The sequence below is a fragment of the Anabrus simplex genome, chromosome 2, assembly GCF_040414725.1.
Source record: "Anabrus simplex isolate iqAnaSimp1 chromosome 2, ASM4041472v1, whole genome shotgun sequence".
NCBI lineage: Eukaryota > Metazoa > Arthropoda > Insecta > Orthoptera > Tettigoniidae > Anabrus > Anabrus simplex.
In genome coordinates this window covers 386495180-386639358 of record NC_090266.1, presented here as the reverse complement: position 1 = coordinate 386639358, position 144179 = coordinate 386495180, and positions in this window count along the sequence as shown.

Sequence of the window (144179 nt, the reverse complement as noted above, 5' to 3'; positions counted from 1 at the left end):
TGTGTTCTAAATATAACTAGCAACGGTATGAGTAATAACTCTTTACATTCAGAATAATATGAAAATGAAAACCTACAACCTGTTTTCCAGTAATTGACCGGGTCAGGGATGTAATGAATGAAACATATATAGGCTGTTATTACAATGGGGTCGCCACTCCCAAGGTGATTTATTAATGAGTGATAAATGCTATGAAATGACAATGGAGAGTGTTGCTGGAATGAATGATGACAGGAAAAACCGGAGTACCCGGAGAAAAACCTGTCCCGCCTCCGCTTTGTCCAGCACAAATCTCACATGGAGTGACCGGGATTTGAACCACGGTATCCAGCGGTGAGAGGCCGAAGCGCTGCCGTCTGAGCCACGGAGGCTCTTCAGAATCATACTCGTAAGTTATTATAAATGCTGTGTACATTACTCCCTCTTCTAAACTTTTTTTATACGAAAGATACTTCAATTACGGGAGTCAGGTTCATGTGACTACTAATTTCTTTTGAATGAAAATTATTATACACCTGGAAACATTGCAGACGGGTTTGCCGAGTTTTTCTCATCGGTGTATGTCAACACCTATTTTACTTATAACGTTGAACATCTTCCTTTGAATGAAGTTTCTGTAATTCCCAACGTCGATAAATTGAACATCAGTCATATAGCGGTAGATGAGCAGTTATTAACAAAAAGTTAAATCCTAATTAATCCAATGGACCTGATGACATTCCACCATATATAATCAAGGGCTGTGCTGACATACTGGTTGCTAAATTAACCTTCATGTTCAATATTTCTTTAAAGACATCCTGCTTCCCGGAAAAGTAGAAAATGGAAAGAATTAACTCCAATCCTAAAGGGAGGATACTCAGAGATGATAACAAACTATCGCCCTGTTTCAGTAATTAATGAGCACATACTGTATTCTACGATTTACGACCATATTGACGTAGAGCTATCACAATGTCAGCATGGCTTTATGCCCGGCAGATCTGTCATTAACTAGCTAGGTTTTACTCAAAATATTTATAATGCATTAGACACAAATAGAAGAACCGATGTAATATACATAGATCTCGAAAAGTCCTTTGATAAGGTGGACCATAACATTATTTAATATAGCTGCATCAGAATGGAGTTTCTAATCCATTACTTCGACACTTAAGTTCCTATTTAAAATTTAGACAGCAATCTGTTTGTTTAAAAAGTTAAATTTCAGATAATTTAGTTAGTCCTTTTGGTGTGCCAAAATGGTCCAATCTAGAGCCTCTCCTATTTCTCATTATGGTTAATGATTTGCTTGGAATGGTTCGTCCCTCTGATTTTGTTGTTGTTTGATGACGATGTAAAGTTATATAAGACCATATATAATGCACTGACGTGAATTATTTGCAACAGGATATTCACAATAATATATTATGGTGTGATAGGAATAAATTATTTCTAAATGTTGAGATATGTAAAATTCTGGTATTTACCAGGAAAACGCAATATTATATATTATCCGACATATTATATTGGTGAAACAACACTTGACTTGATATAATGTCTGTTAATGATTAAGGAATTATTTTCGACAAAAAATTAACTTTTCATAGACGTATTGCAAAAGTAATGAGTCTATCTAACAAGATGCTTGGTTTTATTATTAGAAATTCCAAATTATTTACTCAACTAAAAGTGATTGTTAAGTTTTATACAAGTTTAGCACGAAGCAAGTTAGAATATTAATCGGTAATCTGGGACCCCATTTATAATGACGTCACATTGAGACTCTACAAAATAAATTTCTAAGATATTTGTATCATAAAACTCTCAATGTATTTGGTCCATTTGACATTTCAACCCAGTGTTTAAGAAATTTGTTCAAATTCACGTCTTTGAAAAACAGGAGAACATTAATTTCGTTAAAGATATTGAGTAAATTTTTCAATGAAAATATTGACTGGCAAGAAGTACTTACAGTACCTTCATTCCTTTTCATGTATCACAAGTAACATCACTACAGCAAGTACTCTTTCACATCCCCAGATCTAGAAGAGTTCATCGCTCTAATTCACCACTAGTTAAAATGATATCGGTTTATAATTCAATTAGTGCACATGTTGATTTATTTGCTGATGCTAGATTGTTCAATAAGTAATTAAAGTATATTCTTTAGTAAATCATAATCATCATTAATTTCCTTTTGAGTGGAATGCTAGGTCCTCATAAGTTTTTTGTTTCTGTTCTTTTTCGAAATTGTTTAGTAATTTTCTATGGCTGACGTATGGCTTATATTATTATGTTTTTTCACTTGTACTGATAATTTTAAATTGTGTTCTAATTATTAGTTTTATTTTCCTTCTTCTTCTTCTTCTTCTTCTTCCTTCTTCTTGTTATTATTTTTGATGTATATAAAGTTTAAATTCATTATGTCATGAAAAAACCTAATTGGGCTCAGCCTGTGTGTTTTCGTATTATCAAATAAATAAATAAATAAATAAATAAATAAATAAATAAATAAATAAATAAATAAATAAATAAATAAATAAATAAATAAATAAATAAATAAATAAATAAATAAATAAATAAATAAATAAATAAATAAGTAAGAAATCAAATTATGCAAAAATGGATGTGTGAGAGAAATGTTGAATGGAAATATCTATTCAAAAGTAAGGCTAGACATATTTTATTAACAAAGACCATAGCCCAGGATGAGCAATAGAACATATGTGCTGATTGTTCTGCGCAAGATTCCGTTCAGTTTTTTGTATCAGGAAAATAATGTTCCTTTAGTTTTTCTGACCCCCATGAGGAATCAAAAATTCTCGATGTAGTGAGGAGAAAGTATTAAAAAGGAAGCAATTCAACACCTGAACACAGAGAAGTCGTTCCGGTTCATTACATTTATATTTCTCTATATTCTAAGACTGATATTTCTGTTCTTTTAATACCGGGACATAAATTTTCGTCGTAGATTTTGGTAATTATATCTTTAGAGTCCACGTGCCTCTCGTTTCTTCGATGTTACTCATCTGTATCATTCATGACCAGTTATAAATTGTGAATTATTCCTTAGTTACAATGAAAGCTTACCATCGTCTAGATTATCGTTTCTATAATTCACACAGTGACCGTATATTTTTGATGAGTTCCCTTGGCATCCATTCACAATGGATAGAGTATAGTAATACTAATATTCCTTGTTAGGTACTATTTGGAATTAATTAGCTGGTCAACTTGATGTATTTAGTTTCATAATTGTTTAATGGATAATTGCTCCAACTGGGTTACTAATCAAGAAATTCAGATTATATTCCTGGTTACGTCAAGAATTATATCATTCGTAATTTATAGCGTTGTCTAAATTCTAGCTTCCTGTGTGAATTGCCCGCGTAGCGGCGTTTGGTTCAGAGGGCTAATTCCTCTGGTTTCAGGACTGGGTGTTTGTGTTCATCTTAAAATACATCCCTTCATTTACACACAATACACTACACTACTAATCACGAGAGGAGCATGTAAGAGTGAATACATCACTCCACATAAGCTGTCTGCCTGAAGGGGCATCGGGATAGAAAACTGAGCTAACATCCACTTACGGTAGGAAAGGGATAGGTAAGAAAAAAAAGGAATAAAATCAACTCAGAACCTTGTTACGTATGACTTTTGTTTCATTACCACGTCATGCACTTCCTCGTGCACTGCACTGCCAATAATTAACGTAGTACATTTTCTATGCACGTACTCAAGCTGACTAGAAAGATGACTAAACTTGTTTCCAGTCTCAGAACTGCGTCGAAAACAATCAAGTCCACACTATTTTGTTGTGGGTAAACGAATATCCTAAGATTTTAATTAACATGCCATCAGTTTACGTATTACTGTGAGATCACGCGGTTTATTTCTCGTGGAAATTCTTTGGTTCTGATCTAAGTTAGGCTTTAAATCAAGAATCATGAATAGTTCATACGAAAATTAATTGTATTCCTGTTCTGTCTTTAGTTCATACGCTTCAACGTATGACAACAGTCAACAAATCGTCCTGTGAGACCTGCTCATCATTTAGTTTCGTCCACATTTAGAGGTCCCCATAACATCCCATCGCGTTCATATCTCTCACCAGATCGCGGGATTCAACGCTGTGTTTCCATATAGATGATGTTCACTTCCTGATAAATTCTGACTGTTCCCTTTCAATAACAAGAGGTCCCAAATTCCCTTTTATCAATTAGATACGGTGTTCTAACTATTCCCTTCCAATAAAAGGAGACCCCTATTTCACGTCTCTGACAACGTACGGTATTTTGACTGTTCCCTCTCAAAAATTCAATATCACTAGTTCTTGTCTTTCAGAAGATGCGGCAGTCTAGCTGTTCCCCCCAGTAACAGAAGCTCACCAGTTCTTGTCTCTGAAAAGATACGGTATTCCAGAAGTTTCTCTCAAAAACAGGAGATTTCTAGTTGTTGTTTACCAGAAGTTACGATATTCAGACTGCTCTCTCCGAGTAACATGAGATCCTCAGTTCTTGTATCTGGGAATATATTCATTTTTGACTGACCCTAATAGGAAGTCTGATGTCGATGTGACGGAGAGAGCAGAGAGAGCAACAAAGCTAAAATCTGCCCCTCGGTTGTTTAGCACGGTTTGTTGGGTCTCGCTGATTTGTCAATTAAGAGAGCAATCACTGCCACCACCAAGACCGTTTAACAACCCTGGCTAAGGGGTAAGGTGAATACAGAGCTCCCCTGAATAGGCATGCGGTTTTGTTTTATCCTCTCCTTTCCTTCCTTCCTTCCTTCCTTCCTTCCTTCCTTCCTTCCTTCCTTCCCTTCTTTCTTTCTTTCTTTCTTCCTTCCTTCCTTCCTTCATCTGCCCTGTCTGCTCAAATAACCCTCAGGGCACTGAAATGTAACGTCATGGGACACGAACCTGTCCTTGCCCGAGGAAGAGGCCCTTAATCTACATGTACCTTGATGGTCCTAGACCAGAAAAGAACTTTAAATGCCTTGAAGACAATTTGCTCTACGTGAAACTATATAAATATTTTAACTACTATATATGCCACAGACTTAGCCAATGGCTTAGAAATTATCGGCGATATAGTAAATTCCATATATACAACAGGATTACACTTGGGGAAAGAAACAGGGTCAACTGTTTTATAACAAACGATAAATGAGCCAACATGTGGGAGAAAAGGAGTAACTAAGTAAGTAAGTCGTCTTTATTCGTGGCGACGTTAGGGTTCAAGTCCCACTCTTACACTTAAACGCAACATTTAATAAATTATTTAAAAGAAATATAATTTTTAAACAATACAAAAAATCTTTTAGAAAAATATAGTAGTACTAATAGCAAATATGGAGATAGTAATAATAGAAATAAGTATAGAATGTACAACATAACAATATAAATGAAAATGATACAATTCATAAAACTAACAATAGTAATAATAAAAGAAGGAAAGACAGTAAAAACCTCTAACTACCAAATACGTTTCTAATTTTTTTATGAAAATATGCTCAATCACGTACTCATTCACACTTCGCTCATCATGCGGGTCAACTAGAAAATAAGATGGCATTATGGCTTTTAGTGCCGGGAGTGTCCAAGGAGAAGTTCGGCTCGCCACGTGCAGGTCTTTTGATTTGACACCCGTAGGCAACCTGCGCGTTATGATGGGAATGAAATGTGATGAAGGCGACACATACACCCAGCCCCCGTGCCAGCGAAATTAACCAATGATAGTTAAAATTCCCGACCCTGCCGGGAATCGAACTCGGGACCCCTGTAACCAAAGGCCAGCACGCTAACCATTTAGCCATGGAGCCTGAAAGTCAGCTAGAAGTATTCAGTAACTGATTTCGGCAATCCATTTTAAATCTCCTACAAGAACGGAAAACTCTAATGGTATCAGGGAGGGTATTACACAGCCTAGCTGGAGTGACTGCAAAGGAGCAGTTGTTAGCCCTGGAGTGACTGAAAGATATAGTTAAAGAGGAGCCAGATCGTGTATCGTGGTTATGATAGGAGGAGAGGTAATTAAAGTTTTAACCTACTAATCATTGTGGGGAAGTGTATTTGGCAAAAGCTATTTCTAGGTAATTTCTGAAGAAAATTCGACAGTTCTGTTCGCACTGGTGCGAAAAGGTATCATGCATGCATATGGCTAATTAGATTTTTCAAAAAATAAAGTCTTTTTTATAATGTTGATGAATTTTGAAACAATAATTTCCATTCTTACTTAACGCATTATTATTATTATTATTATTATTATTATTATTATTATTATTATTATTATTATTATTATTATTATTATTATTATTATTATTTGTAATTAAGGAGTTAATAGTCAGAATTTCCTGGTGACTGATACATTTTCCTAAACAGAAGATCTGTATGAAAGTTAATTTTATGAAGACAATATCCTGTACTCAGATCAAATCAAAAGTACGCTATATTGATATTTCGGAATTTTGTTTTGACTACACTATGATTTCACTAATGCAGGGAATATTCTGCCTCAATTCATTCTCATACCCAACTAGATTAAATGTAGTTAATCAATCGCTTCCCTGGCCGCAGAAAAGTGATTTATATATCAAGAACCTGTACGACTGACCTGTAACCTATACCCTAGTGTACCTTGGGGGTGCACAATTTTCTGATATGAGTTCCTACTTAGAAGGTGATTGCCCAGCAACAGAAACCTATAAGCTGCCATGTTTACATGTCTCAGAAGAAGCGAAATCAATGCAAGAATAATTATTTCCTGCAAATATATTCGTCATCTTTCTGGCCAACGTAAATTATTGTGATACGCTTGTGGAATACTTTATAATGCTTCGGTAGTAATTTCGTAAAGAACAGGGAACATTGTCTCGAAAACATATGTATGCTATGGAGAAAAGGGAGTTAAATACGAGTTATTTTGGAGTGTGAAGCGTTAGTTGAGAGATCTAGTAAGCATTGAGAGGATGACGACGTATTATGCTACAAGCTTTCAGCGAAATTATAGACTCGTAATTCTGGACATAATTTGAGACATCAAATAAGTACACTGACTGACAGTGACAATGCAACACCAAGGAGGAGTGGTTCAAAAGGGATGAAAGTTGGGGAAAAAACACAGACGGCACGGATGAATAATTGATGTTTATTTCAAACCGATATGCAGGTTACACAATGCGCACGGCATCGACTCAGTAGGATGTAGGACCACCGCGAGCGGCGATGCACGCAGAAACACGTCGAGGTACAGAGTCAATAAGAGTGCGGATGGTGTCCTGAGGGATGGTTCTCCATTCTCTGTCAACCATTTGCCACAGTTGGTCGTCCGTACGAGGCTGGGGCAGAGTTTGCAAACGGCGTCCAATGAGATCCCACACGTGTTCGATTGGTGAGAGATCCGGAGAGTACGCTGGCCACGGAAGCATCTGTACACCTCGTACAGTCTGTTGGGAGATGCGAGCAGTGTGTGGGCGGGCATTATCCTGCTGAAACAGAGCATTGGGCAGCCCCTGAAGGTACGGGAGTGCCACCGGCCGCAGCACATGCTGCACGTAGCGGTGGGCATTTAACGTGCCTAGAATACGCACTAGAGGTGACGTGGAATCATACGCAATAGCGCCCCAAACCATGATGCCGCGTTGTCTAGCGGTAGGGCGCTCCACAGTTACTGCCGGATTTGACCTTTCTCCACGCCGACGCCACACTCGTCTGCGGTGACTATCACTGACAGAACAGAAGCGTGACTCATCGGAGAACACGACGTTCCGCCATTCCCTCATCCAAGTCGCTCTAGCCCGGCACCATGCCAGGCGTGCACGTCTATGCTGTGGAGTCAATGGTAGTCTTCTGAGCGGACGCCGGGAGTGCAGGCCTCCTTCAACCAATCGACGGGAAATTGTTCTGGTCGATACTGGAACAGCCAGGGTGTCTTGCACATGCTGAAGAATGGCGGTTGACGTGGCGTGCGGGGCTGCCACCGCTTGGCGGCGGATGCGCCGATCCTCGCGTACTGACGTCACTCGGGCTGCGCCTGGACCCCTCGCACGTGCCACATGTCCCTGCGCCAACCATCTTCGCCACAGGCGCTGCACCGTGGACACATCCCTATGGGTATCGGCTGCGATTTGACGAAGCGACCAACCTGCCCTTCTCAGCCCGATCACCATACCCCTCGTAAAGTCGTCTGTCTGCTGGAAATGCCTCCGTTGACGGCGGCCTGGCATTCTTAGCTATACACGTGTCCTGTGGCACACGACAACACGTTCTACAATGACTGTCGGCTGAGAAATCACGGTACGAAGTGGGCCATTCGCCAACGCCGTGTCCCATTTATCGTTCGCTACGTGCGCAGCACAGGGGCGCATTTCACATCATGAGCATACCTCAGTGACGTCAGTCTACCCTGCAATTGGCATAAAGTTCTGACCACTCCTTCTTGGTGTTGCATTTGCTCTGTCAGTCAGTGTATATAGAGTATAAAAGGGTTGATCTGTAAGTCAAGTTAAAGAAGACATAGTGCTCAGTGATTGCAGAAGACGGTTCGATGGGTTAAATAACACTTCAGATTAGCCTTCTTAAAGTCAAGAACAGGTGACAGTAATTACAAACAGAATAAGTCTCGGAGCAAACTTCAGAATGAACGTGGATGATGTGTGTAAGTGGTTACACCGCTGCTTTCTCCAGTGTAATTCATTATATCTTAAATGGAATGCAACAGAACACAGCTTCGTCCAATTTTGTCAGTCTTGGTTGAACTATAAGCTCTCTACAAAACACAAAGTAAACTAGTCCACTTCTAGGTTACGTTATTCCCACGCCTCTGTCTTAACTAGCATAAAGGAAGAGAATGGCAATAACAGTTATTATTATGGTAACGACCATGAGGAGAACAGCTGGCAAAGAGTCCTCAAAGGTGCACTTGTCCTACGGGCTCACATAATGTGGAATGTAATAATCTGTTGTGCTAGAATAATTTCATAGGAGAAAGAAATCCTTTGAGCGAGAAAGTCACTATAATGAACATTTCCTTCTACAGAGAATGAAGCATGTCTACAAAAAGTGATGAGTGCGATAATGAACACGCAGTTGCTGCTATTCTTCAGTCATAACAACTAGAGTGAGTGTTTTTGAATTGTTGCAGTAACCTCGTCGTAATTTGCATTTACTGCATATCATAACGTGGTAGTTATCACGCATAATATGAAAAACAGAGCGCACATTCTCGCCACATTGTTGAACTTTGTTTTCTACTTTTCGTTCTGTCGTATAATTATGAATGGGAATTCAGTGACTTCAAAGTCATTTACGGTAGAAATAGTTTTTAGCTCGACACTGAGCTTCTAGCTTTCATTACGTTGAATAATATAAACCCAGTATATCTTTATAACAGTTCGAGATACAGTACCATTGCTATCAGTGTTATTGTTGCCATATCTATACCTGGCATTTACGTTCGCTTGACCTCGCGCTTTTTATGTTTGTTGCGAGCTTCAGAGAAGGCCTGTGTTCAGCGGGAATATTTTCGGCGCCTCAAGCATATTCGTACACAGGTAAGAATGAAAGGAATGGTAATATGAATCTTTCTTGATCTCAAAAATGAGGGAGGAAATATAATCCTACTTCTCAATAACCAACAACATATTTTCGCTAGTGGTTAAACGTCGCATTAACATATCGAAGGATTTCGGCGACGATAGGATGGGAAAGTGCTAGGATTGGAAAGGTAGGGCGACCATGGCCTTATCTAAAGTACAGCCCCAGCATCTATCTGGTGTGAAAATTATAAACCACTGAAAACCATCTTCAAGGCTGTCGACGGTGGAATTCGAACACACCACAGCTGCGCGACCCTAACCGAACGGCCAACTTGCTCGGTACAACATAGTTGAAAGTGTACTTTTAAGGAAACCACACGCTAATGAAAACTTCAACTCGAACGCAGGTTTTTGATCGCATGAATGTTCACTAGCTATGAATACGAATAAATCTGTTATCAGTTAATTTAAACAACCATTTCAGAGAAGTTTATAATTTATTTTTCTCCGATCAATGCTTCTCTTCTAGGTTTGAACTCAAGAGTATGGATTTCGAGACAGTTAATGCAGTAAATTTCTTTTCAGAATCTTCAGCTAAGGACTTGTCGTACCTCAGACCATTAGATGTGACAGCTCAAAATATTTTCCCAGTATGTATGAGTATTATCGGAGATAGTCGTGATCATGTACGTTCATATTTCCTTAGAATTTGTCTTTGTTCTCCCTCCTTATTTCAACTTATTTCAATTATTGTTATACATAAAATCATGTATCATTATTTTAGGACATTTACGTTGCTGAAAAAAATCGTTTTATACATTTGTACGTATACATTAAGGACTCTAGATAAGAAAGTACCTGTTGATTACGCAAGTATACTGAAAACGTTTCTCTCGAATAACTCCAAATATTCGTGAAATTACATTAATAGTCATATAAATGATACTCAAGGTAGAATTGTCTTTGATTCCAGAATTTTTTCGAATGAATATGTAACCAACCAACCAACCAACCAACCAACCAACCAACCAACCAACCAACCAACCAACCAACCAACCAACCAACCAACCAACCAACCAACCAACCAACCAACCAACCAACCAACCAACCAACCAACCAACCAACCAACCAACCAACCAACCAACCAACCAACCAACCAACCAACCAACCAACCAACCAACCAACCAACCAACCAACCAACCAACCAACCAACCAACCAACCAACCAACCAACCAACCAACCAACCAACCAACCAACCAACCAACCAACCAACCAACCAACCAACCAACCAACCAACCAACCAACCAACCAACCAACCAACCAACCAACCAACCAACCAACCAACCAACCAACCAACCAACCAACCAACCAACCAACCAACCAACCAACCAACCAACCAACCAACCAACCAACCAACCAACCAACCAACCAACCAACCAACCAACCAACCAACCAACCAACCAACCAACCAACCAACCAACCAACCAACCAACCAACCAACCAACCAACCAACCAACCAACCAACCAACCAACCAACCAACCAACCAACCAACCAACCAACCAACCAACCAACCAACCAACCAACCAACCAACCAACCAACCAACCAACCAACCAACCAACCAACCAACCAACCAACCAACCAACCAACCAACCAACCAACCAACCGACCGACCGACCGACCGACCGACCGACCGACCGACCGACCGACCGACCGACCGACCGACCGACCGACCGACCGACCGACCGACCGACCGACCAACCAACCAACGAACGAACTAACTAACTAACTAATATTTCATTATAATGCTAAGTGTAAAAATAAAATAATGATTAAGCCTATTGCTATCAAAGTGTGGAAGACAACAGAATATTACTTAGGTAATATACTTTCCTTTCTCCCATGGATGTTTTTGATGATTACTATGATTACTATTATTATCATTAAAACATGGTATTGTACATTCCACAACCCTGTATACGTGGATATTTAACAAAATTTTCTTGAAGTCAACGTCTAAGTATCATTGGTAGTGACTTAAACATTCAGATATGGGTGAGCGGAACTCTAACACCCCCCGGCACTAAAAGCCATGCGATGAATATATAACCTGTTTATTAAAGCACTACCTGACCGGCTGTAATAATGTTAAAAGTTTGACACTAATTAACGCATAACATATTCTAGAATAAATGAGAAAATTTGGGTAAAGTATCCGTAAATTTGTAGTACTTTCCCTAGCCGAATAAGAATGAATAATAAGGTAAGTTCTAGTCAATAAAAATGTCATTGCCTATAAACACAATGCTCTCTTCATCGGGTACTATTTATAATTATTCTAACCTTAACTTCAATAATAATAATAATAATAATAATAATAATAATAATAATAATAATAATAATAATAATAATAATAATAATAATAATAATAATAATAATAAAGAGTTGGAGCTTCTAAAAATCTCTTCGCCCCAAGAAAAAGAACTTCATAGGTATAGTAAACGTAAACACCCTTCTGAAAACTGGAAAACTCAAACAACTAATTGACATCCTGAATAAATTTGATATTCAAATTGCAGCAGTACAGGAAACGCTTTTCCAAGACGAGAACCATTTTGATTCAGAAAACTTTAGGATAAATAAGGGTAAACCGGCCATAAAATTTGGAGAGAATCTGTCGCAAATTGCAACAGTCTTTTTGATAAGAATATTAATAGCAAATACAGTGCTCAATTTTACAACCCCCTCTGAAAGGATCTCTGTGCTCACAGTCAAATCGAGTAACAAACCACATTCTTTGATTAATGCTCATGCAGCCATAAACAGTGACAATAAAGGAAATCCTAAGAAAGAGGAGGACTTCTGGGAACTCCTTGAGGAAACCATCATCATCATCCCTAAACATCAGATGATTTTAATGCACAGATTTGCGGAGAAAGAAAAAGTATTGTTGGATCGTAGGCCATCATCCAGCACATCGGAGGAAAAGTGAGAATGGTGAGCATCTAATAGATTGCTGCAAATCCTTTACTTTGCGACTCGTGTCTACATATTTCTCCAGGCCCCCACACAAGAAGAAAACATGGAAATCACCAAATCCCTTCTTATGGGAATTCCAGATCGACCCTGTAGCAGTCTCCAAACAGAACGTGTGTGAAATCCAAAACGTTGGAGTACGTAAGGGAGTGATTGATTCTGATCACTACCTAACGCAAGTCAAAGTGAAATTCCAGCCTAATAGATCCAAGCCCTAATTTCATTGATTACCAAGAGTGGATCCTGAGTACCTAAAACAAACTTCAAGTGAATTTCTTCAGGGCATAATTGAACAAGATCCCGAGGATTGGCCTGACTTGCGATATACAATTCTAACATCAGAACAGAAGTTAGGACACCATCCGAGGAAATGAAAACACAGATGGTGCAATACAGCCTGTGTTAAAGCAATTTAAGTCAGAATTAAAGCTTGGAAAAATGGAACGGACACCAGACGAATGAACGATTGGAGACATTCAAAAGACTCAGAAATTAACAGCCAAGATAATTCGCAGGGAAAAGTGCGTGGACGACAGAAAAAAACTCATACACATAGAACAGGATTTCATCAAAAACAACTGTAATAATTTCTACAAGACATTCCGTGAGAGACTGTCCAGTTATCAGCCTCCAAGCATATGTATCCGCAGATCAGATGACACACTAGAAGTAAACACCAAAGAAAACTGCAGGATCCTAGCATATTACTTCCAACACCTACTCAATTGTGACCCATCAAAGGAAAAACTGCCCTTTGAAAAACCCATCCAAACCCAGATTCACATCCACCGACACTGGAAAATATAGCAGAGGTCATTCCATCTCTTAAAAATAGCAAATCACCGGGAGAAGGTGACATCACCTCAGAGATGTTGAAACTTGGAGGAGATTAGCTTACAAGACGAATCCACGCAATTCTGAAAGAAATCTTGAAAATAGAAGCGATCCCGCAGGATTGTAAGTGCGCCTTGATTCATACTTTGCATAAAAAGCAGATCGGAATAATTACAGAGGTCTATCCATACTATTCGTTGCTTATAATGTTCTATATAAAGCCCTCCTAAACCGAGTAGAGACAATAACAGATCATTTGATTGGGGAATATCAAGCGGGTTTTAGGAAGGGACTTTCGTGTGCTGAACAGATATGGAATCTGAAATTGATTCCGAAGTTCCGCAGAAGCAACAACGCGATAGTCACCTTTGTTGATCTCAAGAAGGCTCTGTGGACAGACAGACCTTGTTCGACATGCTAGAAGAACTTCGAGTGGATAGGAAGACCAGAAAACTGATACGTTAGACCCTCACAAACACAACAACTGAGGTGACATTTTGGGGGGAATTTTCTGAACCTTTTGAAGTACACACATGTGTTCATCAAGGAGATTGACTCTATCCTACACTGTTTAACTTGGTTTTAGATAAAGTCATGACAGAGTGGGAAAAGGATATCACAGACATAACCATCGGAACTGGTGGGAACAAAATTAAAGTGAAATGCTTGGCTTTCCCCGATAACCTAGCTATCATCACTATGAACAAGGAGGAAATTAGGTACACTATCGAGACATTACACAGAATAGGATCACAGGCAGACTTTCAGATACTATTCGAGAAAACCAAGTATATGCAGAATTTGCAGCAAAAGTGCAAGAAAGGTCAAATTCAAACGGCATATGGGGCAATTTCACAGGCACCTTATTTTAAACACCTCGCAGAAATAATTCTTCCTTCGGGATTAGACAGTTTGTCCAATACAGAAAGGGCCTCAAAATTTCAGAGGGCAGATAGACTGACATGGTATCACTACAATAAAAGAGTAAAATCACGTAATGCTAAACTGAAACATTACCAGGAGTTATTCTACCGGAGCTCTATTTAAGTTAGAAACCTCAACTTTAGGAGGTCATTCTAAAATTGCAGATATTGATAAACAAGAACGTAAAATTTTTAGAAAAAAATCGTCCCCATACAAGAAAATGGAATTTGGATCAAAAGGCGAACTGCAGATCTCTATAGTTACAGAGACAGTTCCATCGGTACTGTACGGAGGAGGCGTTTTAATTTTTTTGGACACATTTTTAAGATGGATAAAAATAGACTCACAAAAAGGTTATTTAATGTAATAAATTCGGAAAACAGGAGAATAACCTGGCAGGAGGAAACAAGAGGAGACCTGAATGAATTGAACATCGGGGAAGACATCATGAAAAATCGGCAGGTCTCCAGGACCTCAGTAAATAAACAAAAATGCGTGGTCAAAACTAGCAGCAGGACTGGTAAAAAGTGGTCAGAAGAACGGAAGAGGCAACACAGTGAGTTCATGTAGAGATTTTGGAAGAATAGAAAGGCGAAATTCGTCAAACCAACGAAAAAGTTCCAACTCGCTCTGAGAATGGGCATAACGAAACGAGAATAATAAGAAAATGGAATAATAATGTTATTGTTTTTACGTCCTACTAACTACTTTTAACGGTTTTCGGCATTGCCGAGATGCCGGAATTTTATTCCAGAGGAGTTCCAATAAATCTACTGACACGAGGATGACGTATTTGAGCACCTACCATCGAACTGAGCCAGGATGGAACCTGCCAAGTTAGGGTCAGAAGGCCATCGCCTCAACCGTCTGAACCACTCTGCCCGGTACGTTAACTTTAGTTCCGAATTGTACATGACTTTTGAAATGTATTAGTATTATGTTTGGAAGGGCGTAGGTTATATTACCCGCCAGGAAGACGAAAAAGGAATCGGAATTTCCACTCAAGGAAAGGTACATAGCCCTGCGGTTCACTCAGCCTATATAAAAAAATGAGTACCAGGTTATTCCTGGGATCAAAAGCAGACAGACATACGGCCACTCTATCCCACTTAGTGCTGAGGTTACGATTAGTGGAAGCCCTTATTTTCAACTCTTCTGAAGGCCTTTATCACTTATTTTATTTTTACTATGTAGGCTGTTAGAACCGTAACATGTTTCTTACAAACGTTGTTTATGGGCTGGAACTCCACGTGAATGAAATCTGTAACATGAAGACGGCCTCTCCCTAGAGTTAGGCAGCACTTTAAGCATCTACCTGTACTGTCATCTTGTGGAGATATACTGAACTGTATATGAATATGCAATTCTGAAGCCTACCGATAGATATTACATTCCTCTTCTTGGTTGCCACCTTGGAACCTTTGCTTGAACTTTCATTCAGTAAGAAATGTTATGGTTAGGGGTGGCACCTCCTCGACTCAGATCACAGCTAAGGGTTGCTCCTGCTGATCTTTGCTTCAGCCCAGTCTGCCATTATAAAAGTGACTGCCGATTGTCTGCTAAAGTTTGCCTCGACAGTTGGATCATCGGCGAGGTTCACACCTCACTAAAGGCAGCTGGCGTGCTTGAGCAACCAGTAAGGTAGACTTCTTCACCCTAAACAATATAACTCTAGAAACAACGAGTGGTATTGGGAAGATAACAGCTTTCCCTTAGAATGTAAAGTTTAGAATTGTGCCATACCTGTTTAGGGTCTGATGCAGGAATGTTATTAACTAAATTTATTTAGGTATCATTTAGGCTTTCTACTTTCTTCAAGCAGTGAATGTAACCGAACTGACGGGCGTAATGCCCTTTTCCTTTTTCTTTTTTCTATCATTTTGTTACTAGGATTTCCAAACTGTAACCGTATCCTTCACTTCTCGGCTGTTAATATCCTTTCTTCCTAGTCACAACTTAGTATGGGGTTATACTGTTCCTCTAGGCGTCGTGTCCCTTTAGGATTTACTCATTTGTAACATCATGGGATCGCTTGGGTGGTTTCAACTACTCCTTTTCCCTGTGTTGGCCTAAATTCCAAATTTTCTTTCTGACTTTTTGAATTTAAATTTTTTTTGTCTGCACTGTAGTATGAGCTTAGCTCCTGATTACTTGAGAATTCTTCCCGTTCATGTACGCATTACCGTTGTCTTCGCTGAAGAATAAAAGTGCAAGAAGAGTTCAGTAGAATTTATGCTGGTATGTAAAATTTCGTAGGCACCCGGCTCCTGGCCAGAATGGTCAGCGTTGAGGCCTTCGGTTCAGAGGGTCTCGGGTTCGATTCCCACCTCAGCCATCCTGGAAGTGGTTTTCCGTGGTTACCCACTTCTCCTCCATCCAAATGCCGGGATGGTACCTAACCTAAGGCCACGGCCGCTTCCTTCCCTCTTCCTTGTCCATCCCTTCGAATCCTCCCATCCCTCCGCAAGGCCCTTATTCAGCATAGCAGATGAGACCGCCTGGGCGAGGTACCGACCCCGAGTCTGAAGCTCCAGGACTCTGACCTTGAAGCGGTAGAGGTGTGATCCCCCGCTGAGTCCGATGGAAAACCGACCCTTGAGGGTAAACAGATAAAGAAGAAGAAGAACTGTTTTGCTCCTGTCATCAGTATTATATGATGCCAATATAAGCGTCATTCTTTCTAGCCTTTTCCCAATTACTTGGATTTAGCACTTCATGTAGATTCAGCCTAGTATTACGACTGCGCCCGTACTGACGCCAGCCCTGTGTGGAGGGATGTGTTCGCTATTGCACGTTTCTGGTGGTGTGTGTGTATGTGTGTATGTGTGTGTGTGTGTGTGCCCGCTCTCCTCTTATGGGAGCCTGTGATGTTAGGATTACCCTCGATGGTATGGTTATGACGTTATTATAAAGTATTAACCTCTTCTAGGGCTCAAAGACCTCCAGGTCACTGACGTTGCCTGCACAAAGAAATGTTGACAGCAAAGTTACTACCGTTACCAAATAATGACAGAGATCGGTAATTTTAATACAGTATTTAGGTTTAGAATGCTATTAAACCGTTATTTGGTACATAGGTATTCCAAAATAGGATCGAAATAGTTAACCTACTCCGAAATAATGATATAAAATTACGAGCGGAAAATTACTTCCATTGGCAAGATGCTTTGCGGGAAAAAATTAACTCATAGCCGATATCCTAAATATCGGCCAGCTGGTCATATTGCCATCATCACGCAGAGAAAGGCAAATGTATCTTACGCAAGAACACATGATGCGTTGACCTACGTCAAGAAATATGGTAATCCTGATTTGTTTATTATATGCGCCTGAAATTCTAACTGGGCAGAAATTAAAGAATATGTTCCTGAAAATGAATCACCACAATCAGACATGAAAAAATAAACATCATATTTCCCTTAAAAATTTGAAAAATACTGTTTTATTTAATTATTAAAGCGAAAATATTTGGCCCATCTCGTTGCCACATGTGTACTATCAGATGGCAGAAACGTGGATTGCTTCACATCCATCTTTTCCTGAAAATGAAAATGAAAACCTACAACCTGTTTTCCAGTCGTTGACCGGGTCAGGGATGTAATGAATGAATCATATATAGGTTATTATTACGATGGGGTCGCCACTCCCAAAGTGATGTAGGCCTATATTAATGACTGATACATGGTATGAAATGATAATGGAGAGTGTTGCTGGAATGAAAGATGACAGGGAAAACCGGAGTACCCGGATAAAAACCCGTTCCGCCTCCGCTTTCTCCAGCACAAATCTCACATGGAATGACCGGGATTTGAACCACGGTATCCAGCGGCGAGAGGACGACGCGCTGCCATCTGAGCCACGGAGGCTCTTCCATCTTTTCCTATGGTTGCGTAATAAGATTAGAGCAAACAAGATAGATCGTACCGAGATCGGTAGCTGCAGTTGCTTAAGTGCGGCCAGTATCCAGCAAACGGGAGATAGTGGGTTCGAACCCCACTGTCGGCAGCCTTGAAGATGGTTTTCCGTGGTTTCCCATTTTCACACCAGGAAAATGCTGGGGCTGTACCTTAATTAAGGCCACGGCCACTTCCTTCCCATTGCTAGGCCTCTCCTATCCCATCGTCGCCATAAGACGTATCTGTGTAGGTGCGACGTAAAACAAATAGCAAAAAAGAAAGATAGATCGTGTAATTTCAGCAGAGTTACCTCTAATAAACAGACAGATCCAACATTGTATGATATTGTGTCAAAGCACACAATTGAAGGACATGTGGTGCATTAAACACAATTTTGCCTTGCATGAGTGCAAGAGGTTTCACGAAAAGGTATTAAAAATATTTCCAAAGCTGCACTGGTGGTGAAGAGTATCCCAAATACCGCATGTTGTTACCTCATGGTGGCCGAGAAACTGCAACTCTCGGGAACAATGAAGTAGACAAACGATGGCTAGTACCCTATAAACCAGTTCTCCTTAAAAATTTTGACGCGCACATCAACATTCGTCCGCCTCTGTGGTGTAGTGGGTAGTGTGATTAGCTGCCACCCCCGGAGGCCCGGGTTCGATTCCCGGCTCTGCCACGAAATTTGAAAAGTGGTACGAGGGCTGGAACGGGGTCCACTCAGCCTCGGGAGGTCAACTGAGTAGAGGTGGGTTCGATTCCCACCTCAACCATCCTGGAAGTGGTTTTCCGAGGTTTCCCACTTCTCCTCCAGGCAAATGCCGGGATGGTACCTAACTTAAGGCCACGGCTGCTTCCTTCACTCTTCCTTCTCTATACCTTCCAATCTTCCCATCCCCCACGAAGCCCCTGTTCAGGATAGCAGGTGAGGCCACCTGGGCGAGGTACTGGTCATCCTCCCCAGTTGTATCCCCCGAACCAATGTCTCACGCTCCAGGACACTGTCCTTCAGGCGGTAGAGGTGGGATCCCTCGCTGAGTCCGAGGGAAAAGCCAACCCTGGAGGGTAAGCAGATTAAGAAGAAGAGGAAAAAGAAGACGACATCAACATTCAGTTACTCGTATTTAGTTGCGTCGAATCCATTAAGTATGTGTGTTAGTACATACAGTAAATAAAGGCTCGCAGAGAGCGGTTTGCTGTACTCTGCGTTCATTGCGTGTGACGTTGGTGCGTAAATATTTTCCAGTAAAATAAAGTAGCCCACCTCGGTGGTGTAGTGGTTAGCGTGATTAGCTGCCACCGCCGGAGGTCCGGGTTCGATTCCCGGCTCTGCTACGAAATTTGAAAAGTGGTACGAGGGCTGGAACGGGGTCCACTCAGCCTCGGGAGGTCAAATGAGTAGAGGTGGGTTCGATTCCCACCTCAGCCATCCTGGAAGTGGTTTTCCGTGGTATCCCACTTCTCCTCCAGGCAAATGTCGAGATGGTACCTAACTTAAGGCCACGGCCGCTTCCTTCCCCCTTCCTTGCCTGTCCCATCCAATCTTCCCATCCCTCCACAAGGCCCCTGCTCAACATAGCAGATGAGGCCGCCTTCGCGAGGTAGTGGTCATTCTCACCAGTTGTATCCCCCGAACCAAAGTCTGAAGCTCCAGGACACTGCCCTTGAGGTGGTAGAGTTGGGATCCCTCTCTGAGTCCGAAGGAGAAACCGAACCTGGAGGGTAAACGGATTAAGAAGAAGAAGAAGAAGAAGAAAATAAAGGAAAGTGACAACGGCAACCAATAGCATTAGGAGGAATACAATAAACCGGGGCCAGCAGAAATTCATGGGTGGATTCAGCAAAGCTTAAAACTTACAGTGGATCAACTGGAAGCCATTCAACTCGACAATCTGGAAACCGCAGTCTACATCAAGTTAACCAGTACAATATTGATGGAGAAGGTTTTACTAACTACAAACGTAAAATCACAGGTACGATAATTTAATGGTTCCTTCTCTGATGTCGTTATAACATGTGCAGATATTGGTAGTAAATTGGTCAGAATAATGAACCTAACAATAGAAATGCCGAACGAGAAAATAATGTCATTTTTAGCAAGTGTGGGAAAGTAAGGGAAATTAGAAATGAAGGATGTTCTTCAACTTACATATATAACATTTACAGAGGTATCAGAGCTATGCGAATAGAACTTAAAACTGCCATACCACCAATCGTGGCCATAAAGGGATATAAAGCGCGGTTAATATATGAAGGGCAACCTAAATCTTGCTTTTACAGCAACGCTATGGATCACTTTAGACAAGATTGTCCCATAAGGTGCGGTGAGAACGACAACAAAACAGGGCCCAGATTACTCAGTGATGTAGTTGCGAACAGGGAAAGTCACAATGAGTTATTCACTGGATTAGACATGGATCCTATACCCACAAGTATACTTCACACGGAAAATCCTGCCCCAGTACAAACACAGGCTGCAGGACAACACGAATTGGACGAATCACTTACTCACTCGAATGCCTTATCCTCAACACAAGTCAGCCAGGCAGCCTCACCGAACGACATATCCACACATCAACAAATATAGCTATCAAAACAAGACGAACACGAGCAACAACAAACATCAGGTAATATTCAACACAAGAATGAAGGTTATGTCGGAATATAACTTTCTTTAATACACAACCACGAACAGGAAATTGTAAACACACCTGTCAACACTGAAGCGGAGAATATAATAAATGCTAGGACACTAGAGAAACCAGGAGAGAGGGACATAAGAATTCAACCACTGAATAAGAGCGTTATTCAAGACACTAGGACTAATAGCATGCAATGGACCGATGAGATCGAAGCGGAAACCTCAAATATTATGGAAATACAAGGGACGAGGTCAGGGAATCAAGAAAGCTTGAAGACAGATGAAACACCAACCCAAGAAGGTGCCATTTCGAAAAGCAAAACAAAAGTAAAAACACGTCGGCCCTCGAGGGAGGAAACCCAGAAGCCATACAACAGAAGAGACCCGCGGCTACAGGGGAGTAGAGTAGGAGATAGACCATGGAGTCCCTCCCTCAATACCCGTTGAATTTATTAGGAGAGGAAACATGCATATTTTCACGAGTATGCTTTTAACATACACACTCATGACACTAAAAATAATTGCATTCAAACTGCAAGTAAACAGTCGCTTCTGAAACAGATTATTCGTGACCAGGACGTAGATATAGTTATGTGGCAAGAAGTGGCAACAGATGACCTTGCTTCCATTCCTGGATACGATAAAATTATTTTTTTGTTATTGGCTTTACGTCGCACCGACACAGATAGGTCTTATGGCGACGATGGGACAGGAAAGGGCCAGGACTGGAAAGGAAGCGGCCGTGGCCTTAATTAAGGTACAGCCCCAGCATTTGCCTGGTGTGAAAATGGAAAACCACGGAAAGCCATCTTCAGGACTGCCGACAGTGGGGTTCGAACCCACTCTCTCCCGAATACTGGATACTGGCCGCACTTAAGCGACTGCTGCTATCGAACTCGGTGATAAGATTATTAATGTTAACGAGCACAAATATGGTACACCCATATACATTAAGGACACTATACCATACTCGGACACAGCACTCCTGCCGAATTCTCACGGAATGAGCATACGTATTCGGGATTTACTAATTATAAACATCTATGCCCCATCAGGCTCACAAGCAAGGACAAAAAGACGGCTGTTCTATATCACAGACTTCCTTCCACTTATTTATAGACATAGAGACAATTTGATCTTTGGAGGTAATTTTAACGCAGTATTATCACCCAAAGATCAAACAGGACAGTTAGGGGCCGATGACCTCCGATGTTAGGCCCCTTAAAACAACAAGCATCATCATCAAGCATCAAACAGGACAGTTCCAGGGACGTTCCGCGCTATATGATTTAATAAAAGGGCTACTCCTAAAATACACAAGGGATGTGAAGCAACAGAGGTCAGCCTGATATACGTATTTTTACCAAGGTGGCGCTTCTCGACTATATAGGATATATGTCAGCGGGGGTCTGAAAGACCAAGTGAGGAAAACAGATGTATGCCCAGTGGAATTTTCAAACCATTGCGCGTTTATCTGTAAGATCCGACAACCTGAGTGGGGACCAAGACGCGGACGAGGAATTTGGAGGTTAAATTTTGAAGAACATGGACTCAAAAGAAAGATTTTTCGCTGAATGGAAAAAATGGAAAACATACCTACCCCGATATACAGATACTCTTGATTGGTGGCTGTTATACGCTAAACCTCGCACGATCTGGCTATTGAAGACACACAGTGGCGAGAGCAGAAGGCAATTAAACCAAACGACAGAATGCTATTATAAATGCCTAAGACAGTTATATAAGGAGGATCCTACCAATCCTGGTACATTTAGAAGAATAAAAAAAACAAGAGCGCAGCTACTAACGATACAGCGAAGAGAAATGGAAGGTGTGAAAATTCAAGCGCAAGATCATTAAATTCTTGCAAGCGAGTCTCCTTCCAGTTACTACCTTATAAGGAATTGCAGGAAAGGACGTCAAAAATACATCCATGGCATCGCAACAACTAATGGACAAATAACGAATAAACCCTAAATCATAAAAGAAATGGCGGAAAGCCTTTTCCAGTCCTTCTATAAAGAAGAGTCGCCAAATATTATACATCACCAACACCCATTCTTTGATGGTATAAGAGGAAGAATTCAACATAGGGAACAAGAAAGTTTGACCCAAGATATTACCGTAGTAGAAATCCAGCAGGCAATAATACGAAGTGCACCGAACAAATCCCCTTGTCCCGATGGTCTAGGAAGAGCCTTTTACATGACATATTGGTCCAGCATCAGAGATAAAATTGTTGCAGCAATGAATGATGCATGTAATCCAGAAATGAAAATCGACAAGATGAAAGAAGGCCTTGTGGTCCTTCTTCCCAAGATGACAAATCCAAGTTATCTGACTTTCGGCACATAACGCTGTTAAATTTTCACTATAAACTATTAACTAAATGTGTGAAAAAGGGACTAACTGCGTTTATGAAGGACGCCACATTCGAACACCAGTCTAGTGCGATGCTAGGAAGATGTGTAATAAATTCTCTATGTATAATTCGGGATATTATAAGCGAGTCATTGGTCAACAATAAAAAGAAACTGCTAATATCACTAGATTTTGACCTCGCATTTGACAGTTTAAACCACAAATATATAATTGAAACACTAAATTCCCTTGGCTTTAACACTCGATTCACTACTCTCATAGGTAAAATTTTTAATAGAGGCTTTTCAAAGATTAACATAAATTGTTATTTAACATGGCCAATCCACATCCACAGAGGAGTTCGACAAATGTGTCCGCTGTCTATGTTGATCTTTGTTCTCCCCCTTGAACCCCCTCTTAGCCAATCTACTGCAAACATTCAGTCCTAGTAATCTAGATTTTGTCACATTTGCAGATGGCGTTACTCTAATATTAGATCAAACCATTGATATCCAGCATTTGTTCAAGGTAGTCGAGGATTACGGGAGATATTCCTGGGCTCAGCTGAACCCAAAGAAGACAAGGGCGATGTGGATTGGGAAAATGGGCAATGTCCAATGGGCACTTCCAGAGTGTGTAATATTAACAAAAGGAATTAAAATTCTGGGAATAACCTGCTTTAACAGTGTGCACAAAATTATCAAAAAGAACTGGGCCGATGCTTGGCATTCTGTAAGGGGCATATGGCATATTGCAACAGGATAGAAAAAGATCTTTCCTTTTGCAACAAAGAATAATGTTTGTGGATATGAACTGCTTAAGCAAAATATGCTACCTGAGCCAAATAATTCCCATGCCAAGGATGATTGATAAACGTATAATTTCCGTTGTTGGTCGGTTCATTTGGCAAGGATTATTAATAAGACTTGCCGGAAGTATACTCACCTTACCTAAATCCCAGAGTGGGCTGAGACTAATCGACGTTAGAGAGAAAGAAATTGTTTCCAACATTAAACTTAAAGCTGTTTCACCAAAAGGTGATCATAAATCGAAGAATTTCCTCACTAGGAGGTGCAGTCTTCAACAGTGCATTAGCCCACCAGCTTATTATGACATCCATCATCATGGACCTCACGCATGTTATCTGAGAGTTGAGTTAAGTTATATGCCAAAGGACGTCGTCACATCTCCAGATGTCTCAATGAAAAAGGTTTATAAGTCTATACTGTCTCAAGAGTATTTAGCCCCTAACATAACGAAAGCAGCTATGATAATCAACTGGAGTCGAGTATGGAGGAATATCCCCATCGCAGACTTCCAGATGCAGTAAAAGAAAGTTGGTATAAAGTAATCCATGACATTATACCGACAAACAGCAGACTTCATCACATTCGTATGATGGAGACGTATTTGTGCAACTTCTGTAAACATAAAGATACAATTCAACACAGACTTACAGCTTGTGCGCAGATTCGATCGACATGGAATAAATTTAAACAGAAGTTGAAGTGTATCATCGGACGTCCGAACACAGACATCGCATCTGAATGGGTGATCCGCCCTGTATTTAGTTTACAACCACCGCAACTGAACAGTGCTGTCGTGTTACTGATAGGTTGTTATGTCGCCTGTGAGCTGAAATCTTCTGAGCCTTAAAAATGAACTCGAAAGAATGTCAGAGATATGTGTCTATGTTTTAATGTGCATTCAGCGTCCGAAAAGGAAGAGATGGTTGGGATAATATGTAGAGTAGCTTAGCAGTATTCTGTAAGTGTGACATGCTGGAAGTGCCAAGGGTAAATAAAAATAATCAAGGTGGACTGTATAAAAGTGTAATATACGTTTGTGTGATTCATTCATTTGCTGTTTGTTAATTATTGTCAACTACAGATGGGAATTATTGTGATATTCTGGTACTTCAAATAAATCATGAACATTAGGCAAAAATAAGTTGTACAGACGGTTTCTGTTTGTGCTTTTTTCTAATTGTGTGTTCATTTGTTAAACAGTTCAAATAATTTTATGTATTAATTATTATATGTAAATGAATCAGAAAAAACAGGTTGCGCTTAGGCTACATTCAGCAATCAATCTACAAATGCGGTTCAACAATATTAATATGGAATATACTGTTTAATTGTAGCTCAGGGGAAGTGTGGTAGATTCTACTGCTCAGTGTACATGAGCGAGCACTTACAATCACTCACATTGCGGTCGATTTAGAAAATGCGCAACGCGACTATAAGTAAACCCAGTGATATTGCAGTAATCGTCATGATATGACGCTAAAAAGCATGTTCTAAAATTATGGCCTGGCACGATTTTGCAGAGACTCTTACTTACGACGAAGTTCCCAGTTATTTTACTCGAAATCTGATCAACAGAAAACTTCGGCGAAGGAAACAAGGTGTGCCGGTTGAGGGTTACAGTGACATTAAAAGGACAGAGCCGCTTGTCCGAGTGTGAGTAGTTCAACCCAATAACGGTGAATATTTTCATCTATGGATGTTACTTAATGTGGTGAAAGATCCTGCTTCTTTTCAATATTTAAGAACTGTATAAAGAATAACTTAAGACATATTTCAAAAAGCACACAGAGATAACGGGGTTGCTGGGAGATGGTTCTATCTGAGAAAACCACATTATCAGAAGCTGTACTATACAGCTCGGCAAGATCACTTGGATATTTCATCATTATGGTCTTTTTCCTAATTCCTGATCTATTGGATCTTAGGGATAATCACCAGGAAAGTATGTTAGGAGAAATATTGAACCTAAAATGGAGAATTAAACTATGACAAAAATAGGTTCGTTGAAGGGCTGACTGAAGTGAACAGAAATGCAGAATCACTTGCAAGAAATTTTTCGAAGAGTTTGGACTGCTTTCCAAGATAACAATAACTTACATTTTAACGATAATGAGTACCTCAGGGAGATGCCAAATGATCCTTTTCTGCACCTGCGAACCGTTAATAAAGAAGAACACCGTCTGACCCACGACTGGTAACGCTTTTGACACCATGATATCTAGCATTAAAAGGAAGGGAAGTAATATATTTCCTAGATGCCCATGGAGGCACAGGCAACACATTTTTTACTGATTTGCCGCTTGCCATGCTAGGTCTGGTGGTAAGGTTGCTCTTGTCATCACATCATCTGGGATTACAGGCACTCTTTTGGAAGGGAAACAACGACACATGCAGCATTTAAAAATTCGCTGAGAGTGAGCAGTAATGATGCAAGAGTATGTAATATCAAAACAAAGTAACACTGCCAATTTAATCCAAAATTATTCATTAGCAGTAGATGAGGCTACAATGCGGCACAAACTTCGGTTGAAGCTCTAGTCAGGACCATGCGTGATCTAAAGAATATGAACACAGCCAAGAGTGACTGCACACTTTTGTTCACCGCAGACTTTCGTGAAATATTACCAGTTGTTACGAGAGGAACGAAAGCTAACGAAATGGGCGCTTCTTCAAAAAAGCTTACATCTGGACTTATATAACAAAATAGGCATTGTAAACTAACATGGCAGTATTCTTACCTTCAGTACCTACAGTACCTACCTTTTACTGACATGTTAGTTAACGTCGGATCTGATCAATTGTCAAAGATTGGAGGAAAAATTACACTTCAGCATGATTTACGGTACTTCTAGTGAACAGCACTCAAGACTTAACTGATAGCATTCATCCTGAAATCCACGACCTATCTAACAAGTCGATTTCATGCTTTAAAGAAAGAGCAATATTATCGCCGACAAACTAACAAGTTTGGTAGGTAATTGACTTGGTGTGAACCACATTCCGTGCCCAGGCTCTGCTCGGTTGACTAAGTAGTTGATAGTGACGAGGCTGTTCATTTACCTCCAGAATTTCTAAAATCTATACATCCTTCCGTCATACCACAGCAAAATCTCATTTTGAAAGTTGCGGGCGCTCATTATATTGTTACGTAGTGAAGTGTTGCAGTAGTAGCCCCAGTGTACAAGGGAAAAGGTGACAAATATTAAGCGGATAATTACAGGCCAGTCAGCTTGACATGGGTTCTTTGTAAGCTTTCGGAAAGCTTTCATTCTGATTATACTAGACACGCTCGCGAAATTACTAACTGGTTTGATAGAAGGTAGTTGACGCTCAACTTGTAGGATTCCAGCAAGATATAACAGATACTATAGATTCAAGAGGTCAAAATAGACTCTATCGATATTAACCCATCCAAGACTTTTGAGAGGGTAGATTATGGAAGATTACTGACGAAAATGTGAGCAATTGGTCTAAACAAAAGAGTGGTTGAATGAGTGGCTAGATTTCTAGAAAATAGAACTCGGATAATTAGAGTAGGGTATGTGTCATCTGATCCTGTAATGATTAAGAGGGGGTGTCCGACTGCAGGAGGACCTAGGCAATGTTGTGATATGGAAAGCAGATAGTTGTATTGTTCCTATCCCGGGGATCGATAGAGTTTTTACTAGTGGCTTTACGTCGCATCGACACAGACAGGTCGTATGGCGATGCTGGGATAGGATAGGAAAGGCCTAGGAGTTGGAAGGAAGCGGCCGTGGCCTTAATTAAGGTACAGCCCCAGCATTTGCCTGGTGTGAAAATGGGGAAATAGGAAACCACGGAAAACCATCTTCAGGGCTGCCGACAGTGGGATTCAAACCCATCAACATGCACGTTTTCATTTTATTTCTGTTACAGTAAGAATATTTTCAAAACTTGGCAGAAACATAATTTAAGCAATATCGTTTTTTTTAGAGCGCGAATCTCATTTCGTACCACACAGTTGGCACAGTTGCAGTCAGAGGCTACCTCACAAATTCATTCAATCTCGATGAAAGAAAATATACGCATGTTACTTTATTGATATCCTCACTACCGTATAGCAACCAGCAACAGCACAGGAACATTGATGCTCTTTACGCGAGTAAAACAATACACAGGAATTTGTGACTTTCTCCAATTTTGTTGACAAAATTCTTTCGCATGAAGTTCATAATTTGGAGATCAGGGGTAGATTGAGGAATTCATATTCCTAATCTACTACTTATCTCTATGGATTAGGCCCTGAGCTTGACTTGGGAAACCACATTTCCATATTCGAAATGTTAAATGAAACTAGTAGAGCGCTTCAATGGGCCACATAGACATACGGGCGTTAACCCTGAAAAGATGATTGACGTGCAGCCAAAACAAAACCGCATCTATTGGTCATGTGGTTAGCGTACGACTTCCTGGCCCGTTTTACTTGGTTTTGTTTACCTTTACTGTATTTCCTATCAGACAGCTCCTTAGTTTACCTCAAGGGGCTGAGTGAATTTCGTTTCAACCCACAGGCCTGGAATAGAATCTTCAAACGACCCGGGAATACAGTACGGAGTTAACACATAAGATGCAGAGGTGGTATCCCCACATCACAGGTCTAATAAGAACTTTAAATGTATATACAGTATAAAGGCGAAGCATTCATATTTCTTACTATAAGTCGCATTGAGCAATTACGAAATAAATTAAGAAGAAAGGAAGAAAATGCCCAGTAAGTGGTTGTATGAAGGGCTATTTTGTCCCTAGGGACTAATCTTGCACTAATTCCTGTCGTAGGCTGAGAGATCCTAAAAGATATGCGCCTCTCCAGAGTTTATGGCAGCGTTTTTAATTTTCTCAACTTATTCATCAACAATCGAACCAAGTCCTGTCAGGTGAAACAAAGCACAATATCGACTGGAAATTTGAAGACTTTAAGTCCCATTAATATCACGTCATATCGCTGTGCTGTCATGCACGAAATTATCTTTTTCCCTAGAATGCAGTCTTTGCATGCTCTTGCTGTATTAGCATATTCACTAGATAGCTGTGCTTTATGCTTATCCTGTCTACCGCACAGGAAACCGTACCTCACAGCAGTCATGTCAAGGTCTTCCACCTGTTCCATCATTGGCTCAATTATTATGTGGCATACCGTGGGACGGTACTTCGTACTCTGCTCTTGAGAATGTAATTTTTATCATCATTTCTCCTTATCATTTACTGTGTTCAGTTCCACAGCTAAATCAGCCCGGATTCGATTCTCTGCTGGCCCATGGATTTTCCTGATAACATGACAAAATTTAATACTTTGAGTTCAATTAACCTACCCTATTTTCTCTATAACAAGCAGAAACATTTATAAACGATATTCATGACTCTCGGGCCCACTCAGCCTCCAAGAGAGTGAGTACCAGGAAAATTCCTGGGATCGATGTCAGTCAGACTTAGCAAACCACTCCCTTTCTAAGATTACAAAAGTGGAAGGCTTTATACTTCATTTTTCCATAGGCGGTCAACGCCAGTGCGGAGATGAATTTATTTAGTCATCTTTCAATAAATGTTAACGTTAATGAAATCCTAGGTCGGCCGATGAGTTCACTTTGAAGTGCAACGCTAAAAAAAGTCTACGATACCATAGCATCACTGCGCACGCACTTAAAAAACATTACCTTCTTTACAATAAATAATCATCTACTGCGGTATGAACTAACTTTCTACCTTAGAATATCTACTGCATGGTACGACAAAAACCTGAAATTACTTTTGAAATGGGGAATAAATTACTCTTTAGTCAATAAAATCACCAGAACCTTTTTCATGCAAGGACTATCGGATATTTTATTATGATGAGATGTAAGGGATGGTCGAACTCAATGGGCTTTGGTGACCCACTGCCACGAGTCAACTACGCCGTACTTGGTCAAGGTCTCGAGCACAGAACACACACGCATAAGCAGCAGATGAAATTCCATATTTTTCCCACATGTTAGGTAACAGCCTATCTGGCTAATTAGTACGCCAACCTGTCTCCCGACCACAACATGCCAGCAAGCCGACAAAATAACCACTGGAATGGCGTCCACTGTCCTTTTAAGATCATCAGTGTATGTTGCAGAATATTCCAATTTTATAACTGTTGCCATTTGTCCTACGATTTTTCATTTGTTTTTTCGTCAAATTGCAGTCCGGTTTGAAGTGTTGTTGATTTTGCCAATGTTTTTGTCAGGTGCTATGAGCATCGTTGTTTTCGCCCCCACATTAATAAGTTTGGTTTTATATGACGCCTGTTTAATGAGATATTATATTGTAGTATCGGTGCCACCGAGCGGATTAGCCGCGCGTGTTAACGTGCTTAAGGCTGTGGAGCGGTGCTCTACGAACACTCGAGAGACACATAGGTTGGAAACCTATCGTCGGCTATCCTGAGAGAAGCTTTCTGTTCTTTCACCTTATCACTTCCAGGCTAGAAGCCTTCGCAGTGTAACGGTTAGCACTATTTGCTCACGTCCTCGAAGGCCTGGGTTCCATTCCCGTTACTGATAGAAATTTTAGAATGGCAGGTGGACTGGTATGTGGTTACAATGATATATTCAGCTCACGTCCATTGGCGGTGTACCTGAAAACCTCGGGATGAGGACACAAGTTTACTTTACTTTACTGCCAAGCAAATTCCGGGACAGTTCGCAACGGTTCCCGATTCCTTCTATCTCCTTACCCAATTTCATTGACAATCATTCACTTCATCTCCATTAGCTCCTCAACTGACGTCAGGAAGACATGCGGCTGTAAAAAAAATGAAATGGCGTATGGCTTTCAGTGCCGGGAGTGTCCGAGGACAAGTTCGGCTCGCCAGATGCAGGTCTTTCGATTTGACTCCGGTAGGCGACCTGCGCGTCGTGATGAGGATGAAATGATGATGAAGAGGACGCATACACCAAGCCCCCGTGTCAGCGAAATTAACCGATGATGGTTAAAATTCCTGACCTTGCCGGGAATCGAACCCGGGACCCCGGTGACCAAAGGCCAGCACGCTAACCATTCAGCCATTCAGCTGGACGCGGCTGTAAAAATAATGGCATACAAATTCCTCTCACCTCATCTCCGACATCCGTATACAGAAACAGGTCTAAGCGATGGATATACTGTACATTGTAGTATCTGCGCCATTACGTTATTCTTAATGTATTCAGTATACGGTGCGTGAAAATGTCTTGAACTTTCCATATTGTGGACCCAGAAAGACACACCACAATTCGGGTAGCCGTGAAATGTCTCCGTAGTGTGCGACAGTGTTGTTCTTAGCAAGTAATTTTATCGGAATCTGCAGAGAATACGGAGGCAACGTTAAATAACGTTAACAAGGTCGGGATAATGGTCAGTGTTAAGACAAATATAACAATGAAAATTGATAGAATGTGGTCGACTGAAATCAGGCAATGTGCGAAGTATTAAGTTAGGAAATGATACATAAACGAAAGTAGGCAAATTTTTCTACTTGTTATTAAAACAACCAGTAAGCACAGAACCAAACACGATTGACAGGAATTGTATGTTAAGCTTAAGAGTTTTTTCTGAACAAGAGAAGCGGGCTCATATGAAGTGCAAATATATAGGTTGGAAGGTAGTTTCTGAAGGCATATGTGTGTATCATCACAATGCATGGAGGAGAGACTTTTATCGATTTGCTTTACGTTGCACCGACAAAGATAGGTCTTATGGCGACGATGGGGCAGGGAAGGGCTAGCAGTGGGAAGGAAGCGGCCGTGGTCTTAATTAAGGTACAGCTCCAGCAATTGCCAGATGTGAAAATGGGAAACCACGGAAAACCATCTTCTGGGCTGCCGACAGTGTGGTTCGAACTCATTTATCTCCCGAATATCGGATACTGGCCACACTTAAGCGACTGAAGCTATCGAGCTGGTTAGAGGTGAAAACTGGATTATAACTCTTCCTAAACCCTTTTAAGTATTATATTATAGATAAATGTCGAAGATAAGATGGGTATATCAAGCGATAAGTTAAGTGAGTTACCTGAGGCTAGTTTGACCACGTTCCAGTCGACGAACCAGCCCTGAATTCGATTGCATGTCGGGAATGGTACTTGGACCAATGGGGTGGAATCTATTGTGACTGTTCTCAACGTCACATATAGTATGTCATGATGCCCAGGAGATGAAATACGTCGTTTTCCGCATCATTCTGCGGTAAAAACTGTCCAAGATAAGACTTTTCCACCCGCTCCGGGATGCGATTAGCAGTATGCCAACTCGCGCGACCCAACTCTAGTTGTCGGTGATTAGCAGCGAGGCATTGCAGGAGCGCTGGTACTTGAAATTTTCTCACTCCAACCACGAGCGAGATAGAAAGAGACGCGTTATCACGTGACAGAGAATCTAGGTCACTAGCAGAGCTCAGCGAGTACATCAAACGTGAGAACTAACATTATACCGTATTTCCCTCATTCATTCACCACTGCCAACTCATCGAGTTCAATTGTTTTTCCCCTGATCATTATTATAAATGGCGAAATACTCAACGGAGAGTCAGGTGCAAACATTCATTTGAATCAGGGAATTTTACACATAATTATGAGACTGAGAATTGCTCTACATAATTGAAAGAACGGTAACTACGCCGTAACAAGGGCGCGTCTATGGTTATCAGATATTGGGTCCCAACCGTGGCAAAGAGCTCAAGGATTCCCTCAGCACTGGTCATCATTCACCGACAGAGACAAAATGACGCCTTTAAGAATGCTTGAGAATCCACGAAGCTATTTTAATAATATTCACTCAGTGAAAATGGGAATACAGGAGCTACAATATGATATCCTGTTCGTCACTCTACGTTGCGTACCGGAGCGCATTTTGAGAAGGGGTTGTGTTTTTCCCCCACTGCCATCACCAGGGCTTCTCACCTATATCGTAAGGAGCTGAGGAATGGACACCACCAGTTCATTTTCAGTTCAACGTCAGTTCGTTACCAGTTTGTCGTGATTTGTGTGTGAGTCTTTTATGAAGAAATCGCTCTTTAATGTGAGCAGTGTAATGCAGTGATTTATTAAAGTCTGTGAATGTATGTGAAAATAACCACAATCTGAGTAAACTGTTTGCGCGTACAGTGTGCCGCTAACAAGTACAGTAGGAACGGTACGAAACCGTGATGATCGCTGTCTGTATGCCGAAGAGATCGTGCATCGAGCCTCATATATGCCTAAACTAAGACGGTTCCATTAACATAAATAGGCACTTATTTAACTAAGTGCGTGGAGTGAGTGTACTCGATATGAATGTGAAATATAAGGAAAGTGAATGAACGGTTCATTGTCGGCATGATTAAGGGCAGTGCCACGTTAGATCGATCCCTAACGCAGTAGAGAGCTCGACTTACGTATAACTAAGTGCAATAGAGTATGCCTGAATTATTGTTGTGTATTACGAGAGTGCTAACACATTAGTGGCCTAACCAGTGACGTTTCTAAAGTGAAACAGTGGAGCTTCAAGACCTAGAGTAGCTGTCAATAAGAAGGATATGTAGATGAGAAAGGAATAATGTCTGGCTTCAGGGACACAACCGACATTAGGTTGGGGTGCTTATGTCATTGAGCAGATCCAACCATATATTAGATCAGTAATGTGTAATATAAACTAACGCTTCCACATGAGATAACTTCCCCTCATTTACATAAGGAGTCTACAAGAACGTCGGAGTGAGCGAGATATCTAGCTGCCTGCCGGAATTTCTCCTTGTGTAGCAGAGAGAACGAGACATCTAGCTGCCTGCCGGAATTTCGCCTGGTGTAGCAGAGATCGTCTGGAACTTCCCACGAGATCAAGCAGTCATGTTCGTGATTCAGCAGTTGGTGATCAAAGGACTTCACATCGCTGATGGCATCATGAGGGCAGAGTAAACACATGGGTGTGCCCTCCTGTAAAGCAAGTGTTCGTGGTTTGCCCGAAGGATGAGTACATTTCCAACTATTTGTAGCTTTGAAAGTCGTCTCCTATTGTAAATATAGGGTAAATTTGCATGTAGGTATAACGTACATCGCCAATATGCTATTTCAAAGGGATAATAATAATTTCATTTTATTTTTTATTTTTTTATGGAATACCTTCATCGTGGTTTGGAACAACCATATTTTACTTCCGTTTTTATAAAGGTTTTGTAATGCATGACGTAATTCTAAGGACCTCAGAATAATTAATTTTGAAGCGCTGTCGAGTAAAGAGGGCTGAAGTATTCTGTAAAAATGACTCCAGTTATCGTCTTCTCTATAGCAAATATGAGTCATAAAAGATCTCTCAATAATTGATCTTTTCACTTCACACCTGGTAGGGAGTCCTCCTAACTTGTAATTAAGGCTGCTGAAACAATGGATGGAGACATGACATTGGGGTATATATCGTTGAATTATTTAGCTCGTGAGTGCGTGATGTAATTTGGACCCGTGTGGCAGGGGTTCATCATTAAATAGCATTGTATTCGAAGTACCGAGAGGAGGAACGTAGTGGCTAGGCAGGCTGTAGCCCTAATGTATATTGTGAAGTAAAAATGTAAAGTTCCTCTGGAGTCTGTTATTACTATGCGCGAAGAGGATACCGTGCTACGAAGATGACGACTACGTCCGGATTTGGAGCCAATATTTAATGTGCTGTCATTGTGGCCAGGAAAGAAAGAAGTGAGATTTTTTTGCCGTGAAGCAAGAGCATGAGAGGACCCAGTGGCCCGCTATTTTGGAAATGGCTCGTGGGCGACTCACAACTGGGTGATTTACGAGCCCGTCAAAAGGGACGAAGTAAAGTGTTTGCTCCATCGAAAGGGAACAGAATACAAGTAGCTGGTTCATTCCTCTCGGCACAGCGATTACGTGCGTCAATTTAAATATTACCAACGTCGCATAGATTCCAATGTGCATTAAAGGAAGGATCCCTCCAGTTTCTTTCCTTAATTTCTTTCAACGTGCAGGTAATTCCAGGTTAAATATACCCTGTCTCCAGAAGATCCTGAGTTCATTCCAGGAGACAGTGAAAGCTTATATTCACTGTCACCAGCAGCAGATGACTTGTGCCATATGTGACTCATCTTGTGTGTTTGAAATGTATTTGTTCTTGCCCATCGCTTACAGGAAGTGCTATGATACTCTGTTTATGATGTTTGGGTAGTTGAGTCGCTTTATGATTGTCCACAGGTAGCAACGTCGTGTAAATAATGTCGTGTTATGTGTATTGATAAAAATACTAATGAAACGAGCGTGTGTATTATATTACATATTCAGCAATGATTAATTTAGGGAAATGTTGTGATACGCCTTTCAAAAATTTGGGAATGCATACATAAGTAACATACGTCTATTTCAGTTCATCCGATCATAGGATATCGTAACTTGATATAATTTGAATATATTAATTCGCGACAGGTAAACAGAATTATAGCAGGGTATGCCCATACTAATTAAATGTGTGCGTAAAGTGATAAGTGTAAATATCGAGTGCAAATAATTCGAGCGGAAACGCCTCTCTAAGTTTGAAATAGTGTAAATAATTCAAGAGGAAAGGCCTCTTTAAATTTGAAATAATTTAACGTCGAATGAGGTGTAGAAGGAGACCAACGAACATTCACGACGTCAAGATCACTCTAAATAATATTTGTGAAGTGCGTTGTATTGCATATCCATGTTAGTAAGATGTGTTTCACTAGTATAGTATACCGGGAACGCAGCTACGAGAGAAGTCCGAAGTATGTTTGTTGAACTTCGCGCGAGGTGGAAGGTAGGCACCCCGCCGAACGCAGTGACGTACCCAGCGAGGGACGTGGCCGCCGTAAGCCAGCTATCCGCCACCATATATGGTAATGTTCCAGCTTACCCTCAAAAGTACATTTTGCGCTATTTTATCGCTATTTCGACACTGCCATCTTAAAAACCTTTACGATGGACGTCATCTGTCAAGATTTCAAGAAAATCCGCCGAGTATCATAGGAGTTATAAGGGTAGATAATACCCGGGTTCTAGACACTTCCATGCGAACGTGTATAAAAGGAGGACCACCCGACCTACGAATTCAGTATCTGTCACTCCGCCGTATCTGTGACACGGGTGACAGGAGGAGTATAGTGTGTGTCGAACTTCTAGTTGACAGTCTTCGAAATCCATGTATTGGAACTTCGGTATTTTCTCTAAGTGTTGTGTCGGGACTTTATCATATTCTTGAAGTGCCTGATTGGGACTTTGTTATTTTCTGCGAGCATCGTGTTGGAACTTTGCCATATTGACACATTGGAACTTTGTTATTTTTCGTGTGTCGTGATTGGACTTTGATATTTTCTTAAAGTGCCATATAAGAACTTTGTTATTTTTATGAAGCGTCTCATTGGAACTTAGTTATTTTCGCCAAGTGTCGCGGTAAGACTTTATTATTTTCTTAAGGTGACATACTGGAACATTATCATCGGAACTTTATTTTCTTCGAGTGTCGTGTTGGGACTTTAATATTTTGATACATCGGAACTTTATTTTCTTCAAGTGTCGTGTTGGGACTTTAGTATTTTGACACATTGGAACTTTGTTATTTCTACACATTGGAACTTTGTTATTTTTTGAAGTGCCACATAGGGACTTAGTTATCCGACGATGATTGAAAGGACTTTGAATTTTCACGAGTGTTGTGTACCACATTGAACTCACGTTTCGAATTTATTCAAACTTGTATTTTGTGAATCAATTTCTGGAACATTGAAATTTTCCGAGCGTGTAGGATGAACTTGTGCCCTACCGACATAAATTTTCGTGTGAGCGATAAGACTTTTCCCAAGTGCCTCATTGAACTTACGTCTTGTAAAAACTGTGGAACTTAGGGGATGTTCAATATTACTTTTAATTGTGAAATATGCAATATTTCCCAAGTGCTGCACGGGGACTTGTGTTTTGATTCTTATCCTCATTAAAGACTGTGACAATTCATAATACGCATGTCGCGTTCCCAGAAAGCCTAGAACTTTCCAGTAGTTTGAGTGAATCCATAATTTATGAAGTCAGACTTTTTCTTTCAAATATCATTTTCTTTAACGGCTATTCACTTCGCCTATTGACGGTACAAGACAGTTTCCGAGTGCTATTTATTCAGTTCATTGCCAATGTGTTTTAAATCTTCAGAAACTATCTATTTAGAACTGTGGTGACTATAATCCTCTAGAACATTCCAATTTACAGTAAGCTTGCATTATGAACTTGCATTTCTACCGGTACGAAGTCAAAATCATCTTGTCCTTCGAGTGATTATTCCAGAACGTTTTGATTTAATATCTAGAGTGCAGTGACCATAATTAAAAGGTCATATCTGTTCAGACAGTGCCATGAATGTGTGGAGTGCCGTGCAGAAAACTCAAGTGTGAATTACGTCTCAAATCGAGCCCAGGAACGTGTGCCAATCTTCGAGACATTCTATAACGTCGGACATTCCAGAACCTCGAGACATTCCAGAACTCCTCATCCGAGCAGGCGTGGTCCCTGCCCAGGCGATGTCCAACGCCATCCCAGGGCTTGGAGGTACGAACCAGCCACGACACTTCCATGCTGCTGTACGAAGGTGACATGAACTTGCTTTTGATGATCAATAAACTCAATTTATCAAACGAATCTCTAAAATTGATAACAATACCCCTCTCTGTACCAACTCCAATGATAAAGCCACTCCCTAGGTTAGGAACCATGCTCGTTAATTTAATATCAAGCGCCTTAAAGTTATGAACACTTTTTACGTGTACAATAGTAAAATTGTTATACAAGATATTGTTTCTCTTCTCATTAGTAATGAACTAGTGTTCCTCTCATAATTAATATTCCCCTACTATAGAGATTATCAGAAGATTATCGCCCTATCGGACGGTCTAGTCAGACCCGAAAATGCTATACCGACTCAGCTAGCGAATCATTCTAGTAGGAGAGAGTGAGACTTCGATAACCGGGCTGAGTTCGAAGCCCATCGGAGGTACTCCATTCCAATATCATATTTATGAACCACGGTAACTTGTTTATGTACTGAAGCCTTTTAGAGGTACACTATCATGTTAATCTTTGGACCATGTTGGCTGAATACTTACATTACATGCACCCTGCTTAACTCAAGCAACACTCAAGCTAATGTGGAACGGAGACCGTAGGGCAATGGGCAGTACCATGACTTAAATTCTAATTATGAATGAAGAGACCGACATGGATGGCTTAGCAGTTGCTTAGGGTAGAAATACGGATGAACGAAGAGAAATGTGGTTAAATAGAATTCATCTCCCTTTAACTCCCGAGTTCTAATTCAATGGCCCAATGGACGATGCTCTTTTCTCGTCCGATATTGTATCTGATTGCCGGCTGGTTCTAACGATCACGGCACGTGATTCACTGAGCATACAGCTACCACAAAGTTTGAAAAATCCTTCCAGTTTCATTATACATAAGCAATCTGCTGCTGTTGTTATTGTTACTCTTGCTGCTGATTTAGTTGAGAGGCTTGTATTTGGACATTAGCACCACCTTCTTGTGTGTGAAGGAACTAGCTTATACCATGTGTCCGGTGTGAATGTGTAAAATCCGGTAGAAGACTCACTCGTGTAGCATTCTGATAATTCCGTAAATAGAACCTTGAAAATGGGAAAGGTGGGGGTCGTCATTTCCATCGTGGAGCAAACGTAACACTTCAAATATGAAAATGGTCGATACTGAATGTCAACCACTACGGTATAAGCTTTAGCATTGAAGTTTCTAGTCTGCCTGGGCCGGATTCGATTCTCTAATCTGCAGCGTATTTATGAATTGTTTGAGGGACTGGAGTAGATTGTACGCTGCCGCAGGTAACACAGTGTCATTGAGAAATAGGCTAAAATCTCAATCTCAATTATCCTAGAAGTGGTTTTGCGTAAGTGACATTTTTGAAAATTCGTGACAAGTGCATGACTGCTATGCAGGAAAGTAGTACAACTCATTTCCCATAATGTTCTGTTATTTGACAGCAGCTATTTCAACTACTTAGACAAATTAATTATCTCTTCAAAATTAAGGTGTACAGCTGAAAATCTCAGCTATTGTGTATTGTATAACTACTTGCAGTTAATTATTTGAGTGATTTCATCTGGCTTTATATTAAATTATTACTACCAAAGATTCTGATGATGGTGTTTGGAGAGTGATCGGGATTTTCCCATAGTAGTACTGGGCCAAAATTTGTCAGCAAATATCTTTATTACAGATGACTAGTTTACCGGGTTATCAAAAGCCAGCAGAAGAGTTATTGTGGTTAGAATGATTCAGAATGACTTTCAGTAAATTCAAACAATATCAGATCTCATAAAAATAACGTTCTTGGAATCAGCACATACTGTGCCCTTTTAAAGGCACCCAACTGCGGTAGTCTTCCATCTAGATATGTGTTCCGGCTGCTCCTGAAAATAATGACATTTAAAAAATACCCACCGCCGCATGTAGACTCTTCTTCCTCAGAGGTTGTACGTCCTTCGATCCCTCGGGTTGATGGGCCACACGTCGATCGCGGGTGAGGAAATGAAAGAGGGGGTAAACTAAACTATTAAATGACGGTACCCAAAGACTGAATTAAAATTTAAACAAATAAAATGGTTTATTTAACAAAATTTGCAAAATGAAATGAAAGTAAACTGGTGTAAAACGAAATAATGTGAAATGAAATTTAAAATTTAAAACATGTCGATTAAATTTTAGTGTTCTGAATTATCGAACCACTGTCTCCATGACGATGACGTGACCACATTTAAACACTGGTCAGAAATATAGTCTCATTTGAATGATAGATAGATACATAGATAGATAAGAAATGGGTGAGCCCTGTTTTTGCAGAGCTCCACACGTAGGTCTATGAAGACCCTTTATGCCCCTTGAACGGGTTTGCCTAATCCAGCCCTAGTGCTCCTATAAAGGATACCAGTGTCCGGATTTTGACATTCCTGATGTCCTCCAGGCTCACAAAGTGTGAGCCCAGGTATCGATGTCTAGTGCTTGCAAAAGCCTCGCACTGACATAACACATGCGCGGAGGTCTCCTCCTCCTTACCGCATCTTCTACACATCGGATCCTGGGTGATTTTCATGATGTGTAGGTGTCTCTGTAAGGTATTGTGGCCTGTTAACAGTCCAACTACCATTCTCATTCTGGTCCTATTCAAATTCATTAGGACCTTTTTATAGGTTTGACTAGGCCCTTTGATAAGTTAACGTGCCTGTCTTGCTATGGTTAACCTCTTCCAAATATCTAGGTGAGACTGGTTTATCCATTGAGATATTGCCAGTCTCACATTTCGGAGTGACACTCCCAGGAAGGGCTCTGGTCCTGTGAAGGAACCCATTGAGCCCTGTTTCGCTAGTTTGTCAGCTTCGTCATTTCCACTGATTCCTGTGTGCCCAGGAACCCATAATAGGGTAACTGAGCTAAGCTCACACAGCTGATCTAACATCCTTTGGCATTCCCATACCAGTTTTGATGTTGTTTTAACTGCACATAGTGCTTTTAACGCTGCCTGGCTATCACTACATATAGTGATATGTCTTCTGTGTCCAGGCATATTCCATATATTTACAGCACAGGCTAGTATTGCGTATACTTCAGCCTGGAAAACAGTAGCATATTTACCCATAGGAAGGGAGAGCCTTGTCTTAGGCCCCCAGACCCCGGCGCCTGTGCCCGCCTCCGTCCGCGAGCCATCTGTGTACCATGTACAGCCCCCAGACTTAAGACGGGCCCCAGCGTCCGCGGTCCACTCCTCCCTTGTGGGTATCACCACTGTAAATTTATAATTCAAATTAAAGCTAGGCTTCACCAGATCCCCGATCATCATTGTCATAGGGCAAGTCTGGTGAAGCCTTGTAAGAATAGAGGCATGACCTCTATTCGGGTTTTTGAAGGACCATCCTCCGAGTGACCAAAGGCAATGGGCACCCATTCCCGCTATTACCTTAACATATAAATGTAAGGGGGGAAAACCTAGGATGGCCTCCATTGCACATAATGGTGTAGTATCCAGTGCCCCTGTTATTCCTAGACACGCAAGTCTTTGGACACTGTTTAACTTGGTGCTCACAGTTTTACTCTCTGAGCCTGGCCACCAGACTATAGACGCATAGGTGATCGTGAGCCGTACAATGGAGATATAGAGCCACTGGACCACCCTAGGTCTTAGGCCCCAAGTCTTCCCGACGGCCCTGCGACAGGCCCACATACTCTTGCGAGCCTTATCCACCTTATGATCTATATGTTTCTTCCAACTCAGTCTTGCCTCAAGGATTACCCCTAGGTACTTAACCGAGGTTGTCTTAACTAATTTTTTTCCGAATAGGAAAGGCTCTGACAGTCCGTCTAGCCTCCTCCTCCTGGTAAATACCACGAGCTCCGTCTTATCGGGATTAACCGACAAGTCTGTCTCGTGACACCATCTTTCCACCCTACGTAGAGAGCTCTGTACGAGTTCGGAAACCGTACTGGGGAAATTTCCTACCGCCATCAGGCTTATGTCGTCTGCATAGCCTTGGGCGTATATTCCTCCAACATTTAACCTGGTAAGTAGTTCGTCCACTACCAGACACCATAATGTTGGTGTTAATACTCCTCCCTGTGGACACCCCCTGTCTATATTAGCTCTCAACATTACAGCGTTGAGAGTAAACAGAACTTGACGGCCCTGCAGTGAGGCCATAATCCATTTTATGAGCATACTGCTCCCTCCTCTTCTCTCTAGACTACGTTCTATGGAGCCCAAAGATGTATAGTTAAAGGCCCCTTCTATATCTAGGAATACAACCATAGCAAGTTGTTGCTGATCGAAGGCACTCTCCAGCCTAGAAACCAGCTGGTGTAGAGCCGTCTCAACCGACTTCCCTGGTTGATATGCATGTTGATGAGAATGCAGGGGAAAGTCTCTTAATACTTTCTTCCTGATATGTCTATCCACCAGTCTTTCCAAAGTCTTAAGTAGAAAAGACGTTAGACTAATGGGTCTATAATCCTTAGGTCTAGTATATGAAGACCTTCCGGGTTTAGGTATAAATACCACCTTCGCCTGACGCCACAAGGAGTACACGTACCCCATAGTGAGACAGGCTCTAAAGATTCTGACCAGGTATGGTATAAGGACCCCCGCCTCCTGAAGAAGTGCCGGGAAGATCCCATCCACACCTGGGCTTTTGTAAGGGGCAAAGGATTCTAATGCCCACTTAACCCTTCTTGGGGTAACAATCTCTGCGGCTTCCCTCCAGCCACTTTTATCGGGTCTGAAGGATCCGCTCGATTCTACCTCACTATTCGTGATTACCGAACCTGGCAAGTGGGCATCAAGCAATAAGCTCAGGGTCTCCCCCTGTGTGGATGTGTATCCACCAGAAGGAGTCTCCAGTGAGCCTAGCCTTGCCCTACTATCCAAGGTTAAAATTTTATGAAGCCTTGCCGCTTCATGTTGACTTTCAATGGAGTCACAAAATTGTCTCCAAGATTTCCTAGAAGCCTTTTTGACTTCTGACTTGTACCTTCTTTGTGATTCTTTGTAAGAATCTAGGCTTTCTTGATCCTGAAGTTCCCTATATTTATTCCAGAGCCTTCGTGTATTTCTCCTCAGGTGTTCAAGATAACTATTCCACTTGAAGCTTCCTGTTACTCTTTTTGCCTTAACAATAGGGCAGTTTAATTCATAAGAGGTAACCAGTGTCCGTCTGAGAAAACTCACACTGAGCTCCAGCTCCTCTTTGTTTTTAATTATGTTTGAGGGTCCTCCCTCCAGTCCCCTCCTCACGTCCTCCCTAAAAGATATCCAATCGGTTCGTCTAGGGTTTCTGTAAGACGGGATCTCGATGGAGCCCTCTATATAAAACACAATGTGTCTATGATCTGACAAGGAAGCCTCCAAAGAGACCTTCCAGTCTTTAAATTCCTGCATGATTCCCATGGAACCCAGGGTAAGATCTATGATCCCTTCGCTCTTATTATTAATGAAGGTAGGGGTATCATCAATATTCATGATCTCAAGATCAGTTGTACATGGAAATTTTATGAGGTGCTCTCCCCTTCGGTTTGTATTTTTACTTCCCCAAATGCTATGATGAGCATTGGCATCACATCCTACTACGAGGTTTAATCCTTGTTTCCTACAGTATATCACCAGTCTCTTGAACTCCTCCGGCGGGGGTGGAGATTCAGAGTCTCCTGGGAAGTATGCAGAACAGACAACCAAGTCTCTTGGCTGTCCGCCCTCTTCATATCTCATTAGGTCTGCTACTAGGTCTCTAGTAATGAAACCCGGTATAGCCCAAGCGTTATGATCCTTAACTAGTATACATGCTCTAGGCTTCTCCTCTGCTATTCCACTGAATAGAGTGAAACCTGCACATTTTAGTCCCATGATATGTCCCTGTCTAAGCCAGGGTTCTTGTATCAGGGCGACCGAAAACACGCCTTTATGGATACTTATATTAAGTACCCTAGAGGCCGCTATACAATGTTGTATATTTGCTTGTATGAAAGTAATCATTCTTTACTTTCATAGAATACTTTACCTTATGCGGTCTCCGGAACTTGCAGCTCCGTCTCCCGCGATGGATCCTGGGGCTTGGCTGGCCCCGGTTCCTGTCCGGGATCCAGCTCTTCGCCCCTGCTGGTCTCGGTTTTATCTGTGGTGGGGTTTGTCCTCTGCTTGTCACGCTTGCCCTCCACTAAGGTGAAGGTAGCCACATGCACCCCACAGAAGATCTTCTTCCCCACCACTTTCTCCACATCCCTGGAGTCCATGCTGACCACAAGGCGGACACCTCTCTTCTCCTCCTTGCGGTCGTAGACCCTCCAGCTGGCGGGATTTAAGCCATGGTTCTGGCGTGTCATTCTTCCCAAAAGGACGTTATTGTCCTTTGGTTGTCCTGGTATCCAGACCATGACACTCTTGTAGGAAAGGAGTTTGTCCATGCCCACAATTGTAAGCCTGGCTCCTTCCCACGGTTGTATACCTGTAACAAGACTAGAAAGCCATGCTGCAGTTTCATTGTTCTCCGCTATGATGACGGCCGCACCCCTTGACAGATAGCAGTCCAGGAACTGAGGCTTAATGGGCCCCTGCTACGGAAGCTCGTCTATCAGATTGGTGATAGCCTCTTCCACAGCTTCCACCTGTTTCTCGGATAGCTGCTGGTCAGGATATCCCACAGGTACTATGGCCATCCTGATCCCAGATTTAGCTATCCTGGCGTACTCCACCTTGGGTCTCTTGCGGGTCTGCCGATCTTCTTCTGGGGTTGCCCCCGACAGAAGTCGTTTCTCCGCTGGCATCTTGGTGGGTGGGGTCCTCTGTGCCCTAGAAGCAGAGCCCTTTTCAGGGTCCCGCCTCTTGTGCCCATTGGATCCCTCCACTGCTGTCGCTGTTGTGGTAGTAGAAGTCCCCTCAGCCCAAGGAGTTAGGCCTTCTTTGGCCTGCTCCCGGGCCTTTAAGGCCTTCTTGTATCTCCTCTTTTCCGCGCCAGAACGCTGTTTCTTCTTCTTCTTCTTCTGGACCTGCAGATTGCCCACCTCTTGAGTGAGCCCTCTAACTGTTGAAGTCGAACTGTCCGAGGGTATCTCCGAAGAGTCCCCTTCGAATGAATGATTTATAATACCTTGAAAATGTCATCTCACAATAAATTCAGTAATTAACTAATTGATTAATCCATCCAATTGACATTGACGTTAAGGTGTCTGTCAAATATTTATCTCATGGTTAAATTCATTTGGGAAGCACCCCACCCTAAAATGATAATAAAATACACTGACCATGTGTAATAATAACGAAAAGAGAGAAAAGGAAAACAACCATGAACATTGTACCTTTTCTGTTATATAATCTTTGCCACATGTTTAAACTGCTTGTGGCTGAAAACAAGGACATTTTTAATGAACTGAACACCTGAGTGCTACCACCACTCATTTAATTTGTTAAGCCTTATTTACTGGACTGTGATAGCCTGGACGCTTAAAATTACTTAAATTAATTAGGCCAAGTGCCTCAGGTTTACATCTGAAATGAAAGCGATCCCTTTATATCATTAACTTTACCTAGTTTGCCGCTGTCTGCATTTTCATTATGCACGCATATTTGTGTGGTACCAACTCTAGATGGAGGCAGATCCCATCTCATTTATGTCACTCATTTACGGCATTTGTGATACAACTGCTTATTAAAGATCGCTTCATTTGCCTAACTGAAATGTAGTGGATTCCTAAGACTTGGTGATTATTGACTGCCTTTTATATGAGCATCCCACTACTATATTTTTGACTATGAACTAATCGATGATCTCTTACCCTAACACATGAAATCTTATTTACATAAATGAACATGTCAATAGAGAAACACTGCTCCTAAGAAATACTGAAATTAAAATAATCTGACTACGCCTATTCTATTCTATTTACAGACATTAAATCAAACACAATTCACGTACCAGATTTAAAATAACAAGGTGACAAAATATATACAAAGAAATTATATCATAATAAAAATCTAGATCCCAAAAATCGCTGCCAAATAAAATTTAAACAAAATAAATATGCGCAATGAAGAAGCATAAAATGTTACCCTGATCCATGTAGCAAAAATTATGTGAATTTGATGGCAACCTTCTAACCTCAGACTAAAATGTCTGGACTCAACCTTTACGGACAATAATTATTCGCATTACATGTCATCAATGATTAGACTTGACTGTCGAAACACGCATTGATCAGTCGCTCTGTTCACAACTTATTTCGGGCTCTCGATTGCATATTTTCCGAGCATTTATTTTTCCCTGGAATCTATTTGAAGCACTACAGGCTTTCCGCCTACAACCATAACACATGGCGTCATATATTTAACACTCTCGGTTAAATAATTCATCTCTCAATTCTATTTATTCATCAATATTCTCGACGTAGTAACTCATAATACGGCCTCGCTCGTGTCCGGCGGGCGAAATAACTGTGTCGTTCACGCATCCAATTACACGACACTATTAATAACATGGTCCAAATATCACATTTTCCATTTCTCACCACAGAACATCAGGGATATTACTATTACTTTGCTCGTTACTTTGATCATCCACCGTTTCACATCTTATGAAATATCAGAGCTAACTTATCAATGGCTTCCTGTCACTGATTAAATAACTAAAATAACGAGATTTCCTCTCAAAAACACGGCTATCGAACTGTGTAACCACGTTACATAAAGAAATATATCTTCGGGTATCAACCATCGTCGCGAAATACAAATTATGAGAGCTACCGGAAACGGTCATCTGAATAATGATTACAGAACATGAAATAATAAACCTAATGCGCTAATAGCAAAAATAAACATTTAAACTAACATGGCAGCATCCACAAAATCAAAGTGTCAACAAAAATACCGCTCATTACCACAACTATTATTATTATCATCACTTTAAAATCTGCACTACACCGCATGTAAATTTCTTAGTAATATAGGATTCTTGCATGTCAAACTGACTTACATTAGAAGAAAACTGCGCAAATAACACACGCTAACACTTATTTATTATTATTATTAATATCCTAATTTTATAATTACCATCCGATCCGTGAATTATTTACAGTCCTATCTAAAATTCTAAACTACATTTTTGATCATCGACTGTTCATAGCCTTACTTGTTTACATATTATTTACATTTTGCTCATTTACCTTATTTGTGCTGGAGGCAGGTCAGATCATCCTCCGGACCCCGTCATAGTGACTTAGTATTTCATCTTCAAGCTGATGTTATCCAAGAGGTCACACACGCAAACTTGATGCATTTTTACAATATCGTTGCACACGTCCATATTTATATTAACACTCTTATTTTAACACTCCTACGAAGAATATTCAATGACACTGCATTGATCACCTGACATGAAGTCGAAAGTCTGGACTCCGCTACCTGCCTGCTGTTGCCTCTCTCTCACCCCTCTCAGATTGTTTGTGTAAAGGATTATTGGTTATTCACCTTCTCTGACCATGACGCTGGACTCAAGGTCTTACTGCGCAGCATCCCAATTATGAAAACAAAGTTTTTCTCCCTGTAACTCGCTGGACTAATTCTGCTCCCAAATATCTCACTTGCAATAACAGTTCTATGAGAGTGTGGAAAAATTACATGTAATGTTCCCAATGATGTGGAGAATTTTATAATAATCGTTCTCCAACATATGACCTTTTCCACGAAATATACCAGCTACGCGTGAAATAGGGAAAATGTTATGCAGCTGCGTGTTACGACGAGATTCAATGTTCACCTCGGTCCTAGCACCTTAAGTTCATTCATGGCAAGTGTTGAGAATATAACTACCATTGTCATTTGTTAATTTAATTGCCCGATTATATCTGCATAATCTAAAGTTGAATAAAAGTTTGTCAAAGTGTTCATTTCGGCTAAGACATTCCTCTCACACATAAATACATTACTCACTCGGATGTCAACTACTGTATAAGACACTGAAGATTCTTACAAGACTGCGAATTCTCACAAGACTGAGAATTCCGACGAGATTTCCTACGAGACTGAGATTACTGATCTTCTACAAGACTGAGGTTCACCACGAGACTGAGGTTCACCACGAGACTAAGACTGAGACTGACGTTCACCACCCTGGTGTCTTTGCTTTTGTAAACAGTCCTCCCCCACTTCGAAAATAGTCCTGTGGAAGGGATGTGGCGTAATAATCCTGCACTTGGGACCGATTTATCATGTGTCCGTAGGTTAGAATTTTAGAAAATGAGTTGAAAATCTTCCTAATTCTGGTCCGATCTATGTGTTACATTGCGTTATGAGAAACGATCACAGGTTAATTCCGACGACGGCGCGCGTCAGTGGCTCTATTTTCTTTCAGAGTATGACATCTTCCCGCCATGACGGTTCTCTTCATGGGCGATACCACTCTTCCATGAAAAGTTGAGAATTTCTTATTTAACCACTGATTAACCACACACTTGCATTGATGAATCCTTAAATATTACTTGGAAGTCAGGACACAATATTTTACAGCTACTTCGGTCACCAAATCGCGAAATACTAGCTGTAGATTCCCGCTATGACAATACATTAAAACTTCCAATTTTGTGATTGGCTGAGACGTTCGCGCTCTTGGTAGTTTGGATTCTTCCATTTTCTGCTAAGGGATGACGGGTATTATTCGTGTCTCACTCACTCTTCTGGGCCAAGTGCATTCCGACGTGCGGACTCAGGTGGGAACTGGATAGAAAGCTTTCACTTCCCGTCGGCATCATAAAACATAATTGGATGTACCACTCAGACTGGCTACATCCTGTTCGTGCTTTAAAACGTATTCTGTGGATTTATTTTCAGTCTGAACGGCGCCTGGCAGTTGCTTTGTTAGACTGCAATCTTTTCCCAGCCTACTGCTGTATTCTCATATGCGAAAAATTGAATATTTAATTTATGCATTAATTACGCACATTCGCTTATGGGTGCAATACAGTACCTATATTTTGAAAATTCCACAACATGCTGCACTCTTTCGCATGCAACTACTACACGAAAACATAAAACTCATAGATTTGTCTTGAAGAAAGTTTCTGACAAACCTCCTCGAGTTTAACTTCCTGCACGGTATGAAGCCCTTACAAAAATAAAACTTTCATAGTAAAATCATCTCATGGATATCTTTCCATTTTTACTACAAATTCACTATCATTTCTGCAAGTACTTAAAACAAGAAATAGGAAGGAACAACACAGATCAGTGAGATCTGGCAGCAACAGTATCAGTCACTTCACTGGAAGGATATTGTAACCGTTCAATACCATGCTAATAGGCATTTCATGAAGCCAAACGAGGCATATATGCCGTTTTCTGCGTCATTCTACGTCATATTTCGTACTAACAAGCATGTTATGCCCGGTCCGGGATACGAGCGGCACTGCGCTAGCTCGAAGGTGGAAGCTCTAATTGCGCGCACCGAGAGAGATAGAGTTCTCAGTACAGCGTGACCTTGAAGTTACGCTCTCTATCGTGCAAGCGAGAAGGAAGAAGAACGCTGCGCTCAACGACTGCCTATGTCAGGAGGCGGAGTTAACTTTACACGGTTCTAACTTGAGAACTGGATATTCTCACCGATTTCCATGCATACTCGTGGATACTAACCCACAAATTTCGTGCGTCAAGTAACAATAATAATAATAATAATAATAATACTAATAATAATAATAATAATAATAATGATAATAATAATAATAATTCGTTACAAGCTTCAGAAATTTACAAGTAAGGGCTAAATAAACTCAGCATAATTTACAATATTTGATAATATAAGAAGATGTATTACTTAACAAGTGCATTATTAATGACGCACATTAGACAGATTTGCGGTGGTAGGAACAATCTCTCTTTAGCGCTTATCTTGACAGAGATATAGGAGTCCCGCCTCTTCGCGCGCTGAAATCCAAGAGAAATCTTCTGAGATTACTAGAGAACCTGCCGTGCAATTTAAACGAAAGTAGATCTGTTAAAAGTAGGAATACATAAACGACCCTGAGGGACCATTACTATCGGAGCTATTTGTCATCTGTGGGCGTAACTTACCCTCTCCATAGATGGCGACCCGCATTTTCTATATAAGGACAGCAGGGCAGCCCTTAGTTACTCTTTCGTTACTCATTCATTCATTGTGATTCAGTCCTACTCAGTACCACATAGTGTGACTCAGTGTTAACGAAAGTGGTTATACAGAGGACTACTGCACGCCAGTCCAATACAGGTTCTTAATACAGTCACATTCTTCTTCTGTGAAGTGATAATTGTGGTGTGTGGATATATGAGATATTAATCTCAGTATTCGTCAAGGGAATGCAGACGATAAATGTTAGTGTCGGCTACAATGAATATATTTCTAAAGAATGGGTAATGTTCCAAAAATCGACACGACGTAGTGGGTTATTGACTACAGAGTACCAGTATATACTGCACTGTGGTTAGGGTATGTGCAGTGTAGGAGACAATTAGCCTAACCACTAAACGTTGTTAGACTACACAGGAAGTGCTCCATATATGAACAGTGATAAAGGCAATAAGTAATTTCGCTCTATAACGAAAGGGGACCGAGTAGTGACCTTCAGGGACAGAAACCGCTACATGGGTTGTCCATTTGACCCTATGAGTGGGTCTATCAATGCCATGTCATTCGAAGACACATAAACAGTGCTTCAAATAACCTATTCCCAATTTATTTGCATGTATGTGAGTGCTCGTCGAACCCAGGATTCAACGCTACAAGAACGCACCTGTGTGCCTGCGAAATTCCTGTCGAAGACAGCACAGAACTTCCAACATTAGGAGAGTGCAGATCAGGACACCATGGATTCAACCCCGAAGAAGGTGAACCTAAGACTCCCTGCTAACGAGGCGCCAGTGATGGAGAACTAAGTCCGTATAAGTGCCCTCAAATGACAGCAGGTTACAGACAGCAATGATAAGTACATTCCATGATGTTTCTAATCATGAAAATCAGAAGTGTCGCATTAATATGTAAACTTAACTTAGTAAATAGAATATTCCAGCTTGCATTGTGCCATCTGTTATAACGTGTAGGTGACGCAATATGCGTATTCCAATGGGGTAAAGTTTCTTTATTAATTTGATATTTTTTGTCTTCTGTGATTAGTGGTTAATCACAAAGTTATTCTGTGGATTTTTGCATGAAGTAATATATAAGGCCCTGTAATGTGTTATGCATTCGTAAGGGTTGAGTTAGATAATTCAGCGGACTTCAAAATCTATCAGCTGATATCGATAATCCCATTTTTCAAATATAGATTATTCAATGCGGCACAACTTTAATGGATGCATAGAGTTACTTCCCATTTCGCCTTAAGGATGCTGATGCCTGCAGAGATGAAGACTGACTCGAGGTGCGAACAAATGACCTTAAATAGCGACGCGAGTGAGTATTATGTTAACTTAAATACCTGTCGAATAGAATCATCTCAAGGTGTAAATAACGTGGATTTGAGATACACGTGTGCGAAAATGAAGGGCGAAACCGTATATGTGAAAATGTTTAGGCTGGCAGATTTAAACATAATAATAATAATAATAATAATAATAATAATAATAATAATAATAAGGAACCAATAATGATTATGGTTGAAGCATTGAGAGAAAATGGTATCTGAAGGTATCCATAAATTATCATAGCCTAGAGAATACGAGGGGATTGAACTAAGAATTACGTACGGTATTTACATTTGGGTGAAAGTGAAAGTGTTCGCCCAGCTGGCGGTAGCAGGCTGTTCTTAGAGAGAGAGAGAGAGATTTATGGCCTTCAGGACGAATTGGGATAAGAGCGGGAACGCCAGGCTCAAGTGGCTGGTCCCGTTAAGGTCTGTCAACTACTCGCAAAAATCACATAAGGAGTTCCCTCATTTTCACATTGTACTGGATATTCACGTGCCAATAATTTATCATCAACGCTGAACATTTCATGATCCGGTAGGTGAAATAATCCTCCAATTTTTGAGTTAAATAAGACCGTAGTAGGGATATTCAGATAGCACCTCGAAGTCAAGCTAGCGTGGTTCGATACCCGATCGGTATCGACGTTCTTGGTTTACACCAGAAGACCGGAAAGGGGTCACAATTTCTCAGAAAGCATTGCACTATGTGGATTACGTGTTTATGCATTTATAGGTTAATGCTTCATTTTCATATCCTGTTATATTTATGTATTATATCAGTGTATGGTGGTCGATGGTGATTTATAGGATATTAATGTCGTGTGTCCGCTATGTAAAATTTTGGAATAAATTATGACCCCGAAGAAATGCGTATATGCGATAGTGTGATGTATAATTAGTGTGATAAAGTAGACTTTATAAGTGACAAGCGACGACATGATTTTCATTATTAGGTAAATTTGCGAACTGTATTTCATAAAACTTCCCAGAAGTACGACACCATAAAATACTATTATTTATCTCACAAAAGTGCCATTCTTTTGATATAATCTTTGTGTTGTCATGTAATAATATAGTGAATACTCACGGGTATCAATATTTAGATAGTAAGACAGATTCCTAGAGATTAATAATTGAAATGTATATGTTCAGTGTTAATAGGTATATTTGGGAATACCAGAAAGAGATTCAGAAGTGACAAAGACCGATAAAGGACATTATTTTAGTGGCATTGCCCATATAAATAATTTTGTGTTTAAAATTGCTACTTAAACAATAATATCGCATTTCCCATGTGTATAGGTATTTTCTTGTGACTCTTTCAGGAATTAAAGTTATGCTTTGAATAGGGAACAGTCTAGTCTTCTTGTTCAGTTGAGTAGCGTATTCCTCTTATTATAGCACCCTACTTTCAATATATTTAGATTATGTGCCCACTTTATTTACGAACAAAACCATTGACCCGTATGCACTTGAGCGTAGCCGTTGTGCCAGTTGAAAGTAGGGAGGATGGGATTTTGATGCCCGGGTTTTACTTCCGAAGCTCCTCACCAAGAAGATTTGGATCTAACATGATATTCGTAAGATTCAAATGTATATTTAGCACCCTGTTGATCCCGGAACAGGTGCAATATGATGAAGAAAGTGAACACATCTTGATTCCGAATGTGATGAATTAGTGATAAAAGAGAAGAAGGATTGACTACTTGATACTGAAATATGTTCGTGAAAAGCGAGTTCATGTTATTGATAAATTAAATAACGTATGGAATTTAATAAAAACCTACTTTTTGTTTTATATCAAAATAAATACAATGAAGTCTTAACATTAACTGCATTCAACAATGTATATGAGTATTTGTGCATTAAAACCATCCATGATGAAGGGGTACATGAGATTGTAGGTGTTTATATCATACTTATTAGTCGTACTAAATAAGAATGAGATGAATCATCAATTTATCTAACATTATCAAAAGCCCATCACATTGACGTTACCAGATCTTTTTGTAATATCTGAAGCCGTCTCTTTTCAGTTTTGGACCAGTTAATTTATAAATGTTAGGTTCTTCGGTCTACCTGAACTAATTGTGTGTAATAAATGTAAAAACTACCTGAAAAAGGACATATGTGGTAACGGTATTATACTTGAAACCAGTAAGAGCTTTTCAATTAATTTTAACTACAGTAAGTTGTTTATTTTCCTGTAACCGAATGTATTCTTTCTCTGATAGTTTATAAATGATAAAAGAGAAGAAGGACTGACTATCTATCTATCAATCAATCAATCAATCAATCAATCAATCAATCAATCAATCAATCAATCAATCAATCAATCAATCAATCAATCAATCAATCAATCAATCAATCAATCAATCAATCAATCAATCTATACTGATCTGCATTCAGGGCAGTCGCCCAGGTGACTATTTGATAGTGAAATATTTTCCTGAAAAGCGAATTCATGTTATCAATAAATTAAGTAATGTTTTAACACATTATTTTATAATTCTAATTTAGTTTCGGCCGACTGAAGAGCGTAAAGGTTATAAATTACCAGCTGTGTAATCATGTTCTATCCATAATATAGGCCTACCTAGAATTAAGAATAATCAATACGTTTGATGCCAATTTTCTAAAATGTGTTGAATGTGGACTTGTTTTCTCCTCCCTTTCAGCCACTCAGTTACGTATCTACCTTATCATATCCATAATACATGAGGGAATCCTCTCTAACTATACATCTAAATTACATAACTGCTTACAATCACTCCTTCTTAGTCACTAGCGCAAGGTTGTTTATTTCCCTCCCGGCCAAAATTAGAGGTTTGCATTCTCGTCGGTAAGTTAACAAGGATTGCTGAAATAACTCGCTGAGTGCGTAAAGATGACTTGTATGAGTGAAATACGAATGAGTTAGCATATTAAAAACACCTTTCACTTCTTATCAGGATATACTTCAATCTTTTCTGTATATTACCTTTTTCCTATTTGCTTTACGTCGCACCGACACAGATATGTCTTATGGCGACGATAGGATAGGAAAGGTCTAGGAAGGAAGTGGCCGTGGCCTTAATTAAGGTACAGCCCCGGCATTTGCATGGTGTGAAAATGGGAAACCACGGAAAACCATCTTCAGGGCTGCCGACAGTGAGGCTCGAACCCAATATCTCCCAATCAAATCAATCAATACTGATCTGCATTTAGGGCAGTCGCCCAGGTGGCAGATTCCCTATCTGTTGTTTTCCTAGCATTTTCCTAAATGATTTCAAAGAAATTAGAAATTTATTGAACGTCTCCCTTGGTAAGTTATTCCAATCCCTAACTCCTCTTCCTATAAATGAATATTTGCCCCAGATTGTCTTCTTGAATTCCAAATTTATCTTCATATTGTGATCATTTCTACATTTATAAACGCCACTCAAACGTATTCGTCATCTAATGTCGTTCCACGCCATCTCTCCGCTGACAGCTCGGAACATACCACTTAGTCGAGCAGCTCTTCTTCTTTCTCTCACTTCTTCCCAGTCTAAACTTTGCAACATTATTGTAACACTACTCTTTTGTCGGAAATCACCCAGAACAAATCGAGCTGCTTTTCTTTGGATTTTTTTCCGTTCTTGAATCAGGTAATCCTGGTGAGGGTCCCATACACTGGAACCATACTCTAGTTGGGGTCTTACCAGAGACTTATATGCCCTCTCCTTTACATCCTTACTACAACCCCTAAACACCCTCATAACCATGTGCGGCGATCTGTACCCTTTATCTACAATCCCATTTATGTGATTACCCCAATGAAGGCCTTTCCTTATATTAACACCTAGATACTTACAATGATCCCCAAAAGGAACCTTCACCCCATGAACGCAGTAATTAAAACTGAGAGGACTTTTCCTATTTGTGAAACTCATAACCTGACTTTTAACCCCGTTTATCAACATACCATTGCCTGCCGTCCATCTCACAACATTTTCGAGGTCACGTTGCAGTTGCTCACAATCTTGTAACTTATTTATTACTCTATAGAGAATAACATCATCCGCAAAATGCCTTACCTCTGATTCCACTCCTTCACTCATTTCACTTATATACATAAGAAAACATAAAGGTCCGATAATACTGCCTTGAGGAATTCCCCTCTTAATTATTAGAGGGTCACATAAAGCTTCACCTACTCTGACCCTGTAATAATTAAGAGGGGAATTCCTCAAGGCCGCACTTAAGCGACTGCAGCTATCGAGCTCGGTTGTATTACTTTCAGTATTGTCATGCAGTACATTCCATACTTTGTGATTGATTCTTACTTCCATCTCTATTCTTTGCTGTTAGTACTACTATATTATTTTAATTTTCTCAAGAAATAAATGCTGTAATTTTAGTCGGTTTTAATTACTATTACATTATTTTATAATTTAATCCTCCCCCATGTTCTAGTACTGTGCCTTGAGGGAGACTTGCGTGTCTCGGTCATCCCAAGTGTGATGTCAGCGGGATCTTTCGATCCCGGTAAGGGCACTCAGGCTGGTAAGTTCGAGGGCGAAAGATCAAACTAAATAACAGACCACCACGATGTTGGGCAGCAACGAGATCAGTGTGACTAAAGGCTGATGAGGATAATGAACACCGAAAGGACTCAAATAAATTATTTCTAGATAGAACTGTAGTTCAGCGGAACGGCATGAACACTGTGAAAGGTTCGTTTTCAGCCCTTAAGGTGCCATCCACACCAGAAGACTAGGTTGTGGGTTAGTAATCTGCACTTCCGAAAATTTATCTTTTGAGAATCCGAGGAGGATGACAGACGGTGTGATTTCTACTGAACAAATTCTGACAAGAAAAGGAAAAGGAATAGAAAAGTGGAAAATGAAAAGGAAAATTCTTCTTGAGAACGTGACTCATGACTCGATTGACATAATCCTTGATGTAGCGATGAAATAGGATTACGAAATATTGAGGGAAAATCTTACAAAGTCGGAAGAACTAGGACAAAACTGAGAAACATAGTCGTGAACAGACACAGATGGAGGCCTTTCTCGGAAGACCTGTGTTTAGCACAGAGTTAGAACAATTAAGTAATTAAGCAAAAATGTTAATATTTTACGTTGCAAATGCAGTTGTTAATTGTTAGAGAGGGCTTAGATCCCTAATTTCACCACAGATAAAGATGTTACCTATCTCTCCATCCACCTATCTATCTATCTATCTATCTATCTATCTATCTATCTATCTATATATCTATCTATCTATCTATCTATCTATCTATCTATCTATCCACATAACACATACTATATATCATTGTAGTGACTGTTTACAGTTGACTCATTTTATTACCTAGTGATATTTGTGTTTATTTACCCTGTACGCGTACGTGTGATGGGCTGCCTGGCCGAGGCGGTAAAGGCGTGCTCGGTTCACCCGAAAGGACGTGGGTTCGAATCCCCGTCAGGAAGTCGTAAATTTAAGAAACGAGATTTCCACTTCCGGCGCTGCATATGGCCCTGAGGTTCACTCAGCCTACACCAAAAATGAGTACCAGGTTAATTCCTGGGGGCAAAGGCGGCCGGGCGTAGAGCTAACCACTCTACCCCATTACGTGCCGAGGTTAACAATGGTGGAAGCCTTTACCTTCCACTCCTCCAAGGGCCTTCATGGCCTGTACGGAGGTGACTTTGCTTTGTACGCGTACGTGTGTGTACCCTCAGTGACTAACTGTGATATTATCTTCTTCTCCTTACTTTTCTCTCCCTTATTTGCTGTTAGTACTACTGTATTATTTTAATTTTCTTATGAGATAATTACTGTAATAGTAGTGGGTTTTTTAATTACTGTTGTATTATTTTACAATTTTAATCCTCCCTCACGGTCCAGTACCGTGCCTTGAGGGAGGCTTGGGTGTCTCGGACATCATAGTGGTGATGTCAGCGGGATCTTTCGATCCCGGGAAAGCCTTCAGGCTGGTAAGGCCGAGGGCAGCACTATATGTGGATTAAGACCAGTTCCAAGGCCAGAAGCGTCTCCTAACGCCAACCGCATGTGGAGGAATGTCTTCACTATTGCGTGCTTCGACTATTACTTCGATATGAAACTGGAAGAGGTGCGCTGCTACTTGAAGTTAAATGGACGATATACTGTGGTACATTCATGGAAAGAATTTGACAATTGTGGGAGAAAATGCTAAATCCGTACAGTCTCCGAATGTCAACTTGGCGTGGGACAAAACTACTCAAATCTGATTTCCTACTTCTGTCATAAAATATTCCTTAATGTGTTCTGCTATGAAGGTAGTTGAAGTACATCGGAACAATCTTCAAGTATGTGAAGTTTAGAAGGGTACTCGAAAGTAATTTTCCAATGACCTACTCATGAAAGTGACGCATCATATTTATGATAACGAACAAAACTGCTACTTAGTTGAACTACTAAAGATAGAATGTTGGTTGATAAGTGCCCAAGGCTTCTGTGACTGACTGCCGGCTGTACTTAACATTGTTCATAATGTGCAAGGAATAAAATTACCACCAGAAATATAATGAAATAGCAGGGATATTAGAGTACCTACAACAGAAAACCATGGACTCAATTTACTAATTTATATCAGGATACAAGATGTTGTACATTATTATTATTGCTATAATAATGATAATAATAATAATAATAATAATAATAATAATAATAATAATAAAATAATAATAATAATATTTAGAAAAGAGACTAGTTATAATTACAGTCGAAAGAACAGTTGCATTTTAAAACCAGTTATAAATATAAAGACACAAATATCAAAAAGAAGAGGAAAGAAAACCAAAGGAAGCGAATTTGTTGCAAATTAATTAAATAATTTTTACTCCATTAAAATTTACCAGTGCAAATAAAGTGCCACTAAATATTTCATTTATATTTCTGATCAACACAATTTGCTGATATTGATTATGATGATTGAAATTTTAAATGGTCATCGTCCCTAACAATAAAATTGATACTCGGGCATCCAACAAGTGGCTTTATTTAAGGATAACATATAGTGTTCTATAGAGATATTAATTACAGACTTTTACGTATTCTTTAAACTAACATTTGCGTTATAACTAATGCTGTGACTATACCAGAATATTTACTTATACATGATTTTCCTAGAAAACAATAGCCTGAATGAAAAGGGCATTCCCTGTCAAGATTAGATGTTTATGTCACACATTCAACGAATGATTATGATTACTTTTCATGCTTTCAGTTAAATTTCATTGTAGTTTTGTAAAAGAAACACCTTCCTCTACCGAAGGTCATGTGTTCCACTCTGGTTGTTACCTGATCTATGACATCTGCACACGTGGATTGAGTTCCAAGTGATAATTATTGACGTACGCAGGTAGTACTGAGTAAGGAACGCCTGAAGGTCAGGTGGAAAGGCACTTTGAGGAAGCAAACTGAATGAGAGCCTGCTGTATCGCACTTATAACCACAGCTTTCATGTCGCCTATTCCCAGTCGGGACAAAATAATGGTGATTTAACATCTCCTTACTGCATAATTTCAAGATAAGCGGACTACTTCATGACTTATGTAAGGAAATGCATTCCCTTCTAATGTCTTCGAGACATTCTTCTAGGGAATAAAGGCAATGCGGTTTCTTTTAGGCTAGCATTAGAATATATTATATTCCAAGTTCACAACAAAAATTTAAAATTGACCATTACCTTTGCTAATGACGTGTTGTTCTACAAACGTAGATACATAAGATGAGTTTGTGATGACAAACGAGTAGAAGGGGGAACGAAGCGGTCGTGGCCTTACTAAGGTAGTGCTTCCATATTTGCGAAAATGGGAAACCACGGTCAGCCAATATTCAGGGCTTTGAACAGTAGTTCATATGGGAATGCAATTAGAAATAACTTTGTACAAGGAATGATTTTCCAGCACAGGAAGATGTAATTGCTATTACCCATAATACCATTCAGACGTAATTTCAAATAGTCACGTTCAATAACATTTAAGAATATATTCCTAACTAGTACTTTCAGGAATATACAAACTGAACCGTATTATATTATGAATTGTTTGCATCTGAAATCTAAATAGTTGAAAGAAATAACTTTGTCTTCCTAAATTGACAATGTTATATAACATTTTCTATCATGGTTTAATAATTAAATTTTGAAATTCTTCTCATGTAAATCTACCCGTAATCATTTTGTTTTCTTTTCCCGAATGTGCACACCAAAATCACGGCATATGAGCTTGAACACTTCCTTAATGCTGGGTAGATACAAATATGCCAGATGCATAAGAAACTGTTATTAACTTGAACTGCTTCCAGTACATTCATAAATTTTGTGTCATTATTTTTCTCTCCAGTTTTGAAAAATTTAGTTATGATTGGGCTCACTTTCACAATCCAGTTATTGTCAATGAAATATTAACATATACACATTGAAACCGTTATCTAAGGTCTGCATGTGCAGCGCAACGTTATTTAGCCTTTGCCTAGTTTCTTCCATGACAGTTCTCAAACAGATCAATATTTTGGTGGAATTTCACGTGTCTGCTGTCCATATGAAATAGAGAGAGGGAGAGAGAGAAAGAGAGAGAACGCAGGTTCCCCATTTCCTAGGAGAACGGATCGCTCCATAAGGTTCATCTCCAAGTAGGCGTAAGCACTAAAAATTCCGAATTGTTCGTGACTTTTCGTATTGTTCGTAAAAATATTGTTCAAGAAATAGAGACCATAAAGGAATATTTCGAAACACAATTACAATGATCGAATCTTAAGATTATACAAGATTTTGCCGAACCAGAATACTGTTTAAAAACAAGACATGCAAAGTGCCAACTCCGCGTCGCCTGACAACAGGTGGTCGTAAGGGCGTCTACTAAATTTTTTTACTCCATTTAAGATGAGAAAATTAATCCTAGATACGCTTCCAGAATTAAACCCATTATCCATGAAGTTAAAATTGTAAAATTAGCACCAGTGAAATGAAGTGGTTTTAAGAGCAATGTCACCTATATTTTGAATGGTGAAAATATCAAGTCAGAAAAATGCCTGGTAATCACTCGGTTTTGTAAGATTTTCGCTGCGTGGGAGGCTTCTACCATGGTTCTACGTACTGAGTTTGGGACGCTCAGTATCACTTTTGTCGCTTCGAGCAGGAAAATCTGGAATTAGACCCATTTCAACGGTGTTGGTTGGAACTTTGGAGTTCTACAGGGCTAACTGACTCTCTGGCGTATTTCATTAATAATAATGTTATTTTGCTTTACGTACCACTAAACACGTTTACGGTTTTCGGAGACGCCGAGGTGCCGGTATTTAGTCCCGCGGGAGTTCTTTTACGTGCCAATAAGTCTACCGACACGAGGCTGTCGTATTTGAGCACCTTCAAATACCACCGGACTGAGCCAGGATCGAACCTGCCAAGTTGGGGTCAGAAGGCCAGCGCCTCAACCGTCTGAGCCACTCAGCCCGGCACTCGCGTATTTTATTAAGTGTTGTCTAGACACATGTCAATTCTCGATATAATACCTTCGGACATGGAATACCCAAGCATCGTATCAAGGAAATCTCAGATAGTTTGTAGGGAAGTCTTCAAGAGACTTGGTGCGTGATAAGCATTAGTACTAAACGGTAACTTTACATCGGTGATGTGAGAATATTTCCTTGGTCGATAATTATATTTACTGTTAGTTAAGTAGGGTTAACGAATCATATTTTAGCCAGACGTATTTTGTCCCAGGTGAGACGATTGTTTTAACAGACGGGAGATTGTATCTGGGAAGTAACGCCTGGTGACCGACTGAAGAGACACTTGAAGTCCCAGCCGTTATGGAAAGAACGTACCTAAAACTTCGAGCAATGTCTATGAGAGAATTTCATCATAATACGATCTCGTAATAACGCGATTAGAGTGTAGGAAGATTGCGTTTCATTTTTAAAGTGTAAATAGGGTGAAGTGTTTAATAATACCATGGTAAATATAAAAGTAAAGGGCTACCCGTTATGAGTGTCCAGTGTATTGGTGGATATGGCGATATATATTCCTATGGGAAATCCGATGATCTGATTACCATGATGGCGAGGATACCACACCCAAGGTCTCTCTAGAATTTGGTTTTAAATTGTATATTTTTTAGTTGTAGCGTTCCGTTATGTTTTGTCGTTCTTTTTACTGAGTAGCGCCACGTTTCATATTAAAGAAGATCTCCGTTTTGAGATTAAAATCAGCATGTGGACTCGTGAAACAATTTATTTTGTAAGTGCAGGTTACAAGTTTGAGCGTATATATTGCTCAACAGTTTAATTTTGTCTTAAATTTTGTGTCCGGAGTAAATTTATATTAATAATAATCGGAAAGTATCGTGTCCTGTACGTAAATGGCGGAGTCATTATTAAAGTATGTGGTTACGGGAGACTAATGGCAAAATTGAGTGCAATTGGACTAGACAAAAGAGTGACTGAATGGGTTGCTATATTTCTAGAAAATAGATCTCAGAGAGTTAGAGTAGGAGAAGCTTTGTCTGACCCTGTAATAGTTGAGAGGGGAGTTCCTCAGGGCAGTGTTATCGGACCTTTATGTTTTCTTATATATATAAATGATATGAGTAAAGGAGTGGAATCGGAGGTAAGGCTTTTTGCGGATGATGTTATTCTCTATAGAGTGATAAATAAGTTACAAGATTGTGAGCAACTGCAACGTGACCTCGAAAATATTGTGAGATGGACAGCAGGCAATGGTATGTTGATAAACGGGGTTAAAAGTCAGGTTGTGAGTTTCACAAATAGGAAAAGTCCTCTCAGTTTTAATTACTGCGTTGAAGGGGTGAAAGTTCTTTTTGGGGATCATTGTAAGTATCTAGGTGTTAATATAAGGAAAGATCTTCACTGGGGTAATCACATAAATGGGATTGTAAATAAAGGGTACCGATCTCTGCACATGGTTATGAGGGTGTTTAGGGGTTGTAGTAAGGATGTAAAGGAGAGTGCATATAAGTCTCTGGTAAGACCCCAACTAGAGTATGGTTCCAGTGTATGGGACCCTCACCAGGATTACCTGATTCAAGAACTGGAAAAAATCCAAAGAAAAGCAGCTCGATTTGTTCTGGGTGATCTCCGACAAAAGAGTAGCGTTACAAAAATGTTGCAATGTTTGGGTTGGGAAGAATTGAGAGAAAGAAGAAGAGCTGCTCGACTAAGTGGTATGTTCCGAGCTGTCAGCGGAGAGATGGCGTGGAATGACATTAGTAGACGAATAGGTTTGAATGGCGTCTATAAAAGTAGGAAAGATCACTATATGAAGATAAAGTTGGAATTCAAGAGGACAAACTGGGGCAAATATTCATTTATAGGAAGGGGAGTTAGGGATTGGAATAACTTACCAAGGGAGATGTTCAATAAATTTCCAATTTCTTTGAAATCATTTCGGAAAAAGCTAGGAAAGCAACAGATAGGGAATCTGCCACCTGGGCGACTGCCCTAAATGCAGATCAGTATTGACTGATTGTTATTAACTTCACGTGGAATTATGAGTTTTTAAGTGTTGCATTTGGCATCAATTTTGGATGGATTTGAAGCCCAAACATATTGTGTAAGATTGTGGATTCGTATGTCATCCGATTTGGAGTAGACGGTATTAATACGTGAATGGGGAACCGGTGATTTCAGGAAAAGCTGTATTCGTTCGTGAGTGAATTCTTTGTCCATGCAGAGCGCTCAATGCCGTTTCGAAATGTTATGGGTACATGTTTGGTTTGCGATAGGCTTTAACCAAGTTTGAGCCCCCTTGTTGTGTTGTTTGTTTGTCGTGTAGTTTGGTTATCTATCCGTGAATACCCTGGATGGCACACGTGGGTTTGTTAAATCTCAGAATTGGTTTTGTAAATTTTCATCCCATCGTTCCCAATTTACGTAAGAGTACAGTTGCATGAGACTCTTCCAACGATTCTAAGTGAATCTTAGTGAAAGTTGATAATATAAATATAACTGTCTGGAAAACTTGGCATATTGATCAGGCACGCTGGGAAGAAGCATATTCTTCTGGCTATCAATGACAATTGAACTGTTTCTTGCTTCAGGAGTTTTAAGGGCTTTATAAAATGTTTTTGCTTTTTGCATATGCACCCTAAACATTGTCATGAGACCAGTTTATCATGAGGCACTCTTTACATGCGACAATTAGGCTGTTAAGTCTGATGCACTCAGATCAGGCATCCGTTGCTGTTGATTTGATGGCAATATTGAAGGATGTAACAAATACCTTTCTAAAGAAAAATCATATTTAACCGACAGATCCTTTTTATCTGTGCAATAACCTTTCCGCAACTTTGTAATGCTACTGTCGCTAGGCAGATATTGCCGTGCAGAACTTTCTCTAAAATAGTGAGAATCCACTAGTTTTAGACTGGAAATTAAGGTAATAACTAGGGAGCGGATTTTTATGTAGTTATAAATTTTTGCGTAAGTTTTAACGCAAGTTACAAAGTTCATTATTCTTATTGAGCATCTCCAAGTGTAAAAGGTCAATCTTATTTCATATAAAAACGCATATTTTCACATTTTTAATGTAAATACATATTTTAATAAAATCTATAATAAGCACATAAATCGGGAATATTTGTTAATATAATAAAATTGAAAATGCTTCTGTGTTATAAAATAATGCTTATATTTTAATTTTATGATTACGGTATTGTTTTTAACAGTGTATTTAACGTCATGTATCTGAATGTTTCGGCTCTTTATAGACTTCCCTCCAGAAGTTCTAAAACTTGCTGGTCACTGTCTACGTCGTTACATTTAGACAGCGATTTGATTTGCTGTACAAGATGTTCCCTCGCATGATGCCATTCCAACTCGCTTTTATGAGTCAGGCTGCTCGGTTTTCGTTTATAGAATATCAGCGAAAGGCAATCACGGAGAGATAAGGTGACGTAATACCGTTACGACATGGGAGACTGGGAAGAATATTGCCCCATCATTAGGTAGTAGGATTTCATCACTCCTAAGAGTAAGGTTAGCTGTTCGGGTCCATATATCATTCCCCTGATCGTGTGATTTTGTATGGATTTCTAAGAAATATTTACTTCAGTGTTCGCTGCTATTCTTTTTATTGAAACAGTGATTCACCGTAAATGCGTGTGTCGTAACCTGCAAAATAATGCCAAAGCAGAAGTCGAGTAAAAGGTCGCGGCTTCATCAATATGTAGTGGAATTTAAAAGCATTTTCACTACCGATGGAAAAGTATTATGTTGCCAACCGTGTGGTAAAACAGTAAGTGCAGATCAACCTTCTCAAGTAACCCAGCATTTGTCTGGAAATAAGCATACTGCGGCTGCTTCGCGCGTGCGTTCGCGACAATTACTAATAGCTGAACCAGCTATTTCAAATACCGGCCCATCTAAATATTCCCACTATTATTTAGATGTGTGCAGAGCATGTGTTTGCGCCGACCTTCCTCTTGGCAAAATAAATAATCCGGGACTGAGAAATTTTCTAACAAAGTACATTAATTTTAAGCCTCCAGACGAATCCACATTAAGGAAAAACTATCTCCCAAAATGTTACGTAGAAACTTTACAGAGAATTCGTACAGTACGTGATAGCGAAAAACTGTGGGTGAGCATTGGCGAAACCACTGATTCAAGTGGCAGAAAAGTAGGAAGGATTAGTTGGTGTGTTGAAGAATGACAAAACTGCTTTCGAACGTTCTTATTTGATAGCGTGTAAAGAAATGCTTGCTGCAAACGATGTCACTGTAGCTGGGTTATTCAATGAAGCCATACACTTATTTCGGTCAAAAGGTATAAAATACGACCATGTATTGCTTTTTCTTACTGATAGTGCAGCTTACACGAAAAAGGCAGTCGAAGGCCTTTCTGTGAGCTTTCTGAATATGATACACGTAACTTGCGTTGTTCATTCTCTACATAGGTTATGTGAAACTGTGCGGGCTTATTATCCTCAAGTGGATAAATTAGTGTTTAATGGCAAAAAAATTCTTCGTAAAAGCACCCTCAAGAATCGATCTGTTTAAAGAGAAAAACTCACTTCCTCCTCTGCCTATCGTTACGCGGTTGTGTACCTGGATTAGCGCTGTGTTATACAAACTATGCATACAATTTCGAAAGTTTTGCATCCGTTGTGAATGCACTAGATAACAACGACGCATCGTCAGTTGAGATTCTTCAAGAGGTACTGAAATATAGCTCTTTAAAACCGATTTGGCGTTTATATCTGCCAATCTAAGCTTCTTGCGTAAAACTATAGACATACTTGAGAAATCCGCTAACCTGTTGTCCGAAACAGTGAAGGAAGTGCGCGCTGTTGAAAATAAATTAGATTCACTCGCGGATTCGCAGGTACAGGGAGTGTTAAAGGTCAAATATCAAAATTTGTTCAGAAAAAATGGGATTTCAAACAATGTGCCGAATTTCTTATGTATTAGAGGGTGCTCATGTTGGTGAAATTGACGGCGTTATTGTTGGTGATATTCCTCTCTTTAACTATGCACGTCTGACTTCCTGTGATGTGGAGCGATCGTTTTCGCAGTATAAGGCGTTCTTTGGAGATAATCGGCATGCATTTGCGATGGACAATTTGGAGATGACCTTTCTTGTCGCAAGGCTTTTTCTACCACTGCATGACCTCCTCCTACTTTCTATGGAATGGGAAATATTATGAACAGACAGATGGTGTGGCCATGGAAAGTCCTCTCTCTCCTGTTATGGCCAATTTCTTCAAGGAAAACTTCGAAGGGAAAGCTTTGTCGTCGGTACCTTGCAAACCGAAGATCTGGTGGCGATATGTGGATGGTACGTTCGTCGTATGGACGGAAGGTGAAGACAATCTTGGTCACTTTCTGGATCACCTTAATCGCCAGCACCCTTCCATTTGTTTCACCATGGAAATGGAATCTGACGGCAAAATACCATTTTGAGACGTTCTCGTCACCAAGAAAGAGGATGGATCTATAGGACACAGCGTTTATCGTTAAGCCTGCACACACCAATAGATATCTCCACGCAGATTCTCACCATCACCCTGCCCAGAAACATGGTATCCTTACAACTGTGACTACCAGGGCCATGAGGATTTGTGAAGTGTCAGCTGTACAAGAGGAAATTAACACCTTGAGAACCACCTTTGAGAGCATCGGTTACAGCAGAGCTTTGATCTCAACGGTTCTGAAATCGACACATAATCGGACGTCTGTTGAGGAAAAAGATGTAAAAGGAACTGCTTACCTACCTTACATACATAACACGACGGATCGTATTGCTAAAATCTTACGTAGGTACCATGTACGAACTGTTTTTGGAACATCAATTAAGATTAGGCAACTCCTGCAACCAACTAAGGATAGTTTGCCTAAATTGCAACAACCTGGTATCTACAGAGTTCCCTGTACTTGTGGCAAGGTTTATATTGGGCAGACTTCGAGAACGGTATGTACTCGCATCAAAGAACATACCAGATGTATCAGACTCAACCAACCTGATAAATCAGCTGTTGCTGATCATGCCTTAACACCTGATCATGATGTGTTGTTCCAGGAAGTGGATGTTATTGCCCGTATAAAGCAATATCGCCCAAGAATTATCAGGGAGGCGGATGAAATACGTAAACACCCAGATACTTTCAACCGCGATACAGGCTACAACCTCAGTGAATCATGGCTACCTGTAAAATGTAACAAAGGCTTTTCAGTCTGTCAAACACACAGCAAATACAATGTAAATTATAACACTATAAACATACCTGTAAAAACACACTAACCTACAAAGAATGACATGTTTCGTTCTACAAGAACATCCTCAGATTCTATCAAATCACTTTAAAAACAATCTTAAATATGTACAGTATTGTTAACGTAGCATAAACTTGTCAATGATAGTGAGTTTAGTGATAACATGAAACAGTAATAACAAAGATAAAAAATATACAAGTATTAATATAATGAAAACTTACTTACTTATCTAGACTGCCGATGTTATGTCCGTTGTCACCAAATACTATTTCAGGACTGTGGTCATGGGAAGTTAGATGATTGATTCGAGTGTACTGTACAGTGGAAAGGGGAGGGAAAAGTGGGGCGGAGCGGTTGGAGCGCTGTGGAACCTTCCATCAACATTGGAGAGGGGAGAGAGGTTATTGACCTACTCCATGTTAAATGTACTTTTATGTAATATGGATGAATGCAAAATTAAAAATTTAGGTGAAAAAAGTAAAGAACGGTATTATCACTATAAATGCAATTTAATGAGTAGGTGTAGTCATGTATTATGCGAGTAGAGCGAATAGGGGGAATTATTTAAATGTGTATGCTCATTAAGGTTATTTGCATTAGTATTTTTTGCGACGTAAATTTTTATTGCTTCTTTTATATTCAAAGATTTACTTTTATTTTCGAAGTGTAAATTTTTTAGATCAGTGTTGGTGTGAACAGTCGTATATGTGCTCCCCGAAGGCTGAGTGCCGATTATATCTGATTGCGTTTTTGTGTTCTTTGTATCTTGTATGGAAATTACGTTTTGTTTGACCTATGTATGTGGCGTTGCAGTTAGGTTCTTGGCACTTGAGTTCATATATTCCTGACTTTGAAAAATGGTCCTTTTTGTTTAGGTTGCATCTGGTGATGTGTCTCTGTAGTGTGTTATTCGTTCGAAAGGCTACTTTAAAAACTTGTTTCTTGAAAATGTTAGCTACTTTGTAAGTGGTATTGTTAACATAGTTGAGAACCACGTAGTTTCCTTTGTCATGTGTAGTGCTTTCACGGCGACTTTTCTTGTGTTTATTTAACAGTTTATCTACTGTGCCTGGAGGATGGTTGTTTTCTTTCGCGATTTGTGTAATGATTTGCATCTCTTTATTGAAATCCGTTGCGCTCATTGGTATTGAAATAGCTCTATGTATCATTATATTCAGTCCTGCTATTTTGTGAGTGTATGGGTTGTTCGAGTTGTTGTCAATAGTGTGCGACGTCTGAGTGGGCTTTCTGTATACTTTGTAAGATAGGTTGTCATTATCCCTGTTGATTGTGATGTCTAAACAGTTTATTTTCTTGTTACTTTCTGGCTCCATTGTGAAGCTGATGGATTTGTGTAATGAATTTAGAGTGTTTAATAACTGGTGTGCATTAGTGATGTCATTATCATATAGGAATATGACGTCATCCACGAATCTTCTCCAATGAGAGATTCCTTTTGACAGCTGGCCAATTAAGAAGATGTTATCGAAGTTATTCAGAAAAATGTTTGCTATTATACCTGATAACGGTGAGCCCATGACTAATCCTTCTGTTTGGCAATAGATTTTGTCGTTGAAAGCAAAGCAATTTTGGTGAAGTGTTGTTCTAAGAAGGTTAATAATTTCTTTGGTTTCTTGTAGAGAGGTGTTTTCTTTAAGAAGGTTTTCGATGATATTAATGGATTCATCTATTGATATGTTGGTGTACATGTTAGTGATGTCAAAGGATATCATACGTGTGCTCTCTGTTATTTTAATTTTATTTAGTTCTGTAATTAGTTCTACGCTGTTTTTAATTGATCTGCCTTCTTTAAGTGAAATTTTCTCTTTTAGAATTAGGTTCAGTTGTTTGCTTAAATTGTAACTTGGCGCATCTTTAAAATTTACTATTGGTCTATTGGGACACGGCTCCTTGTGTATTTTGCGCAGGGCTCTTAGTGTGGGGAGTTTAGTATTTTTGATGGTGAGGCTTTCCTTTTCTTGTTTTGTGAAATTGAAGTCTGTTTCCTTGATAGCTTGCTTTATTTGGTTTAGAAATTTATTTGTAGGGTCACGTTGCAATTCTTGAATACCGTTGTTGTTGATAAATTCTATTGTTTTTTCTATGTATTCTTCTTTCTTCATTATGACTGTTTTGTTACCTTTATCCGCTTTCGTGATGATAAGGTTGTCGTTTTTAATTTTGTTCTTAATTGTTTCCAATGCCGAGTACTGAGTGGCGTAATTCTGTTGTTTGGTGGAATTTTCATGTGCGATTATTTTTAGGGCTTCGTTGGTGGCTACATGTTTTATTATTTCTCTTTGTGGAGATGGTATTTTGTCGCAAGCAATTTCTACGTCAGTGATGAGCTGTTTTATGTTGTTTTCGTTATGATGTTCCTGGCAGTTGAATTTGAGACCTTTCTCTAGCAGATTTATTTCATTGTTTGAAAAGGTAGTGTCTGATCTGTTCATTAATCTACGGTGAAAATTCGCGAGTTTGTTGTGCTTAGCGTTTTCTGGATTTTTCTGTTTAATCAATAGGTTACGTATTTTATTGTCAATGACCTTCTGTTTCCGGATTGCTTCCTTTTTAATGTAATCGTGTAAAACGTTGGAGTAGGACGTCCATTGTGTGTGGTATCAGAAGTTGCTTAGGTTTAAATGGATGCGTAGAATTTGTTTATTGATTTCCTGTTTCTTTATGTTCGCGAATTTGATTTCGTTTCTGATCCATAGTAATTGTGATTGAGATGTTGATATTTTAGCTGAAGTTGTTTTGGGTTTAGCTTTTATGGGTATGTACTTAGGAACGAGCTTTAATTCTAGACATTTCTTATTAAATGTAAGTTTTTTGTCAATGTTCATGATTTTAATTTTAAGTGATTTGAGCTTTTTGGCCTCGTAATTTGCCTGACTGGCCGAATAATTTGTTAAGAATGAAGCCATGTTTTCCAGTGTTGTCTTAGTTAAATGTAACAAAGGCTTTTCAGTCTGTCAAGTTTGACAGGTATCTGGAACCCCAAAAAATAAATAGTAATCTTGCTTATGTACTGAAGAAGTTTATAAAGTAATTCATGTAGGGAGAGATATAATTTTGGAGCAGTACACATGGTCGTAGGAGAGAGTTTTGAAAACGTACATCAACTTTGAAGCTAAGTTACGCAGGAGAAGAACAAGTTTATCCATTAAGGGTGTAATAGATTTGTTAGAAGAGTTTGTTGAGAGAATAAAACCGCCATTGCCTCACTTTTTCTAAAAGTGTAAGAAAGCAGGTTTGGAAGTGGATTCGTCATTTGTATTCTCACCAGTAACCAATTATTTGAGGTTTTTTATTTTCGAAAATAACAACCAACATTGTGAGTAGGTTGAATCAAAAGAAATAACCACCAACTTTGTAGGTCGGGTGGATCCTCAAAATAATAAGTAAATTCGTGTCCTCATACTGAGATGGTGGAACACTTTTCAAAGGCGGTGAGCTACCGTGTACCATGTTATCCACTTGCCAGCCCTCCTGTCATTCTTAAATCACTGGCAGTACCGGAAATCTAACCCGGGCGTGCGTGGACGGCAGCTAATAGTGATAACCATTACGCTACAGAGGCGGATATCCTCAAAGTGATACGTTCTCATGAATGTTGACCTCAGTAATTAATTATAATCTTTTAAAGACAGTAGTGTAACATTTATTTAGTTAAAGTCATATTTGGTTGTATACGATAGAACTTCGCCGTCCATTTTATTGGTTACGATTATTTTTAACTTAATTCTTGATGGAATGTATTGATTTCATTGTTTGTGTGGATAGGGTATATGATTTTGTTGCCAGTGTTTGGGGTTGCATCATGGAGGGTCATTTTTTACAATGTGCTTTACGTTGCACTGACACTATTCAGTTTATGCAAAATTGATTAAAGCATTAGGACTCGCACCCTCGGAATTAAACATTTTAGATACCCTTATCTCTTGTATTTCTCTTCGTATTTCCTCCATTTTGTGGATCATTCAGTTTTCCCCTGCTTTATAGGGAGATGATAGCAATATAGTTTATAAAGTGTTTGTAAAGGTGTCGTAAACAGGACTTCGGTGCGACATTATTCAAAGTTTATCGTCTTTCGTACAGTATATATTACTAGGCTTCAATGAAACCACTCTTACAAAAGAGAACACATTACGTTATCCGCATGTACAGAAGGCAGTTGCCGGTGCAACGGAACTCACAGAAGAAAGATGATATGACGGAACACGGACACTCCAGCACATGGCGGTACACTGCCGGTATCGGCAGTCAGCTAGTGGGTGAAGGGCAGTGCACAGTGGTGCTTCTGATGGGATAGCGAGTCACTGTCTCGGTCTCGCTTGAGAATGATTCGGAACAACTGACGCTCCATGTTCCGTTACAGCGGAACATAACTGTGCACCGGCACAGTGTGCCGAAACAGGGACATAGTGCCCAACCGACTCTGTACAGCAGCTGTCGGTAACTGAGTATCAACGGTGTGATGCAACGCGTGCATGTCAAGACAAGCACGCCAGCACTGCGTGTCATCCATTTGACGTTACGACAAAAAACCACCAAGTGAGCGGGCAAGTCGTTGCATGTTACCGGATCAAATTTTGCAACGGAATGATGAAACGGGGTACCGTCCACACAGATACACAACGAATATACGTTAAAGGGTTACGTAAGAATTCGGCAGCCACCATTAAGGGCACCACTTATTGGCTGGTACTTGACTAAATACTTATACTAGCTTATTTTTATCACAAGTGTACCACGATCGAAACACTTTCCTTTTGATTCATCAGTATTTTCAATATATGTTGTTTCAAATGTGCGTCCGTCCCTGGCTGATAAGTCAGGGTAGAGGGCTTCGGTTCAGAGGGTCCCGGGTAAAACTCCCGGATGGGTCAGCGATTTTTGCCGGGTCTATTTAATTCCTCCAGATCGAGACCGTGCGAGTAGTTTAGCAATGGCTCTTCTAAAACAATGGGTGCTTACGTCAGTATTTTCCACGAGGTCACGGACCCCTAGCAGTGTAACTATGCGGGTTGTGAACCACGGTCATTGACTCCTAGTATAGTAGTTGTACAATGCAGATTCGCGGATTTTGCATAAGAAACCAAGGCTAACATCACTGTCGCCATCCGCTTCATGTGCAGATGCCCCTCCCGACGCCAACAGTCGCCATATTGGAGTGGCCTAACTTCACTTTTACAGATAGACGCCCTTCGCGACACATTCTTGAGTAGTATGGCAATGGGGATTCTCGCGATGACATCTGAAGTAGTTGGGCAATGTGGATTCGCGTAAGAGAGCAAGCCTAATCTAATGAAGGGGCCCAACGTCACTTTTACGGTTAGATGCCCTTCCCGATGCCATCTCGTGCAGTAGGGCAATAGGGATTCGCGGAATTTGTCAACGCCATCTTGACTGGTAGTGCAATGGGGGATTCGCAAAAGACAGCATGCCTAACCTCATGGAGGGGCTTAGCTATGCAGGGCCTAGTTTTAGGGTCTGATGCCCTTCCTATCGCCATTTTGGAGGGGCCTAACTACACAGGGCACAATTTTACGGTCAGATGACCTTCCCATCGCTACTTTCATTCTCCCATGAGAGGGCGCACATATGGTCTAACCTAGTTTTACCGCAAGATGCCATTCTCGTCGCCATCATGGAGGGCCTAACTACACAGAGCCCAGTTTTACGGTCAGATGCCCTACCCATTGACATTTAGCAGGGCCATGACTACAGAGTCGCTATCTGCGATTTTGAAGGAGGTCAGCCCAAGGCTTTCTGTCTCCATCTGACGGACAAGAAACTGGATGCCACAGTAATATCCTTGCGTACGAGAGCAAGCTTTACCACAAAGACGAAATTTTGAAGGGGTCTACCCTCAAAGACACTATTTTGGTGTGGGGTTTGGTCCAGTGTTACTCCGCACAAGGCTTTACGTCTCCATCCGTCGGAAAAATCACGTGATGTTACAGCGTGACTGATTTTAAAAGAGGTCAGCTCATTGCATTATGTCTCCATCCGAGTGTGACGAACAAGTCTAAACATGCATAACCAACGACGAAGTGATTTTATGCTTAAGGCTTTACGCAGCCATCCGACAGACTGTCTCCAACGGGACTGAGCACGTGACATACGAATATTATTTTGTTTTAACATTCAGCGATGAAGTCGACATGTTTATGCGTGTTTAAACTTGTCCGTTATCAAGGTCACTCTCTAGTAAACTCAAGCCTTTATAGAAGATATGAGTGAGAGTTTCTTAGTCTCTGTGATACTGTGATAGAGAGTAGAGAGCTTTATTCCACAATGACAAGAACATTACTAGTTGATGTACATGGCTTCAAAGTAAAAAGCAAAAAATTCGTGTTCAAAGATGTGGCTGTGTTGGATTGCGCTGTATTGCGGGCGCCAAAACTCGTGAGGTTAGTATTTAGCCCTCCTTCCCGTACTGTTTGCAAACAGATGAAGACAAAAAGCAGACTCAATGGTTTGAAGAAAGATAGTTCTGCAATGGGAAGGAAAAGGAATACCTTATCGCTTTCTATCTTTGATTATGAACGCTCATTTGTCAAGAGCAGATATTGTTTCTTTAAAAGGTTGTGAAAAGAAGGAATGTATGCGTGAGTATCTACCGTCAACGTGTGAAATTATCGACATCTATGATTTAGGATATCCATCATTCAGAACAAGTGTGGAAACAATTAAACAGTCTTTACGACATGTGTGCATGTTCTTTGATTGGTTGTGTTGCAGTCCAAGTCGGGAGGTGAACAACATATGTAAATTGCAATGTGGGAATGACGCCAGTGTAAAAGAAACATTTGTAGAGTAAAGACATCATGTCATTTCTATCTGATACAAAGTGTAACGCAGTTGGAAAGGAAATCGTAAAGTTTTATGCAAGCAAAGAGAAACTAAACACTTTTACTGAAGATGAGTTGAATGAACTACCAAGGGACTTTTTGCTTAATGTAGCTGCGATGCTGTAAAGAAAATCTGGGTAAGGTGCCTCGTCGTTGGACTCAAGATCATGTTTTTTCAGAGCTTCAAACGTGTAGTTTGCATCATGAACAAGTGAGTTTAGCTAGGAGACCTTCAGTGAGATAGTGTCGTACTTGTCAACTCATTAAGCTTTATCACGGACATAATACTAACGAGTTGTCTTCGCTTATAGGCACCTATCATGGCTGCTAGAAGACTTAGAAAGTTGTTGCAGAGGAAGGTGTAGAAACGTGCTGCGGAAATGGTGAGGAATCATGCTGGACATGGACTCATCCATAAGGTGATTGATCTTCTTCCCTTTAAAATTCATCTTCCTAGTTGCCAGTTCTGCGGCCCTGGAACTTTACTTGACATCTGCTTGGCACGTGGTGATCCTGGTATTAACATGTTAGATGCTGCTTGCAAAGAGCACGATATTGCTTATCGACAAAACAATCCTGAACTAAGACATGCAGCTGATAAAGATCTGTATCGCAAAGCTATGCAGCGTGTGTCGTCACCTAATGCTTAAGTTGCTGAGAAGATAGCAGCACTTGTCGTCGCGGGTGCAATCAAATAAAAACTGTTACTGGGCAGTGGCATTAAACAGCGAAGACGGTAAAATAATGTATGTAGGAGAGGACATAACAGATTTATTTGAAGAAAAAGTGTATATATTCTAAAATAAATACGAATTGTAAAGCATACTGCAGGTGTTGTTTAATTTTTATATTGATCCTCCCCTATAGCATGTCCTAAATTAACTAGTAGTAATAATATTGACTTGAATGTTTAATCTTGTCTTATGACATAGAAGAAATGAGATGTAGATGTTCGAGAACAAAGAAACTCAAGTTTTAATGTACATCCTCTTTATTAATCCATGAATTGAAGTTCTTATTAAAACCAAGCCATTTGACATACAGTTTATTTCCACAACGAAGAATAACACGTTCCATTAAATAGTGATTAGGATATTTTGTTTCCTGCAGTTCTTCGATGTAGAATCCTCCTTCAATAGGCTGTGCACTAAGATCGCGAAGTAAATATGTAACTGGATTAGTAAGCATAACGCTCGTGATTTGAAAGAATTCTTTGCTCCAGTTACGGGGTATTATTTTGTAAAGATAGACTTGTGTTTGGTGATGCGAACGAAATCACTTTTTGAAAGTGATGGCGGCGCGGATCAGCCATTTTAATGACAAGATGAAAAGCACCTAAATGTGGTGTACTCTTTGTAACAAGACGTAGCTTTGTCCCGATATTTCGATGAGGAGTATCGCTGTAGGTGGACACGAGTCAAGGTAGCAGTTCAATACAACGATATGAAACATGACCTGTAAATTCTCGCCACATTATTGTATGAGTATACGATTAAAGCGTTCTACAACACCTGCCTTCAGATCGCTATACATAGAGTAGGGATGAATGCCAAGTAACATAAGGTAAGAAGAAAAATCCTTATTGTAAAACTCTTTACTTTGATCAGTTTGAAGAAGCCTTGGCCAGCGTTTCGATTGTTCAACAATATGTTTTACTGCGTCTTTGACTTGAGCTGCTGTATTAGAACGCGCAGGTTGTGCAAAAGCAAACCTAGAGTAGACAGCGATGACTGTAAGTAGATACTTATACCCCTTATTGCTAGAGGCATATGGAATCATTTCTACTAAGCCTGCTTGCCAGAGATCATCTCTTCCGCGTGTAATAACGCGTCTGCGACAGTACGTGAGACGTGTTGGTTTATATAACTCGAGCGCGATTGTTATCTTTACAGGCGAGCTCTTACCTTGACGAGCCATTACTGAATAATACCCGCATGTCATAATTCTCTTTCTATTTTTTAGAATTTCTGATTCGTGACCTGTGTGACCACCATCTTGCGGTGCTTTTAGAAGTTGTACTCGTTCACCGAGTAAGTTAGGGTCATTCAAATATCTTACGTCTACATACGGCAACAAAGGCTTGTAGATGACATTAACACAACGTGCAGTTTGTTGATGTGACGAAAACAGCTTAGAAATAAACTCTCGATACTTGTGACTCTTATTTGCATTTACAGCTTCGGTTCTCTTGTAATTACGTCGTGTTGCGCCAGTAGCAAAACTATTGCTTTATATTTTTAAGATCATAGTTTAAAATTATATCCTTGTCGGGTATTCGTGAAAAAAGAAGTTCTAAGGGACCTATAGTAGGTTTATAGGTAACAGCTTTTACGATGAGACTGTTGCTATTAATCTTAACGATTACATTACTTACCCAGAAGCAGTCGTCATCATAGCGAATACCGTAGGTTGTGTCAGTTTGTCCTATAGAAAGTTTTTCTATATAAGGAGCTAAGAGAGATCCATAGGTATTTCGAATAGAAGTCTTAAACTGAATACGGTACTCTGGCGTGATCTTAACCTCAGACAAAAAGTTAGATTTTGTGTAGAAGTATTAGGTTTTAGGTGTCTCAGCAATAACATCTGTAGTTAAAAACTTAACTCGCTTCGATGGTGTCGTATCGTTGGGTTCTTCATCCTCATCCTCTTCTTCATCCCTATCTTGCTTCTCCTCTTTATCATACTGCTTCTCTTCTTCCTTATGCTTTACTTGTTCATGCTTTTCTCCTTCTTCTTCTTCTTCTTCATTCTTTTCTTGTCCATGCTTCTCTTTATAATATGATGTTTGCATAGAAACTAAACTTGTAGTAGACTGGGGCAATGAAGTAGAATTAAACATTTCTTTCAGTAGTGTACCTAGTTGCCTTTTCAAAAATAATTCAATGTCTGCTTGAATATGTTTAAACTCTTTAAATGTCCGTCGAATATTATTTCGAGCACGGATTATACGTATTGAAACCTCTTAGCTGGTTGTTGATATGGTGGCGGTTTTTGATCATTTGGTGACTGTATGTCTGTGTTAATGCATAAAAAATCTTCAAAACGCGTGAATTATCGTCCATACTGAACATCATTATCTTTTTCAATAACTAAAAAGCCGTAACTATGTGATAATCAACATGTATCTTCCATACGTTTTAAGACATTGAATGTCATATCAGTGTTAATATGATCATCATACACATGCCGCATATTGCGTTCATCTTGCCGTAAAAGCGCAGTAGTTTTTGCGTTGACGCGTATCAACTGCTGAGGTACACGAACATAGGTATGGCATAAATAGATGCAACATATATATTAATGTCGCCCCCTACTAAGGTGTGAACGAATAACGTTTTGCTGTTCTGTTGCGACATCCTCAAAGATCATAAAAGAATTGGGAAGTCCATCATCCCGTAAGGGTAATTTCTCATGTGAATTAAATACAAAATATTTTATTCCATCTTTAACCAGATCGTGCATTACAATTTGTAGAATAGTATATAGCGGTTGATAGAGTGACTTGGCGAAAACGTAAATATACTCGAAGCGTACGCCATTTAAAGAGGAAATGAGTGTGAGTAAAAGATTTGTTTTCCCACGTCCCGATGGGCCAGATATAATACATCGAATAGTAAAGGTAAACAACGTTCCATGACGTCTTTTCGTAATTGTACAAGAACTAGGTAAGAGATATGGCAATATGTCACTAACAGCTAGAGTGTCTTGCTGCTTTATAATCTTCATGTTAACTGAATAATAAAGTAGGCAATAGTAATATATACATATCAAACGAAGCAACAGATAACTGTCAGTTCATAATTCACTCTTGAAGTAAAGTCGTGTACAGAATGGTGAAACAAGGATATCCAAATGTTATGAAGAAGAAAACTAAAACTGTTGGATGGAATGATGTTGTAAATCCTGCACAAAAGCCTTTCGTGGATAATACAATCCGCGTGTAGCTATTACTACAGCACTACGCGTAGCAAGAGCGAAAATTTCTCCAAAGTGCAGAGCAATGTTTCTTAAACGTGCACGAATTATTCCTGTATCAAAAGGAGGAGACTTTCATCGTGCGTTGTTTGCTGGACCAGCAGCTTTAGGGTCATTGCTGGGTGGTGCTAATGCTGTTGCAAGAACTGTTACATCTGTAGAAGAAGTGAAGCAACAGTTGAAAGAGTGTGAACGTCATAACAAGACAATGGAAGCAATTTCATTACGAGGCAAGGGTGTACACGTGAGGCTAGCTCCATACAAAAATGGGCTTGGTATCTATATATCTCCAAAAACGTCTACTGAATGCACACTGCCACATCGAGCTCTAACGCAGGATGAAGATTTAACGTTTGCTACACAACTAGGAATTCGTTATTTTCGAGGTGTGTATTTGCGCGATAAACTAACATCTGAAGTATGGTATTTCGAAAGCTATGGAGACTTACGTCCTCCATTTGAGCCCATACGTTATTTCGGAAGCAGTGCAGACAATGTTTACAATAAAAACCGTGTGCTAAAATTCAATACCCACACGTGCGGGCTAATATGCCTTAAGTTCTTACATAAAACCCAGACAGTAGACAAAGAGCAACAGTGTGCACGTGATGCCTAACTATAAAAGAACGTTCGCTGTACGCGGAGAAGGTCCTGAAACAACCGCCTACTTTAATCCACCGATCGAACTCGGTCAAAAGCTACACAGTTTGAGACTTGTGTCGTTTGAAAGCTACAATAAAATCTAAAACGTGCGTGATGGCGTAAACAAGTTCTGTTACGATTAGTATGTGCTAACGCAACCACCAGGTAGTTATTTAGTAGACGATATTCATGACTTCATTGACAGGACGTTCTATGAACAGTTTAGAGAAGAGAGTTTTAGTAATCATAATTAAAAGTTCTCAGTTACTGTAAGCAACATCACACGCAAATGTGTTATTGAGTCATCATTTAAAATTGATTTCAAATCACAACCCGATTCGATTGGTCCATTGCTGGTATTTTCACCAAGAGAGCTCATACCGAACGTACGTTACGAGTCTGATCAACCTATAACACTCTTCGAAGATCATCGTGAAAACATTACTTGTAATATTATTACAGACTTGAATACTAATCAACAAATTTCACACGTCCTGCATGACTTTATTATTACAGAGGAATGTAGTTGTACTATTAGTGAGAAACCTTCAGTTGTTCCTTATTATCCTGTGTCTGTAAAGCACATTAGTATCATCACTCTTAGGCTTGTGAATAAACATAATCAGCTTATCAATTTAGATCGGAAAACGTACATAGCTTACAAAGCTAATCTTAAACCAGTTTTTTTTTTAAATCTTTGAAGCACGGTGTACATTCCGGAGACATACTACGTGTTTGCGAAGACTCAACGAGTTAACAGATACCCATAAACGGATACTCCAAGATTTATGTTGTACGCTACTATAGTAAAATGGAAGAAATTCTTGACATTATGAACACAGTAGAAACTTACGTATGTGTAGTACGAAGTGAGCTTAATTCTTATCATCCTTTTACGTTTGTACTCAATAACAATGATGAAATTCGCTTTATCATTAACCAGCAAGATTTATACAACCTACCATACGAAAGCTATCTCCATATTGAAGGACGACTGGATAAGTCCGATGGAAGTGTACCAAGCACTTCTCAACTAAGCAAACATGCTCTATCTTTTATATTTTCTGAAGTGCGATATGAAGTAAATAATGTGGAAATAGGTAGATCGAAGAATTTTGGTACTACAAGTGCAATGAAACTCTACCCTTATTTTATTGCTGAAGAAAGTAATCGTTTACGGATGGCAGGATGGTGTCCAAAAGCTACTAACAAGTGGATGATTAATCATGACGCAACTTTTACAGATTTGTTACCATAGAAGCATATTATTGGTTTCGCAGAAGATTTAGACGAATTAAAATCAACGCAAAACAAGAGCTAATTTTGATCCGTGCTCGATTTGATTACAATTCTGTTAAATCAGCAGAAACACCTGTAGACTCGAAATTTATACTTCATCGTATGTTGTGGATGATTCCACGAAGAACATTATCTGATAGAGAAAAACTTCGATTGTCCAAGGTTGTAGAAAATAATACACCATTACCTATAAATTTTCGAAGCTGGGAGCTGCAAGAATCTCCAGTGTTAAAACCTACAAACAAGCATAGCTGGTCTGTTAGAACGTTGCGTTTTACTGAAAAGCTTTTGTATATTATTTTTGGATTTCAAACCCATCGTAAATTCAACCATGAAAAGACAGCTCACAGTCTGATCACTGTGAATTATGAAATATTAGACTATGTCTCAACGGAATTACGTAAACGAAAACATGGACATTAATTTTGAGAAAAGTAAATTTGTTTTGTTCTATGGCATGTTTTGTAAATTCCAACCATCGTATTATTAGAAAGAAGATCGTCCGCTATTTTGCCTGAAGAATTTAAAAATAAGCACCGATTGTAATTATAGACCGCTCTTGTCATGAAGAATCTATAAAAGAATTTCCTGTCAACATTCGCTTAGTATTTCAATCATCTGAAGATATTCCTGATAACACAACAGCCTCTTGTCTTATTATTCAAAAGAGTGATGTTTCTTACCATCCACTAAGGAATGTTTTACAAGACTATAAATAAGTATAGTCCTTTATCATAAACGTCAGCGTGTGCTTCTACTTCGTACAGTATGGGACAGAAAGAAGAAAACGGCTACACGGTTACAGACAATCTTCTGCATAACAAACAAAACTGCGAATCTGCATGCTGTTCGCTTGCTAATACGCAACATCTTATTTATCTCACTCAAGTAAATGAGGCTAGTAAGATGTTCTATAAACATAGAACCTTTTATCAGATGCCAAACATTTGATTCAATCTTTACCACCAGGCCTTTTATCTACATACACTGCTCATTTCGTAGATGCTTTTTGGGATATCCTTCGTCTCCTCAGTAAGATGTGAATCGATGTAGCTTTATGCAGACCCTGACAACGTCATTACAAGCATCTAGATAAAAACGGTTCGGATGATTTGGATGGACCTAATTCGAAGATTGAAAACTGTACACAGTGTATGGATGACCTTATTCCCTTCAATACAGTACATGATTATGATTCAGAAAGGAAGAAAACACGAAAAACAACCAGGTAAGAAATGCATTAACTTCTTTGTAAAGGCATAATATACATGGCATAATATATTTTAAAAAACTTAATTTCATAAACAATACATGTTTTGTTTAATTTGAATGTTGCACAGGGCATTATAATTTTGGATCCATGCTACCTCTTCGCAGTAAGCTGTCAAGGAGTACAGCAAACTTGTTGGCAGCATAACCAAGACTGTTGTATAACCAGTAGTAGTTTGTTTAATTTTGTAAATAATTATAAAATAAATACTTCATTAAATTTAAAATATTCTACATACTGCATTCCCTTTGCCCCTTTGCCTCCTTACATCTATCGAAAGTAATCACACTCACACCACCTATAAAGTCACGAGTTTACTAGAGAGTAACCTTGATAACTAACAAGTCTAAACTTCCATAACCATGTCGACCTCATCGCTGCATGTTAAAACAGTATGATCTTAGTATGGCATGTGCTCAGTCCCGTCGCAGACAGTCTGTCGGATGGGGGCGTAAAGCCTTAACCATGAGATCACGTCGTCTTGGTTATTCATGTTTAGACTTGTACGCCACTGTCGGATGGAGACGTAATGCAATGAGCTGACCTCTTTTGAAATCACTCGCGTTATAACGTCACGTTATTTGTCTGTCGGATGGAGACGTAAAGCCTTAAGCAGGGTAAAACTGGGCCAGACCCCAGGAGAGGCTCCCTTCAAAATTGCCTCTGTGTGGTTAATCTTGCTCTCGTACACATGGATACGACTGTGACATCAGGTTGCTTGTCCGTCGGATGGAGACATAAAGCCATAAGCAGACTACTGGGTAACACAGGTGCACAACTAAGTAGTCTGTCGGATGGAGACAGAAAGCCTTAAGCTGACCTCTTTTAAAATCACAGATAGCGACTGTGTAGTTATGCCCCTCCAAAATCACAACGGGAAGGGCATCTGGCCGTAAAACTGGGCCCTGGGTAGTTATGCCCTCCAAGATGGCGACAGGTAGGCTATCTGACTGTAAAACTGGTCCCCGTTTAGTTAGGCTCCTCCAAGGTGGCGACGAAAATGGCATCTTGCCGTAAAAATAGGTTATGCCATATGTGCCCCCTCTAGTGGGAGAATCAAAACGGCGACGGGAAGGTTATCAGACCGTAAAACTGTGCCCTGTGTAGTTAGGCCCCTCCAAGATGGCGACGAGAATTCCATCTTGCCGTAAAACGAGGTTACACCATATGTGCTCCCTCCAGTGGGAGAATCAAAATGGCGACGAGAAGGGCATCTGACCGTAAAACTAGGCCCTGTGTTGTTAGGCCCTTCCATGTGTTTAGGCATGCTCTCTTATGCGAATTTCCCATTGTCCTACTACTCAAATTGGCTGCGGCAAATTCCGAGAATCCCTATTGCCCTACTACACAAGATGGCTTCGGGTAGATCATCTAATCGTGAAAGTGAGGTTAGGCCCCTCCATGAGGTTAGGCTTGCTCTCTTATGCAAATCCGCATTGCTCTACTACTCAAGATGGCGCCGCGGGTATCCCTATTGCCTTACTACACAAGGTGGCGTCGGGAATGGCATCTGGCCATAAAAGTGAGGTTAGTCCCCTCCAAGATGGCGATTGTCAGGTTATACTTGCTCTTTCATGCAAAAATCCGCGTCGGGAAGAGCAACTGTTCGTAAAAGCGAGATTAGGACCCTCAGGATGGCGATTCTGAGGTTGGGCTTGCTCTCTTAAGCAAAATCCGCGAATCGGCATTGTACAACTAATATACTAGGGGCCAATGACCGCGGTTCACAACCGTCATAGCTTCACTACTAGGGCTCACTGACCTCGTTGGAAAATGCTGACGCAGCACCCATTGTTTTAGAATTTACATTACTATGCTGCTCGGGTAGCCGTGTTAGTACATGATTCTTGATTCATATACACTACACTACACCACCAGCCCCCAAAGAAACAGGTAACATTTGAATACATTGCTCCGTATAGAGTAGGTACCACAAAGGGCTCCGGCCACAACCACAGTCCCACAAGGGTATGACATAATGAGACAGGGAAAAGAGAAGAAACGAGGACAAGAAGGAAGTTTTTAAAGTGAATAGAATTGTTTATAATCGAATTATTTCGCGACTAAAATTACTATTGACCGTAGAAAATAACAATTAATTTCTAATGATTAGTTTTGTATCTCACCAGCTCAGTTCATTGCACTCTGTAATCCCTACAGTTATCCTACGTTGTATCTGAAAAACAATGAAAATATTTAGTGGGGTGAATAACCTATAGCAGTATTCTTGTCGTATTCTTATCTTATATTTTCCGGTAATCAATTATCATTCGATTAGTACTGATAGAAAAATCACACACTTGAATACGTTAACAGCGTAATTAAAATAAAGCCTTCTCATACAGATCATGAGGGTCTTTGGATGAGTGGAAGGTAAATATTTCTACTAATCGTAACCGAGGCGCAAATAAGGAACATCCTTAACTTCGAAAGCTCTGAACGGCATGAAGACAGAAGATAAATAATTCATCTAAGAAAAAAGTGCTCCGTAACTTTTCCATGCAAAATTAGGCAGTTGTCTGCTAGCAGCATTAGACGGTGGCATTTTGTGTCTGCACTACGAAGTATATCTGCAGTACGAGTGCGTCTCTTGGTGTGTTCCTATGAATATTGTCAATATATTAGAGACAATGCTGAATATGGAAACGCAATTAGAGTCGATCTCCAGCTCGCGAATATTCATGATAATTCCAAAATGTAAGGAGGACTGAGCGAGTGTGTGCACGGTTTTTGTGACGTAGCTGTTAGCTTGCATTATAAGTTAGTGGGCTCGAACCGCACTTTCCGCAGCCCTGAATGTAGATACCAAACGCGGATCCTGGACCATCAACCACATTCTTCAATATTTCATATTTTTTCGTATTTTTCAATAGAATTTTATATCTTTTCCCAAAAATCACCTTTTTTAGTAAACGATATCAAAAATTAATATTTCTATAAAAGTAAAATCTCAAAAATAAAAATATGGGAAATAATAAAAAATCATTGTTTTGTTGAATATTGTATGTTATTAAAATTTAAATATAATTGTATTATTGGTAATAAATATCCAATGGAGAGCAACTTGTTGCTTCTCCGTGCTATTTATCGAATATCCCCGTGTCTCAATGATTTAAATGTTATTATACTATATTTTTATAATATATGTTAAGCTTAGTAAATTATTACAAAATCTCATGGAGCTGCGACTTAATTATTATTATTATTGCATACTAATGTACATAGATGAATTAAAAGGACAATTCGCATCTATATAGTTACTCTTTGCTATAGTCCACGATCGATCTTTCTCGTTTAGGACACATGGTTATATGGTATCTGTCACAGTGGTTATTACACAATGCACATACACATTCATTGTTTGGTTCATGAAACCTTTTGTTTTTACAAATTTTATGGTGAAAACCATGCACTGCCAATCTTGTAATTACATTTCTAAGTTCTTGATTTTCTTTTACCCATCTCCTGTCGATCATTGCATCTGTGCTATAGAAGTCCAGAGGGATTTCTTCGCGCTTCTTCTCTCTTGTCTGCATCAGTTTTGTCGCTTGCTCAGTAGATGGCAGGGATAGTTTGTAACGTAAGTCCTCGATGTAGAATGTTTCTCTTGCCAATTCGTAAACAAGCCTGGAAGGTGTTGTTCTTGCCACTCCAAGTGCTCTTTTCAGATATCGGGCTTTTACTTTCTCCATTGAGTTTAGGTCTGAAAAAGATAGGTTTTCCCATATCAATTCTAATCCGTAGGTCAGCATTGGCGATATTTTAGCATTAAATAAGATCATAGCCGTCTGGAGGGATAGACTGGTTATGTTCTTTATGTCATATATTCCTCTTATAGCAGCTGTTATTCTTTCCTTTACGTGTATCCTGAATGAATTGCGTGTTGTTTGTAGGGTGATTCCTAGATATTTATAGTAGTTTACTGTCTGCAGTTCCTTCCCTCCTAAAGTCATTTTATCCTCTGTTGCTAATCTTCCACCTTTCCGGAACACCATGTATTTTGTTTTGTTACTATTTATACTGAAGTCATTTTCTTCTGCCCAGTTATGTAAGTCATTTAGTGCTTCTTGTAATTCAAGTCTGTTTGAGGAACCTATGACCATGTCGTCTGCATACATATATAAAGATAATGAATTCGATTTTTTTAAGATCTTCACGATATCTGCGGTGGCGATATTGAATAGGGTGGGGCTGATGGGATCCCCCTGTAGAACCCCATTTGTCTGCAGGATCTCTCTTGAAGTTGTTATTCCGTCCTTTATTTGTATTCTGTTGTAGGTCAGTATATTTCTTATGGCTGTTGTAACTACATTTCCTCCGTTTGTCATGGATTCCATTTTTGCTACGAGTTTGGTCCTATTCAACAAATCAAAGGCTTTTGTGTAGTCGATAAAGACGGTTCTGAATTTGCCTTTTGGATGTCTCAGCGCTTGGTCAATGTCATTAAGAAGATTACATACGGCCTGTAAGGTGGACCTTCCTTCTCTAAAGCCAAATTGTTGGTCTGGAATCAATGGATCTATTGTCTCCGTGAGACGTTTGTTGAGTAACTTTGTATAGATTTTAAATATGTTATTTTCAAGTGCTATACCACGGTAAGAATTCGGATTATTTGTATCCCCTGATCCCTTGTATAGGACTTTGATTGTCGACTTTCTCCAGCTATCTGGAATTTCTCCTGAGCTGAGGCATTTATTGAATAACTCTGTCCATATTTCAATTAACACTCCTGTTGATTCCTTTAACATCTCATTATAAATACCGTCTGGTCCTGCTGCCTTTTTGTTTTTTGTGTTTTTGATTATTGTTTCAACCTCTTCTGTTGTAATTTGGGAGGTCTTTTCCTCCTCATTCGGTGTCCTACTATCATGTGATTTGTTTGTCTGTCTTTTATTTAAAATTCGAGAGAAGTGGCATTCCCAACTTTCCATTTGGATTTCATCTGATGTTCTGGTGACCTTTCTTCTAAGTGCTATGTAGGGGTCCTTGCGTGCTTCATCTGCTTCTCTTAGTGCTTCTTTTTCTATAAATTGTGATTTCTTGCTTTTCAAGAGCATCTTGTATTCCTTTCTCTTCCTAGCATATTCCTCTAGGTCATCTTTTACATTTTTGAGTCTTGCTTTGTGTAGGGCATCTAACGTTTTTCTTCGGTGTTGGTAGCACTCAGTGTCAAACCATGGTTTCGATTTCCTTATTTTGGCTGGTACCGTTGCTGCAATTATAGCATCTTGAATGGTAGTCATGGTGAGATTGATATCATTGTCTTTTAGGTGTCGCTTCGCGCTTTCTATAGCTTGTGTATTGTTTTGTAGTATTTCTAAGTTTATTTTCCTTGTTGTTTTATGTGAGTCAGGAAGTGTCTTTTCATCTATGTTTCTTACTAGTAGAAATCTGGTATGTATGGGGATATGTTTAGTGAGAGGTGTGTTTAAGGTATTCCATTTCCTTTTTTGGTTTTTAACTATGATCTTCTTTCCTCTATAAAAAACTAAGTCTATTGTGCTTGTTCCATTGTACGCTATATAGGTTATATCTTCGGCCTTATTGATGAGTTTAAAACCTTCCTCCTGTAGAATATTCAGTATAGTTGTTGTTTTGTTATTTGGTTTGTCAATTCTGCAGTTGAAATCTCCTGCAATAATTACGTTTTCTTCTGTTCTCACTTGTGATATAGCCCCTAATACCTGCTCCGCTGTATCTTCTATTGACGTGCCATATGTAATATACATCCCCACTACTGTAATGTCCGTGGATTTTACGATTGTCATGTTTTCTTCCTTTACTATCTCTTTAATTTTTCCTATGGTGTGTTTGAACATAAGGGATACACCTCCCTCCGGTCTGCCTAAAGCTTTTGGTTTAGCATAAGAGTGTGCTGTGTAGTATCCTGTGATGCCAAAAGGCTCCGTCAAAAAAGTTTCTGTAGCTATTATTACATCTTGTCCTATCCAAATATAATCTGGTGCTGTATTTACAATACTCTTTAACCCTTCCACATTCCAAAGTAGTATATCCAATGTCTTGCCTGTCGTCTTCTGGAATTCTCTCGGAGTCTCGTCTTTATTGCTTACGAAATCGATAAGTGCGGTAGGTTACTCCATTTGGCCAGAATTCTGGGTCAAAGACTATTTCCCGTTCTTCCATAGGTATGCCTATTTTAAACGCTTTGTTTGATCCTCGTGTGGGTAATTGTTCGCATTCGATTACTTTAGAGATGCCGTTGTTTGAGAGATGTTCTTTCAGATCTTCTTCTGTGATGTCATCCTTCAGTCTTCCCACGTACACCCATGCTGTCCTGGGTGCTGCTCTTAGTTTTCCTTTTTCTTTGCCTCCTGTGCCTTGTTGGGGGAGTCTTCTTGGTGATTCATATTGTCTTGTATCTCTTCTAGGAGAGGATAACCTGTGTTGGGCTGTTGCTGTAGGTTTTCCGAACTCAATCATACTCCTAGCATTTTCCGTGTTGTTGTTGGTATTCTTATGTTTTGTCCATTCTTCCTCCTTGTTGGTAATAGATGTTCTTTGCTTTAATCCCTCTGGGTCCTGTACTGGTTTATTCGAGACTTTTCCTAGTCCTGAAGCTAATATTTCTGCTTGTTGAAGTTGTGTTTCCAAGATAAGTGTCATTTTTTTCATCAACTCTTCACTCACTACTTCTAGTTTCTTTTTGATGTCGTCACATGTTTGTTTGTTTTCGAGTGTGGCTTGCCTGGCTTCATTGTTCTCTTGTATAGCAGAATTGAGCCCGTAGTTTTTTAGACGATGCCTACACGACCCGCACATCCACATGAGGGATCCATTATTTGATGATAGGGCCTTGAATTCCGTTACATTGACTGACGTGCATTTTCTGTGAAACCAGAGATTACATACTCCGTCGCAGCCAATAACACTATCTTCATTTGAGAATGCTGTATCGCATTTTGCACATTTGTTTTCTCTTTGATTGTCTCCCATTGTCTGCTTGATCTTTACAAACTCAAGAGGGCTGTGTCTTTGAAGCCTAACCCAATATAAGGAGCGCACCCAGTTCTCGTCACAAAGTAAGATGGCTTCCCTTTCAAAACTGAACTGTGTGATGTTAATATTCAACTAATATTTACTATACCACACTTTTATTCTTGTGAATAACACTTCCTCGAATTAAAATTCACTCTAGGAATTGAACTGGACACTAATAACTTCACCAAAACACTACAGCACTGAGTTTATAAGGTTTCAACACGCACCAATTGACAACCACCGCCGTCTCGATCGACTTAAACAAACTCAATATTATGCATGAAATGATCTTCATTTTGGTTTTCCCACGATGGATCATTTTCAAACTGATAAGATTTTCTATTTTATCCTCATCTTCTAAAAAGATTTTTGTACATCTATGTGGCAGTATTATTTTCAATTCGTTGTCTAGCAATAACGTTATCTTTGACCGCATTTAGTTTCTATAATTTCAGCATTTGAAATATTGTAAATTTTATTTTTTCAAATCTGTTCATTTATTAAACGTTGTAGAACCATTTCCTTCTTTTAAATTATTAAGTCCTTGTTTTAGATTTTCAAAATTTTGGTGGTTCGTTTTGATAAAATCCTATTCTTTATTTTTAGATGGTAATATATCAATTCCATTTTCTAATATACATATTTTATCATTATATAGGTACGAAAATCACCTTGCTATGCTTTCTGCTACCATACTTCAGCTACCCCTATTTTTGCAGGTTAATAAAAAGATTTAGTATATTTCTAAAGCACACAAGTTAATCAAAATACCTAACAAATAAATTTCAAGCTACGTTTTTCTCCCTAATAAATGGAAGCCGAATATCGAATGTCTGCTACCACAAATAAATAATCTATAAGAGAACTTCTTGGTAAGAAAACAAAAGCAACCAACTTAAGATTTGGATTATGGTTACTAAGAGAAAATTTAAATAACTGGAATCTTATTGTAAATATTGGAGATATTAATTACACAATTGGAGAACAAAAATTACAAGAATTTAATAAATTTACAGTACCCTTTTGCGATAATATTATGGTGGTAAAAACAACAGATTTCATACATTGCGATGCAGAAATGAAAAAATAATAAATTTCTTGTAAAAAAAGGAAGCATGCGGTGGTTTTAATGGTATTTTAAGATCTAGATTTTTAACATTTAATTTAGCAGGACATGGAGTTAAAGCAAAAGTTCCTTATTTATTAGATTCTAATGTACAAACAATTAAACGTTTTAAACAAATGGCTAACAGATATATAGAAATTATTAAGCAAAATACTCAAATCCAATGGATATAACACGAGATTTTATAGAAATTTTTAACAAAAAGGAAATTATTAAATATTTAACAAATAATAAATATTTCGTTTGATTTGCGCGTGGCTTCATGCGGCTCGCGTACTTCTAGTACACACATCAGGGCTTCTCCTCTTCATTTCACCATACTTCCTGTCTCTGTTTATCACATATTTAACTTCACAAGCTGCCAGGATATTTTAGTTTAATTTGTACGTGATTATAAGTATCTTACTCACATTTTTTAATCACTTCTTCAGGATTTCAAGCTTCCTCCGCAGTGTCAGTATTTTGGTACTACTGGTACCATACCAATTACTCATTTGGGCGCTGCCTTGGTTCTCTCTCTGCCGAATTGAAAATTCCAGTGCTCTCTATGATGCATCATTCGCCAATCCTTTACACGTGTACCTCTGATGACATAATTTAGCCTGCCGAATTTCCACATACATCCTGCTTCAATACGAATTATTCTTTTCTATACTTTTTTCTTGTAACATCTTATTAATATGCCAATGAGATGAACCCAATTGGGTTCAGTTAGTTGTTTTTATTTGTACAAATTCTTAGATATTTATATCTTTAGAAGTGGTAGAAAGCGAACTACTGGGTTTAGAAAAACATGTTTCTCCAGATTTTATAAAACGTGTTTGTTTTACAGAAATGATATTCTCTGTCTCTTCGAAAATGTTTATATAGTTAATAGGCAACAAGTTGAAACAATATCCAGATAAAACAATTTTAACTACTTTTCTCTTTCCTCTTTATTGTCTGTTCCAATCTTTATTTGTGTTCTTTTTTTTGCTAGGGGCTTTACGTCGCACCGACACAGATAGGTCTTATGGCGACGATGGGATAGGAAAGGCCTAGGAGTTGGAAGGAAGCGGCCGTGGCCTTATTGAGGTACAGCCCCAGCATTTGCCTGGGTGAAAATGGGAAACCACGGAAAACCATCTTCAGGGCTGCCTATAGTGGGATTCGAACCTACTATCTCCCGGATGCAAGCTCACAGCCGCGCGCCTCTACGCGCACGGCCAACACTCCCGGTTTATTTGTGTTCCTGTTAGTTTTTTGGTATTGTTGTTGCCCCATATATCATACAGTAACAGTTCTTTAAACACAAGACCACAACTGTTTTGTAACGAATTTGTCAATTTTTTCTACATTTTAGCTATTGGAACCTTATAAAATGGTTCGTTTTGGAAATAGTTGCTATTATTCCTTATTAATTCTAAACAATTTGTTAATGGATCGAATCTTTTTTCTCCTTGGAAATTTTCGTTCGTATAACTATAAATTGTTGCTTCTAATCTGGTTATTCCATTCACTTTACCTAATGGGGAAGAAAATGTTCCTCTTAATCATTTATCTGGACTTGTTAATTAGCAAATAAATTTATGACATATTTTAACTCTGGAATTACAATTTATCCATGTTAAGCAGTCTATTGCTACAAAATTATTATTATGAACTACTACATGATATTCTTCTTTATGATCTCCTTGTTTACGAAAAGTAAAATTATTTGTCAAAATAATTAATCATTTCTTCTTTGTTAAAAATTCCTGCAAAATCTTGTGTTACATCTAATAGATAAATAATGATCTTGTTTAGGTTGTTTTAAAATATATGGTAATGCTTTTATTAGTATATCTAGTTTAATACCTGCTAATTCTACTTTATAAGGAATAATAACTGGATTCGGGTATTTTTGCTTAATAATTTCTATACCTTTGTTCATAATTTAACACCTGTAATTTTTTGTACATTGGAATCTAATAAATAAGCAATTTTTACTATAACTCCATGTCCTGCTAAATGAAATTTAGAAAGTCTAGATCTTGAAATACTATTAAAACCACCGCATGCTTCCTTTTTTACAAGAAATTTATTATTTATCATATCTCCATTGCAATCTTAAAACCTGTTATTTTTACAGCCATAATGTTATGGCAAATGGGTTCTGTAATTAGTTTAAATTCTTGTAATTTGTGTTCTCCACTTGTGTAATTAATATCTCAAATATTTGTAATAAGATTCGAGTTATTTAAATTTTCTCTTAGTAACCAAAATCCAAATCTTTCGTTGGTTGGTTTTGTATTTTTCCAAGAAGTTATGTTATAGAGAATTTATTTGCGGTAGCAGACATTCTGCTTTCGGCATCCATTTATTACAGAGAAAAAAGTAGCTTGAAATTTATTAGTTAGAAACTATGATTAACTTGTGTGCATTAGAAATATACTAAAACATTTTATTAACCAGCAAAAATAGAGGTAGCTGAAATATGGTAGCGGAAAGCATAGCAAGGTGCTTTCTTTTTTACTTATATGATTTTTATTATTCCTTAGATTTTTATTTTATTTTTGTGATTTTTTAATTTTATAAAAATATTAACTTTTGATATATTTTATTAAAACGGCTGTTTTTTGTGTTCGTTTTGCGATTTTTACTTTACTTTCTTCAATTTTATTGAAATATCAACTTTTATATTGAACCCTAATATATTTCACTAAAAAAGTTTTTTTGGGGGAAAAGGCATAAAATTCTAATAAAAATCCGCAAAATTATGAAATATTGAAAAATGTGGTTGATGGTCCAGGATCCGCGTTTTGTATCTACTCCTGAAGATTGTTTTCCATGTTACCCATTTTACACCAGGAAAATGCTGGGACTATACCTTAATCTAGGCCGCCGTCGATTCCTTCTCACCGCTAGTCTCGTCTTGTCCTATCGTCGCCATAAAATTTATCTGTGTCGTTGCGACGCACAGCAAGTTGTAATAATCTGTGCACACTTGTGAAATATGTACAGAATGTATCAAAATTTTACCAAGAAAAATATACGGGCTGCTCATTGTGTTTTATAAATATGATGGCGTAATCATATTATCCGAGAATTTTTTTTGTTTCGGAAAAGTGATGTTACAGTTACTTCCGTGCACTCCGTTCAAATTGATGAAATCTCCGTATTTGCTCTGCCAGAGCTTAAGCAACTGCCCGCCGCAGCGCTTCAGTGGAGGGAAGGGAAGTGAAGGGAGGATGAGATGTTTATTAGACGAAGACAGAGCTGGGCTGAGTAGCTAGAATGGTAGAGCGCTGGCCTCCTGAGCCCAACATGACAGGTTCGACCCTAGCTCAGTTCGGTGGTATTTGAAGGTAATCAAATATGTCAGCCTAGCGTTGGTAGATTTACTGGCACTTTAATGAACTCCTGCGGGACGAAATCCCGGCACCTCGGCGTTTCCCCAAATCATAATTTTTCATCTTATCACTCATGCGTTATTTAAGGTTTTGTTGTTCGTATGTGCTAGTTGTTTAATTCATAATATGAAGGATTCTCAAGATATTCGATTTGCGGGGAATACTTGTACACAAATGCATTTCACGGCTGTATGTTTTAACATTTCTTTTGTTTTTTTGCTAGTGGTTTTACGTTGCACCGACACAGATAGGTCTTAGGGCGACGATGGGACAGGAAAAGCCTAGGAGTTGGAAGGAAGCGGCCGTGGCCTTAATTAAGGTACAGCCCCAGCATTTGCCTGGTGTGAAAATGGGAACCCACTATCTCCCGGATGCAAGCTCACAGCCGCGCGCCCTTTACCGCACGGTCAACTCGCCCGGTTTTAACATTTCTAACCTCGCGTTGTGTGGGATGCTATTTTTGGCTGGCTTCTATTCTAAGGATTTGATTTTGGAAATTGTAGGGGTGTCCTACATTAACATATTTTGTTTTTGTTTATAGTTTTTCTCTACGGATCTCTCAGTGTGCTTTTCATTGCGATTGGCTTATTATTTAATAACGAGTGAGTTAATTCTAATTTTTTTTTGCTATTGGCTTTACGTCGCACCGACACAGATATGCTTTATGGCGACGATGGGACAGGAAATAGCTAGGACTGGGAAGGAAGCGGCCATGGCCTTAATTAAGGTACAACCCCAGCATTTGCCTGGTGTGATAATGGGAAACCACGGAAAACCATCTTCAGGGATGCCGACAGTGGGGTTCGAACCTACTATCCCCCGAATACTGGATACTGGCCGCACTTAAGAGACTGCAGCTATCGAGCTCGGTCTAATTCGTTTTCATCATTTAAATGTTGATGGGTGGAGTATGTTGAATACTATATTACTGTTGTTGATGATGGCACTTTTAAGGGGATGCACGTTGATCCTTTCCAGCTCTTGCGATAATTTGCTTGCCTGGTGAGCTAAAATTATTAGCCTTGGCGGTAAGTATATTGGGCGGATGTTTAGGATAAGAAATTTCTAAATTTCTTTGTCTCATAATTGGATATGATTAAGTATATTGATATTATCCAGTTTTATTAGGAACTATATGATTCATACTTTTTATTAGCACGTACGGGGTGACATATTTACCTTTGTTTCTTGGGAAGCGAATTTATACATAACAACCAATGTATGTATTTATGTTCAGTCCGTCAGCGCTAACGCTGGTGGGATCCTCAACAGCTCTGCCATCAGCTGTCATAGATGGCCTAGGTGTCACTGAAGAGGCGTACTAAGGAAATGAAATGTGAGATAGTTCCCCGTTGCTTTCCTCACTAACAACCACTAAGATCATTAATGTTAGATAGTGCTCTCTGCGAATGCATAAGTTTTCTCGTTCGTATCAAGCAGGACTCTCCTATTCTCTCACGGACAATATCCACAGTCAGTTTATTAAGTGGCCGTTATACACACACAGTACAATAGTACACAGTAAGAAAGAGTAATTTATCAATCAAAGAATGCACCCGACCGTTACCTCTTGTTTGTTGGTCTGAATAACTTCCTTTATTACTTACATGCGTGATGTTGCAACGCTGTTACCCCACGATCGTGCGTTCATTACTCACTTTGTAAATGGAATTAAATACTGAAAAAAGAAACAATACGTCCAATGGTTTTATTGCAGTAAATTTTAAATATACCCCCCTTTAACTTCGATCCACAGTTCACAGCGGCATGGAAGTGAACTTTGGATTCTTTTGAGGATGTGTGGTGTGTAACAAACGACCTGAAATGCTGCCTGAATCTTGGTGCAAGTCCATCTTCATTTTCTACGGAGGTTGAATACACTAAAGTCTTCACGTAACCCTAAAAGAAAACTCTCCACGAGAGTTAAATCGGCCGACCGCGGAGGTAATTTAATTTGCCCACCACGGTCTACCCATCTCCCTGGATAATGATCATTTAAGCGCTGCGTGACATGCGAGTGAAATGCGCTGGAGTGCCCTCATGACACAGACATATTCGAATACCCAGAGGAACTTCTTCTAATAGTCCAGGAAGTGATTCAACCAAGAAACAGTAAAGGCGAGGAGGAAGGACATACGACGCAAGTAAATAGTCACCCACAATGCAGGACCAAACACTAAAACGATGATTTTATTTATTTATTTTTTTGCTAGTGGTTCAACGTCGCACTAAGACATCGAAGGTATTCAGAGACGCAAGGATGGGAAAGTGCTAGGATTGGGATGGTAGCGGCCATGGTCTTAATTTAGGTGCAGCTCCAGTATTTGCTGGGTATGAATATAGGAAACCCCGGAAAACTATCATCATCGTACGCTTAAGTCTAAGCCTTGACGCTGCAACCATTCTCCTCTCAATTCTGCCGTTCTTTTCACTTCCTTACAGTTATTACATCCTTTCATGTTTCTCTCATCCTCGGAGTATATCTTCCTTGGTCTTCCTCTTCCTTCCTTTCCTAGTATTTTTCCTCCAAAGGCGTTTACTAGGAAGTCATTACGTCTCAGGATTTGACCCACAAGTTTTATCTTCCTTCTTTCCATATCCTTTATCTGTCCCCGTTCTTCATTGGTTTCCTTTGTCTTTTTTCAGCCCAGGATGTCCTCGTAATTTTTCTCCAAATCCACATCTCAGTTGATTCCTATGAATCTCTTTCCTTTTTCCCAATAGCCTAGCTCACACAACCGTGTACACTCCAAAGAAATGATTTTACAAAAGCCTTTCCTGTTTTTAAAATTGTATGGGTATTTCTTAAAACACTTCTTTTATTCTGAAAAGACTTTTAGCTCGATCTATTCTTCGTTTGACTTCCTTGGTGCGTCTATAGTCTTCAGTGATAATCCTTCCTAAGTAACAGAAATGTTGCACTTGTTCTATTTTGGAATGTCCCATTCTTACGCTTGTATTAACTTTCCTCGCATCTTTGCTCACAACTAAAATTTTGGTTTTCTTACTATCGATTTTAAGCTTGTAATGTTCCAATGTATCACACACAACAGTCAACATTCTATTTGATTCGGTCTCAAAGTCTGTTATTATGTAAAAGTCATCAGCAAATCTAATACAGTGGATTCTTTCTTCCATATGACTTTATTCCTTTAGATCTTTCCTTTAATAAAACACGCATTGTTTCTTCAATAAACAAATTGAAAACGTATAGTGAGAACGGACAACCCTGTCTCACTCCTTCCTTAATTCTTGCCATTCTTTTACACACATTCATCAATATATTTGTACACTGGTTCTTGTAAATTTTCCAGATGAACCTCCTATCTTTCTATTAAATTTCTACTTTCTTCATACATTTAAACAATAGTTCCCAGTTTATCATGTAAAAAGTATTATACAAGTCAATAAATGCTATAAGCACCCTTCTGTTCGTTTCTAACCTTCTTTCCTGTATCATTCTTAATGAAAGGATTGCTTCTCTCGTTTCTAAAACCAAACTGATCATCATGTATGTATGAATGCTGCTCTATCTTGAATTTTATCCTGTTCTTTATTACCTATATTTGAGAGTACTTTAGAGGCAAGGGATACGATTGACATCGTTCTATAAACAGTACATTCCATAGCATTTCACACTTTTTGGGACAGTGATTGTTCTCCTTTTACTAAAGTCGTCTGGGATCTCTCCTGTTTCGTAACACAATGCAATTACATTAAGAAGATAATCCTTTTTGAACAGGCATTTTTCAAAGCTCTGCAGTTATATTATCAGTACTTGCCGCCTCTCTCTCTCTCTCTCTCTCTCTCTCTCTTTTAAGCTTGACAGGCCTTTCTCAAATTCCTGTCTGGTTATTGGAGGACCCATTTTGTCATTGTCCTCATCTGTTATTTCTTCCAGTACTTAATTTATATCTCTGATTTCTTTATCACAGTACAATTCTTCCATATATTCTCTCCAACGTACATATATTTCCTAATTATCCAACGGTAGGTTTCCATCCTTGTCCATCAGCAAAGTGGATTTTGTTTTAGGTTTGTACTGCAGGCATTTAATTTATTATATCCCTGATCGTGTCTTGCATTTCTCGTATCATTTTTAATTTCTTCAGCTACTTCTTCTGCCCACTTTTCTTTCTCCCCTCTACATGTACTTGTGGTCTGATTTTTATTTTTTAAATTTATTTTCTTTCCTCAGTTTATTCCTCAGTTATATAAGATGTAATATCTCATCTGTCATCCAGTGTTTTCTTGGCCCCAGTTTCCTCTAACATAAAACCTCATTTATGTGCTCACTACTGTCACTTGAGTATATTTCTTCCACTCGAAAATTACGATTTCTGGAGTATGCCACGCATTCTCTCGTAAATGTAGCTTCATCCTTGAAACGAAGTATGGAATATTTCTGCAGCTGTTTAAGATCCACCCTGGAAAGGTTAGCTGTTGTGCGTAAGGGTGCTTCCATGCCATACACGCCGTCATATGAGAAGTGCCAACATTCAACACGGCAGATCTCGTACTGGTTGATGAATTAACATTTATTTCTTCTGAAGCAGCTTCTTAAAACTCTGTGTACCATATCGATGGTCGTCTACCAGTGTCAAAGTTCTGAGGCACTGTGTCGCCTGTCAATGGACATAAAATCTCACTGGTGGCCATTAGGGTGCGTACGCCATAAATCCGTGCGGCTTCTCCCGTATTGCCATTTTCTGCCATATAAGCTAGAAGAATATCAACCATTACATCTTTGGTTTAACAAAACGGAGCCACTATAACCAACTACTGCCGCAAAATTTGTAGCCATCGTGTGCAGGAAAAACAAAGTGGCCTACTGGGGATGGGAAGCGACTGGGCGAAACGAACGATAAACTTGTGCACTCCCACCGAGCATTACCTCTGACTCGGTCTATCATGAACCCCACTTCCCCTCCTTTCTCTTCTCTCCTATGAAGCATAGCAGCGGGCAGCAGCTTTTACAATGCTACATAATATACAGCGAGCTCGTCAATTTGAATCCCTCGCCCGGAAGTAACAATGTGACCTCATTTTCTCGATCCAAAAATGTTCTCCTCCAATCCGATTGCGCAATCGTTCTTTACATAACAGCAAGAGCATTCCTGAATTTTTGTCGGTATAAATAAGGAGGACAACACAGAAATGTATGACTTTACGCTGGATAGAGGGATTTTGAAGGACAGGAAGAGCCTGCACATGAAGATTGCTGCTCAAGCAGCACAAGGCATTAATATCCAGAGCAACAGGAACAATCAAGTGAAAGTGAATACGAACTACCTCCTTCCAAAACGTCGAGATCCAATGTCTTCGATCCTTTTGGACAGCATACTGGATAATATTTATGAAGACTATTACAATCGTGGCTTTCTCTCCCATAGAAAACTAATGTGGCACTCTAAGTGCATTTGGAGTACGTCTAATTACAAGTTAATTTTGAATTATTTGATTAGCAAACGACGACAAGGAGCTCACTTCAAAGCAAACAGACTCAATATTATGAACATTAAAAGAGCATGTCATGCCGCTATTTGATAGAACAAGTGTGTAAGGATCTACAGTTCAATATTGACATCTGCAAATGTGGGTTCAATAAGTGTCTAAAATTGTTGGCACAGAATTTTGTAGAAGTGAAAAGATTTATAACAGGGGGGAGTGTGGGAAAATTACGTGTTGGAACAGTGACCAAAGTAACTTTCATTATGAATACTGTCTTCGATGTCAACATTATCTCGCAGATGAGGAAAAAAACAGCTTGTGCGCTGCAGTCTCTATATACCACTACACACAGTTATACAATCGATGTGACTTCGTCAAAGTGTGACAGATTAGCTAACAACCTGTATATTTGTTTTCAAGAGACACAAGGCTATTTCGGCATAAATACACTACCTGAGAAAAAATTTAAGCACCCAGAAGGATTGGTCCAATATTATCCCATTTCGGTATACATGCATACCATTGATGTGTGAGTAAATGATTAGATTTACAATGATCTGTAATGTGTAGAACACCTGTCAGAGTGCATTTGTGATTGCGTCGTTCTGTTGTTGATAACTTGTTACCAGCCAACTGCTGTGATTCAGACAGTTCAGCAAGACGTACACATAGGACTACTTACAGTACAAGGCACCCACGATGCCTCGCAGACGAGTTAGACAGCCTATCCGCCAACTGTCAGCATTTCAGAGAGGACGCATTTTGGGGCTGCATGAGGCTGGATGGTCGTATCATGCAATTGCCATTTATGTGTTCTATTCAGATGTCACAGTGGCCCGATGTTAGACTCAATGGGTACATGAGGGCACCCAATCAACTTCTTGAAGGTTCGTGTCCACCCCAAGGGAGTACCGTCGTATGATGAGCCAAACAGTGCGGGATCCCATAACTTCGGCACCCGTAATCCGCGAACATGTACCGGAGACCCTAAAACATCCTGTGAGTTCCCGCATAGCGTCTCAAAGACTGGAATCCACCGGATTGGGGTCCTAGAGCCCCATGAGACGGTTGCTATTGACACCAGAACACCAACGCCTTCGTTTGGAGTGGTGCCTTTCCGGGAGGCATGGACGGAGGACGACTGGCGTCGCATCATGTTCAGTGATGAGTACCACTTCTCCATAACCTCCGAAGACCATCGTGTGCGGGTTTGGCGGCGTCGAGGACAGACACACAGGCGTAATCCCTGGTATCATGGTGTGTGAGGCCATATGTTATGCGTTCAGGTCGCCTCGAATAGTGCGTCGGCAGACTTTGACGGCACACCGATACGTCACAGATATTTTGTGTCCGCGCATCGTTCCTATTATTGCACAGCACCCTGAGACAGTGTCTCACCAAGATAATGCACGTCCACACATGGTATGTGTGTTTATGGACTGCCCAGAGCATGCTGAAGTACTCCCCTGGCCAGCAATATCCCCGAACCTCTCCATCATTGAACACGTATGGGATGCCATTTAAACGGGACTCCGTCCCAGTACCAGCCTACGGGATCTGGAGGGACAGCTGCAACAACTGTGGACGAACTTGTCTCAGGAGAGGATCCAAAGGCTGTTTGACACCATTCCGGACCCCATAAGGGCATGAATTTCGGCGGGGTTACGACACCCTACTGATCTGGCACCAATATTCTACGTGTATTTGCCAACGAACTTGTCCCTTTCATCCCATATTGTAATCAGTTCAATAAAGGCACATGGTCTTTCAGCATATGTAGTTTCATTCACTTTCAACCACTCCTTCTGGGTGCTTAACATTTTTTTCCCAGGCAGTGTATTTCAAAGGATGTTGAAGCCATATGTCCACAAAACATTAATGTGGAGGTAAACACGAGTGGAGGAATGACGAAAGAGCATATGCAACGTTTCCTAACTGCAGTACTTTGTGAACATGCAAGTGAAAAAAATAACACTACTGATTGATTCCTCGCCAGGTCATATGAATAAAACCATTATAAATTCATATTCTCCAAACAAGGATATTTACGATTTTTCCACGGAAATAACAAAATACTGCTAAAATCACGATGTGTAATTAATCGAAGATTTCCGACGACACAAAGATGAGAAAGGGCTAGGACTGGGAGGGTAGTGGCCGTGGTTTAATTGAGGTACGTCTCCAGCATTTGCCGCGTGTGAATGAGAAGGACCGTTGAGTTTGTAAGACTTCAATATGAGAAACCATAATTAGAGTATATCTAATAACGAGTTAATTTTGAATTATGTGGCATTCCGCCATTAGAATTCACTCTGATATACAAACAATTTTCTGCACCAAAGTACAACTCTATGTTGAAATATGATTAGCAAAAGGCCGGTTATGACATTCAAACACCCATACCAACTTTTGAAAATGTAACTAGTGTGATTTTCGGTACTGGAATGCTAGAATGGGAAAGTAATCTTGAATGTAAAAATGTAGCTGTGGTGCGATGTGCATTTTTTCCCTTCCACTTTGCTTTAATCACTGCTTTAAAATCCACCATCTGTATTTCGAAGATTAATAGCAGCATTATCAAGCCAAGAGAACAAATGTGTTGTTTTTCTACGCATCGTATTACTATAAACCGAGGTTTTTTGACACTGTTAATGGAAAGTGAAACTATATTCACGGTATAGAATTATGTGTATTTTTCCTAATATTATATTGATATTATGTTTCCTTGAATTACCGAATTTCTTCTCTTGTTTTTATTTGGGTCATCATTCCATACACTGGTTAAATACAGCTCTCCATGCCACCCTATCGTGTGCTGAACTCTCCATTCTTACGTAACCACTACATCTGACATCGACTGTAACTCTTTGTCACGTTCATGCCCTGGCTTACCAACTACACTTCCTTCAAAACCCAACGGAACATCTCATCATTCTACCTCTTCTTCGGATCACATTTCGCCAAATCGTCCTCCTCTCAACAACTCGATTCAGTATCCATACATGAATCTATATACTCATCTCAACTTCAGCATTCCTCTGTAATATCACATATCAACAGCCTCTATTCTATTTCTTTCTGAGCTAGTTCTTGTCCATATTACACCCCATACAATGCCGCAGTCCAGACGAAAGTCTTCAAAACATATTTCTAATTCGTATATCAATGTCGCAAGTGAGCAAACTTATTTTCGTAAGAAAGGCCTTCCTTGCTTGTGGTAGTCTGCATGTTATATGCTCCATACTTGTGTCATTGTTAGTTTTTTTTGCTAGTTGCTTTCCGTCGCACCGATACAGATAGGCTTTATGGCAACGCGTTCGTTATTTAGCTACCCAAGTAACAATATTCATGTACTTCCTTTGACACTTCATTTCCTGCACCACCTGGCATCGTTAATATTGCACTCCATTACTTTTGTTTTGGATTTACCAACTTCAACCTCGTGCTCCTTCTCCAAGTCCAACAATTTCTCCAGATCTTCTGCAGGCTCACTGTATAACAAAATAATCTGAAAATCTCAGTTTTGATTTCCTCTCCTCATATTGTGATTACCTTCCCATATTTCTCTTTGATAATATTTAAAGCTATATGAACATTGAACAGGAAAAGAGACAAGCTGCAGCATTGCCTAACTCCTTACTGGATTGCTGCTTCGTTTTCAGACCTTACGATTCTTATAACTGCAGATTGATTTTTGTAGAGATTGTAGATAATCCACCTTTCTCGGCATTAGATTCTGATCACCTTCATATTCTTAAATAGCTTCGTAAATCAATATTACCGAATGACTATTCTAGATCTATGCTCGTGGGCTTGTTCTTGTTAATTCTATCCTCTATGATCTGCAGTTATAAGAATCGAAACGTCTGAATAAGAAGCAGCGATCCAGTAAGAAGAAAAGTCAGGATTGCTTCAGCATTCCTGATCTTCTTCCAACTGTATCCCAATACGTTTTCTCATTCTTCTGTAAATAATAGCAGCTAACATTTTGCAGGCGTGAGATACTAAACTAATGGTGCGTTAGTTTTCACACGTGTCAGCAGTTGCTTTCTTGTGAATTTGAAGAACAACATTATGTCCAAAATCCTCTGGCACTCCTCCTATATCATACGTCTTACACACTAAAAGCAATAACCTCCATATGCCGGCTTCTACTAAGGCAGTCAGCAATTCTGATGGCATGTCATAATTTCCAGGTGACTTGTACCTGTTTAAGTCTCTCAAGGCTCTGTAGAATTCTGACCTCAAGAATGGGATCTCCTATTTCATCAGCATCAACAGCCTTTTATTGTTCCTGAACATTAAGGTCTACTTCTTTCCTTTACCACAGTTGTTGAATACATTCCTGCCACATTTCTGCCTAGAAGTTGTTTTCCAACTGAGCTATTAATTTTCATACACCTAGTTTTCCTTTACCCAAAGCTTTCCTTGATTTTCATATATACAGCCTGTTCCCTTCCTACAACCATAATAATGTTCAACATCCTTGCGCTACTCCTTCACCCATTCTCCTTTAGATGTCCTGCACTTTCTGTCGACTTTATTCTTTGTACTATTTCCTGCCTTCCTCATATTTTCATACTTGATTGATTCTTGCTTGATCTTTTCTTTATTCCTAGCTTTTCTTCGGCATTCCTAATGATCTCATTATTCAAAACTGTCTACTCTGCACCTATTGTGTTCCTTTCAGCCTTTTCATTTAGTCCTTGTACAATATGCTCCTTGAAACAATCCCTCACTCTATTTTATATCAACTTCTTTAGATCCCATCTCCTTGCATTCCTTCCTTTCTTCAAACACTTCAACTTTACACTGCATTTCATGACCGCCAAGTTGTGTTCAGAGTCCACGTCTGTTCCTGCTTTCAATCCACCATCTGGTTTCTGAATGTCTTCATAATCATAATGAATTCCGTTTGATGACTTCCAGAATCTCCAGGTCTTGGCCCCGTACACAACCGTCTCTTGTGGTGTTTGAACCAAGCATTGGCAAGGACTACATCATACAGTATTATGACCGGTGCAGAATTCTACCAGCCGAATTCCTTCATTCCTTTGTCCCAGTCAAATTCTCCTACTACATTTCCTTCTCTTCCTTGGCCCACCACTACATTCCAACCTGCCATCACAATGTTATTCTCATCTCCTTTTATATATTGTATTACGTATTCTATTTATTGATGTATTCTTCCGATTTCTTCATCACTCGCTGAAGTAGTAAGCATACAGACCTGCACTATTGTAGTTGTTATTGGCTTAGTGTCTATTCTGACAACAATAATCCGTTCAATATGCTGGTCATAGTAGCTTATCCGCTGCCCTAGTTACGTATTCATCAGTAAATCAGTTCCTGCATTTCCCCTGTTTGATTTTGTGTTGATAATTCTGTAGTCGCTTGACCAAAATCTCTGCTCTTCCCGCCAACGTACTTCACTTATGTTAATTACTCTATCTTCAGATTATCCATTTCCCTTTTCAGATTCTCTAAGTTACCAAAGGATTAAAACTTCAAGCATTCCACGATTCGACTCGCAGAATATCGGAATTTATCTTCCTGATGATTGCCACCTCTCGAGTAGTCCCCGTCCGGAGATTCAAAAGGGAGACTATTTTACTTAAAAATATTTTACTCGGGATGAAGCCATCATCAATACATCATTCACTGGTACAGAGAGAACTGCATGTCCTTGGGAGTTAGTTACGACTGTAATTTCCCATTGTTTTCAGCCATGAAGCAGATTCAACACAGCTAAGCTATGCTATATATTTATTTATTTATTTATTTATTTATTTATTTATTTATTTATTTATTTATTTATTTATTTATTTATTTATTTATTTATTTATTTATTTATCGAATGGCTTTTAGTGTCGGGAGTGTCCGAGGACAGGTTCGGGTCGCCTGGTGCAGATCATTCAATTCGACGACCATAGGTGACCTGTGACTCTGGATTTGGGTTGATTATTATAATAGGTTAGAGAGAGGATGAAACTCGGTCAGCACATAGCCTACTTCTGTCGAAGAGCACCAAGCGGTCCGTTCAAGTCTTAACATATCCATCCGACGGACGAATCCCCATGGACTACGTCATACGCTCTCACTCCATATGAATACTGCGGAGAGGTTTGGAACTGAATCCAGGCTTTTGACAAGTGATCTATTGATGGGAAATATTGTATACCAGTGCCTCTCCTACGTTGACGAACAACATCCTGATCATGAACATTTTTCCACTAGCGAGACTTGAGCAGGATTGTAAAAGATTATTACAAGGCCATATCGGTCAATCAGACGTCCTTGCCAATTCCAAAAGGCTGTTGTACTCTTTTCGATGAACCACATGGTTCATGGTCACATGGTTCACAGAGGAGGGTCTTTAGGACTTCAATAGATGATTACTGAGATGTCTCTAGAGGCGGAATGCACCGTTTTACATGAGAATGTCTTAGGTCGCTGTTACTGTTATGAACAACCTTAATTCTAAACATGTTTTCGTGGAGTTCAGAGAGTTCGAGGACAAGTATGTCCATTGTCAGTGGGATAGAAATGTTAGCCTTTTGCCTCTGAAGAATTACACTAACCTGGCACTCATTTCTCGTGAGAGGACCTTACACACTCTCCAATTTGTCGGACGAACTGTCAGACTAACCCGATAAATGTTTTAGTCTGTAGGCCTGTTGTGCGACCACAAGTGTCCTCGAGTGAATTAATTACTCTGCGAATGTAAATATGTGAATAATGTAATCTACATATATATATAATATATATAATAACGTGTCCTGACTGACCCGCTAAGGGAATATTTTTGGATATTCCGTCGTTAAGGGGGTGAAAAGGGGAGTGAAATTTTAAAATGAGTGTATCTATATCTCAAAACTTTAAAAGTTTACAGATGTAAAAATTGGTACTTAGAATCTCCTTTAAAAATAAAGAAACACGTAATTTTATGTTTTCGGAAAATCCCAATAGGAGGGGTGAACAAGGGTGAAAAAATGGTTGAATGCCTTTAATGAGGATACTTATATCGCAGAAACAGAAGATAGTACAGACCTGAAAATTTGTATTTGGGATCGCCTTTAAAAATAAAGAAACATGTACCGTATTTTCTTTGTTTTTGGAAAATACAATAAATGCGAGGGTGAAAATGGGGGTGAATTTTTAAAATGAGTGTATCTATACCTCAAAACTTTGAAAGTTTACAGATGTAAAAATTGGTATTTAGAATATCCATTAAGAATAAAGAAATACGTATTTTCGTTTTCGGAATATCCCAATAGGAGGGATGAAAAGGGGTGAAAGAGGTTGGTTGCCTTTAATGAGGATACTTATATCTCAGGAACTGAAGATATTACATACCTGAAAATTGGTATTTGGGGTCTCCTTTAAAAATAAAAGAACTCGTAGTCTTTGTTTTCGGAAAATTACAATAGGAAAGGCAAAAAGGGTGAAAAAGTGGTTGAATGCTTTTAATGAGGATACTTATATCTCAGAAACAGAAGATATTACAGACCTGATTATCCGTATTTGGGATATCTTTTGATAATAAAGAAACACTTATTTTTTGTTTTTGGAAAATTCAATTAATGGGGGTTACACAGGAATGACAAATTGGGGGGAAATTTTAGAAAGACTATATCTACAGTATATCTCAGAAACGTAAAATGTTACAGACGTAAAAATTGATATTTGGAATCTCCTGTAAAAGTAAAGAAACATAGGTGATTTGTCTTTGGAAACTCTACTTAAGGGCAACTAAAAAGGGAGTGAAATTTTAAAATGAGCATTTCTACCGTATATCTAAACAAATTAACATGTTATCGAAGTGAAGAATAGTATTTTTATCTCTATTAAAAGTAAAGAAACATGCATTTTTTGTTTTCTGAAAAACCACTTTGGTTGAGGGGTAAAAGTGACTGAAAATGGGGTTGAATTCTTTTAATTAGGATACCGATATCTCAAATGTTGAAGATGTTACAGATGTGAAATTTTGTATTTGGAATCTCCTATAAAAATAAAGAAACACTTTTTTCTTGTTTTCGGTAATCCACCTAAAAAGGCGGGGAGAAATTGAAAAATTATTTGAAATATTTGTATGAGGATACCATTATCTCAAAAACGAAAGATTTTGCAGACGTGAAAATTGGTATTTGGAACCTGCTTTAAAATTTAAGAAACACGTAATCTCGGATAATCCAATGAAGCGGAGTGTAGGGGGTGGTGAAAGAATTGAAAAAATAATTGAATTACTTGTATGAGAATACTTACACCTAATAAAACTAAAGTTGTTACAGACGTGAAAATTGGTATTTTTATCTCCTTTAAAAACAAAGAAAAATGCGTTTTGGGGGGGAAATCATCTTGGGGGGCGGGGATGGAAAGGAGTTGAATTCCTTTTATGAGGACACATATCTCAAAAACTGAAGATGTTAGAAACATGATAATTGGTATTTAGAATATCTTTCAATATTAAAGAAACAAGTAATTTTGCCGGAAAATTCACTTGGCGGGGGTGGGGAGTGTGAAAGGAAGCGAACAAAAGTGATTTTTTTAAAAATGGGGATACTAATATCTCAGAACTGAAGGTAACAGGCGTGAACATTGGTATTTGAAATCTCCTTTAAACATAAAGAAACACGCCTTCCTTTTTTTGGGGGGGGGAGTAAATCAACTTAACGGCGGTGGGGTGAATAAGGAGTTGAGAGCAATTGATTTTCCTGTTCATTATGTACTTATTCAAGAGCCATCTTTTCCTTTGGAGAACATAAAGTTAGATTACGGTAGATTCTTCTGATATAAAAGTAAAAATTTAAACACATTTGAAATAAACGATAGGAATGACATTGACCGTGCAATTGTTCACCTCTATAATAACGTCAATAATGCACGGAAGTATATCATTCGTGTCTTCAGAAATCTCGCGCACTTGCCTACGCACGATGATGGTATTTGTCACATTGTCAGCAATGACAATGACAGCAGATATAATTTACCGCCAAGCAGCGGCCTTGCATCTTGCTGTGGGGTCCAGAACATCAATAATAATAATAATAATAATAATAATAATAATAATAATAATAATAATAATAATAATAATAATAATAATAATAATAATGTTCTGGACCGTCGTGGAAATGTGCGGACCGAGAAGGAAACGGGTCCTGGCCTGGTAATGACAACGATTGAAGTCCGGCCGCGGGTTCAGTACCACCAAGGCACCCAAGACGACACCACGCCTGATCTCCTCAAGGATTTGATCCATATTAAATGCTTATAGGAAAAGATGGCAAAGATATAGGGATCCAACTGACCGGGTGGAATAGCCCGCTAAGTACGAAATCGATTGCTGGAAAGAAATATTGAAAAATGGGAGGAAATTTGCCTTAATCTCTCAAAAAACGAGTCAGATAACAAATTTTGCGGATTCTCCCAGAAAACGTGTCAGATCGCGAATTTAGGCGGATTATATATAAAACGTTAAACATTCAATTATACATTTCATTATAATACCGTAGCGAAGCACGGGTATCTTGCCTGTTATTGTATATACTAGCTTAGCAGGCCTTTGAAGCAAGTAATGTACATGGGGCTTGCAGTTTTTCACTTGACCATGCATATAATATGTATGATTTGTGGTAAATAAATAAGTAAATAAATAATAATAAAATAATAACAATAATAATAATCGACGGTCTGGCAGGTTTGACCAAACGGCCGACAATTTGATGCTCCATTTCCTGTTTGAAAGCGGCAATTGATGCTCTGTTTCCGGTATAAGAAAGGTATATCTTGAAGACATCATTTGCGCGCTCAGTACATACTGTACCTTTGGATCTGTTTTCTTGACGTCTTACAATGGCATCGCAAGCTGACGAGGAAAGTTAGAGTAATGTACAGTATATTGTACTATTGCAATGTTATAAAGAAAACAGGTTGACCATGGCCTGCAAACAGTACGCTAGTAAGTACTGTAGGATTGAGGCATACAGTATAAAACTTTATTAGAAATGTTTAGAAAAGATATAACCAAATGCATCACTTGATACACTAAAAACAAAATTGGAAAATATACAAACTGCATATAAGTGAGAATTAAGTAAGGTGGTTCAGGAACTATTTACTGTAATACCTGTTATTCGTACTAAGCATGGTGTGTTTTAACGCTACTCTAGTATTTTTATTTTTAATTGTTTTTCTTAGGGGCTTTACGTCGCACCGACACAGATAGGTCTTATGGCGACGATGGGATAGGAACGGCCTAGGATTTGGAAGGAAGCGGCCTTGGCCATAATTAAGGTACAGCCCCAGCATTTGCCTGGTGTGAAAATGAGAAACCACGGAAAACCATCTTCAGGGCTGCCAACAGTGGGATTCGAACCCACGATCTCCCGGATGCAAGCTCACAGTCGCGCGCCTCTACGCGCACGGCCAACTCGCCCGGTTTTTTATATTTAAGTACACTGACTGACAGAGCAAATGCAACACCAAGAAGGAGTGGTCAGAACTTTATGCCAATTGCAGGGTAGACTGACGTCACTGAGGTATGCTCATGATGTGAAATGCGCCGCTGTGCTGCGCACGTAGCGAACGATAAATGGGACACGGCGTTGGCGATGGCCCACTTCGTACCGTGATTTCTCAGCCGACAGTCATTGTAGAACGTGTTGTCGTGTGCCACAGGACACGTGTATAGCTAAGAATGCCAGGCCGCCGTCAACGGAGGCATTTCCAGCAGACAGACGACTTTACGAGGGGTATGGTGATCGGGCTGAGAAGGGCAGGTTGGTCGCATCGTCAAATCGCAGCCGATACCCATAGGGATGTGTCCACGGTGCAGCGCATGTGGCGAAGATGGTTGGCGCAGGGACATGTGGCACGTGCGAGGGGTCCAGGCGCAGCCCGAGTGACGTCAGCACGCGAGGATCGGCGCATCCGCCGCCAAGCGGTGGCAGCCCCGCACGCCACGTCAACCGCCATTCTTCAGCATGTGCAAGACACCCTGGCTGTTCCAATATCGACCAGAACAATTTCCCGTCGATTGGTTGAAGGAGGCCTGCACTCCCGGCGTCCGCTCAGAAGACTACCATTGACTCCACAGCATAGACGTGCACGCCTGGCATGGTGCCGGGCTAGAGCGACTTGGATGAGGGAATGGCGGAACGTCGTGTTCTCCGATGAGTCACGCTTCTGTTCTGTCAGTGATAGTCACCGCAGACGAGTGTGGCGTCGGCGTGGAGAAAGGTCAAATCCGGCAGTAACTGTGGAGCGCCCTACCGCTAGACAACGCGGCATCATGGTTTGGGGCGCTATTGCGTATGATTCCACGTCACCTCTAATGCGTATTCAAGGCACGTTAAATGCCCACCGCTACGTGCAGCATGTGCTGCGGCCGGTGGCACTCCAGTACCTTCAGGGGCTTCCCAATGCTCTGTTTCAGCAGGATAATGCCCGCCCACACACTGCTCGCATCTCCCAACAGGCTCTACGAGGTGTACAGATGCTTCCGTGGCCAGCGTACTCTCCGGATCTCTCACCAATCGAACACGTGTGGGATCTCATTGGACGCCGTTCGCAAACTCTGCCCCAGCCTCGTACGGACGACCAACTGTGGTAAATGGTTGACAGAGAATGGAGAACCATCCCTCAGGACACCATCCGCACTCTTATTGACTCTGTACCTCGACGTGTTTCTGCGTGCATCGCCGCTCGCGGTGGTCCTACATCCTACTGAGTCGATGCCGTGCGCATTGTGTAACCTGCATATCGGTTTGAAATAAACATCAATTATTCATCCGTGCCGTCTCTGTATTTTCCCCAACTTTCATCCCTTTCGAACCACTCCTCCTTGGTGTTGCATTGTCACTGTCAGTCAGTGTATAATATAATGCCATTACTGGTGAAGAACTGAACAGAAAAACGCACGAGCCCAGAAAATTTACCGTCCGACATTATGGTACTTCTCCCAGTTAACGATTTTGGACAAAAAGGAAAGTAACAAGAGCTTTTACCAAATTGTGAAATTCAGTGAACATTCTTCATTCATTCTTAAAAAATTACGAAAATCATTAGAATCTAACTATGAATAAACGTGCTGGTGAATTTTTGTATACATTTTCCTTTTCCTTCTTGATTTATTAGTTTGGATAAAATTAATTACTGTTAACGCAGTTCCAATTCTCAGAAATTTAGACATTTGTACCATTTCGCTCCGTTCCAAGATCACGACGGTAGTCTACTGACAAATTGGGCGTTTCATTCTGGCAACACGGTGCCTCGCATTCGACTGATTGTATACGCATGCACAGAAACGTTCCCGACATAAACAATCAACACTGCCCCACTCCAGTACTGAAAAGGTGTGCTGAAGGCATTGTGTGTGTATTGCTATACATCTATCACTGTGCCCTTTTCAGTCACAATAGTCTTGTAGTAGGTTGTCTACCAGCAGCAAAGCGTTAAGCAAGGAGGTGTATAGGCGCCATGCTTTGTTTATATCAGGACACCATTTCTGTGCGTGCGTGTACAAACTGTCAGCCCGAACAGTTGGAAAGTGTGTAAGAGCCTATAGGCTGAGTGGATCCCAGGGCCATGTACCTCTCCAGGCCAGTAATTGAATACCTGCCGGCAAAAACATTGTAATCCTCAAAATGCAATTTATTTAGGAGAGAAGAAAAACAAATAAACAAACGAATTGTTTGTGAATGCTTATTCTGCCATTGACAGTTAGTTTAAACGAGCGAATGTACCCGTGCTTCGCTACGGTATTCTACAATGTATTCGAATATCGAAGTAAATAGTGTACATGCAGTAAATAAGATTGTTTTAAAATTGCATGTCTCTTAGCGTTATCCGAGAAAGAGCATAGGGAGGTCCCCGTACGTTGTTTCCAATGTAAAGTGTTTGTTACGGATTTGTGATATAACGGCAGGCTCACTTGCCTACTGCCATTCACAATCGAGTTGGGAAGTTTACATTATAATTGCAGGCCCCATTGCCTACTACGCGGACAGAATCGATTTGGGGAGTTTTCGTTAAAATGACAGCCCCACTTTCCTACTTCCAGACAGATTACAGTTGAGGAGTTTCTATTATAATGGCAGGCAATTACCCTACTATCACTCGAAATTGAGTTGTGCAGTTATCATTATAATGCCAGGCCCATTTTCCTACTACCAGCCAGCTTACTGCCAGTCACACCAAGTTGGTGAGTTTCCATCAAAATAGCAGGCCACTATGCCTAATGCCAGTCACATTTTAGATAAGGATATTTCTTTATAATGGCGGGCACCCTTGCCTACTGCCAAACACAATCGGGTAGGGAAGTTTTGAACAAAACTGCATGCTCACTTGCCTTCTGCAAGTCAAATCGAGAAGAGAACTATTCATTACAATTGTAGGCCTTCTTTACTAATGACAGTTACATAGGAGTTGGAGAAGGAACCCTTTCCTACTGCTAGTCAAAGTCGGTGTGGGGAGTACTGATTACAATAGCAGACCCACCATTTCTCGATCGCTAAAAATCGACATCAGTGAATATATATAGATCGACATACGAAAGTATATGCGTGTTAACAATATTGAAGACCTTCATTTACAGATTAACTGCTACTAAACGTACGTCATATCGACAAAGGATTATACCATAAGACACGCCGGATTTAGTGGCCTAAATGGCTGGTCCTATGATATGTCATCTATTCTTGGGTCAGACTGAGTTAGAAACGTGGAACAGGGTAAAGGTTTTGTAAGATTATCTCACATTACATTACATTTCGGATAATTATGTGACAGCTACATACATAGCATTTGGCTCACATATGGCTACTGGGTGGGCCAATTTTCGTGAAGAGTTTGATGATTCTGTATTTTATCTAAGTAACTGAAAGTATGAATTATGCATGTGAAAAATCCAAATTGACTTAACATCGATTAATAGAGAAAAATCAAACGTAAAAGGGATACAGATACGGCAAAAAGTCATAAGACCAAGGTTGTAGATCATTCCAAATTGAACGGAGATTGTGCAATCCGTTATGTGATAGGAATTTCCGAAGGTCTGCACCATCATTAAAATTGCCTGTATATTTCGATATTCTTCGGGGATAAAAAGTGACAAATTTAATGATCTAGGATGTTTTCCGTTCGTTACAGGCTAAAACGTATAATTTTGTCAAATTTCAATTATTTTCTTTTTCTTCTGGCAGATTATGCCGCAATGTGGATTTTGGGCGAGGCGGGTAAAAATTAGGACTTTCAGGAAACTAAACCAAAAATAGTGGAGATGGTCATTATTACCCCTTAAACGGAAAGCTGTATGAAACTTTCGCCAAAATAGTCAGTGTAGAGGCACACAGTCGTTACGATTTGATTTACATAGATAAGGAATCTGCTCCATGTAAAACACCGTTTGGGCTATGTCCGCTGGACTTAACCTGCAAAAGTGACCATTCATGATATCTCCCTTATTAATCCTCCGGACGAAAAAATGCACATGAAAAAAGGTTTAGAGGTGAAATTCCATCACGTTTGGTCGATTTCCAGTCAGGTTGGTCTTGTTCTGTATATATTATGAAGAGTAAAATCACCTTTTGTGTTCCCTATAAACCGCCAGTCCATTCCGAAACATGAATTGTTATTTACGTTTAAAACCTACCTTTGGACAGGTGGGTTCTAAATATAAATTTTGGTTCGAATGTCTTCAGTAGTTTTCAAGTTGTAAGGAATACGCTTTACACGCACCCGCTCGTGAGTCAAGTCCGATGGGACTTGTACAGAAAAACGGTCCGTTAATGATATATCCCTTATTAATCCTCGTATCGAAATGATGCACATGAGAAAAAAAGTTTAGAAATTAATTTCTACCAAAGTAGGTAGATTTCTATTAAGTTTGGTTGTGTATATTTTGTGGAAGTGCAAAATCACTGTTTCGGTTTCGTATAAACCCCCAGTCAGTTCAGGGATTTAGAAACAATATTTGCCCTAAAACCTATCAAGGACAGGTGTATTCTAAATATGAGTCTTGGTGGAAATACATCCAGTAGTTTGTAGCACTCGCGTACATACGGCGTAATTAAGGAAGAAAAATAATACAGTTAAGAAAGTTGATAGTAATAGAAAATGCATTATAACTGAGGACAGCCGGATAACGACAAATATGTAAATGCCAAGTGAATGTATTGGAAAATCAAAAGCCCCTCAATAAATTAAGCTGGTGTGAGTTAAGGATATAATAAAGCGGTAACGGAGGAGAAATTTAGGCGCAGTGATTCTTAGGTAAACAGATAAGGAGATGACTAATGGTGTTATTAGTTAATCTATTCGAGGGCGGTTGTAAACTCCAACGATATTCAGCCAATATCCCGCAGATAGGCCGATTGACGCCTCTCTTGCCTTCTACTCAAGGAACAACCACGAATTTAAAAGCATGATGAGGAAAATGGCAATACGTTATTTCCCTGCTGGCGTGCAGTCAGAGACCTTGCCATGGTAACCTGTAGGTTCGTTGTCGGTCTGTCGGTCACTCAATGCAGAGCATGATACCAGCGGAAAATTGTAAATTTCTCCGTCATGTGAAGAGTAAGGTAAATTATGAACGAAACGAAAGTTGTTTATAATGAAGAGACGTTTCACGTACGGTAAACTAAGTTTACAGAAAATCAATAGTAAAAGAGGTACAAACGTCTATTCAAAGATTTTAAAATAATATGCATATCGAAACCTTCCCCGGGATGAGTGTACTATAAATATGAAGTTTGGTTGAGATCTATCCAGCCGTTTCGAAGTGATGGTGGAAAAACCTTTCAGGTTTTCCTATGAACCCCCGTCTATTCAAAGATTTTAAAATAATATGCATATCAAAACCTTCCCCGGGATGAGTGTACTCTAAATATGAAGTTTTGTTGTGATCTATCCAGCCGTTTCGACGTGATGGTGGAAAAACCATTCTGGTTTTCCTATAAACCCCCCGTGTATTCAAGATTTTAAAATGAAATGCATATCGAAACCTTCCCCGGGATGAGTATACTCTAAATATGAAGTTTGGTTGAGATCTATCTAGCCGTTTCGACGTGATGGTGGAAAAACCATTCTGGTTTTCCTATAAACCCTGCATGTATTCAAAGATTTTAAAACGATATGCATATCGAAACCTTCCCCGGGATGAGTATACTCTAAATATGAAGTTTGGTTGAGATCTATCCGGCCGTTTCGACGTGATGGTGGAACAGGCAAACAGACAGGCAGACAGACAAACAGACACGAAACGTAAAAACCACAGATTCGGTCTTGAGTTGACCTAAAACGGATAAATATCTGAAAAATTGGCAAAACAAAAGAAATTACAGACAGCGGACCCCCTACAATTTTATTTATATAGATGAGGTCACTAGTCTATATAAATAAAATTGTATCTATATAAATAAAATTGTAGGGGGTCCGCTGTCTGTAATTTCTTTTGTTTTGCCAATTTTTCAGATATTTATCCGTTTTAGGTCAACTCAAGACCGAATCGGTGGTTTTTACGTTTCGTGTCTGTTTGTCTGTTCGTCTGTCTGTCTGTTCCACCATCACGTCGAAACGGCTGGATAGATCTCAACCAAACTTCATATTTAGAGTATACTCATCCCGGGGAAGCTTCCGATATGCATATCATGTTAAAATATTTCAATACACGGGGAGTTTATAGGAAAACCAGAATGGTTTTTCCACCTTCACGTCGAAACGGCTGGATAGATTTCAACCAAACGTCATACTTAGAGTACACTCATTCCGGGGAAGGTTTCGATATGCATATCATTTTAAAATCTTTGAATAGACGTGGGGTTTATAGGAGAACCTGAATGGTTTTTCCACCCTCACGTCGAAACGGCTGGATAGATCTCAACCAAACTTCATATTTAGAGTATACTCATCCCGGGGAAGGTTTCGATATGCATATTATTTTAAAACCTTTGAATAGACCGGGGGTTTATACGAAAACCAGAATGGTTTTTCCACCATCACTTCGAAACGGCTGGATAGATCTCAACCAAACTTCATATTTAGAGTATACTCATCCCGGGGAAGGTTTCGATATGCATATCATTTTAAAATCTTTGAATAGACGGGGGTTTATAGGAAAACCAGAATGTGTGGTTTTCCTCCATTTTCTCTTATACTATTGATTTTCTGTAAACTTCGTTTACCGTACGTTAAACGGCTCTTCATTATAAACAACTTTCGTTTTGTTCATAATTTACCTTACTCTTCACATGACGGAGAAATTTACAATTTTCCGCTGGTATCATGCTCTGCATTGAGTGACCGACAGACCGACAACGAACCTACAGGTTACCATGGCAACGTCTCTGACTGCATGCCAGCAGGGAAGTAACGTATTGCCATTTTCCTCATCACGCTATTAAATTCGTGGTTGTTCCTTGGGTAGAAGGCAAGAGAGGCGTCAATCGGCCTATCTGCGGGATATTGGCGGAATATCGTTGGATGTTATAACCGCCCTCGAATAGATTATGTAATAACACCATTAGTCATCTTCTTATTATTTGTTTAACTAAGAATCACTGGACCTAAATTTCTCTCCTATTACCGCTTTATTATATCCATAACTCACACTAGCATAATTTTTTGAGGGGCATTTGATTTTCCAATACATTCACTTGGCATTTACATATTTCTCGTTATCCGACTGTCCTCAGTTATAATGCATTTTCTATTACTTTCAACTTTCTTAACTGTATTATTTTCTTCCTTAATTACGCCGTATGTACGCGAGTGCTACAAACTACTGGATGTATTTCCACCAAGACTCATATTTAGAATACACCTGTCCTTGATAGGTTTTAGGGCAAATATTGTTTCTAAATCCCTGAACTGACTGGGGGTTTATACGAAACCGAAACAGTGATTTTGCACTTCCACAAAATATACACAACCAAACTTAAAAGAAATCTACCTACTTTGGTGGAAATTAATTTCTAAACTTTTTTTCTCATGTGCATCATTTCGATACGAGGATTAATAAGGGAGATATCATTAACGGACCGTTTTTCTGTACAAGTCCCATCGGACTTGACTCACGAGCGGGTGCGTGTAAAGCGTATTCCTTGCAACTTGAAAACTACTCAAGACATTCGAACCAAAATTTATATTTAGAACCCACCTGTCCAAAGGTAGGTTTTAAACGTAAATAACAATTCATGTTTCGGAATGGACTGGCGGTTTATAGGGAACACAAAAGGTGATTTTACTCTTCATAATATATACAGAACAAGACCAACCTGACTGGAAATCGACCAAACGTGATGGAATTTCACCTCTAAACCTTTTTTCATGTGCATTTTTTCGTCCGGAGGATTAATAAGGGAGATATCATGAATGGTCACTTTTGCAGGTTAAGTCCAGCGGACATAGCCCAAACGGTGTTTTACATGGAGCAGATTCCTTATCTATGTAAATCAAATCGTAACGACTGTGTGCCTCTACACTGACTATTTTGGCGAAATTTTCATACAGCTTTCCGTTTAAGGGGTAATAATGACCATCTCCATAATTTTTGGTTTAGTTTCCTGAAAGTCCTAATTTTTACCCGCCTCGCCCAAAATCCACATTGCGGCATAATCTGCCAGAAGAAAAAGAAAATAATTGGAATTTGACAAAATTATACGTTTTAGCCTGTAACGAACGGAAAACATCCTAGATCATTAAATTTTTCACTTTTTATCCCCGAAGAATATCGAAATATACAGGCAATTTTAATGATGGTGCAGACCTTCGGAAATTCCTATCACATAACGGATTGCACAATCTCCGTTCAATTTGGAATGATCTACAACCTTGGTCTTATGACTTTTTGCCTCATCTGTAACCCTTTTACGTTTGATTTTTCTCTATTAATCGATGTTAAGTCAATTTGGACTTTTCACATGCATAATTCATACTTTCAATTACTTAGATGAAATACAGAATCATCAAACTCTTCACGAAAATTGGCCCACCCAGTAGCCATATGTGAGCCAAATGCTATGTATGTAGCTGTCACATAATTATCCGAAAAGTAATGTAATGTGAGATAATCTTACAAATTCTTTACCCTGTTCCACGTTTTAAACTCAGTCTGACCCAAGAATAGACGACATATCATAGGACCAGCCATTTAGGCCACTAAATCCGGCGTGTCTTATGGTATAATCCTTTGTCGATATGACGTACGTTTAGTAGCAGTTAATCTGTAAATGAAGGTCTTCAATATTGTAAATACGCATATGCTTTCGTATGTCGGTTTGTGTATATTCACTGATGTCGATCGAGAAATGGTGGGTCTGCTATTGTAATCAGTACTCCCCACACCGACTTTGACTAGCAGTAGGAAAGGGTTCCTTCTCCAACTCCTGTGTAACTGTCATTAGTAAGGAAGGCCTACAATTGTAATGAATAGTTCCCTTCTCGATTTGACTTGCAGAATGCAAGTGAGCATGCAGTTTTGTTTAAAACTCCCCTACCCGATTGTGTTTGGCTGTAGACAAGGGTTCCCGCCATTATAAAGAAATGTCCTCATCTAAAATGTGACTGGCATTAGGCATAGTGGCCTGCTATTTTGATGGAAATTCACCAACTTGGTGTGACTGGCAGTAAGCTGGCTGGCAGTAGGAAAATGGGCCTGGCATTATAATGATAACTGCACAACTCAATTTCGAGTGATAGTAGGGTAATTGCCTGCCATTATAATAGAAACTCCTCAACTGTTATCGGTCTAGACGTAGGAAAGGGGGCTGCCATTTTATCGAAAACTCCCCAAATCGATTCTGTCCGCGTAGTAGGCAATGGGGCCTGCAATTATAATGTAAATTTCCCAACTCGATTTTGAATGGCAGTAGGCAAGTGAGCCTGCCGTTATATCACAAATCCATAACACTTTACATTGGAAACAACGTACGGGGACCTCCCCATGCTCTTTCTCGGATAACGCTGAGAGACATGCAATTTTAAAACAATCTTATTTACTGCTTGTGCACTATTTACTTCGATATTCGAATACAATGTAGAATACTGTAGCGAAGCAGGGGTACATTCGCTAGTGCATAATAATTTTGACAATGTGCGACTTTAAAATCAAGATATAAGAGAATATCGTTGGACGTCCGTGCAAAAATGTTGTAACTGTAACGGAAATGGCACATTTTTGCGGGTTACAACTTTTACATACATACATACGTACATTATCGTTATAGACTGTTATGCCTTTCAGCGTTCAGTCCTGCAAGCCTCTGAGAATTTACTAAACGTCGCCACAATCCTCGATTTGCAACTAGTGTTGTGGTCTCATTTAGTTCTATACCTCTTATCTTTAAATCGTTAGAAACTGAGTCTAACCATTGTCGTCTTGATCTACCTCTACTTCTCTTACCCTCCATAGCAGAGTCCATTATTTTCCTAGGTAACCTATCCTCCTCCATTCGCTTCATATGTCCCCACCACCGAAGCCGGTTTATGCATACAGCTTCATCCATCGAGTTCATTCCTAAATTAGCCTTTATCTCCTCATTCCGAGCACCCTCTTGCCATTGTTCCCACCTGTTTGTACCAACAATCATTCTTGCTGCTTTCATGTCTGTTACTTCTAACTTATGCATAAGATATCCTGAGTCCACCCAGCTTTCGCTCCCGTAAAGCAAAGTTGGTCTGAAAACAGACCGATGTAAAGATAGTTTCGTCTGGGAGCTGACTTCCTTCTTACAGAATACTGTTGATCGCAACTGCGAGCTCACTGCATTAGCTTTACTACACCTTGATTCAATCTCACTTACTATATTACCATCCTGGGAGAACACACAACCTATATACTTGAAATTATCGACCTGTTCTAGCTTTGTATCACCAATCTGACATTCAATTCAGTTTACAACGTTTATACTATTGAAAATATTTATGGCTTTTAATATGATTTATTGTTTTATTCTGTATAAAAATAATGAAACATAAACCACGCTTCTAATTTGCAGTACCCATTGTTAGAGTTTCCCATTGTTTAACAGAATTCACTGAACACCAGCAATATTGTATTGTTGCGAGAATGTTTTACACTGATGAATAAACATTACATTGCCACTTCACTTTGTCTGTAGGTTCTCATAAAAACCTCGATATTTTTCACGAATGTATCGACACATATCTAGCAGATTTGCTTTATTTTTCGCAGGTACAGGCGATACCTCATTTGATGAATACAATGAGCAATCTGTAAAGAGAGCGAGACATATTTATATGCATTTACAGTATATATACTGTAATACATTATATACTTATATAATACAGTCGAGAATAAAAAATCTGATTATGCATTAAAATACAAGACATATGAATCTCCCATTAAACACGTTGACTTTTTTACATTGGCTTACAACGTTTTTGCACCCGCCTGTTCAGGAAGGATTTTCCCAGGCACTGATTTGTTATTGTGGGCCAAATATAGTTGCCCCGAATTCCGCTTGTGTTTCGTTTCATTTCCCTTCCATTTACTATACTTAATTTTGCGTTTTCTTCCCCTGGTTATATCGTTGCACACACTCGGACTTAGCGACACACGACTTTGCTCCTCCATTGATACAATATTTCTGCACCCGCACGACCCGTGGCGAAATTTAAACAAAAGAAAAAAGGCGCTTAACGTAGATGCTTGCCAACATAAATTCCCACATGCCTCACTCTGACCGCATACATCCTTTATGCACGGAAACCCAGCATTCTAGAAAAGTGAGGGTTACAAAAGATTTTGCCGGCAGGTATTCAATTCATAATATGAGTACCCGGTACATGGACTGATCATAACAAGTTATGCTACTTATTTAACTTAACACGAACAGCCAACGCGACCAAGGTGTCGGCGTGTTGTCTCGAACGATTTAGTTAATATACTGGCAGCCGAAGACTCGGAATTTCGAATTTAAGCACCCTCAAATGTCATTGATATCAGTTACTTTCGCTAGTCATATTTAAATTACAAATACATATGTGATTTAGTTATTTGACAGTTATTTATGTTTAATCGCATAGCTTTTAATATGATTTATAGTTTTTATTCTGTATAAAAATAATGAAACCTAATCCACTTTTCTAATTTGCAGTACCCGTTGTTAGAGTTTCCCATTGTTTAATAGAATTCACTGAACACCAGCAATAGTGTATTGTTGTGAGAATATTCGTCTTCACTGGCAAAGCTTAGCTCAGCTTTTGTGATCAAATGAAATACCTATAATTTATACTTTAATCCTATAATCAAGGTCTCCTGAATATTATACCAACCCAGGACAATTTGGCATCCGAATTGGAATGATTACCAAATGAGCAATTTTTGACTCGTGCTGGGCAACGCTGGAAATATGAATTCGAAGTAAACCGCGCTGTATGTCCGTAGTTGCTCTCTGATTATGACGGGTGATCAGGAAGTGGTATACGGAGTAATTAACTGAGTTGACCACGTCAAAAATTCGTGAACCGTTCAAGAAAACGAAATCCATTTTTTCGCTTTTTTATTGAAGCCAAGTTTGTCAATATACTCTGAGGTAATGGTACTTTGTTCTTTAAATAGAAATACACAGTTTTCTACACATACAGTGGGCCTAAACTCACAAACGTTACAATTTCAGCACCGTAATTATTTTGAAAATCGGACAGCTACTTGTCGAGAAAATGTATTCAAACTTGCTTCATTAATCGACTCGGGAGTGCCCTGTTCAATTCCCGCTATGCATGAAACATGACCTAGCTGTTGGCATACAGAGGTGCTTCACCTTCTCCTGGTATGTAGATACTCGCTCTACTATGCTTACAAATGCACTGTTCTTAAAATGTACGATTTAACACTTTTCATATCGTCGTAAGTAACAGGTAAAGAAAAAGCAGATATGCGACGGGCTTCGTTTTCCTATCCAATTTTCCTTACTCAACCCTTGTTCTTTTCTGACCCCGATGGTAGTAGATTTGCGAAGCCTAGGGAGTCTTATAATATTCACGGCCTTTGTAGCCGTTCTCTCTACTTTGTTCATTCTTCGAATAATCGAACTACTTGTTTTTGTCCCTTATGATTAGTGTTGAGAAGGGGCGATTGCCAAGTTATACTGCTTGTACTTCTTCAAATAATACTCACTTCCGGAACCTCCATTACATTAAAACTTTCAAACAAGGTCTTTCTTTGTTTTTGTTTATTAATGTTTCTCTTTCCTTCTCTGCAATTTTCTCACAATTTGATGAGGATCTGTAGCGATTTGTGTCACGCATGTCGATTTTTCACAGTTTTATGGTGCCTTTGCTGGTGGGACCTAGTGTTTACAGTGCACTAGGTCTTCTGGTATAGGCTAGAGCAATTTTGTTACTTTCATTAATCTGTCTCTGTCTTATACTTGGCTTTGACAATATGAAAGTGACTGAGGTATGAGCGATGATAGTAATGGCATTCCTTATGCAGCCAGTCCCTGCTATGAATGGTGTGAAACTGTTGCTCATAGGGTCGGTTGGTGCATGCATTTCAGTGGGCTTGGCAGACTGATATGTAATAGCAAGTTCTGGCTCAGTGAGGAAAGCAACGGGAAACTACCTCACTCCTCATTTCCCTAGTACGCCTCTTCAGTGATGCCTAGGCCATCTATGACAGCTGATGGTGGAGCTGTTGAGGATCCAACCAGCCTTCGGGCTGATGACTAAACATACATACATACATGGGGAAATGTCCTTCGTGACGTCAGTCATGTGTGGTTTTAATTTTTCCTAGTGTTAACATTAACTCAGGTGGGATTTTGGTGACGGTGGGTTAGATAATATGCCCGGGAAGGCAGCGATCATGGTCTTAATTAAAGCGGAAATGATGTGAAAATGGTAAACAACGGAGAGCCATCTTCAGGACTGCCAACCGGACGAGTTGGCCGTGCGGTTAGGGGCGCGCAGTTGTGAGATCACATCCGGGAGATAGTGGGTTAGATCCCCACTGTCGGCAGCCCTGAAGATGGTTTTCCGTGGTTTCCTATGTTCACACTAGGCAAATGCTGGGGCTGCATCTTAATTAAGGCCACGGCCGCTTCTTTCCCATTCCTATCCGATCGTCGCCATAAGACCTATTTGTGTCGCTGCGACGTAAAGCAAATAGCAGGACTGCCGACAGTGGGGTTCGAACCTGTCAACTGCCGAGCGCAAGCTAACAGCTAAGCGGTCCACACCGCGCAACTGGTTCGTTCGGTTCTATGTTGTTAAATGTCATGTAAAGATAATAATATAGTCTCATAGAACCCGTTTTATATCCATTTTTAATTTATCTGTTACCTACGGCGATATTAAAATTGTTAAATCGTGCATTTTATCATATTGTATTTATTAGTAAAGTAGGGAGAATGCCTATCTGCCAGGAGAAGGTAAAGCAACTCCGTATGTGAACTGCTAGCTCAAGCTTCATACGTAGGGCGAATCGAACAGGGCAGTCCCCAGCTGGCTAATGAAGCACGTTGGAATACATCACATTTTCTTGAGAAGTATTTGTCCGATTTTCAAAATAATCACGGCGTTTAATTTGTAATGTTTGTAAGTTTATGGCTATATGTATAAAACAGTATAGTTCAATTTAAGAAAAATATTAGTACCATTATCTCAGAAGATACTGACGGCATGTAAAGTACTGTAAGTCCGATTATGAGCCCCTTGGTACCATTGCTAAAAGTGAAAACAAAATGTCGATATCTTGAACGGTTCACATTTTATTTGAGGTGGACGACTTAGCTGAATAACCCTGTATAAGCTATAGTTTAGCACTGAATTTTAATTACAGAATAACTTACTTCTTTTATAACTATCTTACACAACTTGTGATAAAATAATGATTCGTGGAATACAGCTACGGCTAAATGGAGGATTTTTCATAGTATAATGTACTATAAACCGCTACAACCCACATTTTCAGGCTATGATGAAAATTGTTCTAGAAGTTGTTAGTTCGTCAGATGCAGAATATTTCTGGCTGCATGCTTAATGACGAACCAAGTCTCAGCCTTACTGCGACGAGAGCCAACAGTTTAACAACGTCTGGCAGCGAGCCTGAAGTGCATATTGAATTGGTAATTTGGAATTTATATTTGCAGTCGTATGTATGCTGCATAGCCCGCCTGTTTGGGAGCCCGGTGCCGGTGTATATTCCTGGAATTGTTGCTTCGAGCAAGTCTTAATTCTGATCAGACTTGCTGGCTTTTTTGTTTTGAGGCCCTGTTCAAAAACTACAGAATTAAACTCTTAACAAAACGGGATAAAATGAAAGTAACCTATCACACGCTTGAAATGTAATTCTATTAACTAATATTTGGGGAAAGGATTATAGTCATAATCTTCTTTTTACTCAACGATAGAGTGTGAGTCAAACTCATCTTGAAGGACGATGCTGTATCCGAATGATACACATACCAAAGAAATCATGCTTCCATCCAAGAATTTTTGAAGTTGAGGACTCCTCCTTCAAAGTGTATCCACCATTATCGTAGTTCAAATATACCTCAAACTGATTTCGGATCAGAGGATAAATTCTCATCTACCCTCTGCCAAGGGGAGCCTCTCATATGATCGAGAGTGTATTCAATATGCCATGTACTGAAATACTCATGAAATGTAACAGACGAATCTGGTGATTCCAGAGAAGACCTGTCCCGCATCCACTTTAATTAGTAAAAATCTCAGGTGCTTTCATCATTTGAACCCATGACCTTTGTGCCCTAAGAACATTATGCATAAATTAACAATTAAACTAAAAGTTGTATTCTTGATAGCATGGATTTGACACGTGACGAGGGGGTGATTACCTTCGGTCCCACGCTCTGGGGTACGTGACGTCAGCCACACGTGTCGACGGCGGAAGAATCTCAAGTCATTTTTGTGAACTATTTCAAAGCGCGTGTACATGGCGTGACCCAAGCCAAGTCAAAAAATATAGTGTCTATCAAAGGGGGTCAATCATCTCACAAATCGAACCCGTAAAAATTTTAAATGTCCATGAACACTACCGCCAGAAATGTAGCAAGCATGTAGTCACTTTCAAAACCCTTGAAATTACAGTTTAGTTAAGTCAGAAAATTTATGGAAATTTTCTTGTCGGCAAAGGGAGATATCCGAAGAGAGGGGGTAACTGCTATAAATATGAAGGGACGCCATGACGAAGTCTCCTTCTCCGGCATTTGTGATACAAAGCGGACGAAAAATTGTTGAGCTGCTCTGTGAAATCAAACAACAAAAGTAGACTGAGTTCAACTGCAGATTTCAGCCATTGTGGCTAGGTCTTGACTCCATGAGGAGATAGTTTTCTTGAGTGAAATAATTGTACCAGATAGGACGGTCAAAGTACTGAATAAATTCTAATGTGATTAAGTAATTCGTGTGCGGAAATAATTAGAGTCCATCGTGTGCGCTCAGCAAACAAGTGAAGGGTATTTTCTTTTTTTATGCTTTATTCCAGGAAACCTGAAGAAATATAAAAATGGTTTGTAAAGCCATGAATGTAAAAATGGCTAAATAAAATGCCAGGGTCGCAGGTGAGCCCTATGACGAAAAATGGTGTGACTACATGAGGTAGGTGACTTTCCATCTTACTACCTCTTATATCTTGTCTCATGATCTCTAAGAGTGTATTTGAATGGGGATATACGACGCAGTGGTTACCCCTACTAATTTTTGTAAATGTGAGAGTACGACTAAAAGAGTCATTTGTTTTATTTCCCAATTGGATAAATTTTTGAAGTCTTGCGAGTGCCGTATAATGTTGTAAAAGTTATTGAATAGGGTTTCGAAGTGATATCACGTCCAATGTAGATCGTCATCCGTGTGAGTGTACTGCCTATATTTTGTGATGTCAAATTAAGATGTTCATTCGAGGTAAAATTTTTCTGTCTGCAATTTGACGTTAATAATAATAATCCATGGTTACTCATTTTCAATCGAGTGGAAGCGCGCTGTCGGGTGAGAATCTAGGGAGATGAATTTGGTCACGGAGAGAAACGTTTTTCTAGGCCCATTTTGAACTGCGTCTGACTGACAATAAAGGATCTAGTAGAATGTTTCAGTCATTTTCTCGTAAAAATCAAGTTATTAAATACGATATCCTTTATGCGAAGTTATTCATGATTAATGCATTGTGCGATATTAGACGTCGAGATTTCTAGTGAGGATTTTATTCCAGTTATATGTCGATGATAATTGTGGAGCTGGGAAACAGAGGTTAGTTTTGTTGATATGAGATTTGTGAATCAGGTTGGACCTGTCATTGAAGCCGGGACATGGAAGCCCGAGGAATGTTTTATATGAGTTGAGATGAGATGTGCGAATCAGGTCAGAGCCCTGTCATTGAATGTTGGGAATGGAAAGAAATACATAGAAATCCATAGCAGTGTTAATTTGCGACGCGTATAGTTAGTGTGGGCATCTTGAAGCATAATCTGTGCATTTTGTTGGATAGAATATCGTATTTGTTTAATTATGTCGGCAGAGTTTAAAAGATGAGCATTTTGAGAAGCCAGTCAACTGGAATAAACCAGGTGTTTCATGTTACTGCCAAGCGAACTTGGGGACGAGAGGCCTCAGCTGTGATAACGGGACAGGCGTGGAATTGAGATTGTACTGTATTCTCGGCCGGGGAAAACGTTAAAATGCTGGATTTCGTTGAAATTCATAGCCGGTAATGATATGAGCATTGTGAAATACTGTAAAATTTGTTTAATTGGGGACGTAATGAACATTTGAAATCACGAACTTTGAGTATAAGGAACAGAGTAACCAAATTCAGGGTTGTCCAAAATATAGAGCGATGGTTGTGATGATCGGTTTGTCTGTGAGGGGTGTGCAAAATTCATAAATGGTATGACGAGAGATGACATCGTAATTATATGGCGAGTTGTTTGGTTTGTACGTAGATTATTAGGATATCCAAGTGTTAATAACGGTTAGGATTAGATTCGATTTTAAAAGTATGAGATCAGGAGACAAGATATATAACTGGACATGAATTATGTAACAATTCTTTTCGAGCCAGATAAACATCACAAGATTGAATTTACATCACAGCAATGTAGGAATTTGTGAAGAAACCAGAGTCCGCGGAGATAAAATTTACTGTTCTTTAACATTTCGATAAATCATTTAAATTTATTTAATTATTAAATTCAGTGAGACCGCATTTTGAAATAACTTTAATCAAGCGAATAACTTGGAGATGCATTCTGGAAATTTTAGTTTGTTTTCTGGGGAATATTAAAATGTAAAGTAACGATTAAGGGGACATATCCGAAGGAAATGGATTTTACTGCCACAAAGTTTGTGAGCATTGCTATTGTTGTAATTATTGAACTTTGATTGATTGAGCAGTGAATGTGCTGGGGATAGTAAAGTGGAAACTTTGGTCATCAACCGATGTAACTTAATTGTGTTTAGCCTTCAGCCTAGAAACTTGGAGGGTCAGGGGTTCATCAACCTCAGTGACTTAGATTAGGGCCATATGCCATTGTAGCCTCATTTCCTTGCGGTCATCATCCACAATGACTTTAAAGTAACTTAGAAGATTAGATGTCGGTCCATGACATAGACGCAGGTCACATCGATTCAATTAAGGGTCCATGCCGTAGAACCACTGTGTGGCACACACCAATTGGACTGCCTTAATTATACCCAGAGTCCAGAGTTCGTGTTACGAGGGCTGGACCATAACGAATCACTATGATGGTACATGTGGTCTCACATGGAAGCCGAATTTATGGATTTCCAAACTTTCCTTTCTTAAATGATTAATAATTGAGACAATGGTTTCTAGTAAGAATGCCATCAGGCAGTTACGTTAAAGTCTCACACCAGTGTTCTGACCTTTATGTAAAATGATTGTGGTGTCCAGTGGACACAATTGACTTCTATGACACCGTTGACATATCAGATTGCTTCAGAATTTTCCTGAATAAATAGGAATCTTTTAAATAGACCTTTCATTCCAGTAGAGAGATTAGAAATACTGAACCCTACCTTTACCTCAGCAAGTGACGAAGAACCCGATACGACCCAAGAGACAGATCTCAAGAACTTTGCTGATAGGTAAGAAAGGTAGGTATCCCTCAATATGGACCAAAGGGTTCAGTATCCACCATTATCGTAGTTCAAATATACCTCAAACTGATTTCGGATCAGAGGATAAATTCTCATCTACCCTCTGCCAAGGGGAGCCTCTCATATGATCGCGAGTGTATTAAATATGCCATGTACTGAAATACTCATGAAATGTAACAGACGAATCTGGTGATTCCACAGAAGACCTGTCCCGCTTCCACTTTAATTAGTATAAATCTCAGGTGCTTTCATCAAGGTTTGAACCAAGGAGGCAACAAATAATGTTTAACGTCTAAACACTTGAGTCAAAGGTAAAACAATATTCAAATATTATACATTACCATAATGACTTGAGTTAGTATCATTTTCAATTTCTGTTTTGCGATTCATAATTTCCTCAGTTTTTGACTGTTCTGCCTTCGGTCGTTGAACCTCAAAGTTATGTAAGTCTATGCACTGGAAACCGTACCAATAGTCGGAAAGACCCATATCTTATTTTTCGAGAAATTCGATAAACACAATATTCTGAGCAATTTGAAAAATAAATCATGGTGATAACCCATGAAATGACTTTGGCATGCATATTTAAATTTTGTGCACACGTGAAACTTATTTGTAGAAAATGTCATAGGTATATTCAGCGATCTTTTTGCAATTTTTCCATCCTCTTCCTATGTACTGACTACAATGCTGCCGCGTTTACGACGTAGGTAGTTTAAAAATCAAACTGACAGTTCTACTTCACCAACGAAATCGTTGTCGCCCTTCGTCAATCATTCTTATCACCACTGTGTAATGGACATCAGCATTGAAGTAACATTACATAAGTTACCTTTTACTCAGGTCAAACTCAGTGGGCTAGCAATAATTTTAAGGTAGGAACCATGGTTCACCTGAGAATGGAACAAGCTAAACGAGTCGTGAGAACTACAGGAATAAAAATACATTTGTAGTGCACTCTTCAAGGATATGAACACTTCATACAAAGGTAAGAACGGCAATGAAGATCAATATTTAAAACTAGCGAATGTACCCGTGCTTCGCTACGGTATTCTACATTGTATTCGAATATCGAAGTAAATAGTGTACATGCAGTAAATAGGATTATTTTAAAATTGCATGTCTCTTAGCGTTATCCGAGAAAGAGCATGGGAAGGTCCCAGTACGTTGTTTCCAATGTAAAGTGTTTGTTCCGGATTTGTGATATAACGGCAGGCTCACTTGCCTACTGGCATTCAAAATCGAGTTGGGAAGTTTACATTATAATTGCAGGCCCCATTGCCTACTACGCGGACAGAATCTATTTGGGGAGTTTTCGTTAAAATGGCAGCCCCCTCCTTTCCTACTTCCAGACAGATTACAGCTGAGGATTTTCTATTATAATGGCAGGCAATTACCCTACTATCACTCGAAATTGAGTTGAGCAGTTATTATTATAATGCCAGGCCCATTTTCCTACTGCCAGCCAGCTTACTGCCAGTCACACCAAGTTGGTGAGTTTCCATCAAAATAGCAGGCCACTATGCCTAATGCCGGTCACATTTTAGATGAGGACATTTCTTTATAATGGCGGGCACCCTTGCCTACTGCCAAACACAATCGGGTAGGGGAGTTTTAAACAAAACTGCATGCTAACTTGCTTTCTGCAAGTCAAATCGAGAAGTGAACTATTCATTACAATTGTAGGCCTTCCTTACTAATGACAGTTACACAGGAGTCGGAGAAGGAACCCTTTCCTACTGCCAGTCAAAGTCGGTGTTGGGAGTACTGATTACAATAGCAGACCCACCCTTTCTCGATCGCTACAAATCGACATCAGTGAATATATATAGATCGACATACGAAAGTATATGCGTGTTAAAAATATTGAAGACCTTCATTTACAGATTAACTGCTACTAAACGTACGTCATATCGACAAAGGATTATACCATAAGACACGCCGGATTTAGTGGCCTAAATGCCTGGTCCTATGATATGTCATCTATTCTTGGGTAAGATTGAGTTAGAAACGTGGAACAGGGTAAAGTTTTTGTAAGATTATCTCACATTACATTACTTTTCGGATAATTATGTGACAGCTACATACATAGCATTTGGCTCACATATAGCTACTGGGTGGGCCAATTTTCGTGAAGAGTTTGATGATTCTGTATTTCATATAAGTAACTGAAAGTATGAATTATGCATGTGAAAATTCCAAATTGACTTAACATCGATTAATAGAGTAAAATCAAACGTAAAAGGGATACAGATACGGCAAAAAGTCATAAGACCAAGGTTGTAGATCATTCCAAATTGAACGAATATTGTGCAATCCGTTATGTGATAGGAATTTCCGAAGGTCTGCACCATCATTAAAATTGCCTGCATATTTCTATATTCTTCGCGGATAAAAAGTGACAAATTTAATGATCTAGGATGTTTTCCGTTCGTTACAGGCTAAAACGTATAATTTTGTAAAATTTCAATTATCTTCTTTTTCTTCTGGCAGATTATGCCGCAATCTGGATTTTGTGCGAGGCGGGTAAAAATTAGGACTTTCTGGAAACTAAACCAAAAATTATGGAGATGGTCATTATTACCCCTTAAACGGAAAGCTGTATGAAAATTTCGCCAAAATAGTCAGTGTAGAGGCACACAGTCGTTACGATTTGATTTATATAGATAAGGAATCTGCTCCATGTAAAACACCTTTTGGGCTATGTCCGCTGGACTTAACCTGCAAAACTGACCATTCATGATATCTCCCTTATTAATCCTCCTTACGAAAAAATGCACAGGAAGAAAAAGTTTTAGAGGTGGAATTCCATCACGTTTGGTCGATTTCCAGTCAGGTTGGTCTCGTTCTGTATGCATTGTGGAAGAGTAAAATCACCATATCGGTTCCCTATAATCCGCCAGTCCATTCCGGAACATGAAATATTATTTACGTTTAAAACCTACCTTTGGACAGGTGGATGCTAAATATAAATTTTGGTTCGAATGTCTTCAGTAGTTTTCAAGTTGTAAGGAATACGCTTTACACGCACCCGCTCGTGAGTTAAGTCCGATGGGACTTGTACAGAAAAACGGTCCGTTAATGATGTCTCCCTTATTAATCCTCGTATCGAAATGATGCACATGAGAAAAAAAGTTTAGAAATTAATTTCCACCAAAGTAGGTAGATTTCTTTTAAGTTTGGTTGTGTATATTTTGTGGAAGTGCAAAATCACTGTTTCGGTTTCGTATAAACCCCCAGTCAGTTCAGGGATTTAGAAACAATATTTGCCCTAAAACCTATCAAGGACAGGTGTATTCTAAATATGAGTCTTGGTGGAAATACATCCAGTAGTTTGTAGCACTCGCGTACATACGGCGTAATTAAGGAAGAAAATAATACAGTTAAGAAAGTTGAAAGTAATAGAAAATGCATTATAACTGAGGACAGCCGGATAACGAGAAATATGTAAATGCCAAGTGAATGTATTGGAAAATCAAATGCCCCTCAATAAATTATGGTAGTGTGAGTTATGGATATAATAAAGCGGTAACAGAGGAGAAATTTAGGTCCAGTGATTCCTAGGTAAACAAATAATAAGAAGATGACTAATGGTGTTATTACTTAATCTATTCGAGGGCGGTTATAATATCCAACGATATTCCGCCAATATCCCGCAGATAGGCCGATTGACGCCTCTCTTGCCTTCTACCCAAGGAACAACCACGAATTTAAAAGCATGATGAGGAAAATGGCAATACGTTACTTCCCTGCCGGCATGCAGTCAGAGACGTTGCCATGGTAACCTGTAGGTTAGTTGTCGGTCTGTCGGTCACTCAATGCAGAGCATGATACCAGCGGAAAATTGTAAATTTCTCCGTCATGTGAAGAGTAAGGTAAATTGTGAACATAACGAAAGTTGTTTATAATGAAGAGACGTTTCACGTACGGTAAACGAAGTTTACAGAAAATCAATAGTATAAGAGAAAATGGGGGAAAACCATTCTGGCTTTCCTATAAACCCCCCCTCTATTCAATGATTTTAAAATGATATGCATATTGAAACTTTCCCCGGTATGAGTATACTCTAAATATGAAGTTGGTTGAGATCTATTCAGCCGTTTCGACGTGATTGTGGAAAAGCCATTCTGGTTTTCCTATAAACCCCCCGTCTGTTCAAAGATTTTAAAATGATATGCATATCAAAACCTTCCCCGGGATGAGTATACTCTAAATATGATGTTTGGTTGAGATCTATCCAGCCGTTTCGACGTGATGGCGGAAAAACCATTCTGGTTTTCCTATAAACCCACGTGTATTCAAAGATTTTAACATGATATGTATATCGAAACCTTCCCCGGAATGAGTATACTCTAAATATGAAGTTTGGTTGAGATCTATCCAGCCGTTTCGACGTGATGGTGGAAAAACCATTCTGGTTTTCCTATAAACCCCCCGTGTATTCAATGATTTTAAAATGATATGCATATCGAAACCTTCCCCGGGATGAGTATACTCTAAATATGAAGTTTGGTTGAGATCTATCCAGCCGTTCCGACGTGATGGTGGAACAGACAAACAGACAAACAGACAGACAAACAAACAGACACGAAACGTAAAAACCACCGATTCGGTCTTGAGTTGACCTAAAACGGATAAATATCTGAAAAATTGGCAAAACAAAAGAAATTACAGACAGCGGACCCCCTACAATTTTATTTATATAGATATGAAATGACCTGCAGGGTAGACATATTCTTTCAGCTCTCCACAATACTATTTACAATTACCTCGTTGCTGTAATAAATTTATAGCTGAAAAGTGAGAGTTTTGGAGTGGAAATTAACGTTCCAGTTGTTCAAATTCAATGTAAAACAATAGATCCTTTGACTTGTGATTTAAGATAAAAGGTCACGTGGAACTACAACTTTGCTTCTCTATGGCTCGTTATACTATATACCCCAAAGATATTTTATTAGGAAATGTTTCACGACAGTATGTTAGAGAGTTTCCTTTTAGCACAGGGGGGCTAATAATCCCGTTAACTTTTCTCCCTTTAAAACAATCACCACCAGCTGCATTTCAAAAATCGATCATCCATATACCCTGCTGATTATGTTCCACAGATTAAACAGCAATTACTACACACTTGGAACGAGATTTCGATCAACGAAAACGAGGACATTATCATCCAGCCACATCCGCCAGTTACACCATGGCTCTCTAAACGGAACACAAATTTATTTTTGTCGCACCGACACAGACAAAGTGCGTCTTATCGCATCTTTGGGGTAGGAAATGCCTAGGAGTGAGAAGGAATCGATCGTGGCCGTGATTAACGTACAGCATTTGACTGGTGTGAAAATGGTAAACCACAGAAAACCACCTTTAGGGCTGCCAACAATGAAGTTCGAACCCACTATCTTCCGAATTCAAGCTGGCAGCTACGTAACCCGAACCGCGTAGCCACTCGTTCGGTACTAGAGAATTTGTCAGCTCACTGATACATGTGCAACTCAACCTTGGATCTTTCAAAATCCATTTATTTACGATTGCACCACGATCTCTCCATATTGCACTTGCCAGTTATTGGGCAGCCTCCATTGAGTCAAACAAACTACATCACTGATGCTTGTTGTTCAAAGGAGGCTAACACAGGAGAAAGGGGTAGTGTTTCACGTTGGTACTAACAACGTAAGGAAAGAAGGTATAAGAACCAACATATTTGGGGATGTGGGGATCTGGTAAATGCAGCACGGGTGAGGTTTAAGGACGCAGAGATTGTTATCAGTGGAATACTGTGTAGGATGGATACTCACTGGAAGGTGGTTGGCGATTTAAATGAGACTATGAAGTTGGTATGTGAGAAACTGGGAGTGATATTTCTAGATCCTAATAGGTGGGTAGGAGATAGGGATCTGCGCTCACATGGTCATCACTTAAACCGCAGTTGTACGTTCAGGGACACGAGGTGATCTAGGGTGCGGTGATAAGTATACACAGATCTGAAAGTCAAGTAGAGATGACATAAACATGTTAGTGTTGAACTGTATAAGTATTGTAAAGAAAGGAAGAGAATTAAGTAATTTAATAGATATATACATACCAGATATTGTAATACGACTTGAATCATGGCTGAGAAATTATATAAATGGTGCAGACATTTTCTTACGGAACTGGAGTGTGTATCGTAGAGCTAGTATAGAAATGGTGGAAGGAGGAGTATTCATTCTGCTGAAAGAAGAATTTATAAGCTGCGAAAAAGTTAAAGATGACAAACATGAAATTGTAGGTGCAAGGCTCATTTCTAAAATAATCGGCAACTTTATGTCTTTGGAGTATACATACCGGAAAATTGTAGCGTTGACACTGATTCAGAATTATTTTATAAGATAACCAGCTATTTGGGAAACGACATGGTAACGAATGTGATTGCGACGGGAGATAACGATTTACCAAATGTCAATTGGGAAGGTAATGCGAACGACAGGAAACGTGACCTACAAATGGTAAATAAGTTAATATGAGAAGGACAGCTGATTAAGAAAGTGATGGAACCAACTGGAGGGAAGGATATTCTGGACGTGGTGCTGGTAAAACCAGACGAGCTATATAGAGAAACGAAACTAAGGGACTGTATTAGTGATCACGGGTCTGCTTTTGTCGTAGTTAAAATTTAAATGTGATAGAACGTACAATCTTAAAAGTAGGACTCTTGGGCAGTACCATATGGCTGATAAATCAGGCATGAGGGATTTGTAAAAAAGTAAATATGATCGGTGGAAAACGGTAAATAAAATTTAAACAGATATTGGGATGGGTTTAAAGCAATTTTTAGGAATGTGTAAACAGATTTGTATCCTTAAAGATGGTAAGCAATGGTAAAGACCCACTATAACAGGGAAGTAAATAGACCAAGAAGGAGGTGCAGGCTGGAAAGAAAATAGAGTTAGAAATGGCTGTCGAAGTAAGGATAAATTGAAGGAACTTACAAAGGAAATTGAATCTAGCAAAGATGTCAGCTAAGGATAACATGATGGCAAGCATAATTGGAAATCATACAAATTTTAGTAAAAAATGGAAGGGATGTATAGGTACTTTGAGGCTGAAACAGGTTCCAAGAAGGAAAATCCGGGAATCGTTAATGAACAAGGGTGTGTGTGTGTGTGTGTGTGTGTGTGTGTGTGTGTGTGTGTGTGTGTGTGTGTGTGTGTGTGTGTGTGTGTGTGTGTGTGTGTGTGTGTGTGTGTGAAGACCTTCAAAAGGTAGACGTATTACCAGTATGTAAAGAATGTTCGTTATAGGGATAATGTCCAGATAGAGGAGGTGACTAATACTAAAGCAGTATTAAAATTTACCTATGATAACAATGACATTTTCAACAAAATACAAAAGTTGAAAACATTAAAAGCGGTTGGAATTGATAAGATTTATGTGGATATGATGTACCGGTAACGGCGGTACAGACTAAGTCCCCGTTATGAAAATCTTAAACTTACGTGTTATGCTCCGGGCCGCTTACGAAGAACTGACTATGCAGCGAATAACAGCTGCGCGCGTGTGACGTAGTGAGCGGGTGACGTCACAGCATGCCTCGCTGCACTACGAAGCCTGGATTGATGTAGAATATTCTACGAGTTTCGGATCAAATATAAATACGTGCTGCTTCGCTCAGCAGATCAGTGTCAGTGAGTGTGAGTGTGTTGCAGCATGTTATAGTGAGCAGCAGTGCGCTGCAGAATGTGATAGTAGTTTGTGGCCGGGATTTCTATAAGCACATTAGACTGTAGTATTCGCACCGTCAGTTCGCGGGTGCGGTAATCGAGCGTGAAGCCGCTGCTAAGTTTCAAGTTCGTGGACTTTAATATAGTCATGCTGAATGTGGACTTATTCAGATTTCCTTATATTGTGACAACCTTTTACTCCGATAGGACGTGAGGTGAATTGTGTATCGTCTGGACATTATTTATTGACTGTTACTCTATACGAGTGTCCAAGACCCGCAAACATTTTCGGGTGTTCGAAATTTAAATTTAATGGACTTGAATCTGATTGCTCCTTGCCGAGGACTCGATACTTTAAGTTATAAACTGTGTTTAATCCAAATTTAATTTACCAATCCGTAAACTGTGATCATGAACTGTGAACTGTGTAGGTGTGAACAGCGCATCTCTATTTTAATGAACAGTGCATTTCCATTCTAATGAACAGTGTACATTTAGTTTATGGACAGTCAAACCAAGGACTGTCAGTACTCAGTTAATTTCGTCTTTTGGTTTCAACACGTGAACGAGTTTGATTCACGAGCGGAACATCTTTATTTCATTTAAATTGAACAGTGCTTCAATGAACTTACTTCACGTTGTAATAGGTGCAACAAACTTTCAGTAACTTTAAATCAGTTCCGAGTGGACTTTATTTTGTGAATGTTTCTTTCACTTGACACGTGATAAAGTTAAGTGACATTTCACCGAGACATTTGTGTTTGGACTTTGTTGAAAGCATTTATAAACACTCTATCATCTGTGCAGAAGCAGCCTTTACACTAACTCGCCCCAGAGCTGAACGATGTTCATTCATGTTCACCATTTACAAGGACTACCTCGACGCCATGGATCTTCAAAGCACCGAATAGATCTTCTAGAACTTCCATCGGGGGACGAATGGTGGTTCGCTGCTATGGAGAATGGAGCTGCCGGAATCCAAGGACATCGCCAGCCATAGGACGAGGAACTTTTTCGACTGTATACGCTGTACAGAGGTGATATTGATCTCAATTTTTTAATAAACTCTGAAACAAAGTTTTTAAGATTTCTTTTAAACAAACCCTCTCCCTCTGTATGCACTTCAGCGACTGGTACACGCCCTGCGTCTCATCTCTACCAAAGTACCAAATTTACTGTTACAGAGGAGAGGGGTAGAAATTGGCGCCCAACGTGGGGCTCGATTTTGGAGTGCAGTAAAATTAGAAATTAGCGCTTCAGCAATATCAGAACTTAATTATGAGTGCAGTAGACATTAAATTGACACTTAACCATTCTAAGCTCAATTTTGAAGTACTAGTAATAATTAAGAAGTGCAGTGATAGACAAAATCGCACTAAATCGTGTGACTTAGTAATTTAATTCAGATACATTTCCAGTGCTTTATGTGGAATAACTATTAATATTACAGTGAACTTTCTAACAAGATTTAACTTCTCACTAATAAGAAGTGTTATCAATGATATGGGATCATTTTTGTGTGTTAAATGTCTTGGAAATTTTTCTTTTGAGAATGTTTGAATGACTTTGGACATGAACTTTTAACCATTGGACAATAATGGTGATATCTGAATTCTTTTCAAGTGATTTATGATTTTCTTGTTGCTTGGTTTAAATACATTGCCATCAAAATGGAAAATATTTTAGCTGCTATTGAAGCTCTTAAGATTAGCTTAAATGAACGTATCGCCAAATCGCATGCTCAAGTAGGTGCTGATTTACAAGCTCGTATTACTGAGGCCAATGCTGCAACCGCTCAAGTAGGTGCTGATTTACAAGCTCGTATTACTGCGATTAACACTCGTATTGATGAGGCCAATGCTGCAACTGCTCAATTAGGCGCTGATTTACAAGCCCGAATTAACGAGGCCAATGCCGTAACTGCTCAATTAGGTACCACTTTAGAATCTCGTATTAATGAGACCAGTACCGCAACTACAGCCAACTTAGAAAGTCGTATCACACAAGTAACTAAAGTAATTAATACCAAGTTTACCGAAGTTAATGCTAATTTGGAAAATAGGCTTACTAAAGCTGGTTCTGAGATTGAAAAACGATTCTCAGAAACTAATGCGAAGATTAATTCTAAGTTTACAGAAATAAACGAACGCCTCACCCGTGACTTAGAAACAGTAAAACAGGACCTTAAACTACAAATAGTTGAAGACTTAAAAGCTTCTTTTCCTACCTCACATCAATTGATTAAGGAAGTTGAAAGCTTAAAGGCAGAATTTAAAGAATCTCATGGTCAGTTATCACAGGCACAAGCAAAAATAGCCTCTATTCAGGATAACATCCATGAATCTTTTAAGACTAACTTTCAGAAAATAAGTAATGAGGTCAATTTACTTAAAACAAGGCAGGAGGAAACAGATAAGCATGTAAAAAACCAATTAGATAGCGCACATACTCAAATCATTCGCATAGGCCGCGATGTAAATGAAGTGAAGCAGGACCTCGAAAAGGAAGTCCAGAGTGTGGAAAACTCCATCCGTGGGCAAGTTAAGACTATCAAGGTCGAATTGCAAGGAAAAATAGAGACGATTGATAATAGAATCTCTCAGGTGGAGAAGGAGGTGTCTACACACCAGTGTCAAGGGTCTAGTGGAGATACTTCTAGCATTCCCACAGTTTTAAAATTATCAGATGATAAACCTACAAAATTTTCCGGAAAAGAAGAGTACACAGCGAAAGAATTCCTTCTCAATATTGAAGAGTACTTTCAAGAGAATAAAGTACGATCCGATCATCAATTGAGGATAGCTTCTAGATTATTGGAAGGGAAAGCACTAAATTGGTACACAGCATTTAAATTTAACATTAAAACCTATGATGAGTTCAAGGAAGCCTTGTTGAAGAGGTTTTGGAATTCGGAAATTCAACATTTGATTAAGCTACAGTTGTACTCTAGGAGATACAACACAGCTATTAATTCTTCACGATATTCTGATTTTCTCATTTCCCAATTAAAGAAGATGCAATTCTTTGATCCTCCTTTGCCAGAACAGGAGTTAATACAGGTAGTAACTTTACAATTTCCGGCGCATGTACAAGAAATTCTTGTGGCAGCCAATGTTCAAGACCTAGAACAACTTGATGATTTATTAAGGAAACTTGACACTGCCCATACACAAAATCTACCTAGGGTTACTAAGACGAAAGAGGTTGCAACTAACCATGTCGAAGTTAATAACCCGCCGAGATCGAATCCCGAACCCCGTGAGGAAGTAGAACCAAGGAGAGATCCGTTATCTCATTTCCGACGATTTAGGAGACGTCCATACGGGCAAAGTACGCCTTATAGACGTAATCAAACATGGAAGAAACCTACCGAGTCACTTACTCGAGATGGAGATTCGCCGAGAGCCGAGATCGAAAGAAGATGGAGAGAAACTCGCGAATATATCCAGAATCGAAACCGGGATGAAGGATTACCTGGCGCTACCTCTTTAGAATATCAAGAGCATGCCAGAAGACAGAACACGACGCCTGCGACCAACCTTGAATCGACAGGCGCAATTAAAAAAAAAACTTCGACAACACAACAATAAGATTGCCTGAAAACCGTAGTGGAGGGGAAATAATTTGTGTCACTAATATTCATTACTGGTACTTGGATGACACAGATCTCTTGTATGAAGATCCCACTCCTACAATACCGAAGGTCCAGCGAAGTCTTCCAGTTATTAATATTACTTTGGATACCCTTTATGTAACTGCCTTAATCGATTCTGGAGCTCAAGCTTCATTAATGTCTGAGAGGTTAATTGAAATGTTGAAGGGAGGAGAAGACATGTTATTGATACCAGTCGCACAGATTAAAATTAAAGGGATAGTACCGGACAAGCATATCAAATGTAAATTTCAAGCTTTTGTTACATTTGACATTGAAGGTGTCCAGTTCGAGCATATATTCCTAGTTATTTCGCCAATGAAATTCAACGTCATCCTAGGGTCAGATTTCCTAGCCAAGTATGGGGGAATCATTGATTATCCTGCCAACGTCATACGATTTTTTGATATCGATTCTGTAGAGTTGCAGCTGGTAGACTGTAATAATCTGAAGTGTCAAGGTCTGGGTACCCCATTCATAGAAGCCGGAGGCAAGATGAGCGATGCTTTGCCTGCCGATGAAATAGATTGCGAAGAGGGTAGACCCGATTAAGAGGGACCCGTCGAGGGCCAGGAAGTGCCCATTTTTGAGGATATATTCGACGAAGGTCGTGATCACTTCATATTTCTCACCAGTGCGGCTGAAAGCCCAGAGTTCGATTCCCGCGTGGCAGAAGCAACTCGACAAATATTTGAGAAATTCCCTGAAGTTTTTGATGACAAACCCGGCGTTATTAGAGATTTTGAATACCAATTGAACGTCAAGGATACCTCTCCTTATAAAAAACGGCCCTATCCAGTTCCTGAGAAGTACCGAGAGGAAGCTAGGACTGTGATAAAGGAAATGGAAAATAATGGTATCATTTCTAAATGTGTCACTCCGTATCTAAATCCCTTGGCTATTGTAAAAAAAAAACGAATGGCAGTCTGCGTTTCGACAACCACTTAGGGTCAATGATTATGTTTTGATAAGAAAACCAGCTGTTTCACATCCCGAACTTCGCATTTATGCAAAGTTTTGCCCGCTTTATGTAGGACCATATAGGATTGCAGAGGTTCTCGAGAACGGGGCATACAAAATTAATAAACTGGATGGAAGCATCGAGGGCATTTACAATGCAGCCAACCTAAAGAAATATTTCAGGAGAGAATATCATTAAAAGAAAATCCTATCGAATTTTCTTTTCCCCAGGAGGAGGGGGAGATGTACCGGTAACGGCGGTACAGACTAAGTCCCCGTTATGAAAATCTTAAACTTACGTGTTATGCTCCGGGCCGCTTACGAAGAACTGACTATGCAGCGAATAACAGCTGCGCGCGTGTGACGTAGTGAGCGGGTGACGTCACAGCATGCCTCGCTGCACTACGAAGCCTGGATTGATGTAGAATGTTCTACGAGTTTCGGATCAAATATAAATACGTGCTGCTTCGCTCAGCAGATCAGTGTCAGTGAGTGTGAGTGTGTTGCAGCATGTTATAGTGAGCAGCAGTGCGCTGCAGAATGTGATAGTAGTTTGTGGCCGGGATTTCTATAAGCACATTAGACTGTAGTATTCGCACCGTCAGTTCGCGGGTGCGGTAATCGAGCGTGAAGCCGCTGCTAAGTTTCAAGTTCGTGGACTTTAATATAGTCATGCTGAATGTGGACTTATTCAGATTTCCTTATATTGTGACAACCTTTTACTCCGATAGGACGTGAGGTGAATTGTGTATCGTCTGGACATTATTTATTGACTGTTACTCTATACGAGTGTCCAAGACCCGCAAACATTTTCGGGTGTTCGAAATTTAAATTTAATGGACTTGAATCTGATTGCTCCTTGCCGAGGACTCGATACTTTAAGTTATAAACTGTGTTTAATCCAAATTTAATTTACCAATCCGTAAACTGTGATCATGAACTGTGAACTGTGTAGGTGTGAACAGCGCATCTCTATTTTAATGAACAGTGCATTTCCATTCTAATGAACAGTGTACATTTAGTTTATGGACAGTCAAACCAAGGACTGTCAGTACTCAGTTAATTTCGTCTTTTGGTTTCAACACGTGAACGAGTTTGATTCACGAGCGGAACATCTTTATTTCATTTAAATTGAACAGTGCTTCAATGAACTTACTTCACGTTGTAATAGGTGCAACAAACTTTCAGTAACTTTAAATCAGTTCCGAGTGGACTTTATTTTGTGAATGTTTCTTTCACTTGACACGTGATAAAGTTAAGTGACATTTCACCGAGACATTTGTGTTTGGACTTTGTTGAAAGCATTTATAAACACTCTATCATCTGTGCAGAAGCAGCCTTTACACTAACTCGCCCCAGAGCTGAACGATGTTCATTCATGTTCACCATTTACAAGGACTACCTCGACGCCATGGATCTTCAAAGCACCGAATAGATCTTCTAGAACTTCCATCGGGGGACGAATGGTGGTTCGCTGCTATGGAGAATGGAGCTGCCGGAATCCAAGGACATCGCCAGCCATAGGACGAGGAACTTTTTCGACTGTATACGCTGTACAGAGGTGATATTGATCTCAATTTTTTAATAAACTCTGAAACAAAGTTTTTAAGATTTCTTTTAAACAAACCCTCTCCCTCTGTATGCACTTCAGCGACTGGTACACGCCCTGCGTCTCATCTCTACCAAAGTACCAAATTTACTGTTACAATACTAAAAGCAATTGGTTGGGATGTAGTACCATATCTGAAGTATTTATTTCATTACTAGCAAGATAACCGTGCTTCGCTACGGTCTTAAACTGAAAGTTATTATTCAATGTTTTACATCTTGGAGAGTCCACTGTCAGCTGAGCCTGAAATATATGCCCTCATTTCGTACATCAAACTGTTTTAGGGAAATTATTATTTATTTTCTGATCTAAAACTCATTCGAGCACCATACGGAATAATTTGAATGTTTAAACCCTATCTTATATGACATCTAGGATGTAAAAGCGACCAACCTGTGAAATTTGATTTTGTACGTCGAACAGTAACGGAGGAAGGAATACTTCTTAAGGCGTGAATGTTTTGAAATATATTAACATTCAGTATATAGAAGACAACCCTTCATAAAATAAAGTTATATTCGTGCCTGAAACGGTTTCGGAAGAATGGATATTATGTTTTTGGTAGTCAACCACCGTCTAAACCCCTTAGGGGAGAAGTATTTAGAAGTATACGATATTCTACACCTAGGACATAAAAGAAGATCCCCCACAGGGCGAGTTGGCCGTGCGGTTAGAGGCACGTGGCTATGAGCTTGCATCCGGGAGATAGTGGGTTCGAATCCCAAGGCTGGCAGCCCTGGAGATGATTTTCCGAGGTTTCCGATTTCCACACCAGGCAAATGCTGGGGCTGTACCTTAATTAAGGCCAAGGCCGCTTCCTGCAAACTCCTAGGACTTTCCTATCCCATCGTCGCCATAAGACCTATCTGTGTCGGTGCGACGTAAAGACACTAGCAAAAACATAAGACCCTTCTCGTAAAATTACAACTTTGTACGCCAAACGGTTTTGGAGGGATGAATAATTTCGTTTACGGAGCTAACCTCATTTAACATATTAGGGTTGGAACGTAAAATAAAAATTTCCTATTTCACACCTAACATTTAAGATATATACCTCTATTTTGAATTTTGTCTTCATACGTTAAAACGTTTCGGATAAAGGAATCGGATCTTCACCACAATTCAACTCTCTGAGCGGTTACATATGTTTCAAACCTTCTGTTATTTAGCACCTAGGACCTTTAGTTGAGCTACAGGCATTAGTAAGACGGTGCCTTTCCCCAAACAATCTATAAGTTTGTCCGAAATAAGCGAAGCTTGCGCATCAGAGTCAACCAAAGTCATCACATTAAGGTTTCCGACTCTTATATATATGACAGGTAGTAATCTCTTAATTATGGGCCTATTCTGATGTTCGTCTTAAAATAATAATTCAGAATCATCAATGTGCCAGTATTGTACTTCTGTAAAACAAATAACTTAATGATTGTCCCCTTCTTCGTTTTCAGGCAATCTCCAATTTAGTTGATCTGAGTTTTTTTAATAGCGCCGGTCGTTCTGAGGTCTTTGTCAATCTCTTCTTGAATTCTCACATGATTTTGGTGTTCCAATGATGTGGCTCCTAAGTCCTCATTAGTTCTGTTCCTGTCTCGAATATATTCTCTGGTTTCTTTCCATCTATTTTCAAGATCTTCCCTCCGAGCACTTCTGGCTTCTTCGGAAGTTATCTCCGGTTTTCTCCCCGGTGGTCTCGTTCTGTACGTAGGCTGTAGCTGGTCCGCTTGCCTTTGGAATTTCCTAAACCTGGAAGGAGTACGTGAATTATTTACAATGTTTTCCCTCGGTGTTGTTTCTTGATCCGTGGTCTTCACCTCGGCTGAATTACTGGATACCCCTTTAAGTTTCATATTCTTTGGAGTTGACTGTGTATTAGCCGTATCTAGTCGTCTTAATATAGCATCCAAATGTTCAAGAGTTTGGATGTTTGCTGCCACTAAGAATTCCTGTACATGGGACTGAAACGAAGTGTCATTATTTGGATAAGTTCTGGGACCTATAATGGAGGATCCAGATATTGCATCTTCTTCAACTGCATCAAACAATAATCTGAGTATCTAGATGTATTCACTGATGTATTGTATTTCCGCGAATACAACTGCATTTTCACGAGATGTTGTGTCTCTGTGTCCCCAAAACAATTTAATAATGCCTTTTTAAAATCATCATATGCCTTGAAACTGTTCTTAAAGGCTGGCTTATGCAGCCAGTCCCTGCCTTCCAGCAATTTAGATATTGTGCTTAATTGCCTATCTTGTCCTATGCGATTTTCTTGAAAGAAATCCTCAACATTTTGAAGATATTCCCTAGCAGTATACTCATTTCTACCCGAAAACTTAGTTGGTTTGTCGTCTTGAATTTTAATGAGTGTCGTGGTGTTAACTAACTCTCTAGATGTACCTGAACTTGAAAAAAGTGATGAGTTTTCTCTTAACTTAAACGAAGAGACTTCTTCTGCAAGGGTATCTACTTTTATTTGAAATGAGTTATCAAGAGTTTTAATTTCAGATTGTAAATCAGTTTTCAGAGCTTGAACATCCTTACAAAAGGCGGTGAGTTGTGTGTGTGTGTGCTATCCATTTGAGTCGTGAAACGCTTGTCCATTTCGACTTGTTTGGATTTCATAAGTCCCACTTCAGTATTGACTTTACTGACATCCGATTTGAATGAGTCCCTAAGTCTCCACTGGATTTGTGCCATTTTTATTTGAGCCTGCGAAATGTGTCCATGAGACTCTTGGAATTCGGCTCGAAGTGCTTATAACTCCTCAGAAAGGGTTGAACATTTTTGACATATTGACCAAATGATTGAATAACTTGACCTTTAATTTCTACCTTCAATGTTTCAAAGGCCTTTGCTGGCATGATGTAGTGTTTACAGTGCACTATGTCTTCTGGCATGGGCTAAAATAAAATTGTTACTTCCATTGACCTGTCTCAGTCTTATACTTGGCTTTGACAATATGAAAGTGGCTGAGGTATGAGCGACGCTAGTAATGCCATTCCTTATGCAGCCAGTCCCTGCTATGAATGGTGTAAAATGTCTCTCATACGGTCGTTTGGTGCAGGCATTTCAGTGGGCTTGGCAGACTGATGTGCAATAGCTACTTCTGGCTCAGTTAGGAAAGCAACGGCAAACTACCTCACTCCTCATTTCCCTAGTACGACTCTTCAGTGACACCTAGGCCATCTATGACAGCTAATGGTGAACCTGTTGAGGATTCAACCAGCCTTCGGGCTGAATATCCAACATACATACAATGTTTCAAGATTCTCTACGAACTGAGTTTTTATTTCTCCTAACTCGGATTCGACTTTGTCACTGGAATTCTTGAGCTTCTTTTCTAAATTAGCATTTGCCTCACGAAATTTTTGTTTGAGATTAGCAGTTCATTCAGCAAATCGGTTATGAAAGGAT